Genomic DNA, 144,179 nt, shown 5'->3' with positions numbered 1-144,179 from the left:
GTCAAAGGTTGTTTCTTGCACTGGAGGCCTGTGACTAGTGGTGTGCCACAAGGGTTGGTGCTGGGAGCTTTGTTGTTTGCTATTTATATAAAAGATTTGGATGTGAATGTACAAGGCATGGTTAGTAAGTTTGCAAATGATACTAAAATATCATTTTGTATCATCTGCAAACTTACTAACCATGCCTTGTACATGGTTACTAAAATATCAAACTATTGTAGACAATGAAGAAAGTTATCAAAAATTACAGGGGGATCTTGATCAGCTAGGTATGTGGACTGAGGATTGGCAAATGGCTTTCAATTCAGATAAGTGCAAAGTGTTGCATTTTGGGAAGTCAAACCAGTGAATAGTCATGCCCTTGGGAGTGTTGTGGAACAGAGGGACCTAGGAGTAAAAGTTTGCTGAAAGAGGCATCACAGTAGACAGGGTGGTGAAGAAGGTATTTGGCATGTGGCCTTCATCAGTCAGGGCACTGAGTATAGGAGTTGGGACTTTATGTTGCATTTGTACAAAACATTAGTGAAACCACACTTGGTGTATTGTGTACAGTTTTGGTTGCACTGCATCAGAGTGCAGAGGAGATTTACGAGGATGCTGCTGGAACTCGAGGGCTTGAGGTTGGGCAGGTTAGGACTTTATTCCTTGGAACATAGGAGATTGAGGAGTTATGTGATCAATGTGCATAAAATCATGAGGGGCATACACCGGGAGAAAACATACAGTGTTCTTTCTAGGGAAGGGGAACAAAAAACTAGAGGGCATAGGTTTAAGGTGAGAGGGGAAAGATTCAAAAGAGACTTCAAAAGAACTTCTTCACACAGGGGGTAGTGCATATATGGAATGATCTGCCAGAGGAAGTGGTTGAGGCAGGTAAAATAACAACATTTAAAAGACATTTGGATAAGTACATGAATAGGAGAGGTTTAGAGGGATATAGGCTAAATACGGGCAAATGGGACCAGCTCAATTGGCACTATGGTCGGCATGGACGAGTTGGGCCGAAGGGCCTGTTTCCATGCTGTGTGACTCTAAGACTCTAGCATCCAACCACTAGAAGTAGTTTGCATAACAAAAAGACAATAACCATTAAAGTCTGTTAAAAGTCACCTGTGAGATATTATTGACCTGGAATGCCTGAAACAAGACATTTTGAGCTGGCCGATCTTGTGAAATTCTGTCCCTATTTTAGTGATTAAGGTTTTTTGCCCATTTGATCAATGATCTTCATTATATATTCAGTAGAATAAAAACTAGATTTTAAACCCACAATGAATCTTATAATATGGCCAACATCTAAAATTAATGACTGTGCTTGATGTTTTACTTTGCGTGATTTTAGTCACAAGTCTTTTTTCCAGCTAGAATTTATTTCCAACATAAAAAATGGAAGGTTAGGGATGCCAGATACTAAGGTCCAAACAGATTTAAGTGAGGATAAACAATCCTTCAAAAGACAAATATAGGTGTAGCTACAACATTCTTATTCAAAGGCTCACATTTACTGATCCAAACTCTTTTCTGGATATTTATGAGATCCAACTTAGGCACCATCATGCAGCAGAACTTCCAGTTCTAGAGTGAGATTTTTTTTTCCAGGAATCCAGGTCACAACTCTGTCAAATGTTCACACAACCTGTCCTTCCACATGACCATATTCAATCTGTAGATGCATTAAGCAAGTGACCTTACCCATGGAAAGGAAGGATCAGCTGTACATAGATCTCTTCCCAGCATGCAGAGTTCCCAAGATGGAAAGGAAATACCAACATGGCCATCCAGGCCTTTCACACCAACTTTGTGACTCACCAGAACTACTCCATTCTATCAACAGCTAGGTGGTTTTAGACAATTGAATCTAATCCTGAGAATTAATTCGTTGTTGTTAGTGCACCAGAATTAAACAGAGGAAGAAGACTGGGCAGCCCCTTCTCAGGAGAACAAAGGATGTATTGTCAGTCTTGAAGACATACCATAAAAAGCAAAAACAGTTTCCATTGTTACATTCGTTGATTTACTTTGCAGCTATGTAAATGTAAATATGTGTGTTTATATGTGCAGAATTATATATGTTAAAGCAATAAGTTCATTGTTCTACTGAAAGGCTTAATGACAAATGCATTCTCTGGGTTAGTCCATCCTTAGCTATGGAGTGGGCCTGATGGCACTCATGATTATTGGTGACTCCAACCTCCCACGTTCAAGACTAGCCATCAAGACATAGATAGAAGGGGCTATACACATTTGCTCAAACAAGCCTCGATCTTTACAAAGGCCTGGTGGCATCAAAACCTTTCCAGAAAAATAACTCCTGACGGGACCTTTTACCATGAAAATAATATCCAAGGGGGAAGATATTAAATCACGGACTTTCACAAATTTCAGGAGGATGTTCTCCTCATTTAATTATTAAAGTTTTAGGTTGTAAACTTTTCATCCAGTGTCTGTTCATTAAATAAGATAGATAAGATAAGATATCTTTATTAGTCACATGTACATCAAAACACACAGTGAAATACATCTTTTGCGTACAGTGTTCTGGGGACAGCCCGCAAGTGTCGCCGCGCTTCCGGCGCCAACATAGCATGCTTACAACCTCCTAACCCGTACGTCTTTTGGAATGTGGGAGTAAACCAGAGCACCCAGAGGAAATCCACGCAGACACGGGGAGAACGTACAAACTCCTTACAGACAGTGGCTAGAATTGAACCCAGGTCGCTGGTGCTGTAAAGCGTTACGCTAACCGCTACACCATGCGCACAGATGATCTCATCACATGCAGGAAATACAGTAGGTAAATGAACTCTACATTAGGATGAATTACACCTGAAATGCCCGACACCAGTTTCCTGATGGGTGAGACTGCTACCAAATATCAGTGAAGACATTTCAAAACAGGTGAATTTTTCTTTTTATGATCAATTTATGCATGTGAAACAGATTCAATTAGGTTTGATTTCCATGTAAGAGAAAAAGGAAGTCCAATGCTTTTTACTTTTTTCGTTAAAAAAATGTCAAGGATTTCTGCAGTTTTGTATAACATTGAATAGTTGCCTGCCCTTCTGAATCATTCCAATGCAAAGTAGAAAAACATATCTAAAAGTATTATTTGGTTATGTAACTGAACATTATATTAATTTAAAAGTGTTTTTTTTCTTCTAACTTCCAGACTGTGAAATTTACACCTTGATTAAGCAGTATTTGTAGAGTATTCACTTCAGCTGAACTTCTTTAGTCAGTTGAGATTGTGATGTCCAGGCAGAAAATGCAGTTTTGTATTCTGCTGGCTTGTGCTTTTCACTGTTTCCAAATGTCTCTGATCATCAGAGGCAGTTAGGAACAAAAAGTTAAATTATTAAATATAATTACATTCCCTGAAAAACATATTTAACTGATGTAAATTAATTAAACCATTAATATTAATTAAAATAAACTGTAAAAAGGCACACCTTCATTTACCTTTTTAATGAAAATTGGCTCACACATTTGGAGTCATTTCAGCTGCTAGATATAGAACATCCTGAGACAATAGTAAGTGCAGGGACAGAGCAAGATGTCAGAAGCAGCCACATCTGATCTTCCACACATTTTAGACTTCCCTGTTGCAATGCGTCATACCTCCAGATACTTGGATTCCATACTGACCTCAGGTGCTATTGGTGTGGAGTTTAACATTCACCCTGTGGATGTCCATTGGCTGTTCCGGTTTCCTCCTGCATCCCAAAGATGTGTTGGAAGATTAAATGGCCACTGCACGTTAACCTTTAGTGTAGGTAATTGGCAAAAATACCAAAGAAGAGTTGATGAGCATGCAAGAGAGTAGATGCAGGGTATTAGACTAACAAGGGAAAGCTATGGGAAATAGGACGGACAGGATTAGTCTGCAGGGGACAAGTATAGACTTGATAGGCTGAATGGCCTCCTTCTGTGCCTTAATAAGAAATTAAGGAATCTGCTGACATGCATGTTACAGTTCTCTACAGAACCATTGGTTCTCTGTCAACTCCAGTCCAGACAATACAATTCAATTCCTGAATTTAGTTTGCCTGGAAAATAACATGAGCCGGATCCAACCCATGGGCAGGGCCACACACCAAGAATTCAAGCTTGCTTACCAGCCCTGAAGTACAGTGTCACATGGCCTCCAACCTTAATCACACTGGATTTTGCAAGATGAATTACAGCACTCACATTGTAGGCCACCTTTACTGCTGCTCAGCTCCCTCCCTAAACCTTCTACAGTTGTAAGGTGTTTTCAGTCCTCAGGTGTACAGGAGTGATGTGAAGTGAGATGAACTTTCACAATGAAGTTTCTGTCATTTCAGAAACCTGCTCCAAATGCACAATTTAGCATGGGATGTGCCACTGTCATCAAGTAGATATCCCACTTGTTTTGGAAATGCTCTGTGAAAAGAGAGTAGCCAGTGTATTGGTTCAGGTATATGGATGAAGGTGTTCCCTCCTGGCCCTGTGTCACTCTGGAGTTGTCTTCTATGTAGAAAGACCACACTGGTAGAAAGGCTGTAATCTGAGCAGTGTTGCTGATGTAACAAGAGGAGGGATTACATATACTTGGCACTTCCATTCACCCACGTATGTACAACACTGCTTCACAGACATTTCTGAGAAATGGGAAAATCATTCAATGGGGAATTGTTGGAATTCTGGGGTTCTCTGGAAAGCATTACGGACTCAAAAAAATCTTTCTCCAAGGTGCCTGAAGAAATCATGAGTGGTAGGCACACACTGAACTATTCTATATACCTTTTACCAGCCTCAGGTTCACACTATGATCACTGTTGTGTAGGTTTTAACTTACTGTCTTAATCACCACATCAAACCCCACCAGGCATCTTAAAGGGATATCACATTTATTGCTGCTATAAAAATAATACATTTCTAACTCTGCTATCTGCAGATTACAAACAATGTCTGCACATTGCAATTTACTGCAGATTACACATTTTAATTACTTTGCTGAACTTCTTAACGTCAGGAACTCTCACTTGTTCCCTGGTTTGTTAGTAACTTTCTCCTATGTTCATAGTAGATGAACCTCATTGGTTGCATAACCTCACAACATAGAATTATCTTGCTGACAAACCAACATTTGCAGCAGTGTTGCTGAGAAAGGCTTTTCTCCCACAAGATTCAGCCACAGTACTACTACTATTATTTCTGGAGTATTGACTTGTCACGTTGAATTCAGTAATTGTGGGCATCTGAATTCCAATTACAAGAGCTGTGAAGCCCACATTCCCAGGTTCTTCTTTGCTGCTAACTTGAGTGGCCTTTGAGTAAAAAGACAGCAGTCGGAATCCATGAGGCTTATGCTTACTTCTGCTGCTTTACCTTTACTTAATAAGAACATTGTCACCATCTGGTAACATGCAGAAAAGGGCAGGCACGGTCGTGTAGTGGTTAGCGTAATGCTATTACAGCACCAGAGACCTGTGTTCAGTTCCAGCCACTGTCTGTAAGGAGTTTGTACATTCTCCCCGTGTCTGCTTGGGTTTCCTCCAGGTGCTCCGGTTTCCTCCCACATTCCAAAGATGTACGGGTTAGGAAGTTGTCGGCATGCTATGTTGGCGCTGGAAGTGTGGTGACACTTGTGGGCTGTCCCCAGAACACTCTACACAAAAGATGCATTTCACTGTGAGTTTCAATGTACATGTGACTAATAAAGATATGTAAGAAATCTAAAAATAGGCCCCAAAAGCAATTCAGTAGAAAATATTTGGCCCTTCACTGCTTTGAACTGGCAGAATTAAAAATTCAGCCATACAGGGTAAATGAATCTCCACATTAAGTGCACAGAAATCAACCTCCAGAAGCCAAAAATTTTGAGAGAGTTCGTTGGAATGCACTTTGAGAAATACAACTCATAGGGGGTCAATAATTTAATGGCTTGCAGCTTCATAAAGCAGACCTGACATCTGAATGCTGAAATCTGAAATTAGAAAAAGTACATAATTCAAGTAAAGGTTTATTGAGAAAAAAGGTCTTGAAATTCATTGGCACCGTCAGAGACAGTTAATTGGTTACAGTGATGTGTGCCAATAACCATTTTGCTTCTGGGCTTGTTTCTTCAAAATCCATTACTGACTAAGACTCAAGTCATTTGATAGCTGTGAATCAGCCTTTGGCCTCTCATTCTCCAGCAGTGTGAAGAGTGCAAAGGAAAGCAGAAGTCTGGGGCCTGGGGTAACCCTGAAGAAACTTGAGGAGAAAAGCCTGGAGACGAGAAGGGGATGTGGATATGAAAGGTGTGCTGGGTGAGGATTAGAGGATTAGTTACTGAAGATTGCTGGTGGTGAGGCCTTCATTTACCTGTCAGGAGTAGGAAGTTGGTGAGTCAGAGCCTGTAATCATTGATTGAAATGGTGGGGGTTAGTGAGTGGATGTCATGGATCAGTTCAGGTAATTGGAGCCTGGGTTGAGTTGAATAATCACATTCAACAGAGTACCATCTGTGCATCTGAACACTAAATTTTCTTCATTGTGCTTGCCAATGCCTGTAAGTCAGACACCACTGATTATTGCAGCCCAGGATGGAATGGTGGACCCTCAAACCTCTGCTTTCTGGCCCTGGGTCTGAGAGAGATCACCATCTGGAGTAGCCATATACACAGGCAAGGAATCCTGTAATACGTGACTCACCTCCTAACTCCTCAAGCCTGTCCACCATCTACAAAGCTCAAGTCAAGAGTGTGGTGGAATGCTCTCCACTTGCCTGGATGAGTGCAGCTTCAACAACACTCAAGAAGTCAAACACCATACAGGAGATAGCAGCCCACTTGATGGGTACCCCATCCACAACCATTCACCCACTCCACCACTGATGCACAGGAGCAACACTTCATCCCATCTACAGGATGAACAGCAGCAACTCACCAAGGTTCCTTAGACAGCACCTTCCAAACCCATGACATCCACCAGCTAGAACAAGGGCAACAAAAACATGGGACTACCAGAACCTGGAAGTTGCCCTCCAAGCCATACTCCATCCTGACTTGGAAATAGATCACCATTCCTTTAAGTTCACTGGGTCAAAATCCTAGAACTCTCTCCCAAACAGCATTGAGGGTATACCCACACCTCAGGGACTGTAGTGGTCTTAAGGAGGCAGCTCACCACCACCTTCTCAAGGGAAATTAGGGCTGGGCAATTAAATGCTGGCTCATTGTCGAAGACTAGAATAGACAAAGTCACATAAAAGTTGGAATGCACCAGGGAGATTAGTTTATTTTTGCTTGCATCATGCATCAGTTTAATTTATAAAATTGAATTTGACTGTACATGATGGTCAGTCATGAAGGAAGAATGGAGAGTTTGGGATTCTGGATGATTGGGGAAGCTGATTATTTATGATTTCTGCTGAATTATTTCATCACATAATGATGACGCAGAAAAAAAAACATTAATAATGTGACCTTTATTCTTCTTCTGATTGCTCCACTAGCGAACTAGCAACTTCCATCTTTTCATCTTCTCAGTTCTCCGGTACCTCAGCTCCCCTGCTGAGTAGTGATTGAAATTGTTTCCTTATAATAACTAGTATTGAACTTCCACAAATCCCAAATGTCACTCAGGTGAGCTCAGCAGACTCCATCAATGAATAAAAATAAATGCACAGTGGTCCGACTCAGGATTAAGTCATTTTGATTGCTACCAGGATGCCGGGCACTGACCAGTATGATTTGCTACCTGTGTTAACTTGTGTGGTTCCCACCCCTGTGTTAACATGTGTGCTGGGAGAACAGGATTTTTTTTTCTGTTTCAGTGCACCTCAGAGTTGCTACCCATTGATTTGTGCACCATAGAAAGCCTGCAGTGGGTTAGTCTGATTGCTTTTCTCTGGCATGTGATGAAGTTTAGTCAGCTCTATTCGAATGGATGACATCAGTGAGTTCCCTCTGACAATTGTGCATGACAAACTGTGTCAGCTTGCCAATATCCCCTACTCCAGCCTGGAAGGATTTCAAGGCACCTAGCTCTGACACCTCTCTCTCCTTCCTTGATCTTTCTGTCTTCATCTCAGAAGATTCCTTATCCACTGACATCTTCTACAAAGCCACTGACGCCCACAGCTACCTCGATTACAGCTCCTCCCTCCTTGTTTCTTGCAAGGACGCTATCCCTTTTTCTCAATTTCTCCACCTCCGCCACATCTGCTCCCATGATGAGGCTTTCCACTCCAGGACATCTGAAATGTCTAACTCCTTCTCTAACCGGGGCTTCCACCCTGACTGTGGTCAAGAGAGCTCGAACCCGTATCTCTGCCATTTCCTGCACCTCCGATCTCACCCCCACCCCTCCCAGACCCAACAGGGATAGGGTCCCCCTTGTCCTCACATTACATCCCACCAGCCTGCGCATCCAACACATCATTCTCCGCCACTTCTGCCATCTCCAACGGGACCCCACCACCAAGTATATCCCCTCCCCACTTCTTTCTGCCTTTCACAGGGACCGCTCTCTCCGCGACTCCCTCATTCACTCCTCCTACCCCCCATCCGTCCCGCTCCCACCCTGGGAAATTTCCACTGCCCCTGCCATAGGTGCAACACCTGTCCTTACACCACCTCCATCACCTCCATCCAGGGACCCAAACAGTCCTTTCAGGTGAGATAGAGATTTGCTTGCACCTCTCTTAATATCATCTACTGCATTCGGTGCTCCATATGTGGCCTCCTCTACATGGGTGAGACCAAACGCAGACTAGGTGACCATTTCACAGAACACCTGCGCTCTGTCTTTAACCATGATCTGCATCTCCCCATTGCCAGTCACTTTAATTTCAAATTCAACTCCCCCTCCTACACTATCACTAATATGTCAGTCCTCGGCCCCGTCCACTGCCAGGAGAATTCCAAGTGCAAACTGGAAGAACAGCACTTCATTTTCCGTCTTGGAACCTTGCAAACTAACAGCACGAATCTTGAATTCTCCCACTTTAGGTAATTCCCCACAAAACCCCTCATCATGCTTCTGCTCTTCCCTTTCCTAACCTTTTTTTCCCAATTCTCTTCTTACCTTTGACCCATCCCCCAGTGGATCTGCTCTGCCCTCCTCCCCTGCACCTGCCTATCGCTATCTCTGACCTGCATCTACCTATCGATGCCCTGTTCCTACCCCGCCTCCCCTCCTTCGTCCACCTATCACTGCTCTGCTTTTCTCTCCTATATATTGGGCTTCCTGTTTTCCTATCTTCAGTCCTGAAGAAGGGTCCTGACCTGAAACGTTGACCACCTGCTTTTCTCCATGGATACTGCCTGGCCTGCTGAGTTCCTCCAGCATCACTGTGTTTCTCATCTAGATTCCAGCACTTGCTGTCCTTTGTTTCTCTAGGATTTCAAGGCATAAATGTTTACAGTTACAGTGACCTCGACAAACACTTGAAATAAAGTCCTTACTCTGTATTGACTTTACATCTGGTATGGAGCAGATGAGAGATTTCAGTGAAACCATCCTTTCTGAAGCTTTAGCAGGAGAATTAGAACATAGAACAGAGGACAAGAACAGTCCCTTCGGCCCACGATGTTGAGCCTGACTAAACTAGTCCCTTCTGCCTGCACAAGCCTATATCCCTCCATTTTCTGCACATTCATATGCCTATCAAAGAGCCTCTTAAGTGTCTCTATCATAATTACATCCACTACCATCCTTGGCAGTGCACTCCAAGCACCCACCACTCTCGGGGTGAAAAACTTGGCCTGCACATCTCCTTTGAACTTAACCCCTCCCACCTTAAATTCATGCCTTCTAGTATTAGACATTTTGACCCTTAGAAAAAGATACCAGCTGTCTACTCGATCTGTGCCTCTCATAATCTTATAAACCTCTATCAGGTCTTCCCTCAACCTCTGCTGCTTCAATGCAATTGTGCGTGAACACTCTGGCTCTCTTTGAGAATCCATCTCTTCCTCCTCTCCAATGTCCTATGTCAGTCCTCTTATATTCCAAAGGGAATGCCTACAAGATCTCAAAGTCATGAACAACTGGCTTTTGCAGCTGGCTTGAGTTCAGGGTGAAATCTGTCAGTATCTGGCTCTCAATCCCAGTAAATATCAGAAACTTTAAACAACTCTAGAAAACATGAAATCAGTATAGAATCAGAACAACAACCAAAAGAAATCAACTGCAACAAACTCGAAAGAAGTCGAGAATCCTTTTAATTCACTGTTTGGGGGATGATAGTGTGTCCTTCCTACTTCTGACTGCATGTCCAATTGAGCATGAGTTCAAATGACATCAAAATCTGCCTGCTCCTGATACGTGGTGGGCATTCCTTCACCCAAGCTAGGTCCTTCACCAGCGTATTCCCCAGTCTGGTTCATGTCACAAATACCCTTGTCTACACCAGAAACCATGGCAGAACTGAAGCTGCACCTTTACTGCCAGAAAGCACATGATCTGGAATTGAGCTTGGCATCCTTGTTGTCAGAACAGGTATATTTTTTTCTTCCATTTTCGTCCACTACTTGTCTGTGGAAAAAAACCTCATCAAAGGTTGTTTTATGCTAGATTATTATATAAGGTCCAAAATTATTGCTGCAAATGATTAATATGCAAAATAATAAAATGTTGAATTTACGATTACTTTAAGCCAGAAAACGTAAAATGATTCTTCTGACATTAAAGGGGAGATTTCTAATCCTGTGTGCAACATATATTTCATGTACAAAATTATTTGCCATCGAACATTTTTTCAATTGGTCTTTTCAAATAGATTTACAGGCACCCAGAAGAAAAATGCACCAAAATTTTTTTTGAACAAAGATTATACTGAAGCATTGTAGCTTAAAAGCTTTCTGTGAACATGTTCCTTTTACTTTAGATCATCTCAAGTGCTGCGTTGGTGTCTACAACAACAATGACTCAGAAAACATGTTGATGGATGAAGCAGTTGTAATGGTGTAAGAAAATTAAACAAATCAGATATAAATAACTATTAATTCAAAACTGTTAAAACGTGTTGTCTGTGTTGATTTAGTTTATCACGTTTGTTTTAAGACACACTGGGAGAGGGAGAAAGTTGGGTGGGGTGGAAGGGATAGTGAGGAAGCAGAAAAATTGCAGATTGAGATTGAGGGGAGGGATTGCAGAGAGAGGAGTGAGTGAGGTTAGAGGTCAGTGGAGTAGTGAGATTGAAGGGGGAGAGATAGATGTTGTTATTGTGAAAATGGAGAGGTGTGGGGGAGTGGTGGGGGGTGGGGGTGGAATGGTTGTGGAGAGATCCATGACAGGAAAAAGAAAGTTTATCAGGCAGGACCAATCACAGGGGAGAGATGGCCAGAGCTGAAAGACCTTGAGGAAGAAAGGGAGCAAAGGGGAAAGAGTTCATTGAATCAAGAGAGCTAAGAGAGAATGAAGTATATTGAAGAGAAAGAAATCTTAGAATGAATGAAGTTGTGAGGGGAAAGCTATCAGAGCAGTGGGGAGACAGGCTGTGGCTGGTGGAAAATCATCAGGAAAGAGAGGTCCTGGGACATGAGATCACTGGGAGAAAGATTACAATGGGAAGAGAGGTTGTGGAAAATGGGTAGCAAACATTCAGGGTGAGATTGCAATTTATCATGGAAAGAGCAACAATGGACTTTTTTTGCTTGAATCGTATTCTCTCTTGTAAAAATTATGTATAATTTATGCTTAATTTATGTTTTCCTTGTGAATGTTGTGTATCTGATGCTGTGTGCCTGTGATGCTGCTGCAAGATTTTCATTGGACCTGTGCATACATGTATTTGTGCACATGACTATAAACTTGACTTTGACTTTGAAGAGAAGGAAGAGGATTTTCCTGAGTTTTCATATGTAAGTTTGCCTACTCCTGCAAGCTGGAATCTGATATCTCTAATCCATCTTCAGTTGCTCCCCGATCAAATCCTCACTGAAACAGTGTAATGAGTGACCCTCACATCACTCCCATGTCCCCATCATTGCAGTTAATCCAGAAGTAAGCACATTTATGGCAGGTTTCAGAGACTTTTAATGTTACCAATTTTACCTCCAGACCCATAGGTAATCCTCCAACTTGTTATGGGTGGGTAATAATGACTCCAATAGACCCTTGAGGGAAAGGACAATATAAGGAGCAGAGTTCTGGGGACAAGATGGAAGTAGTTCATATGGATTCATTCGGATTCAAATTAGATAGATTTCGTTTTTGGATACAGTATTTGAGCAACTTGAAACAGAATAAAAGTAAAACATTCACTCTTTGAACCTATTCTGTTATTCACTGATCCCATATCTGATCTATTTTCCAGCTCCATCCATTTGCCTCAGCTCCATATTCCTTAAGACAAGCTAGCAATATTTAATTACACTGAATTGACAATTATGTATTGGGCCAGCAACTGCAGTGTTTTTTTTGTGTGACTGAAGGACACAAAAAGAATTGCTCCCCTTCTAACTTCTCCCCTAAATGGCCAAGCTCAGATTTGAAGGTTTTGTCTCTTTGTCGATGCTTTCTCTACCATCAGTTATTTTTTTTAAATTTACCCCATCAATTCCTTTCGAAATCCTAAAAAGCTCACCAGATTCCCCAAGAATCATTTTATGTTCTAGAGAATACAAGTTTGGTCTACGCATCGGTCTCATGATTTGACCTTTGAAACCCTGGTGAAACTACACTACATTTTTTTCCTGCTGAAGTCAAATAGTTGTAGTAAAACATCTTTTACATTTTAGCGCTCTCATCTCATTCCATTAGGCTTTATGGTTATTTTTCATACCTAATTAATATGGTGAAAATTTCAGCTGAACCCCAAAACCTTTTGGATCTCCACAGTTTCGATTTTTTTTATTTGGTTCAAAATTGAGGGTCTCACACTCACCCACATTAAATTCATCTGTCATAACTATTTCCAGTGACTTAATGATTCAATACGTTTTTGTAACTCTCTATATTTCTTCTATGGCATCAATCTTAGTGCATTTGGAACACTTGGATATATGACCTGTTATTGTATTAGCTGGATCATTAATAACCATAGGCCAAGAGTTTCTGCTATGGATGCAATCAATGGTCTGGAACAAATTGCTTTCAAAATTGAGCTACTTCTTTACAAGTGATTTTTTTTTATGATTAATTGACATTGCATCATGAGGGTGAACCAGATGCACATTGGCCTTTTATTTTCCAGGAGTCCCGATATTCCTCCATCATACTTGATTATTTGCAGATAATCAACTATGAGATTTCCATTATTTTAATGGAGTGAGGCATTTCCACTGGGCTTAGAGTTACTGAGGAATGTTTACACTCTTGGTGCTCACTGTTAACATTCTCTGCAGCTTCTTTTTCAGATGGTTAACTCAGCAAAGTGAATAGTTCAGCAGTTTCCAGGTTACCATTCCATTACAGAGTAATGAAAACCTAAGTAATTGTACATCAAAACCAACCTGCAAAGTCGGAGAAATATTTTTGATTTACAACAGTTCTTTGAACAAATCAATGTTATTGACCAACTGTTTCCTATACATTGCCAGGATTGTCATTTTGGAATCAAGTGTACAAACGGAGAGATAATCCTATTAGGTCTTTAGTGCAGCATCATGATGTATGGTAATAGCGAAGACAATTTATAAAAGCAGGGAATAAGATGAATCCTGCTGCTGGAAGATAAGTAAGACGTGAAAGAGTAGAAGCGTAACAACATACAAATCAAAGGCAGGAATTATCTAAACTTAAAGAACTACAACAATTAGTTGAACGGGATAGGAAAGGAAACTCCACAGGGCTAATTAGAATCTTGGTTAACTTACTGGAGTTTTGGACCATTGATCCAGGAATGTAAGTAAAATCTCATCCTGGCAGCTAAGGTGATTAAATTCAAGTAACTAAATACATCTGGATTTTTTTTTTGAAAGAAAGCTACTCTCAGGTAGTATGAAAATACCAGATTGTCATAAAAACCCAGAAAAAATTCCGTTTTCCTTATCTGGAATACCTTGTATGTGACTCCAGACCACCAAAGTGATTGACCCTTACCTGCTTACCTGTATGTTCATGTTTTCATGTGACTATTAATTAGTGTGCTTGATGTAAGGACCATCAGAACTAAGCTCAACCATCTCTTCATCATCTACCAAGAAAAACACATTTACGTTATGAATTAATCAGTGGCTACTATCCTGACCCATTTTCAATTCCCTCATCCAAAGCACAAAAGATGAAATTGTAACACAATCTGCTGCATCATCTGACTGGGCATGGCCTCAAAGACCGCACATAGGACCTATCCAGTGGGTAAAATTCAGGTCCTCATTTCTTTCAGCTATTTCAAAGCCACAAGTGCTCTGGTATTAATAAATCTACAGATTCTTGTTTCATTCATTCTCTCAGGAGTAGCAAGGCCACCATTTATTGCCCATCCCTTATTGCCACTTGAACTGAATAGGCCATTTTGATTGGTAGATCTGGAGTCACAGGGAGGTCAAGGAAGGACATCAGATTTTCTAAAGCTGAATGACATGAGTGAACCAGATTGAGCTTTGTAACATTTGCAGTGAAAGTTGAGAGTAAGCATCATGAGCTCAATGACTTCTCAGAAAATCTAAGCCAGGTTGTGCTCCCTCAGTCCTTTAGTTACTGAAGTCAGCTGTGCAATGATTTATTCAGAAAATTTTGGGGAAACTTCAAGTGGCCAGTCGGATATTGTGTCAGTAGATTTAATAAATTGTCCACAGTTATTTATTCCTGGTATGGTTTTTGACTTTCCCCTTTAGCTGTGTGTATAACAAATACTGTAATTCATAAAAAGTCATAAAATAAACCTTAATTGTGTGTGTGTGTGTGTGTGTGTGTATGTATATTGGTATTGGTTTATTATTGTCCCTTGTACCGAGGTACAGTGAAAAACTTGTCTTGCATACCGTTCATACAGATCAATTCATTACACAGTGCAGATACATCGAGTTAGTACAGAGTGCGTTGAGGTCGTACAGGTAAAAACAATAATAGAGTAAAGAGTAAAGTGTCATAGCTACAGGGAAGTGCATTTCAGGTAGACAATAAGGTGCAAGGTCATAACAAGGCAGATTGTGAGGTCAAGTGTCCATCTCATCGTATAAGGGAACCGTTCAATAGTCTTATCACAGTGGGATAGAAGCGGTCCTTGAGCCTGGTGGTATGTGCCCTCAGGCTCCTGTATCTTCTGCCTGATGGGAGAGGAGAGAAGAGAGAATGACTCGGGTGGGTGGGGTCTTTGATTACGCTGGCTGCTTCACCAAGGCAGTGAGAGGTATAGACAGAGTCCACGGAGGGGAGGCTGGTTTCCGTGACGCACTGGGCTGTGTCCAGGACTCTCTAGTTTCTTGTGGTCCTGGGCAGAGCAGTTGCTGCACTAAGCCGTGATGCATCCAGATAGGATGCTTTCTATGGTGCATCGATAAAAACTGGTGTCAAAGGGGACATGCCAAATTTCTTTGTGTGAGTGTATCTGTTTGTGTATTGTCATCGACCAGATGGAAGTAATGCATTGTCTAACAACATAAAATGGGCAGAAATGCATAAAATTGAGACATTTTAAAGTATTTGGGGAAAGGTCAGCAAAATGCTTGGAAAATAAGACTGACCAGGCTAAGTAATTAACATTGCTGCAGGCACAATGGGTCAATTGGCTTCCTTCTGCCTGTAGATTTTTTATATATGTGATTCTATTCCACCTACAAAATCATTTCATAATGTATTCTAAGAGCTCTGACTGTTAGCTGAATGATGTAGGTGGAGGAGTTTAAATATACAGTGAATCATTTATACCACAGAGAAGCACCAAGTCTATGATGGCTGCAAATAAAGATCCTTGTGCTATAATTATTTTACAACTCTCCATCCGTGGCCATATAGGTTTGAACTTTTCAAGCACCTATCCATGACTGCTTTAAGTGTGATGAGAGTTTCTGCATCCCCCACCCAGACAAGCAATGAACAAAATTTCCATTGCATAAATACGAGCTAGTTAGTTAAAATGATGGATAATTTTCTTTATTATTTTTGTTAAAATATGTTTTTTTCTAATTTTGTGTGTGTGTGTGTGTGTGTGTGTGTGTGTGTGTGTGAGTGAGAGAGAGAGAGAGAGAGAGAGAGAGAGAGAGAGAGAGTCTTGTGCTCTATGTGTGTGAGAGTTTATTGACTACGTACTGCTGCAGTCTGTATTTTGTATTCAGAGAGTGCTCAACAAGCTGTGAAGGAGACAGTGTTTCTTCATCTTAGCTGGAGTTTGTTTTTCAAATAAAGTGGAGCACTTATAAAATACCTCCAATACTTTTCTACTTGACTTTTATTGAAGCAAGGGGAAAAGTAACACACATTTTGTGCTGAAATCACTGAAGGTGATCAAAGTAGAAACTTGTAGCGGCCCGTACTCATGGGGCTTGAACCGCCATCGGCGGCCGCGGGCTGACGCGCAGGACCGCGTCGTAGACTAACCGCAGGATGGGCCTTCTGGCAGGAACCTTACATCACGTCTGCCGGAGAGGCTCTCGGGTACTTTTGCACGTGCGTGCGTTTTGCTTGCCACAGTAAAGTGTGCTCCGGTTCAGCCTCCAAGTCTGAGTTTTCCTTTCAGCAACGCGTCGCGTTCGGTTACATTTGGTGACCCCGACGCTTCCAGACGGCATCTGGAACCCGTGACATGACCTCCAACGATCTGCACAACGCAGTCTCGCTCAAGTTCCCAACTTTCTGGGCCACTCAGCCCCACGTTTGGTTCGAGTAGGCTGAGGCCCAGTTCAGTATCAGAGGCATTACAACCAACGGCACGCGGTACTACTACATGGTCAGCGCGCTCGACCAGGACACGGCAGGCCGGATCATCGACTTCCTGCACCAGCCAGCAATGGAGGACAGGTACTCTAAGATCAAGGCGCTCCTCATCCACACTTTCGGACTGTCCCGCCGTGAACGAGCCACACGGTTTCTGCACATGGACGGCCTGGGCGACCGCAAACCATCCGAGCTGATGGACGGCATGCTGGTGCTCATGGATGGCCAGAAACCATGCCTTATATTCGAGCAGTTCTTCCTCGAGCAACTGCCAGAAGACATTCGCCTCCTCCTCGCGGGTGAAGATTTCAGTGACCTGCGCAGCCTTGCGGCCAGGGCAGACATTTTGTGGCAGAGTAAGCAGCCGGGAGCAGCTTCCATCTGCCTAACCACGACCGCGCACCCCAAGGCCAAGACTCCACACCCGAAGCCACTGAGACCCATGGGGGACAAGGACGAGGGTTCAGATCAATGGTGCTTTTATCATTAGAGATGAGGGTCAAACACGCGCCGCTGCCCGTCCACTGTGTGCCTTTCCAGGAAACGCCGGGGCCGGCCGTCGCTAGTGGCTTCGACGGCTGGCCATCGCGACAGCCTCCTGTTCCTTTGGGACCGACAATCCGGGTGACATTTCCTGGTGGACACTGGGGCCGACATCAGCGTCCTTCCTCCCTTGAACATGGACACCCGTAATGTGGCCCCAGGCCCCCACCTCACCACTGCAAACTGCACTACCATCTGGACATACTGCTCGTGTACCATCCCGCTGCATTTCAGGCCCAGCTGTTTTACCTGGACCTTCACGGTAGCAGCAGTGTCACGGCCGTTACTAGAGGTGGATTTCCTATGGGCCAACCATCTTCTGGTTGACCTGAAGGGCTGGCGTTTGGTCCATGCCGAGGCGTTCCAGACCTTCCAGCTCGGAGAAGCCCAGTCCCCGGCCCTCCACCTAGACTCCGTCACACTCTCGGGTGACGAATTTGCCAGGGTGCTGCTGGAGTTCCCCTCTATCATCACCCCACAGTTCTCCACTACCGGTCCCAAGCACGGCGTGCAGCACCACATCCCCACACAAGGACCACCGCTGCACGCCTGAGCCCGTAGGCTCCCACCCGACAAGCTCCACCTCGCCAAGGAGGAGTTCCGGAAGATGGAGGAGATGGGGATCATCCGCTGCTCGGACAGCCCTTGGGCATCTCCGCTGCACATGGTGCCCAAGTCCGCAGGAGGTTGGAGGCCCTACGGGGACTACAGGAGACTCAATGATGCCACAACCGCCTACCGATACCCGGTGTCCCACATCTAGGATTTCACGGCGAACCTCCACGGGGATACCATCTTTTCAAAAATCAATCTGGTCCGGGGGTACCATCAGATCCCTGTGCACCCTGACGATGTACCCAAGACAGCCCTCATCACCCCCTTTGGGTTGTTTGAATTCCCAAGGATGCCCTCCGGCCTCAAGAACGCCGCCCAGACTTTCCAGAGGCTTATGGACTCGGTGGGCCGAGGCCTGGATTTTGTCTTCATCTACCTAGGTGATATCCTGGTGGCCAGTAAGTCACGCAAAGAGCACGTGGCACATTTGTGCCAACTCTGCCAACACCTAAGCGACCATGGACTGGCAATCAACCCGGCGAAGTGCCAGTTCGGGCTGACGGAGATCGACTTCTTGGGCCACAGGGTCAACCAGCATGGAGCCACCCCTCTACCGGACAAGGTCCAGGCCATCCGCCAGTTTCCCAAACCCAGCAAGGTCAAGGGCCTGCAAGAGTTTGTGGGGATGGTAAATTTCTACCACCGGTTCGTGCCAGCGGCAGCGCGCATCATGAAACCCCTGTTCGGTCTGATGGCTGGCAAGGCCAAAGAGGTGGCATGGGACGCGGAGTCCACGGAGGCTTTCGAGCAGGCCAAAGAGGCATTGGCAAAGGCTGCCCTCCTAGTACACCCGAGAGTCGGTGTACCTATGGCACTCACAGTTGACGCTTCCGACATGGCGGTCGGCGGAGTCCTGGAGCAGCTCGTCGAGGGCCAGTGGCGACCGCTCCCCTTTTTCAGCTGACACTTGCGACCACCAGAGGTGAAGTACAGCACTTTCAACAGGGAGTTGCTAGTGCTCTACCTGGCTATCCGGCACTTCCGGTATTTCCTCGAAGGTGGAATTTCACCATGTATACAGACCACAAGCCCCTCACCTTTGCGCTTGCAAAGGTATTGGACCCATGGTCAGCTCGGCAGCAGAGGCACCTCTCCTTTATTTTGGAGTTCACCACAGATGTCCGCCACATTGCAGCGAAGAACAACATGGTCGCCGACACGCTGTCCTGCCCCCACATCCACTCAGTGACCACCTCAGCCCCAGGGATCGACTACACGGCACTGGCGCAGGCGCAACAGACGGACACCGAAATCCCGGCCTACTGCACCGCCATTTCGGGACTCCAGTTGGAGGACGTCCCTGTCGGCCTGACAGCAGTTCGGCTCCTGTGCGACATGTCTACCAGCAGACCTCGGCCTGTGGTACCAGCAGCATGGAGGCGACGGATGTTCGACACGCTACACGTCCATCTGGGCGTCTATCAAATTGGTAGCAGACAAATTTGTTTGGCACGGTTTACTCAAGCAGGTTGGACACTGGGCCAGGACCTGTGGACACTGCCAGACCGCCAAAGTCGAGCGGCATGTGAAGGCCCCCCTCCAGCAGTTCCAGCCTACGCCCGGGAGGTTTCAGCACATCCACGTGGACATCGCTAGCCCCTTGCCCGTCTCCCGGGGCACCAGGTATATCTTTACCATTGTCGACAGATTCACCAGATGGCTGGAGGCCGTGCCGCTAGCAGACACGTCCACCGAATCCTGCGCCAGGACGCTCATTGCAAACTGGATGGCCAGGTTCGGACTCCCAGCGGTCATCACCTTTGACAGAGGGACACAGTTCACGTCAGGTTTGTGGCCAGCACTGGCGCAGCTCCTGGGCACCAGGTTACATCACACCACAGTGTACCACCCACAGTCCAATGGCTTGGTCAAGCAGTACCACAGGCACCTCAAGTCAGCCCTGATGGCACGCCTCAGAGGGCCCAGCTGGACAGATGAGCTCCCCTGGGTGTTACTGGGCATCCGCACGGCCCCCAAGGAGGACCTGGGCACCTCCTCGGCGGAGTTGGTCTATGGCACTCCCCTGACGGTCCCGGGCGAGTTCGTGCCAGAGGCCCAAGGTCCAGCAGGGACACTGGCAGAAGTGTTGACGGGGCTGCAGGACAAGGTAGGGACCCTGGCACTGGTTCCGACCTCCAGACATGGCACTACACCGTTCTTTATCCCTAGGGACCTCTGGGACTGTGAATATGTTTTCATTCGCAGGGGCATGCACAAGTCACCTCTGCAGAGGACGTACGAAGGACCCTTCAAAGTGATCCAGCACAACGAATCTACGTGTGTCGTGGAGGTGGGTGGCCATGAGGAGACTTCCACAGTGGACCACCTCAAACCGGCGCATTTGGACATTGAGCAGCCGGTGAAGGTACTCTCACCGCACCGGCAGAGCAGGCCACCCAAGAGGGATACATAGACTGGGGGTCCCACGCCCCGATGGACATTTCTGGGTGGGGTGGTGTAGCAGCCCGTACCGACGGGGCTTGAACTGCCATCAGCGGCAGCAGATGGACGCACAGGAGCGCGTCGTGGACTAACCGCGGGGCTGACCTTCTGGCAGGAACCTTACGTCACGTCCGGCGAAGAGGCTCTCGGGTACTTTTGAGCGCGTTTTGCTTGCCACAGTAAAGCGTGCTCTGGTTCAGCCTTCACGTCTCTGAGTTTTCCTTTCAGCAATGCATCGCGTTCAGCTACAAACTCACCAAAAGTGGTGTTGGGTGGCAGAGGCTCACAACGTAAAATGTGTGCTGTAGTTGATTAACACATTGTCCACTCATCTCACTAATTCCACCATACAACTGTTACAGTTATGTGCAACTCAGTGTCTCAGCAGTTGCTGACCAAAATAAGTCATACAAGTTTTCAGTCATGAATCCTGATTCTGTTGGAGACAACCAGACCCATTTCTGAGAAACCTGCAGCAGTGGGTGACTAGGTCATGAAACACTCAGGTGATAATTGGAACCTTATACTCTGTGCACATTCTGCCTCATGGCACCTCAAAATTCCCCTGGGATCCTTAAAAAACACAAACCACTGATTTCATTATTAGAAATAAGCTCCTTCCTGAATTAGGTGGGACTTTGACTGCTTGTTTCCACAATCTGCCAGATGTGGTTGCTACGTTTTCAAGAGAAGGAGTGAGATTTGAAGTACAATATCTGTTTATAATGCATTAAATTTCTAATGTAGGCTTTGTACTCCATTGAAACTGTTGATTAAATATTTCCTTGAGAATTGATCTTTTTGCTTTGAGCTCTGACTGTCAGCTGAATGATGTAGATGGAAAAGTCCAAATGTGCAGTGAATAACTGCACTATTGAAATTTATACCACAAAGGAGACATCATCTCGAAGATGGTTGCAAATGGAGATCCTTGGGCTATTAGTATTTTGCCCCTACTGCTCCATTCTCACCAATTGGAGACATGGAATCTGTGACTGTGGAGAGATTTTAGGTTTTAGATTTAAAATATATCACAGCTTTTTTAACTATGAATGGGATAATCTGTACACAAGGAAAAGGATTATTTATCGTTTTTAATAAACTGAATGACAGTTTATAAAATGAAAGTACATTATGATGCATCAGCAATTCCAAAGTATTCCAAAAAATCTCTCTCAATTCAAAATTCAATCAGTTGCTTACCAACAGTAATTTGTTCAGAACTTCCCATTGCCTTGCTAACATATGATTTATACTGAGGTTACATATTTCTCTTTGACACAAGTTTAAAGCCAAATCACTTCACCAGGCCATTATAATCAATTGCAGTCATTTATTGCAGTAATACCTGAGAGGATCTCAACATCAGAGCTCAGAGTTGACTTGGTTTCTGTAGCCAATTGTGAATCTCCTGCAACTTTATAGGAATTAGAAAATCTTGGTGCATGGATCTGGATACAGCTAGTTAAATCTCCCAAAGTGTAAAATGAATCAAAACAGCTTTAACCAGGCTAGCCGGGTTTGAGACACAGGGGATGGCACATGACTTAATCTTCTCAGGATCAGCCCAATCTTACAGTGAATGCATCTCTACAGAAATCTAAGCTCAACTAAACTAGCTGTGGGTTGAAGGAGCTTTTCATAACATTTTAATTCTCATGAGGAAAACATGCCCCATGTTGGTTCAGCAACACCTCCATTTTGAAATTCCTCCATTTTAATTCCCTTAATCGCCTTCCACTCCCTGTTTTTGGAATCTCTTCCAATTCTATAACAGCCTAAGATCAGACTGCCCCTCTATGGCTGACCTTAATGCATCCTCTGTTGTCGTAACACAATTATAGGAAGGCATGTGTTCAGCTATTTAGTCCTGAATGCTCTCTCTAAACTTTGCCTCCCTCTCCTCCTTCAGAGCATACTTTTAGCCTTATCTCTTCCTAATCCTAATATCTCTTTATATGGCTCAGCATCAAGTCTTCAGTAATAATACTCCAGTAAAACATTTAGGGAAGAATTACCGTGCTAAAGGCATCATACCAATGCAAATCGCTGTTCAAGAAGATTTTGGTCAGTTGACTATTTTGATTTAACTGTAGGCACACTATCAGAATACTTTCCAATGGAAACGTCTAATTCATTTTGTCGAAAGGTTCTTAATTAAGAATGGAGAGTCTTGAGATGCTGAGGATTAAGCTTTAAGTATCACTTTGCAAGTTAATGCATGACTCACCAATTTGAGGGACTCAGCTGGTATACAACTACAGAATTTCAATCTGTCCAATGTAACAGAAGATAAGTCAAAGAATCTAAGAGTAGCAGGAACCTAAAATATACTGCTGCAGATGAATAATAACTTTATTTTTCTGGAAGTTTTGTTTTCATTAAAACTTTGCATTTTACTTTATCTAGTGTAGTACAATCCTGGACATTAATGAGAAACTTAACAGGACCAGCTGCTTAAGCAAATTAGAAGCTTGGTATCAGACTGCGATTGACTCATTACCTACCTTCCCAAAGAATTTCTAGCACCCAGACAACTTGAGGGTGATGGAACACTCTCCTAAAAAAAACAAGGTTACGTGCCTTAATAACTACACCCGGTGGCTCTGACATCTACCATCACGAAGTTCTTTGAGAGCTTGGTCATGGCATGCATTAACTCCAGCCTCCCAAAATACCTTGACCAACTGCAATTCGTCTACCACTGAAACAGGTCGACGACAGACACCATCTCCCTGGCCCTACATTAATCTCTGGAGCTGCTGGACGGTAAAGACACCTACGTTAGACCGTAGCTTATTGACTACAGCTCCGCCTTCAGTTCTATGATTCCAAGCAAACTCATCTCCAAACTCCAAGACCTGGGACTCAACACCTCCCTTTGCAACTGGATCCTTGACTTCTTGACCATCAGATCACAATCAGTAAGAATAGGCAGCAACATCTCCGCCATGATTATTTTCAGCAATGGTGCCCCCAAAAGGCTGTGTCCTCAGACCCCTACTTTACTGCCTATACACTCACAACTGCGTGGCCAGATTCTGCTCTAACTCCATCTACAAGTTTGCAGATGATACCACTGTAGTGGGCCATATCTCAAGCAATGATGTGTTGGAGTACAGGAAGGAGATAGAGAGCTTAGTGACATGGTGTCATGATGCAACCTTACCGTCAATGTCAGCAAAACAAAAGAGCTAGTCATTGACTTCAGGAAAGGGGGATGGTGCCCATGCTCCTGTTTACATCAATGGTGCTGAGGTTGAGAGGGTTGAAAGTTTCAAGTTCTGAGGAGTGAACATCACCAACAGCCTGCCCTGGTCTGACCACATTGATGCCATGGCCAAGAAGGCTCACCAGTGCCTCTACTTCCTCAGGAGGCTAAAGAAATTTGGCATGTCCCCTTTGACCCTCATCAATCTTTACTGATGCACCATAGAAAGCATCCTATCCAGATGCATCACAGCTTGGTATGGCAACTGCTCTGCCCGTGACCACAAGAAACTGCAGAGAGTTGTGAACACAGTTCAGCACATCACAAAAACCAGCCTCCCCTCCATGGACTCTATCTACACTTTTCGTTGCCTTGGTAAAGCAGCCAGCATAATCAAAGTTCCCACCCACCCTGGACATTCTCCCTTCTCCCCACTCCCATCAGGCAGAAGATACAAAAGCCTGAAAGCACATATCACCAGTCTCAATGGCAGCTTCTATCCCTCTATTATAAGACTATTGAATGGTTCCCTGGTACGATGAGATGGTCTTTTGACCTCACAACCTACCTCGTTGTGACCTTACACCTTACTGTCTCCCTGCGTTGCACTTTTTCTGTACTGTAACACTTTATTCTGCACTGTTATTATTTTACCTTGAACTACCTCAATGCACTGTTGTAATAATTTGATCTGTATGGACAGTATGCAAGACAAGTTTTTCACTGTACCTCAGTACATGTGACAATAATAAACCAATTTACCAACTTACACTTGGCTGAGTGGGTGCAGCTCAAACAAACTCAGCAAGTCCAACATCATCCGGTACAAGGCATTCTGCTCAATCAGCCTCACACCTACTGCTTAAATTTCTCACTCTCTTAATCACCACTGATGCATTGTGATTGGGTCTATATCATCTATTTGATGAATTTCAACACCTTGACAAGGCATCTTCACTATCTTCTCCCAAGCTCATAATCTCTGCCATCGAGGCTACAGGTGTATGGGAACATCACCACCTCAAAGCTCCCTTTTAAGTCACACCTGATTTGAAATCATATTACCATTCCATCATCATGGGATCTTGGAAAACCAGCCAGGAGCACAGTAGGAATACTTTCAACACACGAACTACAGTTCAAGAAGGTGCCTCATCACCATCATTTCAGGGACAACTAAAGGGGAGCAATAAACTCTGACTTTGGTGGTAATGACTACATTTCAAGGGTGGATAAGTACATTTAAAAAATAAAATCTGCAATGAAGCCAGCCTGAAGCAGAAAAATATGGCAGTAGGTACTGACCAGGATCAATTTATGGCAATTTCTGTTTACCTGAAGAAAACTTTTTAAAATTTTTTATCTGTTATCGTCATAATCTAATTTAAAGAGCTGGTAACCGATTTCTTTCTCCAGCCTACACTGACAACTGTCTCATTCTCAATTGTTTTGCTGTTTAGAAAATGTTCCATCAAGAAATAGATTGCTGGTTTAGTGTATCAAAAAACTGCACAAGCGGAATTGTGAACTACGTATGTCCAGGACAACTCAGATGTCTCTGATGTAATTCCCCTCAGAAAATGTTACATTTAAAAATCAGGATACTTTTATTTATTGGATTGCAGCACAATGAGTGATAGTGAATTAACAACTCGGAGTTTTATGTGAATATGTATTCTGTACACATGGATCAAAAGTTGGTCTTGTCAGTCTATGTAACCACATCCAAGCCCAAACCTGACCTCCCCAAAGTCCATGCACAAGCAATATTTCAGCTGCTCTCTTGAGAATTTTTACAAGTACCCTTTTTAAATCTCCTTTTTGTTTGGAATGAGATGTGACTTCATCACAGTTTTATCTTTCTAAATGTATTTTTTCATTTGGATTAATACTATAAATTCTGCACTAGCCAGGGAATAAATATAATTTTTAAATTGTTTCTTTAGTAATGCATCATTAGTAGCTGCATTTATCATTGAGGATAGCACCCTGAAATAATTCTGAAGAAGATATTTTGTAAGCTACTTCATAACACATTACTAGATGAAGAAAACAATAATTTCAATATGACTGTATAGTTATATGTAAATAGGTATTGAAGTGATGGTGCATTGAGAGAACGATTCTGCACTGTTGGAGCTTCTTGTAATTTCTCAAATCTCAATTACCACAACAGAGCTTGGTTTATCAGACCAAAGAGTATGTAAGTCAAGGTGCTGTGTATCTAAGAATTGCAAGCCACTTGGTCTGTCACATGCACTACAAACTAAATGAGCAAATTCCTTTCCAAATCTATGGTTAAAAAATACTCTGCTGTTAAATCACCAAATGCCTTCTGCTCTCTTTAAAATCTTAGAAAGAAAATATGTTAGAGTAAGAAGTACAGTTCAGTATATCTGTGCTCAATATTTATAAAATATTCCTTTGCAGCAGCTGCTACTGCGATGCGAAAGTAAGACACTAGTTGATGAGTTGCAGAACAAAACTGATTTATTCTCCCGCCTTGTGCGGGCCTTTTAAGAGGAACAGTTCCTGCCCACCAAAAACGGAAATGACGTATGCGCTACGTCATCAAACTTCTCCTGTGCACGGGTTCTCCCCGTTGCTCGGGGAAGATGAAGGCCCAGCTCCATCTTGGGCCTCGCCGCTCCGACGACGCGCGACCCAACCGCTGAGCCGGTTCACTTGCTCAGACGATGAGTTGCTACACAACCGCCCCAAGAACCGGCGATACAGTCCCCAAGGTTCGCTGGCTGTGCTAGCTGTTGCTTAGGAGGTCGGCCTCTGCGTCGCAGTGTTGGGACCTCGACCGGTTGTTGTAGATCTAAATGGGCCAGTTTGAGGTGGTCCGTCGTGAAGATTTCTTCCTTGCCCCCAATGTCCAAAATAAAGGTGGACCCATTATTCCTGATGACCCGGAACGGCCCCTCGTATGGTCGTTGCAACGGTGCCCGGGGTGTGCCCTTGCGAACAAAAAGGAACTTACAGTCTCATAGCTCCTTGGGCTCACAGGATGGGGCTTGACTATGCCGCGAAGTGGGAATCAGTGCCAAGCTGCCGAGCCTCTCGCACAGTTTTCCAGGACTGCCGCGGGTTGTTCCTCTTGCCCCTGAAGGGCGGGTATGAACTCCCCGGGACAACCAGGGGCGCACCGTACACGAGTTCAGCTGACAAAGTGTGGAGATCTTCCTTGCGGGCAGTGTGTATGCCGAGCAGGACCCAAGGCAGTTCGTCGACCCAGTTAGGACCTTTCAGGCGGGCCATCAGGGCTAATTTCAGATGGCGGTGGAAATGTTCTACCAACCCATTGATTGAAGGTGGTAGGCCGTGGTGGTGTGCAGCTGTGTCCCTAGCATGTTCGCTAATGCAGACCATAGGCTGGAGGTAAACTGGGCGCCCCTGTCTGAAGTGATGTGGGCCGGAACACCAAAACATGAGATCCAAGTTGTGAGCAGCGCCCGGGCACAGGAATCAGTCGTCATGTCGGATAGAAGGGTTGCCTCTGGCCACCTAGTGAACCAGTACATGATGGTAAGGAGGTACCGGGCTCCTTTTGAAACTGGCAGGGGACCAACAAGGTCAACGTGGATGTGGTCGAACCTTTTATGGGTAGGCTCGAACTGCTGTGGTGGGACCTTGGATTTTTGATGTCTGGCAGTACAGACAAGTCCTGGCCCACTCACTGACCTGTTTGTGCAGGCAGTGCCAGACAAACTTGCTGTCGACCAGTTAGACAGTTGATCTGATGGATGGGTGAACCAACCCGTGTACCAAGTCGAAAACGCGTTTCCACCAGGCTGCAGGAACTATAGGGCGGGGCTGACCTGTTGCGACGTGGCAAAGGAGGGTCTGCTAACCTGGACCGACTAAGAAATCTTGGAGCTGCAGGCCCGAGACTGCAGTTCTGTAGCTAGGCAGCTCGTCGTCGGCTTGCTGTATGTCAGCCAAGGCCGTTTAGTCTACACCCAGGGACAGGCTGTGGATGGTCGGTCTGGAAAGCGCGTCAGCAACGACATTGTCCTTTCCAGAGACATGTTGGATATCCGTAGTGAATTCGGAAATGTAGGACAAATGTCGCTGCTGATGAGCTGACCAGGGATCGGAGACCTTGGAGAAGGCGAAGGACAAAGGCTTATGGTCAGTGAAAGCGGTGAAAGGCCTGCCTTCTAAAAAGTACCGGAAATGCCAGACCGCCAGGTACAGCGCTAGAAGTTCCCAATCAAAAGCACTGTATTTCAGTTCGGGTGGTCTAAGGTGCCTGCTGAAAAACACCAAGGGTTGCCAACGGCCTTCGATTAGTTGTTCCAGTACCCCAACGACCACAGTGTTAGATGTCTCCACCGTGAGGGCGGTTGGGACGTCTGTCCTTGGGTGTACCAGCATTGTGGCGTCTGCCAGGGTGTCCTTGGCCTTAATGAAGGCAGCCGCGGCCTTGTCATTCCAGACGATGTCCTTGCCCTTGCCAGACATCAGTGAGAACAAAGGGCGCATGATACAGGCTGCTGCAGGGATGAACCGATAGTAAAAGTTGACCATCCCCAGGATTTCTTGCAGGCCTTTGACTGTGTTGGGACGGGCAAAATAGCGGATAGCGTCTACTTTGGTGGGTAGGGGTGTTGCTCCTTCGTTGGTGATTCTGTGGTTGAGGAAATCGATAAGAGTAGAGTCCGAATTGGCACTTGGCCGGGTTGATAGTGAGGCCGAAATCACAGAGACGGGAGTACAGTTGGCGGAGGTGGGAAAGGTGTTCTTAGTGGTCACGGCTGGCGATTAGTATGTCATCTAAATAGATGAACACAAAGTCCAGGTCGTGGCCTACCACGTCCATCAGCCGCTGGAAGGTCTGCGCGGCGTTCTTAAGGCCGAACAGCAATCGAAGGAATTCGAAGAGGCCGAATGGAGTGATGAGTGCAGTTTTGGGGACGTCACCAGGGTGGACAGGGATTTGGTGGTATCCCCGGACGAGGTCCACTTTGGAGAAGATGTGGGCCACGTGTAGGTTCGCCGTGAAGTCCTGGATGTGAGGGACAGGGTAGTGGTCTGGGGTGGTGGTGGCATCATTCAGCCTGTGGTAGTCGCCGCAGGGTCTTCACCCGCTGGTGGCTTTGGGGACCATGTGCAGGGGGGAGGCCTAGGGGCTGTCTGACCTGCGAATGATCCCCAGCTCCTCCATGCGACGGAACTCTTCCTTTGCCAGGCGGAGCTTGTCTAGAGGTAGTCATCGTGCTCTGGCATGAAGGGGTGGCCCTGTGGTAATGATGTGATGCCGCACCCCGTGTTTGGGCATCGAATTTGTAAACTGAGGTGCCAAAACCGATGGGAACTCAGCTAGGAGCTTGGTGAACTCGTTGCCAGACAGGGAAACAGAGTCCAGGTGCAGGGCTGGTAGGCTGGCTTCTCCCAGGGAGTAGGTTTGGAAAGTTCTGGAGTGCACTAACCACTTCCCTCGCAGGTCGACTAACAGGCTGTGGGCCAGAAGGAAATCGGCTCCCAGGAGTGGCCAGGCGACGGCGGTAAGGGTAGAGTTCCAGGTAAAACGGTTGTCGCCGAATTGTAATTGAACTGTACGGGTACCGAAAGTTCGTATCGTTGTGCTGTTTGTGGCTTTGAGTGCGGGACCCTGTTGCCTGCTACGAGTGTTGCGACCGGTCGGGGGCAAAACACTGACCTCTGCTCCAGTATCGAGGAGGAAACGACACCCGGACTGCTTGTCCCAAACGAATAGGAGTCTCTGTTGGTGGCCAGCCGCCGTAGCCATCAGCGGCAGCTAGCCCTGGCGTTTCCCTGAAACTTGCAGGGTGGGCGGCATCGATGGGCCTCCACACCCCACCTCTGATGGTAGAAACACAGCTGATCGCCAGTGTCGTCGTCTGTGTTTCTGGGGTGTGGTCGCTCGGTTGCTGGGACTGGTTTAGGTAGGCATTGGGCCTGCGGTCTGGCGATTTGGCTGACAGATGACCCGCTCTCGTGTTTGGCCTTCCACAGGACATCTGCCCGCGTGGCTACCTCACGTGGGTTGCTGAAATCGGCATCAGCCTACAGCAGGTGAATGTCGTCAGGTAGTTGTTCAAGGAAGGTCCGTTCGAACATCAGGCAGGGCTTGTGTCCCTCAGCCAAGGCTAGCATCTCATTCATCAAGGCCGATGGGGATCTGTCTCCCAGGCCGTCGAGATGAAGCAGGCGGGCAGCGCATTCAGGACGGGAGAGGCCGAAGGTCCGAATAAGAATGTCTTTGAAAGCCAGGTACTTATCCTCCTCCGGAGGAGACTGGATGAAGTCTCTAACCTGGGCGGCTGTCTCCTGGTCCAGAGAGCTGACCACGTGGTAGTACTTTGTGGAGTCAAAGGTGATCTGCCGAAGTTGGAATTGTGCCTCGGCCTGGTCGAACCAGACACGGGCCGAAACGTCCAAAAGGTGGGCAGCTTGAGTGCCACTGTGTTAGTTGCTGCGTTGTCGTCCATTGTGTGGGTCCAAAATCTGTTTGGACCGTCGGGGTCACCAATGTAGTGGCTACTACCGCGATGCGAAAGTAAGACACTAGTCGATGAGTTGCAGAACAAAACTGATTTATTTTCCCGCCTTGTGTGGGCCTTTTAAGAGGAATGGTTCCCGCCCACCGAAAACGGAAATGACGTATGTGCTACGTCAAACTCTTCCCGCACGCGGGTTCACCCCGTCGCTCGGGGAAGACGAAGGCCCAGCACCATCTTTGGGCCTCGCCGCTCCGACGAAGCGCGACCCGACCGCCGAGCCAGTTCGCTTGCTCAGACGGTGAGTCGCTACACCTTAGTATTTCAAACAAAATAATACATTACATGGGCAATTTTTAGTTGAAGTAACAGTGTTTTAAAAGAATCCTTCTCTTTTTGCCATCATATTTTGCCTGCTACTATTTCCAGGAACTGATAAATTGTGACATTTATAAAGTCTGGTTACGCTAAGAAAAGTGTCAAAAAGACCATCCACTAAATTATCAGACACTAAACCTTAGAAGGGTCAAATCAACATCAGTGGAAACAACATCTACAAAAAGCTCTGGGACTTATCAGGAACAGTGACATGGAGCAAGACCCTTTGCTAAATATTTTTGGCTGGCAAGTAGGTGATAGGAATAAATGCTGCCCGAAGCTTTTTTCTCACAAAGGTACTGAAATATAATCAGACACGTTTTCTGTCATAGTGCCAAAACTATGATCTCATCACTTTCTTAGCTTCACTAGTTTTGAAACCTGCACTATGATTAAAATGATCCAAATATCATCATGCCCCACAGTCTAACTATTGCTCTTCTTATTTTCTTTGCTAATGACAGTAATTTGACCCTTAAAAAGACCAAAGGAAATCACGATCTTTCTCCTTGATGGGAGATTTGAGGTTGTTGCTAATTTGCTCAGAAAATATTACATCCAGTGCAGTTACTTACACCAGCATAATTTCTCTCTCTTCAGCTGCCCATTATTTATAGACAATCTGTGTCCTGGGTGTGTAAAATGACCAAAATGATTGATCAAACTGATCGAGTGACCTCAGTACAATTGAGCACATGCATTATGGCCCTGTGAGTTTGAGTTAAGTTTCTTTGATGCCTTAGCTGGCAACCATGATATGAATTGATTGCTTCAGCAGTTTTGCCTGAAGTTGGTGCAAATGCTAACATATTTCCGAGGCATTTCAATCCTCATTTATAAATGACAGCATCGACCATGTAAAGGAAATGTACCAATTCTTTTTTAATTAAAAGAAGTATATAGGTATGGGAACTGTAAAAAGCTACTTGTTAAAAATAGTGAATAGGACAAAAACTTAATGATCCACGGGTGAGAATCAAATGACTGTGTGAATCCCAGGATTATTTAATTACAAAGAAACTACAGCAAGAATCCTATTCTAACTCTATCAGCACATTCTTTATTCCTTCTACCTTTATGCACTTATTCAGCTTCCCCTTAAATATATCATTGTTATTCAGCTCAAATACTCATGTGTAGGGATTCCATATTCTAACAACGCAAAGAAATGATTATACCTTTTTGCACACCTGCAATGTTTCTGTAATGGAACATTTGAATTGTCCACTGACCCAGGTTATCCAAATGGGGATATGGAATAGCTATCTCCAATGTTCTGAGATAGATATTTTGAATGAGTTTCATTCAAAACATACTGACATTGTAAACCTGAAGGCTAGTGTCAAAGGCTTTATATTTGGGCCAAGTATTGATAATGATTTAGATGAGTTAGTGTCAGTAAGTACAATTTTCTAGGAGTGAAGAATGATATCGCAAAAGTCACTTTGACAAATATGGAGGTGACTAACACAACCAGCTCAGGGAGTCAGCATTGTTTTTTGTCAGATAGGCAACCTCTTTGTTCTCACTGATGCATACTTGAAATGGATTGAATTTAGAAGTGGGGAAGCCTGCATTACTGCAGAGCTTACAGTTGAAGAGCCAAATGAGTTTTGCAACACATTGTGATTCTAAAGTCTGAGTAAAAACAAAATGACCATTACTCATATCGTACTCGTTTGAGTCGTCAGAAGATGTGATAATATTAAGCAATCATTAATTCCTCCATACCACTCCGCTTCTAACTGTGCAGCTAAAAGGTCTGTTTGTTTTTGAAGGATCCGTGAAAGCACTAAGTTTTCCGAGGTTGTTCCAGTTTGACAATGAGTCGCTGATTGGTTAACTTCTTGTTTAAGTATGCAACAATGTCACAATCAAGGCCAAAATGTTCACTCTGTTGGATTAAGAGGACACACAACATTCACAATGCTGCCTTCAGCAGAGACCAAGAAACATCAAAAATAGCAGGAGCAGGCCATTTGGCCCTTTATGCCTGCTCCACTATTCAGTATGAGTGCGGCTGATCGTCCATCTCAATACAATTTCCCTGCTTTCTCCCAATAACCTTTAATCCCTTTTGCATCTAGAAATGTAACCATCTCCCGGCCTCTGAATACCAATGATAATATCAAGTGCAGAGAATGTACTGCACTGAAGGTGTGAAGATAGAAGGGTTAAATTTGATTAGTCCTGAAAATTAGCATTGTGCTGAGTTCCAATATGAGAAGGAGAATTCAAACATCACAGTGTGGTATTTGAGTTAGTCCAGGTTGGGCAACACACAGGTGATAGATGAATGGGACATTGTGAGTTTAGATATGTTCAGCAGTGTTTTAGATGTGCTTAAGTTCATTTAGAATTGGAAGTGAGAGGCTAGCTGCAAGAGGATCTAAACAGCCATGCCTAGCAAATAATTGCAGTGCCATGCATATTTGAAGAATCTTTTTTAAATACTTTTTTCTTAGGATAGAGGCAAACAAGGACTAACTGCCATCCCAATGTGCCCTTGAGGAACTACTATTGTTCTGGCTTCTTGAACTGCTTCTCTCCATGCCGTGTTGGTACACCCACAGTGCAATTAAGTACAGAGACAGGACTTCACACAGTAATGATGAATACAACTACATACCAAGATGATGCGTGGTTTTGAGGAGAACTTGGAGGTGGTTGTGCTCCCATACGTCTGCTTTCTTTGTCCTTTGAGGTCACAAATTTGGGATGTACTCTTGTAGAAAACTTGGCAAGTTTCTGCAATGCATCTCACAGTTGGCATACACTGCAGAATGGTGTTCTTGTGGTGGAGGGAGTGAATGCTTACTGTTGTACAAGGGGTGCCACTTAAGAGGTCAGTGTTGTCTAGGATGCTTTTGAGCTTCCTGAGTTGTTTGAGGATCAATCCACTTCTTTCCACTTTTTCAGTGTGCATCAGCACTTAAATCCTGCCCCCTCCAGATAAATAACAGTCAGGCACCAAGCAGAGTAAAAACAAATATTATTTATCAGATCGCACCCACACTGGCATGGTATACAAGTAGCAGCAACTGTCTCCAAGCTAAATGGTCTTCTAACCACCACTCTCACTAACACTCACCCAAACACTTCCCTAACATGTGAGTAATCACAGAATGCTCAGTAAACCTGTTGATAATCACAGCAAGAGAACAAAGGACTGCAGATGCTGGAATCTAGATGAAAAAAAACGATGATGCTGGAGGAACTCAGCAGGCCAGGCAGCATCTGTGGAGAAAAGCAGGTGGTCAACATTTCGGGTCAGGACCCTTCTTCAGTCCTGAAGAAGAGTCCTGACCGGAAACGTTGACCACCTGCTTTTCTCCACAGATGCTGCCTGGCCTGCTGAGTTCCTCCAGCATCATTGTGATAATCACTGCAAATTTAACGATACTCTCACTATTGAGAGAAAACATTTGTTGTGTTATTTCTTGTGAATAAATCCTCCCATTAATAAATTCTTACCCTTCCGGTAAGTGCATAACGAATAGAGTTCCAAACATTGTTTTACAGTGATAAATATTACTATGTTATTCAATATTATCTCTGAAAAGTACTTCAGTGTTTGTAAAGCACCTTGAGACCTGTATCCACAGGCAGCAGGAAGTTCTCCAGACAAACATATCTAGAGTGCAGTTGAAGCAGATAGCCATGGCAGTCAAACTCTGAGGAATAGGATGCATTACATTAGAAAGTTAATTGATCTCACACAAGTGGCTAATGTCAATGAATCTATCTCTAAGTGTGATATCCTACATAGAGAATTCCAAACATTTACAACACTGAAGCAGGCCATTTGGGTCCTGCCTATGGCAGGCTTGCAAGGAATTATTCCCACTTTATAGTGGTTGGTCCATAGACTTAGAGTGTGAGACTTTTCAGGCAAAATTTAACATTAATGGATTTCTATCTTCACAACCTTCCAGTAAGTGTGTTCCAAGCCTCCACTACTCTTTTGAGCGAATGCTTTTTTTTCCCCTCAGTTCTTATTCTTTTACCAATGAACTTAAAAGTTCTGTCTTATAGACATTGACTTCACTGTTAAGAGAAACAGGTTCTTCCTGCTCACCATGTCTAGGTCTCTCATAATTTTATACACCTCGGTAAGATCTTCCCTCAGTTTCCCTTGCTCCAAAAGTAGAAAATGCATTGCCAATTTCTCTTCATATCTAAAATTCTTTGGAACCATCTCTTGTGCCAGATTTTTCCTGCAGTGTGTTGGTGAGAACGCTAGTCTTGGCCTAATTAGTGTTTAATACAGTTTCAGCATGATCTCCCTGCTCTTATACTTAATGCATCGGCTCATAAAGTTTATGTCTCAATATTGCTCTCTAAGAAACTGGAAAATAATCAGTCGTTTGAACTAACAGCAAGGGGAATTTCATTAACTAAAAGAAAAGCTTGCGGTACCAGGCAGCATTTCTCACAGTGGCTTTCCCTACAGAGTCAAAGAGATTCTGGCAACTTTTAAATTTTCACAACAACACAGATTTAGTGATACTTAGTGGGGCAGCATGGTAGTGTAGCGGTTAGCATGACGCTATTACAGCACCAGCAATCCGATTTCAATTCCAGTCACGGTCTGTAAGGAGTTTGTACGTTCTTCTCGTGTCTGCATGGGTTTCCTCTGGGTGCTCCAGTTTCCTCCCACATTCCAAAGACGTACAAGTTAGGAGCTGTGGGCATACTATGTTGGCGCCGGAAGTGTGGCGACACTTGCAGGCTACCCCCCAAAACATTCTCTGGAAAGATGCATTACACTGTGTCTTTTGATGTACATGTGACTAATAAAGATATTTTATCTTAAAAATAGTTCAAATTTGTGGCAAGATATCAGTAGATTGGTTTGCTTGACCCAAAAGTCATGAATGTAATTCAATCAGGAGAAGTATGAGGGGGAAAGAAAGGCGAGGGAATACAGGCTGTGTGGTAGGACACTGAGAAGTAAAGAACAGTTGGAACTTAGAGGGCATGTCCACAGATCCTGAAGATAACAGGACAACTAGATGAGATGGTTAAGAAGGTATATGGGATTCAAACCCATAACATCAGTTGTTATCAGTCCTATTTTAAGGCTGTACCACTTTAAGTATCACTAACTGTTGTCTGTGTTATTGTTCCTCACTATTTCTTCCTCACTAAGAACCACAATACAAACTTAGGCATCATCTGCCAGCTTTATAACCATGGTCCCTACATTACAATCTAAATCACTGATATATATCTAAAAAAAAGAACATACCCACTCCTGCAGAATCCGCCTGCATCCACCTCTCCAATGCTAAAATTCCCTTTGCTCTTTGCTTTCTCTCACTGAGTTAACTTTTAATCCAACCTCCCACTTTCCCACTGGATTCCATGGGCTTTCACTTTCTTCATTGATCAGCCACACAGGACTGATAAAATCCAGTAGATCACCAATGCTCAACCAGTCTCAGACCCTCTCAATGCACCACCATCATCGTTCACCAGCTGACAATCTCTGATCATCCGGCATTCACATCCTTCAAATCACCCTTGCACACTGCCAGAAGCCTCAAGTTCACAGCTTGTTTAACTATTGAAACATGATAGGAACATTGCCAAAATGCTCTGTGTGTCACTCACTGGCACAACCTGTTCTGGGGCAAAAAGCTGGAGAAGAGCAAATACTCCTGCATATCCTAGCACTTGGAGGAAACGTGTTGCTCATCATTGCTAAATCCAAGGCTACCAAGAGCTTCACCACTCGCTTACTCTTGTCCCTTCGTCCAAACTGGCACAGCACTTTTATTAGACCTTGTAGACCCTTCTTTGCAGAAGCAAGTTGTGGGCAGCTCCAACAGCACACCTGTAGACCCACCATATTGCAATGTCTCCTGAGCAATATCGCAGCTTGCATTATGCGACAAGCCGCAGCAATCCATCCCCGTCTGAGAGCTGCATTGGAAACACAGGAAGCGGTCAAGTTCAGCTGATTACTACGTAGGTTCAGACTGCGACCAGAGTGGCTATGGATTGGTGTGCAAAGGAACTAATTGGATGTCACAGTAGCACAACAATTTGTTTTCTTTCAGTGTCACTCAGCCAGTGTCACTGCTCTTGCCTGCCAGGCAGCTAGTGCTAAGGTGGTACAGTCTTTAGGGCCAAGAGTTGCCTAATATATTTATCAGACATCGGATGGTTCTGATGAAGGGTTTTTAGACCTGGAATGTTGATCCTATTTCTCTTTCTACAGATGCTGCTTGACTTGCTGAGAGTTTCCAACATTTTCAGTTTTTATTTTAGATTTCTAGCATCTGTAATTTTTTTGATTTTCATTTGCTTAGTATTACCCTACAAGGACTTCTGCAAACACGTTCAGCCCTTCCCCCCCGCTCTATGGAAACTCAGAGAATTTCACCAGTGATGCTGAACTCATGAGGGTAGCACAGTGGAAGAACACAACATTGGGCCATTCTTTGCTGCTATGAAATGGATGTTGAATTGTGTAAACAGATATGAAGAACTCCAAATGTTAATGATTGAAAACAAAATACATTTGCTGGAAATCTAAACCAAAATAACTAAATGCTGAAAATGCTCAGTAGGTGAGGTTGTATTTTTGGAGCCTCACCTAGTGAATACAATTATGCTTAAATATACATAAAACATCACATACATGTACACAGATACTGCATGAGCTGCTGGGTATCTCGAACATTTTCTGTATTTATTCCAAGATCACATTGTTGGTGTCAAGTACACAGTCCACAACAACAAGCATCATTCACCATCTCCTCTACACAGTCATGGTGAACAGCAGCTGTACATGTGCTGACATTTTCAACGATATGGTATACACCTTGATTTGGAACAGGAATCAGCACATGCACCTCAGATCCACAAACAATATTCACAGTATGAATTTTTAGAGTCCCCACTATGATTTAACTGAAAAGGCCCCAGTTTTGTCCACCAATGCATATGAACCAGATACTTTCTGGTGAAGTACTGATGTATTGCTCAGTTGAATAAGGGGAAGTATTACGAAATCCCTCCACTCCAACCAATTGTAATATTGAAATGTTAATTTCTATTTTCATTCGCATTAATGCAATGAAATATCATGAAAGTAATTCACATTAAGCCAAAGTTGTACACTTACAGCCAGCTTAGAGTAATGCAGATTGTGACTTGCTGGTAGGTCATCTGAATCTCTTCTTAAAAACAGGAGATGTGGGGTTTGGAAGAACAAATGAAAAAGAAAAGACAAAAGAGAAGAAGAATAGAATCCCTTTCTCTCAACAATTATACAAGGAAACATTTTTGACTAACCTGTCTAGTCTTCAGGAATTGAGCCCCCAATAAACATACTTCCATCTGAAAATGACTTGCAATTAATAACATAATTCTTGGGTCAGGGACAATCTTTATTAATTCATGTCCAATACAAGCTTTTTATTTCTTTCCACATTTACTGGGAAAACATTCTTGAATACTTTTATAACCTTAATATGTGAACCTGTGAGACTTTATGTTCTCGAATACTGAAAGAAATCACATTCAAGAGCAGTGAAGATGAAGGGCTCTAAATCTTATGGTGTAAGTTGGTTTATTATTGTCGCATGTACTAAGGTACAGTGAAAAACTTGTCTTGCATGCTGTTCATACAGATCAATTCATTACAACAGTGCGCTGAGGTAGTACAAGGTAAAGCAATAATAGAATGCAGAATAAAGTGTTACAGTTGCAGAGAAAATGCAGTGCACATAGACAATAAGGTGCAAGGTCATAACAAGGTAGGTTGTGAGGTCAAGAGTCCATCTTATCATACTAGGGGGCCGTTCAATAGTCTTATAACAGCGTACACATGTGCTCTGTATCTTTATTTGAGAACCATTCACTAGAGAATGCATTTGGTTGGAAAGAATCACTACCCCTTAACAAAATCACATGTCCATGTTGGCTGTTGGTCCTTCACTATTCTTTTAACTGGGTGGCACTCTTTGTTCAGTAACCTGGATGTTGTCCACTGAATGAGTTTGTTATAGAGTCATAGAGACATACACTATGGAAACAGACCCTGCAGACCACCGAGTCAGCGCCGACCATCAACCACATATTTACACTAATCCTACATTCATCCCATTTTTTATTCTCCCCACATTTAGTTAGGTCTGCTCCATACTGATATTCTATCCTTTATCACCTAGCCTGATCTTTTCCACTACTCTCCTTTATTAGCCTGTCAAATCCATACCATGGCAGTCCACTTTGTTCTTGTCCAATGTCCACTGTGATCACTGTCAGCTGTTCTGTTTCTAGCACTGCTTACGATGCAGAATATCTTTTCTCTGCAATTGCTATCTCTTCACTGTCATCTTCGTCGCCGTCCACCATGATCCATGATGCTGTCCACTTATATTCCCTTTATGATTGATTTAAGCTATTTAAATTTCCCAACTTGAAGTTTTAATATAGACCACTACCAAATTAATGAGAAAAGGCTGCTCATTGATCCAAAACCTTCAATGACAGAGCAGTCCTTTAAAATCTTCAGGAACTGGGGAATTCAAACAGCTATAACCAAGAGCAAAAAAAAAGTAATGCTTACCTGGACAAGTATGCAAATAGAAATGAATTGCTTTCAGGTTGTGAGAGATTAAAAAAGGAAGCATGTAGATGCCTTCCCACTCCCCCTGCCACCCCAAATTCAGAGTAACTCTTTGGGGCTGCTATTTCCTTCAGAGCTGTGACCTTGAATCATTAATAGTACAAACCAAAAGGTAAACTTTTTCGAAAGAGACTGTGACCAAACAGAAACAAAGGACAGATGAATTGACAAGCTACAAGAACAAATATTAATACGATCAAAGGAAATCTTGCAGAGAGAAACATAAAAACAAAATTAAATTGTGTAATTTCAGGAAAACTGTACAGTCAACAAATTCATAACAGTTGCAGATAAATCAACAGTCCCCGTTGTCTAATATGGGGGAGGCAATTCTGCAAGCAGAAAGAATGCAATGAGAAACATAATAAAATTCCTCACTCAATCTAAATTACTGCAAAGTGGAAAAATAGTGATGAATCAATGTGGTACACAAGAAGCACCAAGAAGTCATGTAGAACACATGAGCAGAAATTAGACAACACAGTGGTATTACAGTTATGATATGATCCAATTCCAATGCAATAAAAATTGTGAATGAAAACCAGAGACTTACATTGTAGAGGGCTCATTGTGCAGTTCATGAAGGATCCCAGACATGCACAGTGTCATCCAATCATGTGCAATACATATTGCATGCCACTTCTGAGATTTTCGTTCACGTTTGAGTGTGCAGAGCTGTCCAGAGGTCAGCCCTACTGCAGCAGGTTTCCAATGCGACTGAATTTTGAAAGAGTTAAAGTGAACAGGTTGGAACTTACGCAGTTTCTGCAGAGGGACATTAAAGCATTGCTGTATGGTGCAAAAACGAGACTTTTGGCTGTCACTTGGAAACTCAGAAGTGTTCAAGACATAACATGCAAGGCACTATTAAAACATGAAATCAATTAAGATCTGGACTGGGGCCAGGTCTGGGGAACATGGGGGAGAGAAGCCAGAGTGGGATTAATGAGGAAGAGGGTCTTAGTTTAGAGGGGGAGGGTATCAACAAAAGTGTTAGCTGCTGGCAATCAACTAGATTGTTGGCAGCAGCCCCTTGATCCTCTCTCCACCCCTAGGTCCCAGTCCCCTATTGACTCTGGGATCTGCCTCTGGGCTGGAACATATCAGACTTTCACATGGTCTGCATTGCTGTAGACCACCAAGGTAAGACCCAACATCATGTAATGTCTTGGGTCTTGGATCTTGGATCTAATTGAACTTCCATTTAGCAGGTACACAACCATATCCCTCTTTGGTGCAGTATGTCGTAATCATTTAACACAACTATGCTGCCACTGGAGAAATTGCAGATTATTATACATAAATTGCATATTAAAGAAATCCAGACTGCATCACCAGGAATACATGTGACCCATAAACCTTGGCAATCTACCCTGCTGCAGCCAATAATGTTTGTGCTTATTTATTACTTTCCTCTTTACTACATTTTATTTTACAAACCTGAAAGCAAAGAGAAATATTCCTGATGGTTGAATTAAGAATGATTCCACTCTGAATCGAAATACTACAACGTCGTGTGACAGCAACTTGAAATACATTCAAATTAAATGGATAGGTCTTTAAATTTTATGGGATAGATTTTAATTTTCACCACAACCTGATAAAATGGTGGGAAATCATGTTCTGAAGAAACTATAGAGTGTTGTGAATTTATTGAGGGGTATTGCAATTAACATTGTATGGCCTCTTATCTTAAGATTTGCATTTCAGGGCCAAAAAGATAACTTTTACTGTCTGAATGCATATGACACATAATGCTTATTACATGTATGTGAATGTTTTATGCATATTTAAACATATTAATAGAATTATATTCAAGTTGATTGGATTTAGTGTGCATGTGGAGGTGGGGATATGGGATGATAATTGTATGGAGTATGGAGAAAAAGAGGGCATCCTGTAACCAGCTTGGATGGGATAGCACTAAAAAAAAAACCTCTATGGAGCATTGTTGTCAAAGAAACCAGTACGAAATATTGGTGTTGGTTGATGTGTTTGTAACAACCACTTTTATAGGAACTTAAAGCATTATACTCGGATGGCAAATGATAACACGTAGGCCAACTTTTATTTTGTCATCAAGCGCTACCTAGCTCTAAGATGGCATTTTCCAGCTATTCATTGTGGTTTACTGTATTTGATGGATGTCACTATGTACAACACAATATCTAATTATCATTGTTAATTCAATGTTAATAATCATTATTCCAATTATTTCTCTTTGGGAATATAGTGAGACCTTGAGCAATAAATCTGCAAGAATCATTCAGTGAGTCAATTGTTTTTTGCTTGTAAATCTCTTTAATTGTCCTTTTAATAGATACATCAGTCAGTGATTTGCACTGATGTGAAAGGATCCATTGAGACCATTGCAACAATGCAAAGTTAAGGTTTTTGTGTGTGTGTGTGTGTGTGTGTGTGTGTGTGTGTGTGTGTGTGTGTGTACACGAGCACCTTTGTATATATAATTTTAATGAAAAAAAAATCGCTGACAGTCTTGGCATGTTGCACAATCTCAGAAAAACACAAAGTACTTAATAACCAATAATATATTTTGACATGTAGTCACTGTTGTCATAAAGAAAATACAGCAGCTAATTTGTGTACAGAAAGCTCCCACAAATACCAAAGTCATGGTGAGAGATAATCTGATTTTTATGATGTTGGCTATGACACAAGCATTGGCCAAAACACTAGGGTAAATTTCTCTACCCCTCTTTAACAATGTAATGAAATATTTCACATCTACCATAGAGGTAAATGAGGCCTCAATTTAATGTCTCATCCATTAGATGGATGGACAATGGTGCTTGTGGCAAAAAAAAAGTATTATGCATATGATTTCCTTATCTACTGCCTGTCTGGGCTGAAATGAAAAGTACATTCATGACAAACCACCACAATCTATCTGGGTTTAATAGATCAAAAATAGATATCTAAGACTAAATGCAGCAGTTATGTAAATATTATGGGTCTTGATGACCCCAAAAAGGAAAGCAGAATAGTCTAACGCATCTGGAAAATCTACTTACTCTACAGTTTGGTTACCACATCCCATAATGTTTAGGATTGAATTTTTGCTCCCGCTTATAGATGGTCCAATGATGCAATGAAATTACAACCTGTATCTTTGTGCTAGCCACAACATTGTGCAGCCCAACTAAATTATCGAGGGTTTTCCTCTACATCATGGCTGAAAAACGCAGAGAAGAAACTAATTTTATTTATTGACATGCACTGTTGCTAGGCCCTCTTGGCCTGCTGGGTGCAGTATCAGTGCACATGGATTAATCCCCCAGGCAAATGAACCTTGTAGTTGTGTTCCAATAATGCCTCCCAGTCATTGCATGCCATGTTTGTAAAATAAATCATGCATAGAATAAATAGGCTTGGGAGATCTGCTGAGCAGGGAAGCAATCTCATTGCTAATTCAAAAAAAAGATAACAGTGTCTGAATAAGACCATTTCTCTATTTTCATTGCAACAGAAATTGGAAATAATGCACTAGAGAGTGACAGTATGATTTCCATTCTCTCCCAAATTATTCATATTATTAGCCACTCAAGTGGAAATTCTCTCCATTTGTGCTTAGTGTCAATAAGGTGTAAATCCGTGAATGTACAGGACAGTCAGACCCAAAAATCACCATGGGAAAACAAAGTCAACATTGTGGGAATTGTTCAGTCTGTATTAGTGTGTTATGAGAGGCTTTGTTGCTGTGGCATGAGACCCACACCCATTGCATAAGTTCCTAGAGCTCACCCAATGTTTACGTCTGTCTGCCTGTTAAGCTCCTCCTGTAAAAGAGTTTGTTTTGGATGTCTGGTGTTGGGCATTTGAATAACAGATCCTCTGTGCATAACCCAAGGCTCAATGCTCAGGATGTCGGCCTGACAGAATATTAACATTAGTTTACTTATCTTGCCATGGATTTGGAGTATTTTGTGGAGATAGCATTGAAAGTATCTCTCCATTGCTTTGAGTTGCTGCTTTATTAGTCCAGGTTTCAGAAAATATAAGAGGGCAGGAATTGTTGTGGCCTGGTAGAGCCATGAGTTTTGGGGCAGCTTTGAAGTTTTAATCTTTACATACCTTTTTCCTCATATGATCAAAGTCTGTCCTGGTACATTGAAGATAATGGTAAATCTTATCATTGATGTCTATCTTCACTTCAAAAACCTCCTCATTCAGTACACACTACTTGACATGAGTGCTGTTGACCTCATCCAATTGGAACCTGTCCAATCTGGTTTTGCCACCAACAAGAAGTTATAAATGCCATATACCAGTAAAAATCAACAAAGTCTCAATGGCAGATGGTAGCCCTGCTGACATTTTGAAACCGTGTGGTGAGAAACTTGAGCCATATATCAATAACCTTATCATCCACATCTGGGAAGAGAGGATATTACAAGAGATATCAAAGATTTCATAATCATGATTATCTTCAAGAAAAGAGACAAGTTTAACTGTGGTAACAACAGAAGGATCTGCTGGCTGCCTACCACAAGGAAATTCATTGTCATAGTCCTCCTCAACCATGCCTTTGAGTGGCTAGATAGGTGCTCCTTGAATGGCACTGGATGTGATCTCTACCATGTGGTAATTCCTCTTCTCCACATCCCACAATTATTTAACTTAAGGCATCTTCTGAGCCCAGTTATTCAGTTCACTAGGACATGGGTCCCAACTCAATTTTAATGAAATCCATTCCAAAGAAGCAGCTCCCTCTGTCCCCAGTGCTGGGACCAGTGTTCCATGAACTGAAATTGACTTCTCCTACTCTAATGTTTGAGTCAGTCTGTCATCGCCCTGATCTTATTGATCCTAAACCAATTCACACATGGCTCAGAAAGTAATCCAGATATTTTTGTGGGTCTGCTTTTAATTTAGACTCCTGCTGCCACTACTCCTTCAGCAGAACCTTCTTTTTCCTATCTAGGTCATTGATTCCCACATGGACCACAACAGCTCTACAAGTTCTCCTCCAGCACCCAATAGGTGTTACTGACCTTGACATCGGTAGGCCGCACAACTTTCAGGACTTATGTTCAAGATGTGACGGCTTTAGAGAAGGTGCATAAGGGATATACCAAGATCAATCCAGCGATGAGGGACTTTGGTTATGTGGATGGACTGATAGAACAGTGGTTGTTCTCATTAGAAGACAGGAGGTTATGAGGGGATTATGGACGTCCAGAGTAGATGGAGAGAAATTGTTTCAGTTGGCAAGAGTCAAGAGCCAAGAGCCAGGGGACATAGGATAAAAATGATTGGCAAAACAGCCAAAAGTAACATGAGGAAAATCTTTTTACGCAGCTAACGGTTAGGGTCCGGAATGCAATGTCAGAGCTCAGAGTGAAGGCTGGTTCAACTGCAGCATGCAAAAGGAAGATGGAGAAATATGTGAAGGTAAATAATTTGTAGAGCACTGATATGGAGGCCACTGGGCCCACTGAGTCCTTCTGTGCTGTGCCCACTCTGTAGTTCTGTGATTCAATCTCATTGAACGCGATGAAGTGCATCAACCAACTGACAACATCAGCTTAGGCTTAGTGCAATGTAAAAGTAGTTTTCAAACTGCTGTTCACTCTGTTATTAATCACCCCGTAAGCATAAGTAAACATCAGGGTGTTACATGGTATTAAAAATGAAGTTGATAACATGGAGAAATTAATATCCATTTTGGTGTGACTGTTGAAGAGGCTGGATGAGTCTAATGTGAAGTTAGAGTTGTAATATGCTGCTTTTTATAAATGAATTTTTAAGATTATTCAGGTGGAGAGTTACATGCCTTTTTTTCAGCAAGCAACAGCTTCAAAATGGTGATATGGATGCAAAAAAAAAGTTTACAGTTTAAAGCAGCCTTGAATACTTGCCTCATGAAATGCAAGACCAAGAATTAAATTGAAAGTGCAATGGGACGTGACTTGTGTTAACATTGGTGGAAGGCATCCACAGCACTGAATTACTTTTACAGCAGGGATGAGATTTAAAGTATGCAAATACTCCGTTCGCAGTATTGTTATCAATAGTCAGAAGTGAGTGCTGGAAGAATTATTTTATAAATGGGCTTGAGGTTTATATCTCCCATAAAAACTTAGTATAGTTTTAGTATCATTGAGTCTATTCCAATACTACCATTGAAGCTGAAAAGGTTTTTTTTTGGAGGAGTGAGAATTTTAAATATGAAAATAAAAGTAGTTGTAGAAACTTTAGTACAACTTCACAGGGATTTAGTTCCTTTCAGTATGAACCTGTCTCTTGGCACATGGTGATATGAGCATTGAAAAGTTTTATAATATGTACTGGAGTAATCTTACCCTGAAGTGTATAACCATGTCCACAAATTAAAATTGTCTCATTATTGTATCCCTTCTCAACTTGCATCCTGTGATAATTTAGATGTGAGAGGTATTGCGTGGTTTGAGGAAAAACTGATTTAACTACTTGAATTGAATGACTTTTCCTTTTAAATGCATCAGAATGAATAAAGGTGAATCAAAGTAATTGGAGAGATCTACCCCAAAAAATATTCTGTCTTTTCATTCTTTACATGCAGATCAACATACTTTGAACTTCCAGCAGTTTTTTTTTTAAAACTTCTTGGAAATTAAGGTTATAGATTAATGTTAGTAAGAATGTCAAACCAGTTTTCAACTTTCTTATTATTTTTCTTTATCTAGTATCTCACTACATGTGGTAGCCACTTTTAACAAATTGACATAATACTTAAGTACCAAATTTAGGATTATCTCACTGTATTAGGAATTTAGCTGCTCTTTACTGGAAATATTGATGAGGCAAAAGTAGTTTTGAGCTGATTTGTCAAAAAACATTGATGTCCTTAAATTAGGTTTGATGAAGAATGTGGAAAGAGGCTAGTGCTGATACTAATACTGACATAGACCTGTTGTGCTGATCTAAAGGCTTTCTTCTATTGTGTACATTCTATATTATTCTACCACTGGAAGTTTAAATCATTGCTATCATTGAAACAATCACAGCTGGACAGAAGCCTACCTTGCTGACTGCCTCCGATCTGGAACTTTATCTATTGTATGTATTTTATACATATAAATGGTATATACTTACCAGATATGGGCACCTCATTTGTAGCCATTCCTAATTGCTTTTGAGACAATAATGGTGAGCTGCCTTCCTGATTATAATTCCTCATATTTCTCTAAGTGTTTTGCAGCTATTGGTAAGTGTCTTCCTCCCTTTCTCAGGTTCTGTATATTATTAAGAATGAACCAACAGTGCAAGGATGTCAACAAATTAAAAAATGTGTTTCAGTTACAGAATATAACAGAGAACTGTACTCACTCACAGTTCACCAAGTCAGATCAAATGCTGCACTGGTATGCTGTGGGAGATTTCTAAATAAAGTGGCAATGTAGCAGAAAATGGAATACAGTACCTGAGTGCATCCATAATTCAAAACAATTTTGTGCAAGGAATCAAGTTCAATGCACCATATTTTGTACTTCAGATCCTCAAAATTCTGGTCATTATTGATCAATGTAATTAGTACATTGATTTAGAATTGGGAAGGCAATGACAGATAGAGTCATTGCAGATCTGGGGTATCTTATATAAAAGAAAAACAGAATGCTGGAAATACTCAGCTAGACAGATAGCATCTGTGGGGAGAAAAGGAGTCAATTATTTTTGTCATTGAATCTCTCCTCCATTCTGTCCTTTCATACACCATTCCTTCTGAAATCTATTTAAAGGAGAAAATGTTGTCCCTCATGGGAGAACTCAATGTACTGAAGTTATATTCTTCCACAATGGGCCAACTCATCATGAACCCATCCCTCTTGCTCACACTTCCCACCTGAGGTGCCTGCCTTCCACTGGTCATCTGTTCCAGGTTCCAAAAGCCCCAGTTATGCTTACCTATTCATTGGCTTCGTGGAGCAGTCCATATTCCAAACCTATCTGGGCACCACCCGCCAACTCTATCTCCGCTACATCAACAACTACATTAATGCTGCTTCCTGCGCCTATGCGGAACTCATCGACTTTATCAGCTTAGCTACCGACTTCCACTCCACTCTCAAATTCACTTGGTCCACCTCTGACACCTCTCTTCTCTTTGATCTCTGTCTCCATCTCAGGAGACAGATTATCCATCGACATCTACAACAAACCCACTGATTTCCACAGCTACCTTGACTACACTTCCTCCTGTAAGGATGCCATTCCCTTTTCTCAGTTCCTCTCTCTCCACTGCATCTGTTCTCAAGTTGAGGCCTTCCACTCTAGGACATCTGAGATGTTCTTCCCCTCCTATCAGATTCCATCATCTTCAGTCCTTTGCCACTTTCACTTATCACCTCCCAGTTTCTGGCACTATTGCCACTCTCCCCTCCCCCATCTGCTTATCACCCCCCCCCCCCCCTCACCTTTATCCACTTATTGCCTGCCAGCTCTTGCTCCACCCCTTCCCTTCACCTTTGGATGTTGGCTATTTCCCGTCAGTCCAGATGAAGGGCGTCGACCTGAAACGTCGACTGTCCATTTCTGTCCATAGATGCTGCCTGACCTGCTGAGTTCCTCAAAGGCTTTTGATAGAGTATTTAATTGTCTCTGACAGAGGAAATTGAAAACTGTTCAAATAGATGTAATTTGTTTACATTTAATTACCAACACCTTAAAATTTGAGCAAAAATTTAAAATATTCAATTTAATATTCCACGTATGTTGACTTAATGTTTTCCACTGGGTTAGCAGCCCGAGTGGGGTCAAAGTCCTCACAACAGCCAGTCAAGGCGTACATCTGAGGTACTGGGTAAGAAATGCACCCTCCCTCTCTCTTCAGCATGCTGGTCCTCCACTTCTGGCCTATTTGAGGTAGCATCTGATCTTCAGTGCATTTTAAACTTTAGAGTTTGAACAGGCATGGGCAGAAGTTCAAGACAAGCTGAACTGCAGATTGGAGATAACCAGCATTTCTCTATAGAAGTGTCAACTACTGCATATATAAAACCGACTCTTCCTCAATAATAGATACTATAAACAAGGAAAGAAAGGCAACATTATATGGCATCAGCTTCACATAAATTAACAGAAAATAAAAGTAGTTGTTTGAATGTTAAGGAAAAAAACAATGTTGCAACAATGGTAGCAACCCCTTTACAGTAAGTTACGTGCACAATGACATCTCTTGGGCTGCACAGTAGCGTAACGGTTAGCGTGACGCTATTACAGCGCCAGCGATCGGGGTTCGATTCCCGTCGCTGTCTGTAAGGAGTTTGTACATTCTCCTGTGTCTGGGTGGGTTTCCTGCGGGTGCTCCGTTTCCTCCCACATTCTAAAAAAGACATACAGGTAGGTTAATATAGGATTAAGATGGGCAGCACGGACTCGTTGGGCCGGAAGGGCCTGTACCACACTGTAAATAAAATTTAATTTAGAAAAAAAATTTATGGGAAATCTTTCTTTAAATATATTTCAGCTAAAAGGCTGCTTGTAATGTAGGTCTCCTTCATTGCTAAAGGTATGAAAGTTTCTTCACAATTTTGTAAGACTTCACTTCCCATGTATCATTTTACAGCTGAGAGCAATGGGAATAAGTTTTCTAACTTGGTTTATCTTTTAATCAGGCTGCTCTAATGCTTGTTCTTTCTTTCAACTTTATGCATCTTGTTTTCCATTTTGATTACACTGCACTCGAGCAGATGAAAGAAATTCTTCTTCTATGAAACAGTCAGTGTTAGATGCTGGAGAACCACTTTATAATTTGCTTCCAGGAATCTTGCCTCTTCTGTGTCAGATCACACATTGCATGATGATCAATATTGATTACTAGTCTGGTTTAGAAATTAACAGGCTGGCATCTGGACAAATCTCTATTACTGGATGACACACTGGTATAGTTGTCATAATATGAACTGAATCAATTTTCATCACAGTAATGGCACAGGTGACGTCTCAGAGGGATCCTATCCAAAGGGTACATCATTTCATTTGACACACTTGATGAAATTTTTAGCATATTGCATTGATTTAGAATATTAAGCCAAAAGGTTACAAATTACAATATGTATCCAGAATATGATGTTTTCTAATATCATACAATAAAAAGTAGCAAATTAATATCCTCAGTAACAGAACAACATATCCCCAAATGTGCCAATTGAATACTTAGCTACAGTATATCTAAACCAGGCCAGATACGTCACAGCTAACACATCAGAAAATTTATTACGGTGGTCTCATAATAATGAAACAAAATTTCTGTACATGGGAAGTCAATTATAGGTGTAATCTTTAAATAAAGTGAAGTTTGAAATAGAGGTATTGTCTCTACTTGGTGAGAAAGAAATACACTGCCTGTACATAAGCAATCTGGTTATTATTCTAAGTCATGTATTCTCTTTTTATTTATGTATTGTTATTTAGATTGCTTAAAAATACAGATTCAGTTCAAATTGTGCCTTTTGAACTTCCCAAAGGATTCACAATTGGTAAATGGCAACATTTGTGAAGCTTAGATGGTTGGAGGATTAACGTTTATCTGGAATAATGTTGGGAGAATTGAAATCTTTATGGCCGAGTTTCATAGACTTCCATCAGGTAAGGGTGTCAAGGGAGATGGAGGTCAGCTGGCTAACAGAGTTAAGGTGTGGACCTAGTTGACTGGCGAAGCAGCCACCAAAGGCTGGTTGACCAACTGCTTACATTCCTACACAAAACAGCACAAGGAAATTGAAAACATGGATTGAAGGACCATTTTATCATTGTTGATGTGAGGATATATTTATGACATTAGACCATAATCATAATAAATAGTAACAGAGTTAGGTCAAACAGCCTCTCATCCTGCTCCTACATAGAGTAAGATCCTGGCTGGTCCAACTTTTCTTTTTCATTCCCCTTGATTGCCTCACTGATTAAAGATCTACAATTCTAAAGACCTTTTTTAAAATATTCATTCAAGGAATGTGGGCTTGCAGGCTGAGCCAACATTTGGTTTCCCATCCCAATCTGCCCTTGAGAAGGTGGTAGTGAGCTGCATTCTTGAACCACTGCAGTCCTAGAGGTGTGGGTATAGCCACAATGCTGTTAGGCAGGGAGTTCCAGGATCTTAACCCAGCAACAGTGAAGGAACAGCAGGATGGTGTGTGCCTTGGAGAGGAACTTTCAGGTGGTGGTGTTCCCATATATTTGCTGCTCTTGTCCTTCTAGGTGGTAGAGATCAAGGGTTTGGAAGGTGTAGTTGAAGGAGTCTTGGTGAGTTGCTGCATTGTATCACGTAGATGGTACAGACTGTTGCTGCTGTGATTCAGTGGTGGGGTAAGTGAATGGTTGTGGATGGGGTTCCTATCAAACAGGTTACTCTGTCCTGAATGGTCTTGAGCTTTTTGAGTGCTGTTGAAGATGCACTCATCTAGGCAATGTTCCATCATACTCCTGACTTGAGCCTTGCAGCTCGTGATCAGGCTTTGGGGAGTTAGGAGGGGAGTTGTTTACCACAGGATTCCTAGCCTCTGACCTGATCTTGTAGCCACATTGTGTATATGGCCACTCCAATTCAGTTTCTCGTCAATGGTAACTCCCAGGATATTGATAGTGGGGGATTCAGTGATGGTAACGCCTTTGAATGGCAGAAGATGATAGTTGGATTTTCTCTTGTTGGATATCATCGTCTGGCAATCGTGTGATGTGAATGTAACTTGCCACCTATCAACCTAGGTCTGGATATTCTCCAAGCCTTGTTGCATTTGGATATGCACTGCTTCATTGTCTGAGGAGTTGCAAATGGTGCAAACATCCCTACAACTCCGAGAGAAGAAATTCTTCTTTACCTCCTATTTAAGTGGTCATCCACTTTCTTTAAGAGCATATCCTGCGGTGCTATACTGTCCTACGAGGAGAAAAATCCTCCCAGCATTTACCCTGTCAAGTCCCCTAAGAATCCTTTATTTCAATAAGGCTTGCCCTCTTTCTTTGAAACCAATGAGCACAGATCCAACCTGTTCAATCTTTCCTTATAAGACACTCTCTCTATACCTGGGATCATATTAATAAACCTTCTCTAAGCCTTCTCCAATGATAATATATCTTTCCTTAGATAAGGGGACCAAAACTTTACATAGTATTCTAGATGTGGTCATCTGAGTGCCTTCAACAGTTGTAATAAGGCTTCCCAACTCCAACCTCCTTGAAATAAAAGTCAGCAATCCATTAGCCTTCCCAATTATCAACACAATTTAACTGAAAATATTAGCAATAGAAGATTACCAGTCAAGGTTGACATGAGGAAATGTTGAAATCTGACCAACATTCCTTAGTGTGGGAAACATGATTAAAGAGCAGAAAATGAATATTACAAAATGCCCCACCTACACAAACTCAGCAAAATGAAATACTCAACCAACATAAGTACTGATGAAACAATATTTTATCCCGTGAGTTTCTTTAGTATTTTTAGTTATGAATTTGTTATAATCTACAGAATCATCTTAAGATGTTCACCTGTAGAATGAACAACTGTAACATAGATATCGCAGAGAGTAAGAATAAGGGTTTTTGTATTATTTCTCAAACACAAAACACAATCCTTTTTTATTGCAATATCTTGTTGAAATAATCCTTACCTGACAGGTCGCATGTTGCGAGTGCAGTTTTAAATGTCTCAATAATATTAAAACTATTTTACTCCATCGAATATTTGATCACCTCAGACCTATTTTTAAAGGAGTTAACTAATCATATTAACTGCTTTTGATTGGAGTCTATGTCACGTAAATGATCTTATGTGAAGAAAGAAATGTTGATTGCTTACTACCCTGAGACTTACGATCATTATATTTGTATCCTTTAATCTTATAACCTCACATCAAATTAAATAATCAGTTTTCAGCATGTTAAAGACCCTTTCTCAATACATCCTTTCAGTGTTAGCAAATCCAATTCCATTAACCTGCAAGTAGAATATTAGCATTTGGTGAGGATGAAACGTGGATGGTAGTGGATTGATTAGTCGTTGCAAAATCAGGTAGAAATGGCAATCAATCCACTGGCATTGGTTGACCATTATTGTGAATAGATCAAATCCTAAATTCATATCTGTTTCTTTAATCTGACAGAAAATGAGTGAATTGAAAACACAGTACTTTGTGTCCTTCAATGTTCAACTCTCAATGAAACATCATCTTTTATGAAGGAGAACAAGTTTTAAAAGACTATGTGATAGATTTTGAAGGTGGACCTTCCTGTGTATTTGTGTTCATTGGCATGATAATATGGGCATGAAACAAGTATCCATTGTTAAAGATGGAGGAAAGCTGGAAACAGATGCATTATGTACTTAATTATGCTGTGCATGACTTTTCCCAATCTCTGCCGGCTATTGATTGGTGCTCCTGAACTTTTTTATCGATCATAATCATCGTTCCCCAGACCAATAAGTCATCTACACAAATGGTCTACAATACTTTGAGCTTAAAGTACTGTCTGAATATTTTTATCATTTTCTGGCATTCTATAACAATATGCAAAGCATTTTTAAAAAAAAAATGAGGCCTATTTTGTATTATCTGCTTCTTTGGAAAGCACTTTAATATAAATATAAGTCATATCAAAATTGGAAAGCTTTCATGACAGATGATACTAAAGTAGGTGGTATCGTAGACAGTGTAGAAGTTTATTAAAAATTACGAGAGGATCTTGATCAGCCTGGTAAGTGGGCCAAGGCATGGAAAATTGCTTTCAATCCAGATAAGTGCAAAGTGTTGCACTTTGGGAAGCCAAACCAGGGCAGTACTTTCATACTGAATGGTAGGGCTCTGGGGAGAGTTGTAGAACAGAGGGACCAAGGAGTACAAGTACATAGTTCCCTGAAAGTGGTGTCTCAGGTAAACAGAGTGGTGAAGATGGCATTTGGCAAACTGGCCTTCATCAATCAGGGCATTGGGTGTAGAGTTGGGATGTGCAAGTAATTGTAAGTGGAAGTGCAATTGTACAAGATGTTGATGAGAATGTACCTCGAATATTGTGTATAGCTTTGGTTACCCTGTTATAGAAAAAAATGTCATTAAGCCAGAAAGAGTGCAAAGACGATTTATGAGAATGGTTGCCAGAATTTGAGGGCCTGAATTATAGGGAAAGGTTGTGCAGGCTAGGACTTTATTGCTTGGAGCATAGTAGACTGAGGGGTGTCCTTATAGAGGTGTATAAAATCCTGAGGGGCATAGATAGGGTTAATGAGCATAGTTTTTTCTCCCAGAGAAAAGGAATCAAAATCTGAAGCATGTAGGTTTGAGATGAGGGGGAAAAGATTTAAAAGAGACCTGAGGGTCAAATTCTTCATGCAGAGGGTTGTGTGTACATGCAAGAAGCTGCCAGAGCAAGTGGTTGAGGCAGGTACCATGACAACATTTGAAAGACACTCAGACAGATACATGGATAGGAGGAGTTTAGCAGGATATGGGCCAAATGCAGGCAAATGGAACTAGCTTAGATGGGCATCTTGGTCGGCATGGGCGAGTTGGGCCAAAGGGCCTGTTTCTGTACTTTATTGCTCTATGACTCTGATATTCTTAGTAGTCCACACCTGATGTGCATAAATAATCATTAAATGCATTCAAACATCTTGTTCTTATTGTTAAAGCAAAAATGCATGGAGTGAGTTCTACATTATTCTTTGACCTTAATTACTGAAGCAACTTTACGCTTACATTTGCTTACAGCAGTTTTTGCACCCAGGTATATAAAATTGGCAGGAAATGTGATCATGAACAGCTACCAGCAAAAATGGGCACAGTAATTGAGATGCCAGGTGCAAATTCAGATGTAAGATTCCACTTACATTCCCACAGGAAAGTCCATCCCATATTGTGGATGAATGGAACCCTTATCACTCTCCTGTACTTCACAGCTTAAAGTGAATGTAACTCACTGCTCTAAACATTTCTTCATCTGACAACTGAGAATTCTTCTTTTCTGTTTTCTGATCAACTCCCAGCTTAATTAACTTGGAAAGACGACTATGTAGTGACTCACCGTCTGAGCAAATGAACCGGCTTGGCGGTCGGGTTGCGTGTCATCAGAGTGGCGAGGCCCAAGATGGCGCTGGGCCTTAGTCTTCCCCGAGCAACGGGGAGAACCCGCGCGTGGGAAAAGTTTGATGACGTAGTGCATACGTCATTTCCGTTTTCGGTGGGCAGGAACTGTTCCTCTTAAAAGGCCCACGCAAGGTGGGAAAATAAATCAGTCTTGTTTTGCAGCTCATCGACTAGTGTCTTACTTTTACATCACGGTAGCAGCTGCTACATTGGTTACCCCGACAGTCCAAACGGATTTTGGACCCACTCAATGGACAACAGTGCAGCAGTACTCAAGCTGCCCACCTTTTGGACGCTTCGGCCCCACGTCTGGTTCGACGAGGCCGAAGCACAATTCCAACCTCAGCAGATCATCTCTGACTCCACAAAGTACTACCACATTGTCAGCTCTCTGGACCAGGAGAAGCAGCCTAGGTTAGAGACTTCATCCAGTCTCCTCAGGAGGAAGGCAAGTTCCCGGCTTTCAAAGACCTTCTTATTTGGACCTTCGGCCTCTCCTGTCGCAAGCGCACCGCCCGCCTGCTTCACTTCGACCCTGATGAATGAGATGCTGGCCTTGGCTGAGGGACACAAGCCCTGCCTGATGTTTGAACAGGCCTTCCTCGAACAACTACCCGATGACATTCACCTGCTGTTGGCCGACGCCGATTTCAGCAACCCACGTGAGGTAGTCGCCCGGGCAGATGTCCTGTGGAAGGACAAACGTGAGAGCGGGTCGTCTGTTGGCCAAATCGCCAGACGGCGGGCCCAACGCCTACTTAAACCAGTCCCAGCAACCAAGCTACCACACCCCAGAAACACAGATGACGACACTGGTGACCAGCTGTGTTTCTACCATCAGAGGTGGGGCGCAGAGGCCCGTCGAAGCCGCCCACCCTGCAAGTTTCAGGGAAACACCAGGGCCAGCCGCTGCTGATGGCTACAGCGGCTGGCCACCAACACAGCCTCCTATTTGTTTGAGACAAGCAGTCCGAGCGTCATTTCCTCGTCAATACTGGAGCAGAGGTCAGTGTTTTGCCCCTGACCGGCCGCAACACTCGTAGCAGGCAACAGGGTCCCGCACTCAAAGCCACAAACGGCACAACGATACAAATTTTCGGTACCCGTACTGTTCAATTACAATTCGGCGACAGCCATTTTACCTGGAACTTTACCCTTGCTACCGTCGCCCAGTCATTATGACCTCACGATCTACCTTGTTGTGACCTTGCACCTTATTGCACTGCACTTTCTCTGTAGCTGTGGCACATTACTCTGTACTGTTATTGTTTTTTTTAACCTGTACTACATCAATGCACTCTGTACTAACTCAATGTAATTGCACTGTGTAATGAATTGACCTGTACGATCGGTTCGTAAGACAAGCTTTTCACTGTACCTCGGTACAAGTGACAATAATAAACCAATACCAATACTCCTGGGAGCTGATTTTCTTCAGGCCCACAGCCTGTTAGTCAACCTGTGAAGGAAGAGGCTAGTGCACTCCAGAACTTTGCAAACCTACTCCCTGGGAGAAGCCAGCCCACCAGCCCTGCGCCTGGACTCAGTTTCCCTGTCTAGCAACAAGTTCATCAGGCTCCTAGCTGAGTTCCTATCGGTTTTGGCACCTCAGTTTACAAATTTGATGCCCAAACATGGGGTGTGGCATTACATCATTACCACAGGGCCACCCCTTCATGCCGCCACATAGAGGAGCTGGGGATCGCTCGCAGGTCAGACAGCCCCTGGGCCTCCCCCCTGCACATGGTCCCCAAAGCCACCGGCGGGTGGAGGTCCTGCAGCAACTACAGCAGGCTGAATGGCGCCACCACCCCGGACCGCTACACCGTCTCTGACATCCAGGACTTCGCAGCGAACCAACATGGGACCTATATCTTCTCCGAGGTGGACCTCGTCTGGGGATACCACCAAATCCCTGTCCACCCTGACAACATCCCCAAAACTGCGCTCATCACTCCATTCGGCCTCTTCAAATGCCGTTAGGCCTGAAGAATGCCGTGCAGACTTTCCAGCAGCTGATGGACGTGGTAGCCTGCGACCTGGACTTCGTGTGCATTTACTTAGGTGACATACTAATCGCCAGCCGTGACCGCCAAGAACACTTTTCCCACCTCTGCCAACTGTACTCCCATCTCAGTGATTTCGGCCTCACTATCAACCTGGCCAAGTGCCAATTCGGACTCGACTCTATTGATTTCCTCAGCCACAGAATCACCAGCAAAGGAGCAACACCCCTACCTGCCAAGGTAGATGCTATCTGCTATTTTGCCTGTCCCAACACAGTCAAAGGCCTGCAAGAATTCCTGGGGATGGTCAACTTTTACCATCGGTCCATCCCTGCAGCAGCCCGTATCATGCGCCCTTTGTTCTCACTGATGTCTGGCAAGGGCAAGGACGTCACCTGGAATGACAAGGCCGTGGCTGCCTTCGTTAAGGCCAAGGACGCCCTGGTAGACACCGTGATGCTGGTACACCCTAGGACAGACGTCCCAACCGTCCTCACGGTGGACGCGTCCAACACCACGGTTGGTGGGGTACTGGAACAACTAATCGAAGGCCGTTGGCAACCCTTGGTGTTTTTCAGCAGGCACCTTAGACCACCCAAACTGAAATACAGTGCTTTTGATCGGGAACTTCTAGCGCTGTACCTGGTGGTCCGGCATTTCCAGTACTTTTTAGAAGGCAGGCCTTTCACTGACCATAAACCTTTGTCCTTCGCCTTCTCCAAGGTCTCCGATCCCTGGTCAGCTCATCAACAGCAACATTTGTCCTACATTTCCGAATTCACAACGGATGTCCAACGTGTCTCCAGAAAGGACAATGTCATTGCTGACGCGCTTTCCAGACCGACCATCCACAGCCTGTCCCTGCGTGTAGACTACGCGGCCCTGGCTGACGTATAGCAAGCTGACGACGAGCTGCCCAGCTACAGAACTGCAGTCTCGGGCCTGCAGCTCCAAGATTTCTTAGTCAGTCCAGGTCAGCAGACCCTCCTTTGCGACATCACAACAGGTCAGCCCCGCCCTATAGTTCCTGCAGCCTGGCGGAAACGCGTTTTTGACTCGGTACACGGGTTGGCGCACCTGTCCATCAGATCAACTGTCCGACTGGTCGCCAGCAAATTCGTCTGGCATGGCCTGCGCAGACAGGTCAGTGAGTGGGCCAGGACTTGTCCGCACTGCCAGACATCAAAAATCCAACGACACACCAAGGCCCCGCCACAGCAGTTCGAGCCTACCCGTAGAAGGTTTGACCACATCCACGTCGACCTCATTGGTCCTCTGCCAGTTTCAAGAGGAGCCCAGTACCTCCTTACCAGCGTGGACCAGTTCACGAGGTGGCCAGAGGCAACCCCTCTATCCGACATCACGACTGATTCCTGTGCCTGGGCACTGCTCACAACTTGGATCTTGTGTTTTGGTGTTCCAGCCCACATCACTTCAGACAGGGGCACCCAGTTTACCTCCAGCCTACGGTCTGCATTAGAGAACATGCTAGGGATGCAGCTGCACACCACCACAGCCTACCACCCTCAATCAAACGGGTTGGTGGAATGTTTCCACTGCCATCTGAAATTAGCCCTGATGGCCCACCTGAAAGGTCCTAACTGGGTCGACGGACTGCCTTGGGTCCTGCTCGGCATAAGCACTGCCCACAAGGAAGACCTCCATGCTTCGTCAGCTGAACTCGTGTACAGTGCGCCCCTGGTTGTCCCAGGGGAGTTCATACCCTCCCTTCGGGGCCAAGGGGTACAACCCACGGCAGTCCTGGAAAGACTGCATGAGAGGCTCAGCAGCTTGGCACCGATTCCCATTTTGCGGCATGGTCAAGCCCCATCCTGTGAGCCCAAGGAACTACAAGACTAAGTTCGTTTTTGTTTGCAGGGGCACACCCCGGGCACCGTTGCAACGAACATACGAGGGGCAGTTCTGGGTCATCAGGAATAATGGGTCCACCTTTATTTTGGACATTGGGGGCAACAAAGAGGTCTTCACGATGGACCGCCTCAAACCGGCCCATTTAGATCTACAACAACCAGTCGAGGTCCCAACACTGCGATGCAGAGGCCAACCTCCTAAGCAATGGCTAGCACAGCCCGTGAACCTTGGGGACCGTATCGCCTGTTCTTGGGGGTGGGTGGTGGGTTGTGTAGCGACTCACTGTCCGAGCAAGCGAACCTGCTCGGCTGTCGGGTCGCGCGTCGTCAGAGCGGCGAGGCCCAAGATGGCGCTGGGCCTTCATCTTCCCCGAGCGACGGGGAGAACCCACAAGCGGGAAAATTTTGATGACGTAGCGAATACGTCATTTCCGTTTTCGGTGGGCAGGAACTGTTCCTCTTAAAAGGTCAGCGCAAGGCAGGAAAATAAATCAGTTTTGTTCTGCAGCTCATCGACTAGTGTCTTACTTTTGCATTGTGGTGGCAGCTGCTACAACTATTCAATAATAATAATAATAATAACTAGATTTGCATCACAATAGAAATGCATTGTAGCAAATCTGTATTATAAAATAACGGAAAAGCTTTTTTACTTCATTTTCGTGATTTCTCGTCTTATTGCTTCTATCAGCTTTATCTATGGGCTTATTAGCAGAGAAAGAAAAATAGCATTACATCTTCTTGACATTTTTCATAAGTATGCATGGTAATAGTGTTATGAAATGATAATGCAACTCTGTAAATACTACTAATATTCTTTTCCCGTAGTGGCAGGAATCACTGTATCAGCTCCTAAATTCTTTAAGTCTATGTATTGATCTATGTTTAAAGTGACAATGCATAAAATACCAATGTAATACAGACATATTATCAAATTACAACCAACAACTTGGGAAGCCAGTTCATGAAATCTTCTAGTGACAGCTTGATTGCAAAACTACAACATTTAAACATGTTTTATTTCAATTTTATTAAGTGCTTAGTTTCATTAAAAGTATTGCAGTAAGAGTTACAGGAGAAACATGTATATTTTTTGGTCCATAGAATAGTTACACAAAAATGAATAACTGTAATTCAAAGTATTACAATGAATTTCAGTTTTTTTAAATGGAAATGTGACTTCCTCAAAATGTCCAATATTTTAAAATGTTTACTGTCTACCAGACTTATTCCATAATATGTTCACGCTGCAGGGTAAACTGTAGAGCTTTAGTTTATAACTAAGCAAAGTATGCACTTACATTTTATGCATATCGAAACAACAAAGTACAATAAAACATTCCTTCAGGAAATAAAGACTGAAGAAAAATGACAGACATTGAGTCATTCCTCAGTGAAGTGTTGCTGTTGTATCCTCTTCCTTAGCAAATGCCACAGGGTAAGGATGAACTTTATTTTGTTAATTAGTCAAGTGTGTACTTATGCAAAACAAAGCTACGAAACTCTAATAAAGTGTTCAGTAAATTCTACTTTGCTGAAATTGCATCATTTGTCTTGAATACAAATTCTGTGGAGATCATTAAAACTTGTACAATGTCGACATTGTTCCCAAACTTATATTTGTATTTTTCCTGCTGAATTTCTATTCCCTCTTGCTCGTTTCCCAAGAGTGTCAACATTTCATTGCTAGGTAACAACTTATTCTGTGAGTTAATACCTTAAAAGTGTGAAGTAGTTTTTTTTCCCTGAGTTATGTTTAGCTCACAGCTTCTTTAGGATATTTTAATGTCATGTTGTTCTCATATTCTGGCTGTGCTTACATTAGCTTTCCATATTCCTTTAATTAACTCTAATATTTGAATAGTGTTTACTCTTCAACATTTTTCCCAGTGAACTGGAACCAAACTGGTCTTAGCCTTATTACCCTTTGAAATATTGTGACATTCCTATTATAATACTGATGCTTTCTTTCCCCCTCAGAATGCAAACACAGCTGGCAAGGAGAGGTTTTAAGTTGTTTTCCTGTCTTATACATTTCATGTTTTAAACATTCTTTATTTTACTTATTTTTTAATTGTATAATTAATTTTGCCTCAAGACCGTGGAATGCCTTCTTATTGAAATTTAGTAGTCATATAGTGAAGGAGCTCTCATGGCGATATGAGGAGGGAGTCCCAAGATTTCGATCGAGTGACAATGAAGGAACAGTGATGTTTGTTCAAACTAATATGATATATGAATAGGAAAAAGGGAAATAGTTGTATTCCTTATCAAAAGTCTGATCTAATCAAATCAGTGTTATTAACACGTCATAAGTTAAACCTGATGTGGTTACCTTAAGGTTGGTGGGTTGTCACTACCTTAAGAAAATGTGTCACAAGTGCAAGATGATCCCGTGGTGAATGGCTTTGTGGTTCTATTGTATCCAATGAGTACACTGGTGGTTAATCAGACACCTAATGGAGAAAGGACCCATCATAAAATGCTTCAGCTATAGCTAAGCCTCAAACAAATTTACAAAAGACAGCATCTTCAGTCAAACATTCTGCACTAAAAAGAGAGGATGGGATATCGACTGTGAGACTCTTCATTGTTAGGTTGAAATTGGTGAAGCTGCAATTTAGAGAAAGCACAGCAAAATACAAGAGTGAATCACTCCACACTGAATTAAGAAGTAGCATGGATAAAAAGGGGTTGGGGATGGGAGGAATCAAGACACAATAGCTCAGCAGTTATTGATGCTGCCACACAGCTGGGTCCTGGGTCCAATCCCAATTCAGGGTGCTATCCTTGAGGAGTTTAAACACACTCCCTGTGACCATGATTAAAATGATTCTCAACCAGACGAGTATAGAAACATGCAAAATGTACTATATCCGATAACAAACTGAGGTGATCCTGTAGATATTAGCTATGTTATTCTATATTATCTGGTTGAGAATGACTAGTTAATTAGACAATTAACCACAATTTTTTCCAGCAATCACTAAGTCTGGTAGATATTTGCAAGAGACAGCACCTTCAGCCAAAGGTGCTAGGTGAACAAATCTCTATCATCTTTTCCTGAAATCTCCATTACCAGATATACCAGTGTTCATCCAATTCAATTTACTCCAAGTGTCAGTGGAAAAAAGGCTAATCATATCCACAAATAGCCTGGCCATTATCTTGAAGACCCATATATCTGCATAGTATACCAAATACTGTATTGTGTAGCACTGGCCTTAACTGATAACATGCAAGATAACCAATCCACAAGCACTGGATAAGTCCAACTGAGACTATTATCACTACATAATTCTCCACTCACTCAACTGTTAAACTACTTGCAGGAGTATAAATAATCCTCATGCCAGGTCCTAATCACCAAACAAAATTATCCTGCTTTGAACCTCATGCATATTTGAACCTGGGACTGAATACCAGAGAGGAGCACTAAAGAGAGGATTCATCTATACTTAATATCAAGAAACACAAGGAAAACCCAAGCTAATTTTAGCTTGGAATTTACTGAGAAATGGGAACACTTCAGCATGGAACCACCAGCATCTGCTCACAAAACTACTAGGAAGTTTGGGACTCCAGGTCAAGCGTGTGTGAATGCATTAAACCCCGAACTTCCTAAAAGGTCCTCATCACTCTCATTCCCACTGCAATCAATCACACAGAACCCCAGCTTCATGCAGTTCCTCAGCAGTATGCCCACTGAATTACCCTGGTACAGGTTCAGGGAAGTAAGCTGGGGATATGTTTGCGTAATTGAGTTAAGCAGTGTATATAATTGCAATAATTATTTTGTTCCAAAGTCATTTAACCTTTCAACATATGTAGTATAACTTTTCAGTATAATTTAAGGTACAGAGATCAGAGGGATGGTCAGAAGAGAACAGAAATACTTAAAAACAATAACAGAGGCCAACAGTAGAAGAAAGACCAAGAAGTAATTGAGTGGTACAATGGCAAAGATATACATGGACATAATGTGATTAAAAGGCACAGTGAAACATCACAGGGGATAAAACTCCAAAAACATGAGGTGAAGGAGACAATAAAGCAGTAAAGAGGCATTACACCCCCCTCCCCATCAATATAACTAAAGCATCACATTACCTTCAGATCCTATGCAACTATTTCATTTTTAACATCCATTTATACCAACCAATTTCTCATATCATTAACATATCAATGACCATCAACTCCTGCCCTGACCTGACACTTTCCTTGCAGGACTTGCCATACTTCACAACAAACTTCAAAATCTTTCTTTCTCAAACTTTGAAATTGTCCTACATTTCTCCACTTTGAACACATTAGCCTGCTTCTGCCACTAGCGTATTCATCCTTGCTATCCACAGTCTGTTCAGCAATATCCATGTTTGATCAAATCCAGTGCCTCATTAATACTTTCCATCTCTACGTCCCCAAATTTTACCAAATATAGAAGATACCACTTCCTTCATACATCAAATACAAAATCCAAAACTCATAAAATTGTGAGATCACTCCTTTAGTTCTCAGTTTTTATACAGTCCTGTTAGATAGGCCATTTTGTGAACTATTTCCACCAGAAAATGGTGAGTGACATTAATCGTGGATTGCACACCCAGTAGTCTCTCTACATAATTGCATCACATACACAGTGAGGATGCTACCGTTCCATTAGTGTAAGCATAGAGCTCATAATCATCTCTCGAAATCAGCTTTATGTCAAAATTCCATTGCAAACCTCTTAAAACCCAGCACTACACAATAGAATTTTTGTTTTTAAACACCTTTAAAAACATACAGTCCACCAACAATTTAAATCCACATTACATGCTTTTCGGACACCATGGATGCAGAACTTGTTCAGGCTCTTAATGCACAGACAGAGTTGAGCATGAGTTTCCACATATGACCTATAAGAAAGTGTTGGCAGGTGCAGATATGCAGATTACATAGGTCATGATTGCTATCATGGTATAATGTGGTTATACCATACACTGTTGCTTAGAAGCTCAATACTCTGGCTTTGGCCCTGTGTTGAGTTCATATATACAGCAGCAGGAAGCATCTACTATTTTTATTTTGCCTTCTGTTTGCTTTCAAAGTCTTCATTATTGGAAATATTACCTCATTCATTTGATGATAGAACCATACAAAAGTTTTGGCTTCCTTATGTAAATTATGAGAAATAGTCTTTTCCGATTGATGGCATTATGATCACTTTTTTAGCCAATTCTGTACTATTTCTAATTTCTTAAAATCTTATTCCCATAAGATATTTATGTCATTAATTTTCTGATATTTTTTCTGTTCATTCTCCAAATTTAGTTTTAAAGCCTTTTCAACGGTTCGACATCCATTAAAGCTAAATGTTATGATCCTCACAATTATAAATGTAGTCCATCATTGCTGAACAATTCATGGCTTTTGTAAAACTCACTTTTATCTCACCATGCAGCATTCTTCCTTTCGTTCAAACTCTGCAACCATATGCTGTAAGACAATTAACATTCTCACCCTAATCACATTGCATTGCTCGAAATAGGCTTAAAACCATTAATGTCATACTAAATAGAACCAACATTTACAGTAACTTTTCTTTCTTTTTGAGGAGCTCATAATGATGCTGTGCACATCATGCATTTCAAAATGAACACATCCATTTCCCTTTTGTTCCAGCTTTTGTTTCTATACATCAAATTATTTTGAGCTCACAGGAAACAAATTTATATGAATTACATAATCTCTGCTGTTTATCTCTTTCTGAATATACATGTATGATTAAATAACTTTGAATGAATCGCTCTTGCCCCATTGCTCAGAACATTGAACATTATTGTTCCCTTAAGCTTCTTCAATCTTTTCCATAACCATTTCTCATGTCAACTGTGTTTTTTCTCCCTCTCAATATTTTCAGAAGCTTTTAATCTTTTTGACACTTCCATTCCCTTAAATAACTCCTCATTAGTTCTTTCACTTATGGACATTTATCTATTTTATACAATATTTTAAGTTTATGGTATTATTCATTTCAGATTCAAAAATCTTTAGAAGTGTTATTCCATTACATAAATGACATTCAGAGGTTTTGAAATTCACAATGCAAAGTAACCTTATAGTCTACGAAGTCCTATTTCATTCAGAGACAATTTAAATAGCCAGCTCTAGCAAAAGAAGTGGTCATTGTTGAATGAGACATGAAGAAAATCTACTGCACTCAAAATTAAGTCCTGTTAAGTAAGGGCTATTGTAATCTAGTGACCACATTTCTGCACTAGCATTCCAGAGTCCAAACTGGTGATCCAATGAAATAAATTTAAACACTGCCATTGTGGCTTAAAAATTGAAGTTATTTTTTTAAAAATGGAGAGAACATTTACTTTGTAAAAACAATTGATAAAACCGTCTGGCAGTGTGAAGAAGACAGAGAGGGTTTGGGGTATATAGATAGATTAAATGAAAAGACAAGGTCATAACATATGGAATATAAAGTGTGAAATTGCCCAACTCGGTAGTAAAATTAGAAAGTCGATGAATTTTTAAATGATAACAGATTGAAAAGTGATGTCGTAAGGAATCCTTGTATACAAATCACTGTAAATTAACATGCAAGTACAGCAAGCAATTCAAGTCACAGATTCATACAGCATGGAAACAGAGCCTTTGGTCCAACTCATCCATGCCAATCAAGATACCCAGCTCAACGTTCCATTTGCCCACATTTGACCCATATCCCTCTAAACCATTCCTATCTATGTACCTGTCCAAATGGCATTTAAGTGTCATTATTGTACCTTCCTTAATCAGTTCCTCTGGCAGCTTGTTCCATATACGTACCACACTCTGTTTGAAAAAGTTACCCCTCATGTTTCTACTAAATCTTTCCCCTCTCATCTTAAACTTATGCCCTCTAGTTCTTGATTCCTCAACCCTGGGAAAAAGACAGTGTGCATTCATCCTAACTATGCCCCTCATGAATTTATACACCTCTATAAGATCACCCTTCCGTCTCCTATGTTCCAAGGAAGAAAATACTAAGCTTCCCAACCTCTCCCTATAACCCAGTTCCTCAAGTCCGGGCAATGTCCTCTTCCGCACTCTTTCCAGCTTAATGGCATCTGTCCTGTAGCAGGGTGACCAAAACTGAACATACTCTAAGTGTGGCCTCACTGGAAATGCAACTAACAGGTTGGCCATTATTGCAAGAGTTTTTGAGTGCAAATAAAGATATCCTGACAATATATGGCATATTGTCTGGTTCCTCTACCAAAGGAAGGATATACTTGTGATAACGGGAGTGCAGTAAAGGCCCACCTGATTGATTTCTGGAATGCAACTTGAAGAGACATTAATAGACTCAGTTTACACTCTCTGGAGGTTAGAATAATGAGAGGTGATCTCATTCAAATGTACAAAATTCTTATGGGGTTTGACAGGGTAATTGCAGACTTGATATTTCGTCTGCCTGGAGTTTTTGTTGCCTTGTTGTCAGAGTCTTGCAATAAAGAGTTGGCCATTGAGGAAAAGGAGTGGGAGTGGGGGTTGGGGGTAGAGGAAGTAATTTCTTCATTCAGAGCTCAGTAAACCTTTGGAATTATCTATCCATGAGTGTTGTGGAGTCACAACTAAATATATTCAAGGCCAACTTTTGAATATTAAGAGACTCGAGATATGGAGTTAGCACAGAAAAAAATTACACTGAATTAAAAGATCATCCATGATCTTATTGAATGATGGAACATGCAGAAGGGCCAAATTACTTACTCCTACTTCTATTTCTGATGTTCTTATGATCACGAAGGTACTCCACTGTAGTACAAAAAGCACACTGACACACTAATGTGCTTTTGGCAAAGAAATTTATTCTTATCTGGCTCAGTCTGATGTGACTTCAGTCCCATGGGGTTGAGTGTCTTAAAGAGTTGCGAGTTAATATTAGTGGTGGTCATCGGAAAAATAATATTCCCTTCCAGTTGTCCATTTATTATTGACAAGAAATGCCCGAGCAAGGAAATAAGAAAGTGGTCAATGTTGACCATGAGTAATTAATCATTTACTTTAGTAAATGTGTAGTAAACATAGGGAAAGGACCAATTAACAATGGTATAGAGCATGTGTTAAGGAAGATAAATTAACAATAAAACCAGTCCTCATGTATGGATACATCAGATACTCTGAACAATCAAGACTATCACTGAAGTCACAATTCAGGCTACCCATGTAGAGAATTCAAGAACAAATAAATTGTGACATATCATCTATGCAATGTGACTCTGTGTGATCAGCTATGCTGCAAATGAATAAAATTGATCTCACATATAGCATGATAAAGTGCTGTGTGCTAATTGAAGGGTATCATTGGGACACTAAAAGGAAAAATTTATTGTTGAGAATAGTGTGTTCTTAAACCCAAACTGCCAAGCCATCATCTAAGCTTTATCAAACTGTTCTCACCCCTTGGGAAAACAGAAATAGGAAGTGGATTTTGTTCACATCCACAGTCTGAGTATTAACCAAAACATAATCAAACATTTTGCTGAGAATGTGGAATGGATGCAAGAAATATTCTCAGCACTTAACTTATTTCAGCTGAAATATTTTATTGAACCAACATCACTGAAAGACATGAAAAGAACCAGGACTCAATCACATTTATCTCTAATTAATTCCTTCTATTCCCAAAGTAATCGATAAATGCATTCTTGTTGATTCAGGTGCACTTCTACTCTGATTCAGTGATCTGAACCAAAACTATCAACAGTTTCCTTTGGATCCTCCCACATCCAAAAAAAAGAAACATAATCAAGCTTCTCCTCATGAAGGTTTCTGAGTTGGTTGGTTGGAAAATACAAGAAAAATATGGAAAATATTGCAACATATCTTGTACCTAAAAGATTAAGAGAAAGTCCCAAGCTGCTTCACTGAAGTGTAATGAAAAAATGATTGACATTGTTTGACAATGACCATGAATAATTAATCTTTAACTTAAGTAACTGGTATATACACAGGGAGAAGGACCAATTAACAGTGGTATAGAGCAGGTGTTAAGAAAGATAAATTAACAGTAAAAACCAGTCCTCGTGTATAGATATTCTGTCTCTTTTCTCCAACCCACTGCTTAGGAGTTCATTAGTGTTGCCCTATCTGAAGCCATGAAGCCATTAATGAACTATTTAATCTGTGGTTCTCTGATGCCTATAGCAGTTCAACTCCACCTTTATTCCCAGAAATGAAGTGTACACAAAGCTGGCTCCACTAGTATAATTGAATGGTACGTCATGAGGTAGCAATGGGAAACACAATTAAAAGAGGCACTACTTGCCCACATACACTTAGATCAATGCACATTTCATCTGGCTGAATTCTCTCATTTTTTCCCCAATGGAATTTGCTAATGTCACGAACCAGCAACAAAAGAAACACACAGAGCATGATTCAGTGTTAAAAACTATTTTATTAATCACTACTTATGATAATACGTAAAATAAAAGTAAAAGTGTTAGTATGTTAGAATTCAAAAATGTTAAACCTAGAACGTTAACCCCAAAACTAAACTCTTCGTGTGTGCGTGTGGCAAAGTCCAAAACTCCCAGTTCAGGAATGGTTCTTAAAGTTCAGTTCCGCAAGCCATAAGGTGAAACATGAGCAAGGGCTTCTTCAACAACCACCGTTGTCAGAAGATAAGATGTAGATGTAGAGAACATAGAGAGAGTAATTACGAAATCCAAATGTTCCACGATGGAACCCAAACGACGCTCCAGTGTTTACTCGGTAGTGACTTCCTCACCCCGAAAAGCCTCCGAATCGTGGTCGTCCACACAAATACCTGTTTCCTTCTACAGGTCAGCAACAAAGTGAACTCCACCGGATTACTTCCAACTTCCATACATGGATTTCAGTGGCAGACACAGTTATAGTTTCTCATCCGTCGATAGAGAAAACTAGCAGGCTGGTGTCTCTCTCCCTTCTTCTTCTTCTTCTACAACATCATTACGTCCTTTATCTTCTATTGACGTAAGCACGCCCCACACACACAAATACACACACACACACTATCTTAAAGGGACATTCACTGAGTCCGTAACACTAATTTTATCTTTCATTTTGGTCTACCTGCTAGGAAGCCCAGTCCTCAATACCGAATCACTCTAACAATGTTATTGTAATTGAAGGAAGAGGAGTAGCACCAGTAGGACCAGCCACTGGTCTTAGACACTGAAGGACCTCCAACTGATACTGTAAGGATACCCAGCTGGAGAATAAGAATCAAAATAAAACTGCAGAAATCAGAAATGATAAAAGAAAATGCTAGGAAGTCTCATTTGGTCAGGCAGCATCTGTGGAAAGAGGAACTGTTTCAGGTCAAATATAGGAATATGCCTTCTTACAATACTGTCATACTATGAGTGTACTGTCAGTTACCTGAACATTGACCAAGTTTCATCAGTAAACTATTTTCCTTCAGAAGGATAGCATCAGAGCTATGCACCCTCTTACAACAATTGCTACAACCCATTAACCCAGGTGACTGTGCATTCCCATGTACTGTTTGTCACATTAACAAGCAGGTAGTTCAAGAACATCATTTTTTACCAAGAATTGCAACTTTTTATAATTCTCCATTTCCTTAAAAAAAAGGGAAAGATGTGGAAAGCAATCCCTCCCTAAAACTCAAACTTCCACTCCCTCTTCATTCAAGTCACTCCATAAAACCCATTTCTTTACCCAAACTTTTAACTACACTACCCCGTCCTTTGGCTCAGTGATCGTTCTTCAATTACACTTCAGTGAAGCAGCTTGAGGTACAATATATGTGTAATGTTTTCCAATAGTATTGCCTAGTATTTTCTAATCTACCAATTCAGAACCCTTCATTATTTGGAGAAACTTGATTATTTTTTGTCAGTTGTAATCGATCCAAGTTCTGAAGTCTTTTCTGCAAACTAGTATTCATGGTAAGAATACTCATGGTAACTCTCAGCTGGACTGTCTCAGGAATTGGTTGCCTTGATGATGGATTGAACACTTAAAATCTAAGAAATGAACAAAGCAAGCTCTTGAGTTGTTAAATTGCTGAATTCACAATAATTACTCATTTCTAAAACTAAAGTTATTGCTAACCACAGAACTATTCATTGGATTTATTTTAAATATATTTTGCTCTAAAATGGCAAATGGCTGCCATTATCTCCATGTGTGGCTTCTGAGGACACCAGAGAAACTATGTTTGGCCAACAATATCAGTTTCTCTGTGGTTTCTACACAGTCTACTCTGGTCAACCAGTGCAACTTGTCACCTTATTTTTAATAGTTACCAGTCACTTTTATTCAATTTGCTTCCTTGAGTGCCTCTAAATTATTTTGACCATTTGAAGTTAAGAACTAGAATCACAACATGGCTGGAAGATTCCCTGACCTTTTTGATCTTTTGTCAATGAAAAGTTTTCCCCTAAAATTGAAATTATTTATGGACTCAAATTTTAATACCTTGGCCATGTGTAACATTTTCAGTCATGAAGGAAAATTCCAGAGGACAAGGATCTTTCAGGAAAAGGGAAAAGTAAAACCAATTCTGATTTAGTAAAAATAGATTAAAAGATGGTGACCAGAAAAAAAAAGGCCAATTTGCTTCAGGGCACCTTCCATCTTCCATTGATATATGGTTGCATAACTCAAAATCATTGATTAATATTCTTGGAACTCAAGCCATACAGCTGATAGTAGCCAGAAATTACTATGTTATAACTATCACTCATTGGAATAGCAAGGGTGATAATGAGACCACAAGTAATGTAAGTTAAATTATTCATTAAAGTAGGTGAATAAGGTAATAGAAAAAGCTGGTTAAGTGGGTGTCGTTTGTCAAAGTGTGATCCAAATAAGTAAAACAAGCTGTGTTTTAACACTACAGCCAGCCAGCCCTCAGCCTCCAGCCATATTTTAATGAAACCTATGACATTACACGAACATTTCATTGACAGTTATTCTCTCATTTGAAATAATGGGCCACGCACAATGCTCATTAGGAATTTCAGACAAGCTTTAAAACTCATTAAAATTTATGCTGACATTTATTACACTTTAGTTGCATGTGGATGTTCCTACATATTGCTGACAACACATTCCAGATCATTTATAAAACTTTGCAGTTAGTTATGTACTGGAAGTGATCTTCAGTAAAAGCCAGACACAGGCTAACAACTCTAATTTAAATATAGCTTTCCCCCAATTGTTAGTGGCATCTATGAATTTCCTATATCCAACATAAACAGATACATTTTGAGTAGCTCTTAAGCTAAATGTTGAAAGTAAAATGAAAGGACTTTGGAGATGTGAGTACTTAGATACTCAGACTAATGAAAGTCTAGTTTGAATATAATATTAAGTGACTCAACTACTTGAAAAATAAAGAGGTCAATTTAAGTTGAATTCTATCAACTCCAATTTCTGTAGTGATAATTCAGTCTGCAAATTTTGAGACAAGAATATTTGTCAGAGTTTAAACCACTCCAAAATAAAATTGATGTGTATGAATTCCAACTTGAATAACTATGCAGGTGGAATCACTGTTCCTGCCTGACACACCCATAATAGTGCTAAAATATTAGACAATTAGGCCTAGGCGCAACAATTTCAATCAGTCAGGACTATTGCCTAACATTTATGTATTCCACAATGCACTGAAGTACTAACCAAAAACTTCACACAACCATTTTACAGCTTCTACATATTCAACTATGGTAGGCATATCACCCTGACACATTGCAATACACACACTTACATCCATTGAAGGGATGATGTACAAATGGTATCAGCAACAACACACTTGCATGGAACAAGAATATGTTCATTAACTCAGTGGAATACAAAAGAAACTTACCTTTTCTGGTTTGCTTTATGTTATTTCAGAGTCCTGGTTGGCTCTTAACTGCCCTCTAAGCACATATCAAGAGCACTTAGAAATAAGCACAGAACCCCACCCACATCCAGTGATGGAATGAAAAAAAGCAATACTTACAGCACACGGCAGATATCCTTTACCACCTCATTGAAAAATCTGGATTAAATCAGCCTTGAATGAGAACTGATGCCATTTAAGGTATTTGCTGAAAGTATACACTAGTCAAAGTCCAGAGTAGCATGCTGTGCTAAAAATTGTGTACTTGGAAATGAAATCAACACCTGTAGCACTGAAAACAAAAGTGAGGAAATTAGTGTATCCTGAATGCTCTGCCCCAAACTATTTTTCCAGCACAGAGGCTGGGATGAGACATTAGGGCCATTTAGCCTCTGAAAAAGAATTGGTTCTACTGCCAACCTGGTGAAAGAACATGCAGGTTTTATTAGTAGTTGATTAGTAGTTGATTTCAAATCAGCACTTAATCAGATATCACTTTTCCTTCAGATAGTTTTAGTGGTTCAATGTGTCCACATTCCAATTATAAGATAAAGGAACATGCATTTAATCTCATATACTGTGGAGTTAAGAGTGCATTGTTTTTTCAAATGGAACTGTTGGGAGTACACTATCTTCACTTAGAGCTTCATGCATGAGCAATTTGATTCACCTTAATAATGCCCAAATCTTAGATCAGAGAAACAGAATACAAAGGCAAATCTCTCATTTCTAAAATGATGGGCCTTGAAAGGAATTTAGATACATACTCACTTTCTGGTTAATATTTAAAACATTTTTTTCTCCACAATTGCAGATTTGGAAAAGCAAACATTAGAAAAAGATGTTTAGTTGAACTTTACTTGTCCATCTGCTTTCATGTAATTTTACACTGCAGGTGCAATAATTGGCAGTTTAACTTTGCTTTTAATCTTTCTCCAGAAAGCTATTGCCTTAATTTTATGAAATACACATTAAATTGCAGTTATTTAACCAGCCCACTGATATTAGCTGTTTAACTCCTGGAACTGGTTACAAAAATCTATTCAACCTTGGCATCATGGAACTTTAATCATCTCTGTGTTAGTTACAGTGCCCACACCAAGACATGATCAGTAATCACAATGACTTCAAGACTGAAGACCTTAAGGTTGAATACTAAAAAAAATAGAAATCATGAACAAGAGTGATGACACAATGAATAAAATGTAATAGCATGACACAGAGGACATAGCGTCTGCCGTGCAAGCACATAACCTTAACCCTCATCAAGGCAGCCGTTGGACTCTAATAGTAGTGACTAATGCATTAGAGTGATTCTATGCATAACTTCATTATAGAATACTTGGTGCAATTAGGATCTGAGGATTATTACCATCTAAATGGAGTAAGTCAGGGATGACAAGAATAAAGAACACTCTAGAGCTGACAATCTTGATACAAATAGATCTCACAGTGAATTATTTTACACCCAATAGAAAATGGGCTGCTGCCTTTACTGCCCTTACACTGTATTTATTACCAGTCACTGGAGAGATGTCTGGCTGAATATTTTTTGCTCTTCTCGTCTTTTGTCAGCAGTGTAAAGCCTGACTCCCAACTGTGTATTTAGAACTACAAGCCTCAGTACGTGTTAAAAAATAATTAGTAAAGTACTTCATTATGCTCAAAATGTTCACATTTTAAACGTAATTGAGCTGTGAGATTTGATCATTGTGTTGGGCGGTGTTGTCCCTCCTGATCTGACATTGCTATCCAAATATCCTATAACTTTACATACTCCATATATATATTGCTAAAAACTCAAAGAACCTGCACCATGCAGCCTGCTTTAAATGTATTATATTTTACTCTCTAACATCCAGCCTCTGATAATTGTAAACAACACGTACACCACCTGGTCTGGAATTTTAAGATTATATATTGGAGATGGACCCCAGAGGTCTTAAGATCACATTGCACCATCACTGTAGGAACCAGGAAGGAAACTGTGAAGACCTGCTCTCAACAACAAGAGCCATATTGTTTGAGGGAAAGGACATAATGGAAAGAAATCACATGTTAATTTTAATTTAATGAATAACCTCAGACTTAGATTCATCAACTTGTAAAATACATTTGAAGTAATTACTGACTCAGAAAGCATTCAAAAGGGACCTAGTCAATTTCTGATTCAGGAAAGAAGAGGCATGGGATTAGGGCAGGAAACGATGAAAAATGGTCAGCTCCTGAAATAAAATTGGTATGACAGAGAAAGATGAATGGGTTGAATTATTTTTCCTTATCTCTACATTCTTAAGCAATAATGAATACAACTTCCTTCTAATGGGATATTAATTTTTACATTTGTACTTGAAGGTGTCTATCCAAATTGAGAATACATGTTAAACATTGCTTAGAATTTAGTAGGATGAATATAGTTTGCTTTTATGTATATAGATAACAATGGCATCTCTTTCAGAAATTTGGTAACCAATTTTGTTCTATAACTATGTAACATTCTCGTAATATATACTTTGCATCTTATAACAACTAGTAAGCCAAAAATCATGACTTTAAAACCCTTTGGCAAGATATTAAATTATTTTCCCTGGTTTAGTAATTTGGCATCCATAACACAATAATGAAAACTCCTGGTTGTTGTGAAACCCATTGTTTAACTAATGACCTTCAGGAAAAGTGGTAGCATGCAATAAAGTTTATGTGTAACACATTTTGATGGTGTCTGTGGTGGCCATTCACTTGTGAAGCATAAAGCAAGAAAATTGAGTGAAATAATTAGCAATCACTGCCAGTCATCACATTAGGATAACGGCATGGCAATTACAGACCAATCAGGTGAATCAAAAAAACTGCGGATGCTGGAAATCTGAAAGAAAAGCAAAAAATGCTGGAAGTACTCAGCAGGTCAGACAACATCTGTGGAAGGAGAAGCAGTAAACACTTGGGAACCTTCATCTGAACAGGGAAAGGAAGAAGACAAATTCATTTTCAGTGGCAGAGAAGGTCAGGGAGGGAAGCCTCTGATAGGGTGAAACCAAATGAGTTAATGAGGGCAGTTGCCAACACCGGAAGTGCAACGTGTCGTGAATGGTGACATTGTGGGACATGCCCAGCAGGCCAGACTATATGAGTAGAATAAGAAAAAAAGAGTCAACATGATGACTAGTGGAACTGACCAGTTCTGATGCATGTAAAAAGAAAGAGTAAGCTACCTGAAATTGGAGAATTTGATATTGACTCCAGAAGGCTGCAACATTCCCAGAAGGAAGATGAAGTGTTTTTCCTCAAGGTTGGATTGGGTCTGATTGTTACATTGCAGGAGTTCACTGACAAAGGTCAGAGTGGGAGTGGGATGAGGATGGGGAATTAAACTGGTAGGCAATGGGAATCTCAGGATGGACTGAGCACAGGTGCTCTGGAAAGCAATCACCCAATCTGCATTTGTTTTCTCCAAGAGAAACAAAGGACTGCAGATGCTGGAATCTATCTTCAGTCCTGAGGAAGAGTCCTGACTAGCCTGATGAGTTCCTCCAGCACCATAGTGTTTGGTTTCTCCAATGTAGAAGAGACCACATTGTGATCACTAAATGCAGTGCACTGGATTGGAAGAAGTATAAGTGAATTGCTGTTTTACCTGGAAAGACTATTTTGGTCTCTGGTTGGTGGGAGGTAAGAGGTTAAAAGGACAAGTATTGCATCTCCTGTGGTTACACGGGGAAGTGTCATAAGAACAGAGAGTGGACGGAAAAAACGATCTGGGATCATAAAGGGAGCAATTACTGCAAAAGGTTAAATAGGGAAAAGAAGGCAATATGTGTTTGGTGGCATAATTCTGTTGGAGCTGGCAAAAATGATGAAGAATGATCTGTTGAATGTGGCGGCTGGTGGGGTAGAAGGTAAGGACCAGAAGAACTCTGTTCTTGCTCTGTCTGGGAGGAGAGGGCTGAAAGCAGAGGTGTGGGAAATAGATGAGATGCAGCCAAGAGCTCTGTTCACAATGGTGGAAGGGAGCCATGGTTAAAGAAGATTGAAGACATTTCGGAGAAATCTTTGCATAATGTCTCATCATCAGAGCAAATGCAATAGAGACAGAGGAACTGAAAATTGGAATGGAGTTTTTATAGTCGGCAGGGTAGGAAGAAGTATAGTCAAGATAGCTGTGAGTGTCTGTGGGCTTGTAATGGATGTCTGTTCCCTGAGATGGAGACTGAGAGATCCACAAACGAGGGGAAGTTGGAGGCAGACCATATAAAAGTGAGGGTGGGGGGAAAATGACAGCAAAAGTGATGAATATTTTGAGTTCTGTACAAGTGCAGGAAGTAGCACCAATGAAGTCGCTGAAGTACTGGTGAAGGGTTAGGGGAGAGGGCCCAAATTGGAATGAAATGATGACTTTTCTATGTATTCCATAAGAAGTAAAGCATAGTTTGGGCCCATACGAGTGCCCATAACTACACCTTTGATATAGAAAAAATGAGTGGAGTTGAAGAAGAAGTTGTTCAATGTTGGACCAATCAAACCTGAAAGACAATCATACTAACATTTGGAGGCTGCAGATTGAGTTGTCTCATAGATTAAACAGTCAGTAGCTTAATATCGTAATACTCAGAATCCTACCTGTCAAATAGAATCCCAGAGTACTTCATCCTCATCCCTGAACATTTCTTATCCTAGCAACAGGGCAGATGTACTAGAGGTGGGGTTCAGTGATAAACGATCTACTAGGAGTTGTCACCATTGGACTTGTGAAGCCTCATAGTATCAAGTTAAACAGTCTGCCACAATATCAATCTGTATACCCATGCACCAATGGGTTAATGAGCATCCTTATTTAAAAATCTGCCTGTTTGAGGCTGTCACTGTTTATGGCATGGATACAATACTATTCTAGTTCCTCATTGCCTCAACAAACTTCCAAACTGTGACATCATCCTTGCCATTGCTGTTTCAAATTGCCACTGAAATTGCTTCAGTTGCTTGTTGCCTTGAATCTGCAAGTTGACAAAATGTGACCTTTCTTTTGACACTTGAAACACCCTAAATGTTTTAAACTGACAAGAGTATGGTGACTGATGACCTTTGACTGAAATTGTATCACCAGAATGCTTTAAACTCAGCTCTGTACCCTTGAAATTTTTAACAACCTCTGACTGTGAACTCCAGTTTAAAACATTTGCTTCTGGCACTCAAAGTAGTCTCACATTCTTGAATGCCATTTACATCGACACCACAATTTCACTTGCAAGTTGGATCATATTTTTTGTGTACTCATCTTCTTTGACTGAATTTGCTCATTTACCAGTCCACACACAAACCTATTGTGTGAGGTGTGTTCTAAAGTACCATCAAAATTGCAATGCAAAGGTAAGTTCTTTAATGAAACAATATGTTCACCGATTGTCTCACCCTACTTCTGGCTCTTTGTCCTGCTCTTATACTTGTCAGCCAGTAATCCAATTTCCACTGAATATCTTTACACAAGACATCTTCTGCCTTGTGAGGTATGAGAAGGTTTGTCAGGGTGTTAATGATTCTGGCCCAACCTCCATGAAAAGAATTGCTTTTGCATACTTAAAAATGATATCTCCTTCGGCTTTTATGTTATCTCCTTCAACTTCAGGTTCCTGGATACTGTTTAGTTCAATGCTTCTTGAGCTTTGTTATACATGCCAAGGCTCCCTATATAGTCACTGGGGGCAGCTATATTACTCCAATCCAATTCAACGGTCACATGACTAACCTGGTGCATGGGATAGTCCAATCATAGGTCAATGTTGTTGTCCCTTGCCGCTTGCTGTGTTATGGACTATTGTCATTACACATTGAGACCTTCAACAAATGAGATTCCATCTGAATAACTGTAGGAAAACAACTCAAAAATCAATTTTGGCGCTGCAAGTTTACCTACAACTTTCAAAGGAACAGTTATCAATATAACCTTTGACAATCCTGAGAAAAATGACCTTTGTTCCTATCCTTGTTACCAATTCACAATGGGTTCACAAACGTATTGAGGTATAAGTTCAGAGATATTGGAGCTAAAAACAAAGGGAAGAACCCACTGAGTTCTCCCAGCAGTTTTATTTTACTCCAGATTCTAGCATCTGTATTCTCTTGTGTCTTCTACCTAGGTACTGGATTTCCCCTTTTTTTGGTGTGTTAAATTTGTGTTGCATATAGTGCTAACACCCAAATGGATCTCCTACAAAAAAAAATGTGCAATTGGAAAAACATACATTAGGAACAGCATAAATGTGATTTACTCTCAGAATCAGAATAGGAATTGGAATTGAAATTGGTTTATTATTGTCACTTGTACCGAGGTACAGTGAAAAACTTGTCTTGCAATACCGTTCATACAGATTAATTCATTACACAGTGCATTGAGGTAGTACAAGGTCAAACAATACAGAATGCAGAATAAAGTGTCACAACTACAGAGAAAGTGCAGTGCAGGTAGACTAAAAGGTGCATGGTCATAACGAGGTGGATTGTGATGTCAAGAGTCCATCTTATCGTACTGGGGAATCATTCAATAGTCTTATAACAGTGGGATAGAAGCAGTCCTTGAGCCTGGTTGTATGTGCTTTCAGGCTTTTGTATCTTCTGCCTGATGGGAGAGGGGAGAAGAGGGAAGGTCCCAGATGGCTGGGGTCTTTGATTATGCTGGTTGCTTTACCGAGGCAGCAAGAAGTGTAGGCAGAGTCCATGGAGAGGAGGCTGGTTTCTGTGATGTGCTGAGCTGTGTCCACAACTCTCCGCAATTTCTTGAGTCATGGGCAGAGCAGTTGCCATACCAAGCCATGGTGCATCCAGATAGGATGCTTTCTATGGTGCATCGATAAAACTTGGTGAGTGTCATGGGGGACATAATAAATTTCTTTAGCCTCCTGAGGAAGTAGAGGTGCTGGTGAGCTTTCTTGGCTGTGGAGTCTACGTGGTTGGACCAGGACAGGTTATTGGTGATGTTCACACCTAGGAACTTGGAGCTCTCAACTCCCTCGACCTCAGCACCGTTGATGTTCACTCCTAGGAACTTGAAGCTTATTGTTGTATGTATCGAGATCAAGTGAAAAGCTTTTGTTTGCATGCAATCCAGACAGATCATTCCGTACACAAAGAGATACAAATATATATACTATTGGCATTAGCTTGTATATTGTTTAAGGCAATGCTGGCCACTGATAATGTCCAGCAGCTCTGTGTTTCTGAGGATGAAGGCATCATGGCATCCCAGAAACATGGGACTGAGCATGAAGAAATTCTTCTTAAGGCTTAATTCTTCTTCAGGATAATTTTTCCTAACCTACAAAACATTGTGGGTGTGGAAGCCTTTCTGGCTGAGGAAAAGGCTTGGGTTACTAATGGGAGATCTTGGGTGCATGGGTGTGGGCAATGGTTGCCGGCATTCGTGTATGCTGACAAAACTGACACAGCCTTGGCACCAGATACCAACTGGTCATCATTGACTTCAAAGTATGCAACTTGTCTCTCCATGAATACAACTCCTGGATGACTTCTAGTCTGCAACAAATGGAGAGACATTGCAGAGATCTGTTCTGGCTACTTGGCAAGACCCTGAGATGAGAAAATTGACAGTCAACATAATCTTGGCCAAAGAGAGAACAGTCCAGGCAGGTGAGCATGAAGGAAGGCTTTCCCACTGCATTTTGCATATCTCAGTGATGACCACCTATGACCCTGCAAGTACACTGCTCATCAGAGAGCTCCCCATAAGATGTAGTGTCTCAAAAGACTCTATGGGAGTAGAACATCACATAATTCTCCTATCCTAAGGGATCACACATAACGATACAAAATAGATATACTGGTGCATTAGCTCATACGCTGCTTATACCTGCCAAAAATAGGCAGCACAGACTTCATGGTGTTGGTCAGCATCAAAATGGATTTTCAGTGTTCCAGCTAATATCATATGTTAAATAAGTGTCTATTAGCAGAAAAAACACCCTGCCAGATCAATTTAGAGAAATATTAAGTACTTGCAGGTGCTTAAGAAAAAAATCTTTGCAAACCAGTTGCTTCCAGACATGGGTGCATTGGTAGACATTCCTTCAAAGTGCAGTATTAATGGGAGAATGAGCTAAGGGCACACTGAGCTGAGCAAGCACTGGAAATGGAAGAGGAGAAAGAATGGAAGACCCTTAGCCAGAGGGTATATCCGCCCCAGGTATTCAAGATCCAATGTTATATTAACATACATACAGACGATAGACAATGCAGTTTGTACTAGCTGGATATAACAAATGTAACAATGAGCCAAGTGCATGATCCTTACGTGCATGTGTCAAATGGTTCTATAAACTGAACATCACAATCCCACTTCACGTTTCTAGTCTATATAATTTTTCCTTTGTAAAGGAAAGAAAGATTGGATTATAAGAAACAAAAGGGAAAAGAGAAATGTTAAAATCATACAAAAAACCCCAACAATTATTACGAGCAGTAATCAGAATCCAAGTAATAAAGAAAAGGCTGAAGCAATCACAACTATTTCAGCCAGAAGGGCTGAACAGATGATCCATCTTGGCTTCCTCCTGAGATCCTAACCATCATAGTAGTCTGTGTCCTGCTAACTAGATTCATTCAAAATGATATCAAGGAATAGCTGAGAATACTGGATTTAGCAAAGGTTAAGATTTCAGACAATATCCCAGTTGTAGCACTGAAGATGTGCACTCAGAATTCATGTGCCTCAAGCCAAGTTGTTCCAGTACAGTTACAACACTGGCATCCACCCGACAATGCAGAAAATTGCCAAGGAATGTCTGGTTCACAGAAAGCAGACAAATCCACTCTGGCTAATTGCCGCCTAATTAGTCTACTCTCAATCATCAACAAAGTGAAGGAATCTGTGAACTTGCTTAACAACAACCTTCTCATTGATGCCCACTTTGGGTTTTGCCAGGAACATTTGACTCCAAACCTCATCAGAGCCTTGGTCCAAACGTGGACCAAACAGCTGAATTCCAGAGGTGAGGTAAGAGTGCCCTAAGAGAGCAGAGGCACTGGCATGCCTTCTTCATGATTACATCTATGTGTTGGGCCCAGGACAGATCATACGAGATGTTAATGCCCAGGAATTTGAAGCTGCTAACTCTCTCTACCGCTGACTCACCAATGAAAACTGTCACATGGTCTCCTGACTTTCCTTTTCTGAAGTCAACAATTAGTTTCTTGGTTTTGTTAATGCTGAGGTTGTTGTTGCGGCACCACTTAATAGGTATTATCACTACCCATAATTCAGCCACCAATAATGGTGTCGTCGGCAAATTTGTAAATGGTATTGAAGTTATGCTTAGCCACACAGTGGCTAACATAAAAGAATCTGACCATGTACTAATTCCATTGTCATCACCGGGTCCCCCACCATCAGTAACTTGGGTGTCTCATTGACCAGAGACTGAAATGGACCAACAACATAAATACTGTTGTGACAAGAGCAGGTTAGAGGCTGGGTATCCTGTAAGGAGTGACTTACCTCCAGACACCCCGAGGTCTTTGCGTCACCTACGAGGAGAGTGATAGAATACTATTCACTTGTCTGAATGAATGCAGCAGCCTGCAGCTCTCAAGAAGTTTGACCTCATCCAGGTCAACACAACCCACTTGATTAGCACTCTATCAACCAGCCTAAACATCCATTCCCTCCACCACTGGCACATAGTGACTACAGAGTGTACCATTTACAAAATGCACTGCAGTTACTCACCCAGCCCATTCTGATAGCACTTTCAAAACCTGCAGCCTCCACCACTGAGAATGATGAGGGTAACAGGTGCATGGGAGGACCACCACCTGCAGGTGCCCCTCCAAGTCATGCACCATCCTGAATGACTGGCAATATATTTCCAAGTCAGGATGGTGACTGGAACTCCCTACCAACAGGGAAAGGATTGCAGCAGAGCAAGAAGGCAGCTGACAGTCACCTTTTCAATTAAGAAATGGAAATAAATGCTAGCCTTGCAGATCCTGAAAATAAATATAAAGAAAAATGTAGTGTCCACCTAATTGCAGGAATGAACACCTTTCATATTTTTGAATGTGTATTTCGATTCAAATTAAGAAAACATATCTTACCTCAGCAATCTGCATAAATACAACAACTTTGTCATTTAATACATTCCAACAGTGAAGCAGACTGGAAGAGGCCATTTTCACAAAGCCGCAGGGCAAAGCAACAACAACATTTGCATATCCATACTTGACCCTCACCTTAAGTTACTTTTCCATTTGCAGATAACATTGAATGTCATTAGCCTCAATGTTACTTTGACTGTAAACAGTGGCTTAATAGCAGATACAGACATCATTTATATGACCTTTTCATTCAGAGTTCCCCGAACATGTAAATAAACCACAGGACGTTAAAAAGTCTTGTATTTTCAAAACACAGGGTCCTCTCTTTGAAAACCAACTTGTGTATTGATCAAATTTATTGACAAAGAATCAGGTTTCTGTTAGAATACTAAGGCATGCTATTATAGCAATAGCAATTACATGCTCTACCTTAGTGAATTAGCTCTGCAGGATGTCTCAATATGGATTGCAAAAAATCATTCAAACAACCATCGTCCATACATCTGTCACCCATACACCTGTCATCCAAACATCTGTTAATCTGACAAGGCTCTACACTGCTCAATTTTGTGTAAAGTGGGAATTGTAGTCCTGACCTCAAAAAGAATACTTTATAACAACATAGCTTGCTGAAAACGATCACACTATTACCTTAGGTGCAGTAATTGTTCCCAGAAGTAAAATAAGCTCTGCAGGCCTTAGTTTATACCTTCGACACCTTTTGAGCTTTTCATACACACTTGAGGAGGTAGATTCACCTGCACTTCTCAGTTAGTTAGTTTCAGATGCAACATTGTGTTTTAAATGTAAGATAGATAAAAACAAGTTCCCCTTTTCTCATTATAAAGGTATTGATATCTTGTCAACAAAAAGTAAGCACATCTATAATTCACAAAGTACTGGACCTGGATTGCTAGAGGCAACCTTCCATAAGACTGAAAAAAATCTTACTGAGCTGCTTAAAAACATGTAATTAAAAACAAAAGGTCATTGTAAGTGAAAAGAAACTTCAATTTGTTGATTTTTGCACCTGAAGTGGAATGCTTGTGGTGAATATTACAGTTCGACTAAGAGTTTATTTAATTTATTGAATAAACAACAGATCCACATGTACCAGGTTTGATTCTGCCTGGTTAACAGAGAAAAGAACTGGAATACGTTTCTCCGGTATTTGGGTATATACTGTATATATCCAAGCTCTGTCATGGGAAGATATTACCAGTCAGTTAGAAATGCTCAAGACCCATTTGAGGAAATACAACATGGTTTCTGAGAATCTCTGGCCCATCACCGCTCAAAGTGGAGCATTCGAGATGGTATTGAGAACCTCAAGGCCATGCATCAGGAACACACAGAGAACCTGCATAAAGACAGAAGGAACACACCATCTCATAAGCCATCTATCTGCTGTTATGTCATCCAGCACCTGCCCCGTCTTGGAAGAGTCTGCCATCCTCATGTTGGCTTTATCAGTCACTTCAGCACCCACAAAACAGGAGTGGTGGTAAGTCATCCTTGATCAAGAAGCCTGTCCTAGAAGAAGAATTATGATTTGAAAAACTATGTGTACCATGTGGTGGGACTTTGATGCAATGCTGAATCAGTCACTAGTGTTAGTGGAATGTTGTTCTCCTTCAATAACTGATGCTTCATGTGAAGATCTATGCTTGTTTCTTGCTTTACTGTTCAGAAGTCAACAGACGCGACAGCTTCCACTCCAGACTGGGGGAGATGAACCTCAACAAGGAATCAGTAGGGGAGAAATTCAACTTCAAGTTGCTACTTATTGGGCTATGATGCAACTAGTTAAAGGTCACTTGCAATCGCCCATGCCCAATTAACTCTGAAATCAGATTTAATCAAATTGAACTTCTGGTAAGAAGGTAGGGTGGGGAAACAAGGATGGAATCATAGATGGTCTCAGTCCTCCAGTGCACCTGCCTGTGACAAGTGATAAACTGATTCAAAGTAGGAGTTTAATCTTTGGACCCTCAATGCAAAAGTAGACAGGACCTTTGCAGTAATTGCACTCTGTTATCTCCAATTAATTCTTTTGAGAAGGGAGTCCTTTCAGTTCCTTTTCACTCCAAAGAAATAGCAATCATTTCATGGCTGGACAACCTTTGATCATCACTCCATGCACACATCCTTGTGCTCCCCACCCGTCAATTACAAGAGCTACTGGTAGCACAAATGGCTCACAGTGCTGGTGTTTCATCCACGAGCTGCTTGTGGGTGCTTGCTTGCCAAATAGATGCAGATAAGGCCTGATTTTGGATTTAACACAAGCATACAGCAATATACAGAGAGTCTGAAAATCCCAAAACACTGCAGACGCTGGACATGCTGGAAATAAAAACAGAAAATGCCGGAAAAATCTCAGCAAGTCAGACAGCATCTGTGGAAAGAAAAACTGTTAAGATTTCAGGTCTGGGCCCCTTTATCAGAACTGAAAGAGGTAAAAATAATTTAATCCAGGTAGCAGAGAAGGAGGGGAGGTCACTCAGTGGAGAAAGCAAATTTCTTTGATAGGTTGAGATAAACAGAGGAAGCTAAGCTCCTTTGTTCAGTGATATGTCCCAATATTGTACAGTCTGATCAACAAGGACATGCCCAGCAGGTCCAGCTACACAGTGAAAGGAAAGGGGGAAAGAAAGGGATGTCAGGCAAAAATGGCCAATCCTGATACACACAGAAGGAATCAATGTGTTATCTAAAGTTGGAGAATTCAATATTAAGTTCAGCAGGCTGGAGAGATCTCTCCACTGGCTTACAACCCCTTTTGTGTGCAATTTCAATTTCAATGACATTAGGAAACAATCAACATTACTTTATTTAGGTAAAAGACCACACCAAATGCTGATTCCTGATTAAATACAAGAAAATAAAATTATTTTTTAGAAAGATCCGCAGTGTCTTTCTGAAACATTTTTGTGTCTTTTATTGTCTGCAGCATCTTTGGTGTCCAAGTAGACGAGGGTGGTTATGGTTTAGACTCAAACTTACCTTAGGCAAAATTGTAGCTACAGAGACCACCCGAGGGTAATCTCAAGGATTCTCATTATAAACCTTACTTTAAAATAAAGGAAGTGTTCTGCAGCAGTTACAGTGAGATGCTAGTCTTACCATTCAACCAAGAAAAATTGAATTTTGTCAGCAAAATACTCTGAAAGATAACAATATGTTTGGTTGCACAAATTATCAATGTTTTATTTTCTTTTTTGGCATTTACATTCACATTTTACATAAAGGCCTGGAAGTTCCTCATGACAACCTCAGCAGACAAATAATTGATGTGGGTGCATAATAATCTTCCATCAGTTCTTTGAACAATTAATACAATTGGACTAGCACCTCCATTAAAATAATAGAGATTGACATAAAATTGCACTAAGTCCTAGGCATAGAAATGTATTTAAATGCGAGAACATATCCTAAGATACATTTAGAACATAGAACACTACAGCACAGTACAGGCCCTTCGGCCCACAATGTGCCAATGTTTTATCCTGCTCTAATATCTATCTAACCCTTCCCTCCCACATTGCCCTTCATTTATCTATAATTCATGTATCTATCCAAGAGTCTCTTAAATGTCCCTAACGTATCTGCCTCCTCAACCTCTGCCAGCAGTGCATTCCACGCACCCACCACTCTCTGTGTAAAAAACTTACCCCTGACATCCCCCTTATATCTTCGTCCAATCACCTTGAAATTATGACCCCTCATGTTAGCCATTGTTGCCCTGGGAAAAAGTCTCTGACTGTCCACTCAATTTATGCCTCTTATCATCTTGTACACCTCTATCAGGTCACCTCTCATCCTCCTTTGCTCCAAAGAGAAAAGCCCTAGCTCGCTCAACTTATCCTCATGAGACATGCTCTCCAATCCAGGCATCATCCTGGTAAATCTCCTCTGAACCCTCTCTAAAGCTTCCACATACTTCCTATAATGAGGCAACCAGAACTGAACACAATACTCCAAGTGTGGTCTAACCAGAGTTCTATAGAGCTGCAACATTACTTCACGGCTCTTGAACTCAATACCCCGACTAATGAAGGCCAACACACCATACGCCTTCTTAACAACCCTATCGACCTGCGCGGCATCCTAGAGGGATCTATGGACCTGGACCCCAAGATCCCTCTGTTCCTCCACACTGCTAGGGGTCCTGCCATTAACCTTGTATTCTGCCTTCAAATTCGATCTCCCAAAGTGTATCACTTCACACTTTTCCAGGTTGAACCTCATCTGTCACTTCTCAGCCCAGGTCTGCATTCTATCAATATCCTGTTGTAATCTACAGCAACATTGTACACTATCCACAACACCACCAACCTTTGTATCATCAGCAGACTTACTAACCCACACCTCCACATCCTCATCCAAGACATTTATAAAAATCACAACGAGCAGGGGTCCCAGAACAGATCCCCCTGAACACCATTGGCCACCGACCTCCAGGCAGAATACATTCCATCTACCACCACCCTCTGTCATCTATCAGTGAGCCAATTCTGAATCCACACAGCCAAGTTTCCCTGGATCCCATGCCTCCTGACTTTCTGAATGAGCCTTCCATGACGAACCTTATCAAACACCTTACTAAAATCCATGTACACCACTTCCACTGCTCTACATTCATCAATGTGCTCTGTCACATCCTCAAAGAATTCAATCAGCCTCGTGAGGCACGACCTGCCCCTCACAAAGCCATGCTGACTGTCCCTAATCAGCCGATGCTTCCCCAAATGCCCATAAATCCTGTCTCTAAGAATCATCTCCAATAGTTTGCCCACCACTGAAGTAAGCCTTACTGGTCTATAATTCCCAGGGTTATTCCTACTCCCTTTCTTGAACAAAGGAACAAGATTTGCCACCCTCCAATCATCTGGCGCTACTCCCATGGCCATTGAGGATGCAAAGATCATTACCAAAGGTGCAGCAATCACTTTCCTCGCTTCCCATAACCTTGAAGGATTTATAGAGGGTCAGTAATATAATGGGTGCCAATCTCAGTGTATCTTTCCCATTAGCAGATATCAAGTAAGTATTTAGGGATTTCCATGTTAAAATTCTGGTCATATATATATATTTCAAAGGAGAGTTGAGCACTCCAATCCAACCTCCAATGGAAGCTATTTTGCAGCTTGGGGATGATGGCAGTACATGCATCCAAAGAGCAGCCGTTTTCATTGATACCAGTCTTGAGATTATAGTGGGGGAAGTACACACTTGAACATTGGTATTTGGAGCAACTCATTGTCCAGTGTCACCACTGAACAAGATCACAACAGATCTGACCTTTGGTTCCAGCTCCATTTTCCTGTCCAATCTTCTTAACCCTTGTTGACACAAAAAAAATCTATCTATGATGAAGCATCACACAAAGCACTGGGGGAACTCAGCAGGTCAGGCAGCATCTGTGGAGGGAAATGGACAGTCGACAGTTCGGGTCAAGACCCTTCATCTGACCTACCTATGATGTCCTTAAATACACAATGACTCAGCATCCAGAGCTCTCTGGGATAAAGTATTTAAAGATACGCAGTATCCTGGGAGAACAAATTCCTTTTCATCTTAGTCTTAAGTGACCCCTTTGACTCAGACGATGTCCTGGGTTCTGAATTACCCCTCTAGAGGAAACATTGCTGTTATGGGCCCAACGTCAAAGTATTGAATAAGGGAAGAAGGCAAGAACTATTTCCAAGTGAGGGTTTTGGTCACACAGAATCTACCTTGCAGTTGTTAATGAGGTAGTGAAATTGCAAGTTATGCTATTTTGCTTGGCAGTTCAGGTAAGATTTTACAAGTTGCTGCCATCCATTTGGAGAATGGCACACACTCCAGGCACATATTAGAATGTAATGAAAGCTCAGTGTGTTCAATGGGACAAACAATGCAGCAGGCTCGTTTGAGTTGAATAAGATAAAACACTGTTCGATGATTTTGAATCTGCAGTCACAAAGCTAGAAGATGCCATTCTTTGTCTCTGGAGAATTGTACCCCTGATAAGCCATTCACATGGTGATTAGCTTTGAGAGTTGAGTTATTTACATATGCAGTCATTGATATGTTCTTGCAGCCATAGTAATTCATTGTCTGGTTCTGTTCATTTTCTGCTCAATGGTGATTTCCCAGGATACAGTTTTTGGGGAAAATGGGCAATGGTAATACTGTTGAAGATCAAAGGGAAATTGTGAAACACCTATCTTATGTTGATGATCCTTACCTTGTAGTAGTGTGGGACAACAGTGACATTATTCAAAGTCCAAATGGTGGCAAAGCCTTGCTGGATTCAGTCCCAGACTAACTTTCTGTTATGTAATGAACTAGTGGAGTAGGGATCCTCACATGAACCCAAGGGGTGTAAGACCCAGTCTGATAGCATGTCCAGAGAGATCTCTCTTTGCTGCCTTCCTTCCTATAAATAGGGCAGGTGAAGGGTTTGTCCCAAATGTTCTGACCTGTTCCTCTGCAAGTTGCTTACACTGAGGTGCTATTTACATATTTTAGATATCCAGCTGTTTTTTTTTACACAGGGGAATTACATATTGTGTGAGCAATGGACATCATCCATGTGTGCTCTATGTGCTGTGTGTGCGTGTGTGTGTGTGTGTGTGTGTGTGTGTGCGCGCGTGCGCGCGCGCGCAAAATACCTGGACAGAAGCATGTTATAAATTCATCTTCAGAATAATAATCATGCACTACATGACAGACTCAGGTGGATGTTGTACACATGGATTTCCAGAAGGCATTCAATAAGGTGACGCATAAAAGATATCCATAAGATAAGGATGCATGGAGTTGGGGGTAAGGTGTTAACCAATGGAACGCAGAGATTTGGGATAAATGGGTGCTTCTCTGGTTGGCAATCAATGGTGAGTGGGGTGTCGCAGGGGTCGCTGCTGGGCCCACAACTGTTCACGATATACATTAACGATTTGGAAGAGGGGACCAAGTATAGCATATTTAAGTTTGCTGATGACAGTAAATTGGAGGAAGTTTGGAGTCCATTCATTCAATATTTTCATATGATATAGATCCCTTTTCAATAACCTTTGAACTTAGAGGAGGGGAGTTGACGACATAATAATGCCCTTTGTTCATCGAGAAATGTCAGTCCAGTTTTTTTTTTCTTTTGAATTTTTTTTAGTTTGTTTCATTTTATTACTTATAATTTTTTTTCGATTTGTTTTTTTTATATAATAAATCTTTTTCTTTCTCTTTTTGATTTTTTTGTAATATATTCATTTACTAAGAAACTGTGGGGCCTAGAATATATTTTTTATTCTTTATGACTATATATGTCATGATTGTCCTCCCGATCTCTGTGTTACGTGTATAATTACCGATGTTATGTGTATTAATCTGTATTAATTTGAAATTAATAAAAAGATTGAAAAAGAAAGATGACAGTAAATTGAATGGAAAAGCAAATAGTGCAGAGGATGTGGAGAGTCTGCAGAGAGATATAAATGGGTTAAGTGAGCGAGCAAAGATCTGGTAGATGGAGTACAATGTTTGTAAATGTGAGGTCATCCACTTTGGAAGGAAAAATAGAAGATCAGATTATTATTTAAATGGTGAAAGATTGCAGCATGCTGTTGTGCAGAGGGACTTTGGAGTGCTTGTGCATGAATCGCAAAAGGTTGGTTTTCAGGTGCAACAGGTTATCAAGAGGTAAATGGAATGTTGGCCTTCATTGCTAGAGGGATTGAATTTAAGAGCAGGAAGGTTATGCTGCAACTATACCTGATGAGGCCGCACCTGAAGTACTGTGTGCAGTTCTGGTCTCCTTACTTGAGGAAAGATATACTGGCTTTGGAGGAGGTGCAGAGGAGGATTCCAGGTTGATTCCAGAGATGAGGGGGTTAGCCTATGAGGAGGGATTGAGTCGCCTGGGACTACTCACTGGAATTCAGAAGAATGAGAGGGGATCTTACAGAAACATATAGAATTATGAAAGGGATAAATAAGATAGAGGCAGGAAAATTGTTTCCATTGGTAGGTGAGACTAGAACCAGGGGATATAACCTCAGGATTTGGGGGAATAGATTTAGGATGGAGATGAGGAGAAACTGCTTTTCCCAGAGAGTAGTGAATCTGTGGAATTCTCTGCCCAGGGAAGCAGTAGAGGCTACCTCATTAAATATATTTAAGACACAGTTAGATAGATATATACATAGAAGGGGAATTAAGGGTTTTGGGGAGAAAGCAGGTAGGTGCATCTGAGTCTACGGCCAGAGCAGCTATGATCTTATTGAATGGCAAAGCAGGCTCAACAGGCCAGATGGCCTACTCCTGCTCCTATTTCTTATGTTCTTATATCAAGGGCCGAGTCAGTATCTACTGAAAATATGTCTAAAGCTGTTGGGTTCGTCTGAAAGAATAAATTCCACTTATAACCCGATTATTCCAAAAGTAGCAATTAAATGGTTTTCACTCAAATAAAATGCACCTATCAAAGATTACATTTGAAATTATCAGGTAAACACTCAGATTTACTGAAGAGCTTGAGAACATTTAGCCCAGTATGCCATTAAAAGCAGCAATAAATTGTTAATTCCACACATTTGTGTACCAATTCTCTTTCATTATTTTATTTAATTGGAAATTTTATAGACTTGGCTCAAAAATACAAAGCTTTTTAACAATCTTATTTTTTTTTACTGGTCTGCTATTAGTTAATCTGTTGCTTTAACAGATGGAAATGGGAATATGAAATGATTAAACAGGAACTCATTTACTAGTTACTTTTTAATGAACATAATACCTCTGTGCCTCAATCATTTGTATTCAGAAATATAAAAGCCATTTTTTAACGTGCTCTCTTTTAAATGATACATGACCTGCAAATGATAAAAGTCAAATGCAATCATCCATTAAACCTAATTTTCAATGTTTTCTGTTTTTGCTTCAGATTTTCAGGACTTGCTGTTTTTTCTGCTTTTTGTTCAGTTAAACTGGATCTTCTTTTAGCTTATTGTCTAATTTCATGTTCTCAGGAAGCAAATTATTCTTGATTAATTAATTACTGGAGTTTATTCCAAATGTATTGGGATTTTTTTTAACAAGTGTCTGAATTAGTGTGAAATGTTCATTTATGTATGTGTTGATTTATCTGCTTTGCTGATAGGGTGCTTGAAGTATAAAGTAAATTGTGCACACTTAAGTTATTAATACAAAAACAGAAACCGCTGCAAATATTTGGTCTCCATTCTATTACAGACATTCCCTTCCCCATTCTCCAAACTTAAAACATGTTTTAGTTTCTTTCTTTTTCTTGCTCTGAATGAAAGGTCGTCTACCTGAAATGTCAATCTGGTTTCTCCCTCCCCAGTTGCTGTATGACCTGATGAGTATTTCTGAATTTTCTATTTTTGTTTTATTTCAGATATCCAGCTTGATTTTTTGGTTTTGCTTAGAACATAAGAAGTAGGAGTAGACTAATTCAGCACTCAATAATGTCATGGCTGATCTTTTACATGGTTGCACTTCTCTTAATATCTAAAAATCTATTGATACTTTTGCAAATCACTGAGGTAAGCCATTATTATTTCTTCAGAATGAAATGTGTACATGCATGAATAACTTGCCTGCCTTTTGCAAAGCTAATTTTGGGTGTTAGAAAACATAATGGATAAAAATTAAAAGGCAGCTAGAAAAGATGTTGTTACATCTGATTGTGAGTTCAAAAGAAATAAAAATTGAACAGGTACAGCATATAAAGTTGCGATTGAACATTTCAATTTGTCTTCAAGGGAGATAGCTTTTCAGATTATTAAGCAGGTTAAAACAAATATCTAATATAATGATATTCCTATTGTAATTTTTTGTGCAAGCATTTTGTTTCTCACACAAAGGAAGTTGTTCTAAGTTGAAAATAAAACAAACATGCCTTATAGGTAGTTAGAACAGATATCAATAAATTGAATTTCTTCTAATAAAGAGCTCTAGCTTCAACCTGTAGAGGGTGCTCCCAACCTATTTTAGATACCATACCCTCATGGACCCTTAACCCCTCATAGTGCCTGGCCAGAGAAATAAAGTAAATCAAACAAGATTCTTTTCAACATAAAACTACAGGTTATATAAATAGCATACAGTATAATAGAACCAAACACTGTGTAAATAATTCTATACTCTGAATTCTATAGAGATTGTATTTACAGTCCATAGAAATCTGTATTTGATAATGATATATTAATCATACAGCAAACAACTAGAACCCATGTGCTTTTATTATCAAGATACAAAAGACCATTATGGAGAAACCAGCTCTTTAGCCCTACTGGTCTGTGCTGGCACATACCCTCCATTTGATTCTCCTTTCTTTAAGTTTCATCTAATTTTACCTGCATGACCTGCCATGACTGTTTATTTATCTTATATTTCTGTGTATCAATGACAATGTTTCTTGAAAGAAATCAGGCAATTAGGCAAAGGAAACACTTATCATGACTTTCCTTACCATCTTCTTCTCTCTTCACAATGCAATTTGTTATCATTGTTGTTTTATTTAAATCACACTTTTACATTTTCTTCCACTATTGAATGTTGTATTTGCAATATTCCCTGCTCTTTCTTATTGTCTCTCTTTCATTGTTGTTATTCTTTATCTCAGCTGAGACTTTTAACAGTTCACTTTAAAACTGTATTTTCATCTCTCTCTGGCACAGCTCACACACTTCAACCCTGTCCCTATTTTCTTCACCTTTGCTTAACACTTTGTTTCTCCCTGGACCCTGTTAGCAAACACTTCTTGTCCTGTGATGGGATTGGGAAGCTGTTGGTAAATGTTAGCTTAAAAGAGATAAGCAAGAGTTTGGCTAAGTAGCTCAAATAATTCGATTAATATCAATGAATGGGAAGTAAATCAGTCTTCTCTCAGCATATATCTCACCCTGAGCTGCTTTTGATGGCATTGATTGAGACAGCAATGGGGGATAAGGCAGCAGGAGCTTTCACAACGCCTTGAAAAGTGCCATGCATTCTTTATTATCTCATGGTATCCCATAGAAGGAAGATGTGGGTTTAGTTTCCCATTTCACCTTCATTTTGTAATTTAATCATCATTAAATATTAATGGATAATACATATAATTTAAATTGCATAGAAGCTCATGATTTACATGGAATAATTTCAAATTTAAATATTAGCTGACTTTGGATATTTATGTATGTGGCAAAGAAGGAGCACAAAGAACTGACTGCACCTGTGATGACCGAGACTGGAAGGAAAAAACAAAGCTGATCCCAGGCATTTCTACCTTCTTCGGTATTCCCTCATTGATTTCTGGCTTTCTGCAGTTTTATGAGTTTCCAAGAAATTATTGGTCCATAGTTAAAGATCTAATAACTTCCTGAAATAAAGTTTTTGTAATCGATCAGCCTCAGTATCTTTTATGCTAACATGCTTCATGAGATCGATTGCAGACAAATTTCAGAGAGAAAATGTCAATCATCTGCTTCTTCAGCAGATCACTGGTGGCTTTCAAATGCCTTGCATTTCTTTTTAAAGGTATTTCACTTCTGTGTGGACTATTTTTGTCCCGTATGGGAGAACTGACAAGGAAGTGAAGCAAAGATTTTCTCCTTCAGCATCAGCCCAAATCTTCCACTTGAAATGGACATTTTTGCATTTAGAATAAGTATCAGTAAGCTAGAATTTAGGGCAGTTGCATCCATTACTTTCGAATCCAGTGTCTGCAGCCAAGATGTTGTTGTTTTTACTTTCAAATATGAGCAGTTTTAATTTCTATGAAGCTAGTCAGTTCCTTGTAATTGCTGTTTCTAGTGAAGTTATAAAAATATTGAGCTATAATTATTGTACTTGCATTCGAATTAAAGAATACAACACAGGAGAGCATTTGACGCATTGTACCTGAGCCAATTCATTGGTATTCATCTAGTATCTCCTTTGTTCTTTCCTCAATTCTGAAATATTTTCCTGTTAAAGTTATTGTCTGAAAAAAAAATTCAACCTATTTCATTATCGACACTCTGTTCACTTGTTGGAGAGTCTATAAGACATTGGAATTGCAAGGAGTCATGCTAAGACTGGAAGTGAAGGAAAAAGGAAGTAGTGGTTACAAGAATAAATAAAAACTGCACTTGGTATTGGAGATTACTGGTGGATTTATATTAACAATTGATGCTAATGTAGAAGAAACACCTGCTAAGTGGAAAGAAAAATGGTTTAGACCACTACGCATCTTCATGAACCACGTCATCAGATAAGGTGACGCTGCTCAATGAGTACAGGATCTGTTTCAACGTCAGCTGAATGAGTAAGTATAAGTGTGAAGGACGAAAAGGTCAGAAATGTATGTTATTTACAGGTGAGAGGGCTAAATCTGGGGCACCAAACATCAAGGGAAGTCATAAATCCCCAATCAAAACCATAAAGGAAATTATAATGAATGCATGAGTACCACTGATTGCAATCCGATCAACTCTGAGAAGCATTTCTCATTGACAGCTCTAGTCAAATAAAAAGTCTTAGGGCAATACCTACCATCCCTTATTGGTACCAAAATTAAACAAAAGTTACTGATATTTTTATGATTTGCAAAATGTAATTAATCTTCAATTGCCACAATTTAAGCTAATTGAGAATTAAGTGGTGGATTGTTGCTCTGTAAAAGGAGAATAAAGTCTTCCTCAAATCAAGATAGCCTTGCAATATAGCTGTAAATGAAAATCTCAAATAAATATGTTAACTTTGAAACATCAACTCAGTTCCTCTTTCCACAACCGCTGCCTGACCTACAAAATGCTTCCAGCATTTTCTGTTTTTATTTCCAATTTAATTCTCCTGCTCCGCCCACCCCTCCCCCAACTCCTAGTTCCAGGCTGAGCCAGAGATCATGCTCCATTCTGGGATCGCACTCAGCCAGAGTCCTCTGGCCACTCAGGTGGAGCCTGAATCCTTGCCACCAGAGGTTGCCTACTGAAACAGAGGCTGGGAGGTTTCAAGCTCTCAGTGATGTCTGAAGGAACAGCAAGTGGGTGGTTGATTGGAAGATCACTGGCTCATTGATTGGCCAGTGACTGCGTTGATCTGATCACCTTGCAGCCTGGAAGAATGATAACTTACGGAAATAGCAGTTGGATTTTCCAATTTTAATTACGGTTCTGGTGAGGGAAGCTGTGAGGACCCAGAAAGTCTTACTAATTACGCTGAAAGTAACAGCCACAATGTGCACTATTTGACAAAAGCTTTGACAGATGTTCACTTGTTGATCATTGAAAAATCAAAAATCTGCAGGTGATGGAAATTTGACACAAAAACAGAAAATTCCAGAAACACTCAGAAGATTAGGCACCATGTGTGGAAAGAGAAAGGATCCCAGACCTGAAACATTAAGTTTTTTTTCTCTTTCCACAAATGCTGCTTGACCAACAAACCACTGGCCAAGATCAACAGTCCGTCCCTCCAGCAGATCCCACACTGTGCTGGTTGTATCAGCGCATGTTGTGGGAAGTTCTGCCCTTCATATCTCATCATTCTTGAACTGAAAGACAGAATGCTCCCATGTTATGTTAGGGTTGGGTGGTGTAAATCTATCAGTCTGCACAGTTGTGCACACGAGAGGTTGGTGTTGGAGTTGCTTTGATTTATTATGGACATATAAATATCCTGGACCTGGGAATAGAGTAAACGATGTCAGAAATTACCTGCACCATTAAAACAGAGTGTAGGCAGACTAAAAGAGGACAGTTCAATGTAGAAATACAATTTGCAGCTCAAAAAGGGACACAAAATCCAGCTTAAAAGATGCAATTTTAAATAAGTGAGGTAAAAGGGATTTGCAAATGTACCTGTGACTTGAAAGAATTTGGAATCCTATTGCAAGAAGAACGGAATGAAAATCTGCAGGTATATTGGGGACACAAGAGACTGCAAATGCTGGAAATCTGGAGCAACACACAAAATGCTGGAGGAACTCAATGGGTCAGACTGCATCTATGGAGCGATATGGACAGTCGACGTTTTGGGTCGAGACCCTTCATCAGGACTGGAAAGAAAGAGGGAAGATAGCCAGTATAAAAAGGTGAGGGGAAGGGGTTGAGCAGGAGCCGATGGGTGATAGGTGGATCCAGGTGAGGGGGGTGATGGGCAGGTGAGGGAGGCGGGAGAGTGGGAAAGATGTAAGAAGCTGGGACGTGATAGGTGGAAGTGACAAAGTGCTGAAGAAGATGGAATCTGATAGGAGAGGACATTGGGGCATGGAGTGAAGGCAAGGAGGTGAGGAAGGGAACCGGTGGGAGGAATGTGTGGATGATGGGCAGATCGAGAGGGCGGGGAGGGGAAGAGAAGGGGTGATGCAGCTGATGGGATAAGGGAAAAGAAAAGGGACAGAGGAGAGGGGTTACCGGAAGTTAGAGAAATCAATGTTCATGTTGTCAGGTTGGAGATTACCAAGGCGGAATATGAGGTGCTGCTCCTTTAATCTTGATAGATTAGGTGGTATATTGTGTGGATTTGTTATAGGGAAGGTTGGAAGGTACTGGAAAAAAATGCAACATTACCAGAAAATTAGGGGATGCTATTTTAAATAGAGATCCAAGAGGTGGGGGCTCTTTTTCTCAATAAACCCGCAAATTTTGTTCTTACCTAAAAGGGCTTTGCAGTTATAAGGAATGTAATAGGGTAAATATTGTTTCCAGATTTTAGCACAATATTAATGGGAGAGCACAAAAGCAAGTTAATCATGAAAAGAATTAAATAAGATTTTATTTTAACTATGTCTCCTTGCATAAAGGAAAATAAGATTTTGAAATTCACTACACTAAGCTGACACAGAGCTCATCAATTCTTTTACAAAGCACTTAAGAGGCACCCATGCTGAAACAATGTCTGATAATGCAATGGTCCTGATGGATACTCAGGGAAGTAGTTCTTAGACTACTGCTTATACTTGTAAAATATTATTAGACTCCAATGTAACTACAGGACCAATATCGGAAAAATGTGACTCAACAAACAGAAACAACCACGAGTTAAGAAAACTGAGAAAAGCTTTATGCTTACAATGGATAACGCACTTGGAGTCATAGACTTGTACAGCACAGAAATAGGCCCTTCAGCACACCACATCCATGCTGACTTTTTTGCCCATCTACACTAATCACATTTACCCGCATTGGGAATGTATCCTTTTATGCCTTGCCTATTCAAATGTCCAGCTAAGTTTTTCAAACGTAGTAATTGTATCTGAATTAAGAGGAAAGAGAACTGAAAAATAATACAGACAATGTGACAGAAAGTAGATTGAAGCTTTACAATAATCCAGTCACAGTGAGCTGTGAAACAGTAGTGTGGTTTCTCCTTACCCACACTACCTCCTATCCCCTTCATCCCCAAGCCAGAGATTAAACCAGAAAACACATTCCTTTCTCAGCTTTTATTTAGCCAGAGCTGACGCTCAGTAATCCAGCTGCACTGAAATATCATGGAGGAGCTGAGGCTTCACTGTCAAGTGGGCGGCCAGTAAGTCACCAGCTTGCCTGGTAAAGAATCTGCTGATTGAGACCCCTCCAATTAGAAAAGAGGTAAGTGCTGGCAGTTGGTAGGGAATGGAAGGGTTGTACAAACCAGCCCAACATTTCTTCCTCATCTTATTGAAGGCTCTCCCACAGAATTCCAGAACTAATAGAATCAGAATCAGATTTGTTATCACTGACGTATAAGGTGAAGTTTGTAGTTTTGCAGCAGCAGTACAGTGCAAAGACATAGGAATCTATAAACTACAAAGATAAATAAATAGTGCAAGAAAAAAAGGAATAATGAGGTAGTGATCATGGGTTCATGGACCATTCAGAAATCTGATGGTAAAGGGGAAGAAGCTGTATCGTTGAGTGTGTGTCTTCAGGCTCCTGTACCTCCTCTCCGATGGTAATAACAAGAAGAGGGCATGTCCTGGGTGGTGAGGGTCCTTAATGATGGATGCCGCCTTCTTGAGGCACCGCCTCTTGAAGATGTCCTTGATGGTGGGGAGGGTTGTACCCACGATGGAGCTGACTGAGTCTATAACCCTCTGCAGCCTCTTGCAAACCTGTGCATTGGAGGCTCCATACCAGGCTGTGATGCAACCAGTCAGAATGCCTCCTACTGTACATCTCTCTGTACGACTGTAAGAGTCCTTGGTGATACACCAAACCTCCTCAAACTCCGAACGAAGTAGAGCTGCTGGTGTGTCTTCTTCATGATTGCATCAATGTGTTGGGCCCAGGTTAGATCCTCTGAGATGTTGACACCCAGGAACTTGAAACTGCTCGCCCTTTCCACTGCTGACCTCCCAATGAGGACTGGTGTGTGTTCTCCCTACTTCCCCTTCTTGAAGTCCACAATCAGTTCCTAGATCTTGCTGACGTTATGTGCGAGTTTGTTGTTACAAATCTGCTCAACCAGCTGATATATCTCCCTCCTGTATGCCTCCTCATCACCATCTGAGATTCTACGAACAACAGTGCTGTCATTGACAGTTTTATAGATGGTGTTTGAGCTGTGATTTGCCACACAGTTATGAGCGTAGAGAGAGAAGAGCAGTGGGCTAAGCTCGCATCCTTAAGGTGTGCCTGTGTTGATAGTCAGCGAGGAGGAGATGTTATTACTGATCTGCACTGACTGTGGTCTCCCAATAAGGAAGTTAAGGATCCAGTTGCAAAAGGAGATACAGAGGCCCAGGTTTTGAAGCTTGGTTATTAGTATTGATGGAAAGATGATTTTGAACACTGAGCTGTAATCGATAAACAGCAGCCTGATGTATGTCTTGCAGTTGTCTAGGTGCTCCAAGGTAGAGTGGAAAGCTAGTGAGATTGTGTCTGCTGTAAACCTGTTGTGGCAGTAAGCAAAATGCGGCAGGTCCAGGTCCTTGCTCAGGCAGGAGTTAATTCTAGCCATGACCAACCCGTCAAAGCACTTCATCACAGTAGATGAGAGTGCTACCAGGCAATAGTCATTGAGGCAGATCACCCTGCTCTTCTTGGGCACCAGAATGATTGATGCCCTGTTGAAGCAGGTGGGAACCTTAGACTGCAGAAGTGAGAGGTTGAAGATGTCCTTGAACACTACAGCCAGTTAGTCAGCTCATTTTTTCAGTACCTGGCCAGGTACGCTGTTGGGCCCTGACGCCTTGTGAGGATTCACCCTCTTAAAGGATATTCTGACATAAGCCTCTGAGACAGAGATCACAGGCTCGTCGGATACTGTGAGGATTTGCACAGGTGTAGTGTTATTCTCCCTTTCAAAGTGTGCATAAAAGACGTTGAGCTCATTGGCGGGGTGAAGCATTTTTGCTATTTATGCTGTTAGGCTTTGCCTTATAGGAAGTAATGGCATGCAAGCCCTGCCACAGTTGTCGTGCATCCGATTGTGTCTCTAACTTCTCTCATGCTGGCCTTCCACAGGTCGTACCTGGACTTCTTGTAGGGTTCTGAATCTCTGGTCTTGAATGCCACAGACCTAGCCCTCAGCAGACTGTGAATCTCCTGGTTCATTCAGGGCTTCTGGTTTGGGAAGACTTGGTATGTTATCGAAGGCATACACTCATCCACGCAGGTCTTGATGAAGTCAGTGATAGCCGTGACATTTTTATTCAGATCCGAAGATGAATCCCTGAATATGGTCCTCTTCACTGATTCAAAGCAGTCCTGTAAACGCTCCTCCGCCTTCCTTGACCATACCTTCACGGTCCTCACCACTGGTACTGCGGTCCTCAGTCTCTGCTTATACAGTATGCTGGGAGTAGAAGACAGCCAGGTGATCGGGCTTGCCAAAGTGCGGGCATAGGATGACACGGTAAGAGTTCTCAATGGTGGTGTAACAGTGATAGAGTGTGTTGGCTCCTCTGGTTCTGCAGGTGACATGTTGGTGGTGGTTGGTCACAGATTTCTTCAAGCTAGCCTGGTTGAAGTAATCCACACTGATCGGGAAGGCATCAGGGTGCGCCGTCACGTGGCTGTTGATCACGGTGCTCAGCTCCTCCAGTGCCAGCATGACATCTACCACGGGTGGAATGTGCACAGCTACCTCTGCAGGTAGAACAAATGACACTTGACCACTAGATGTTCCAGGTCGGGGGAACAAGGCTGAGACAGAACTGCCACATCTGTGCACCGCGATGAGTTAATCACGAAGCAAACGCCACGAACTCTTTTACCTGATGCCACCGTCCGGTCCATGCGGTGGATGGTGAAGCCCTCAGGCTGGAGCGCTGTGTCCGGAGTGCTGGGGGTGAGCCATGTCTCTGTGAAGCAAAGTACACAGCAGTTCCTGATGTCCCTCTTGTACTGCAGTCTTGCTCTGAGGTCTTGAATCTTATTTTCTCATCAAATTTTATTTAAACCTCATCATCCGAAAGGAAGGTTTAATTGTGAGCGGTTGTGAGATTCAAGTGTAAGACTGAAATTCCTAGAAACATTGAGTGGACTAAATTATAGATGAAAATATAAATATAACAGAATTACAATCAGAGTTTTCAGGATATATAATCTGTCAATTTCCACAACTACTTCCTTCAAGCCCACACCAGGGTTCAAGTTTTATCTCAATTACTAGCAACAAAATAGATCTTAAAAATCAAAAAGCTGCAGATGTAAATCTGAAATAAGAGCAAACATTGCTGGAAATTCCCAGCAGGTCAGGCAATATCTCTTTCTCTACAGATGCTGCCTAACTTGGCAATTATTTCCATCACTATTTTTGTTTCCATTTGAAAAATTATTTTGTTATTTTCATCTTACGTTCCATGATGGTGAAAATACTAGTCTTATCAATAATGGTACTGCTGAGGCAGCTGTATTATTGAAATACTAATTGTGAACTATTAACATCTTAAAATAACTTTGCTAAAGATTGGGAAAGCAACATCTTTTCTATTTGCTGCACCATGACCTTTCCCTCCCACTTCAGTTTCGGAAATATTTAGGAATCAAGTTTCTTATCCATCTGCTGGACTTTTCAGATTCAACTTTATCTCAACACCCTGTATGCCAACTTTAATGCAATACAATAAGAGAAGGGAGGAAAGAATTTGTGCTTTGATCCATCCATATGAACCCAGGTTCTTAAAATAATTCTCTCATTTCCTGACCTTGTGAAAAGGGCTTGCTCCTAAATTAACACATTTCAAGTTCCATATTTTTCAAAAAATTATCAGATACAATAAGACCTTTGTGGCAGTGGACAGAGACTCAAGCAAACAGAACTCACTTGCTTAGGAACAGCTAAAACTTTTCATCGAGATTGACATCAGGTGGATGAGTCAGGTTGTTGGAAATTCTTTTCTTAATATAATTTTTCTTTTGGTCAGATGAAAAGTTGATGATATTTAGTCCACCTAACAGATTTATACTGCAACATCGTGGATTTAAAGAAATGGTCAGTATTTGGAAACAGCTGGTATGGAGAGGGAATGGGTGTGCAGCTTGATGGTAACACTAAGTTATTTGTTTACCACATGCTTAAGTAATTGCAGGGAAAATGCTGAAAATCTACTTCATTACCAAGCTACTTCAATTTATTGTTCCTCTTTGTAAATTTTAAATCTTCTATTCAATTTTATTTGCTTGCTTTCTCACCATTATACATACAAGACTCGACAGAATTCCTCTTCAGAAACTATCTGATAATCTGAAAAATTTGCTTCAAAGTCATGAAAATAACTATTAGACTGGTGCATCGATTGACAAATTTGTCTTTTAATTGATAGGAAAGTAGCTCTGAGAAATTATTTCGCATTAATAAAAAGAAACATGAGAAGTAATTGCTCTCACTTTCAAAATAGGTTCTTCACAAAAATTGAAAATGCTGAAAACACTCAGCAGGTCAGGCAGCATCTGCAGAGAGAAACAACATTTTGGATCCAAGACCCTTTGTCAGAACTGAGAAAGAGAAAAAAACTAGTTAGTTTTCAGGTGCAGTGAAGATGGGGGGGGGGGGGGGGGAGGTAGAAAAATGGAATACCACTGATAGGGTGAGACCAAATGAGTTAATGTGGCAGTTTGAAGTCCACTATGCCTCCTTGCCTGTGTTATGTGTTGTAGATAGCAAGTCCAATAGGACATACCTGCAGGCCAAATTATATGAATAGATAAAAGAAAAACTGAGCCAAAATGATGACTGGAAGACACAAGAGACTGTGGATGCTGGAATTTGGAGCAAAAATCGGTAAATTGGTTTATTATTGTCACATGTGCCATGATACAGTGAAAAACTTGTCTTGCATACTGTCCATACAGTGTTTTGAGGTAATACAAGGTAAAACAATAACAGATTGCAGAATAAAATTTCACAGTTACAGAGAAAGTGCAGTGCAGTGCAGGCAGACAATAAGATGCAAGACCATAACAAGGTAGATTATGAGGTCAAGAGTCCATCTTATTGGACTAGAGGACTATTCAATATTCTTATAACAGCAGGATAGAAGCTGTCCTTGAGCCTGGTGGTATCTGCTTTCAGGCTTTTGTATCTTCTGCCTGATGGGAGAGAGGAGAAAGAATGTCTGGGGAAGATGGGTCTTTGATTATGTTGGCTGCTTTACCGAGGCAGCATGAAGTATAGACAGAGTCCATGGAGGGGAGGCTGGTGTCTGTGATGTGCTGAACTGTGTCCACAACTCTTTGCAGTTTCTTGTGGTCCCGGGCAGGAGTTGCCATACCAAGCCATGGTACATCCAGATAGGTTGCTTTCTATGGTGCATTAATAAAAATTCGTGAGGGTCAAAGGGGACATACCAATTTCTTGAGCTTCCTGAGGAAGTAGAGGCACTGGTGAGCTTTCTTGGCTGTGGTGACTACGTGATTGGACCAGGACAGGCTACTGGTGATGTTAACTCCTTGGTACTTGAAACTTTCAAACCTACTGACCTCAGCACAGGAGCAGAACCACGTGCACCGTCCCATTTCCTGAAGTCAATGACTAGCTCTTTTGTTTTGCTGACATTGAGGGAAAGCTTGTTGTCATAATACCACATCACTAGGCTCTTTATCTCCTTCCTGTACACCAACCCATCATTATTTGAGATATGGCCCACTACAGTGGTAGCATCTGCAAACTTGGGAGAGGTCAAAGACAGATGGAACCTGATCGAGAAGAGGTGTAATGTGTGGGTGGTAGGTGGATGGACCAGGAAGGGGAGAGGGACAAAAATAGTTGATGAGGAGGCTGTAGATCAGAGTATAAAATGGCATACAAATGAGAGCTTGGGATAGTGATTGCCAGCAGAGTGCAGGTGCTCTGTTAATTGGTAGCCTAGTCTGCAGTTGACGTCACATTGGGAGAAGCCACATCAGGAGCACCAAGTGCAGTGCACTAGACTGGAAGAAGTGCAAGTGAATCACTGGAAAAACAGCTTAGGTACCTGGATGGTGGGAAGGAAAGAATTGAAAGACCAGGGGGTGCATCTCCTGTGATTGATTTTCTTTATAAACTTTGATTACTTACAGTGTCAGCCAGAAGTTACAGCTGGACTAGTTTTTGTCAGGAGATAAATGCAACTAGAACAAACACTAATCAGAATCAGAATCAGGCTTATTATTACTGGCATATGTGGTGAAATTTGTTGTTTTGTGGCAGCAGTACAGTACAAGACATAAAAATTACTATAAGTTACAAAAATAAATAAATAGTGCAAAAGAGGAATAATGAGGTCGTGTCCATGGATTCATGGACCATTCAGAAATATGATGGCGGAGGAGGAGAAGCTGTTCCTGAAGTGTTGAATGTGGGTTTTCAGGCTTCTGTACCTCCTCCCTGATGGTAGTAACATGAAGAGGGCATGTCCTGGGTGGTGAGGGTCCTTAATGATGGATGCTGACTTATTGAGGCACTGCCTCTTGAAACTGTCCTTGATTGCAGGGAGGGTTGTGCCCATGATGGAGCTGGCTGAGTCTACAACCCTCTGCAGCCTCTTGCAATCCTGCGCATTGGAGCCTCCATACCAGGCAGTGATGCAACCAGTCAGAATGCTCTCCACTGTACACCTGAAGAAATTTGCAAGAGTTTTTGGTGACATACTAAATTTCCTCAAGCTCCGAATGAAGGAGAGCCACTGGCATGTCTTCTTCGTGATAGCATCATGTGTTGGGCCCATGATAGATCCTCTGAGATGTTGACACCCAGGAACTTGAAGCTGCTCACCCTTTCCACTGCTGACCCCTCAATGAGGATTGGTGTGTGTTCTCCCGACTTCCGCTTCCTGAAGACCACAATCAATTGATATTGAGTGCGAGGTTGTTGTTGCAACACCACTCAACCTACTGATCTGTCTCACTCCTGTACACCTCCTCATTGCCATCCGAGATTCATAAAGCCCCGAGTGTTCCTCCTTCTGGAGGATGACACCACTGACACAAAGAACTACACAGTAAACATTATCAATGCCTGTGAGAAACATTGGATGACTAATTGGTTCTCATTACTAATGAGTGGGCAATATGACAATATCCTGCAACATCCCATGTTGCAAAAATCTCATTTGCACTCAAAGTGCATTGAGCTTTAATACTCTTTAAGTGCAAAGATAACAGCAGGTGATTAAATACAGTTTCAATGGTTATAATTACGTAGTTTACTTCAACATTTTGGGTGTAGACCAGTAATTTTGTAGAATTACATGTTTACAATGGAAGCACATCTCAACTGACAAGACATCTGTGGATGGTCCAAAGGGTTCTGAGCACAAAACCCTAACAACCAAAATATTGTTCTTTTATCACAACATTGAGGGATGACTCCCTGGATATACAAACACCTCAAATATTGATTGACAAAACAAACATGTCTTTAACTAAGCATTAAATGGCAGGAATATTTCTTTATGTGTTAAATGACAGGCTGGCCACTTAATCCTTACCTGATCTTACCCTGGGAGTTCCAATGTGGCCTGATTATCATAAATGTTCATCTATTATATTGCCCTGTGTAATTTACAATCCTGCAAAACCAGAATGTCCCATGTCCAATGACTGGCTTCAAGTATCCTTGAAGTATCAATGGATATTTCATGTGAATAGGTTTTTTTTTGAAGACTGATTCTCTTTTATATTAATGGGTTCTATCCACCTCATCCCAGATTAAAATTAACATTCAATCCTTCACAGCTCCAAAGTTTTGCGTGCTTTATCACTGAACCTCACATTGCTTTTTCTTTAAAAGCTCGTAATATTACAGGTCATTTAGGCAATGGATTGGTAGGAGGAAGTGGTATCGTTGAGGGGAAAGTATTTATGTAGGGGAGGAACAAGGCAGATGATCAGAGGTGGTGTAAGGAAGATAAGACAAGATATCTTTATTAGTCACATGTACATTGAAACACACAGTGAAATGCATCTTGGCGTAGAGTGTTCTGGGGGCAGCCCGCAAGTGTCGCCATGCTTCCGGCGCCAACATAGCATGCCCACAACTTCCTCACCCGTATGTCTTTGGAATGTGGGAGGAAACCGGAGCACCTGGAGGAAAACCACACAGTCACACGGGGAGAACTTACAAACTCCTTACAGACAGCGGCCGGAATTGAACCCAGGTCACTGGCACTGTAATAGCATTACACTAACCGTTATACTACTGTTGCTGCCTCCACACTACCGTGCCTGCCTCCCATGTGACTAATAAAGATATCTTATCTTATCTTATCTTAGAAAGACAATGGCAGTATAGAGAGTTTCTTCCAGGGTACACTTGTTTGTCAGCACAGACAACTGAGAAAGCATGAACAGTCAGAGTGGAGGTATGCTGTGGGTGAGTCAGGGAAGCATTAAGAATGGGTGGAGTAAGAGAGAGTCAGGTTGAGTTGAAGACATGATGAGGTTGTCAGCCATGTTGGGGTCAGGCATGGCATCAGTCAAGGAGAGGTTCAGAGTGTGTCCGGGAGCATCAGCAATGATGAAAACGTGGGAGCAATAACTAAGAAAAGCTCTCAGATAACAGACCAGATAGAATCATGACCCCATTCCAATAACATCAAAGCAGGTCTTGATTCTCCGGTTAAGTTGTAATACCCAGGCTGCTTATGGATTTAATCAGCAGGGAAACTTTTGCGCAAGTGATGTCAAAATGTGTGGTGCGTGCCATTTGAAGATTGCGCATACTCAACAACCCCTGTACGTGCACCTCTCATAGACATGGAGAGCCCAGAATTGTAAACTGGATCACCAACGACCAAATACTTGATACCCTCTTATTATTGCATTACACACTAAAACATCAGACTTTGCCATAGAAATTCAAGGCAGTTTCTTTCTGTCTTACCAGGTGCCGTTTAAGTCATTGTTTATTGGGTGTAAATTCCACATGTGGAAAGGCCCTCTGTCAGCAGATAATTAGTTTGGTGTCTAAAAGTAAACATAATTGATTTGCTAATGAAGAACTAAATACTTTCTGTAAGTTTAATGTCTGTTGAATTAGTCAGGTTGATGAAAATTCTGCTCTCAACACACTTTTCTTCTGAGCAAACTGAGATGAAAAGTTGGACTATATTTAGACAATGCAACCTAATGCATTTGCAATTCTACCCCATATATTTAAACAAATGAGAGTTATTGTAAGAGGCAACTGGATTGAAGTAGGTCATAAATCCATCAAGTTAGTCGATAATATTTAGTCACTCACACTTGAGTAATTATGAAGAGAATGATGAAAATTGAACTGTATCTTTAATCATTGAATGCATGTATAGATCCTTTACCCCAGTAACAGGACAGAAGCCACTGCTAGTTCCTAAATTACCAATACTTACTGTAATAACATCAAAAATATTTAAAAAATGGACTACACTTCTATTACAGTATGACTGTACAATCAAGATTTGAGTTCCAAGCACAGTTCCAAAGAAATCAAGCAAAACAAGTGTGTCCATGTTCTTATCCAACCTGGCAAACCATGTTTACACAAGTGGGAAGAACAAATCATAGCAGAGTTATGTGAAGCCATGACATATTGAAATTTCTGAGAAAATCTAATATCTTTATGGAGAGTAAATGACTTCTACTGGAGATAAACTGTGTCTGGAAGTTGAACTCCAAAATTATGAAATTGTGTCCAAGTTGGATCCAGACTTCGGGAACTGAAGGACCAAAATCCATACAAGTCTCAAAAAGGAGGAGAAACTTATCTGACTACAAACTAAAAACCAAGCAGTCTAAAAGTTAATTCATCAACAAAATCTTTAAGGGGATCAAAAAAGGCAAAAAAGTTACAAGAGAGAATTATAGTTGTTGTTTGATAAATATGTTAATTGATATATTGCTTATATTGCACTGTTGTTTCAAAAAAAGTGTATTCCCTCCGTATCCATGAGTGTGTTTATATTATAATCTTATTGAACAGGAGAGTGATGAGGTTTGTCTGCTTTGCAGCAATATAACGTCGTCACAAAAAATCTGGAACATTCAGTTTGCACCAACAATTTAAAGATTCAACGTGTAAATAGTGGAACTGTACATGCTTGCAAATAAACCTCTCCTTTGAATATGCTATCCCATAATGCATTCACTAAGACAATGAAGTCACTTTGTTGTCAAGCTCATTGCCTTTAAGTACAGTGTCATCTTAGTACCCCAACTCAATACAGGATGCTCTGCCTATCAATCTGAAATTTCAAGCTATTCATTTAACAAAACTGATAATTACATAATCACATCATTTGACTGAATCCTCAAGTACCTTGCAAAGAATGTAATATTCAGCATCCTTGAAATAATTCATCTAACATCAAAGTATGGATAATTTTTTTTAAAAATCAGTCACTGCAAATTGTGTACAACAAAGGAAATTGGTTCATGTGATAGTGACTATATTTGGAGCCAGAACATAAATGTTCAGTTTCTGCACTCTGGGAAATGATGGTGCCATTTTTGCAATCAACTATAATAAGACCTTCAAACCTTCACAGTACAAGCAGGCCAGTGTAATTAAGTGATGCATGCTTCTATTTCCTAGTCAAAGCTAATCCGTTAAAAGTCATTTTTCTTTTATATGTTGACAGTGTTCCAAATGCAGTTTGTTTCACAAATCATCCAACTCTTGACATGTTACATATGGCTAACTCAATACAACATTGATTTTTTCATCATCTCTTATTAAATTTTTATGTAAATCCAATTTGGCTGTCATGTAATTGCTTCTGTGTGTCCTCACTTACCTTTATTTCTGCAGTAATGAGGAGTTCTAGCTAAAATTCATGAAGCAAAAACCTTATTTTCCTGCCTATCTCGCTTAAAGTACAATATAAATGGCACAGCTTTAACTAATAATATGCTTTATCCTTTACAACCTTTTTTAAAATTAAAAATATTATGTATTTGGCTTCTTAAACAAAGATTTATTCTATCTGATCAGCAAAAGTCTATCTGAAAACTGGCAAATGGCACCATAACTGGGCATAAAGCTACACTTCACAGATGTGTTCAGTGCACTCCACTGCAAGCTTGCCTTCATATAGTGTTTTTATCTTGATTTAAAATTGATTGAGAATACTGTAAGTTTTCTATCAAATGTTCACAATAAAATAAATATTGTCAGAGACCCTAAATTCCAGGACCAGTTAATACTTTCATAATGAGACTGGGGCACGTGGGTTGGAATCTCAGATGGCATTTCTTTTTTGTCCCCATACATTTTGCAGTGGCAGTGGTTCAGATCTGAGTCATAGAGCTATAGAACAATAACCTAACAGTATAACAATAAGGCCTTCAGTCTACTGAGTCCGTACCAACCATCAAGCACTCATTTACACTAATCCTATACCAGATACTTTTTTTTATTCTTCCCACGTTCCTATCAATTACACCCAGATTCTACTACTAACCTACATACTAGGGGCAATTTACAATGATCAATTAACCTACCAAACTGCACATGCTTCGGGGAGTAGTGGAAGCAGATCCCATAGTGGTATTTGAGAGGCTTTTAGATAAACACCTGAATATGCAGGAAGTGGAGGATATGGATCACATACAGGCAGAAGAGAATTAGTTTAATTCAGCATCGTGTTCGGCACAGACATTGTGGGTCATAGGGTCTACTTCTGTGTTCTATGTTAATTACGTTATTTCCATCCAAATCTCCCACCAATGTTCGATGTTCATAATTTGGCAAAAACTTGAGTGTTATCCGATGCAACTGGTAAGTTCTCCATGATTTATTTATCTCCATGCTGGCAGGCAAAGTTGGGATATTTGTATGGCCCAAGAAGCTAACTCTAATGTTTTTTTTCATGACTTATTTTGTAGACAGCAATTAGTGGCAGTAGTAATGTAAACTAGGATAAAGGTGTAACTGTACTCAAAAAAACAGTTAACATCAGTTAACAAGTATGTGCATAGTTAACATTGAGTATGTATCATACATCCCAAAAATCTAAGCATTTGAGAGGCTAATTAATATTAATTACAAACTCCTATCTCCTATCTCTTTAAACATTTTACTTCACCCACACAATATTAAAATATCACGAAACCATGACTACCAGCAAGTAGAAAATATCGCTGAAAATCCATCGCTAAACTTTTTGCAAATCACGTCTCTGACAATGAAAAATTCAAGGGCAAAATATTGTGAGACTGGTGATTGATTTTCCTTCAGGTATACATGTCACAGCAAACAACTTCCCTTATCCTGAGTACTACTGCATCAGCCAATTCCTGGTACATGCCTCTCCTTCCATCGGTTGAAAAATAAATGCTCCTCTTATGGTTACTGGTCCTTCCTGATCCTGTTGTTGGTTATGTTCTCTCATGTCTCCTCTATGAGCAATATGCCTTCTCCTGCGACTGAATAAAGTGTTTTGTTTTCTTTCAAAGTACAATTTTTTCTTGTTGATATGTTACAGCTGCCATTGATAATCCCAGTATGAACTTTCTTACATTTATTGATGAAAGCAAGATATGGAACCAAAGTAACAGCAACTCTATGTTTATAGTTTCAGATATTACACCAGAACTTTCCACTCATCTTGAATTGACAGCATGATAACAGATGTTTATTTCCAGGTTTGTGGATGTGGATGTAGCCTGAGGTTGACCTGTTCCTCAGTGGTGTAGATCTGGTCACAAACTAATTACAAAAAAACTGACAACCAAATGAACCACTTCCCAGGTTTTGCTGAATGTCAAACCCATCAAGGACTTCGAATGTTTCTGAATATCCCTGGCAACTAATCATTCAAAAACCAGGACGGCTCATTTGAGCAATCGGATTCCATTTTTTAAATTAAAAACATCAAAGCCAATTTGATTAATACAAAGAATGTAAATGACAGACCTTTTATTTGACCTTGTCCCGCTTAGCCTCCAATGAAAAGAATAGGCTCACTGTTCCTCTGCCTCATCTAACTTGGAGTAGGCAAGAATCCTAGCACGTGTACGTTCCACTGCTTGAATCCATAAGGGTTCCTGGGTAGGAGTGCAATCAGGGAATTGCAAGTGAAGCTCAGCCAACAAGTTTAGGATTTCTGTGCCCCTATGGGAATCCTGATCATGGTGGCACTCATTTCCTTTATTAATGGGTTCCAGCATTTTTTCTCCCACTAATATTGTTTTAACAGGTTGGTAGTTTCTGTTTTTACTTTCCCTCCAGCAGTTGCTTGTCCTTAAGCTGAGCCACTTTCATTATACTTTACAGCAGATGGTTTCTTTTAATGGCTGATTATTAAAGCTCAATGGGTGAAAATTAAAGGCACTGTATTCAAATGTTCACAGTATTCGGAACTTGGCAAATGAATTAATGGTACAAATAGAGGTAAACTGTTGTGATTTAATTGTCATTACAGAAGTGCAGTTACAGGATGTCCAAAGCTGGGAATTAAATATACTAGGGTATTTGACATTTAGGGATGACAGACATTTAAAGATTATACTGGAGTTATGAAATTATTCAGATAGCAGGTATTAATTAAAATGAGAACTCTTCTTCAAAAAAGACATTCACAGTTTAACTTCTATTGACCCTTTAAAGACTGTTGAAAGCAATCAATACACACAGAATGCTGGAGGAACTCAGCAGGTCAGGCAGCATCTATGGAGGGAAATAAACAATCGATGTTTCGGGTCGAGACCCTTCATCAGGACTGGGAAGGAAGAGGGCAGAAACCAGAATAAGAAGGTGAGGGGAGGGGGAGGAGCACAGGCTGGCAGGTGATAGGTGAGTCCAGGTGAGAGGGGGAAGGTAGGTGGGTGGGGGAGGGGGATGAAAGGGAGTGATATGAAAAGCTGGGAGGTGATAGGTGGAAGAGGCAAAGGGCTGAAGAAGAAGGAATCTGATAGGAGAAGACAGTAGACCATGGAAGGAGGTGGGGAACCAGAGGAACCAGACCAAACTCCAGGGCAGAGTACAGGGTAAATGGCAAGGTACTTGGCAGCGTAGAGGAGCAGAGGGATCTGGGGGTTCATATTCACAATTCACTGAAAGTTGCCTCACAGGTGGATAGAGCAGTTAAGAAGGCCTATGGGATGTTAGCTTTCATAAGTCGTGGGATTGAGTTTAAGAGCCGCAAAGTGATGATGCAGCTTTACAAAACTTTAGTTAGACCACACTTAGAGTACTGTGTTCAGTTTTGGTCGCCGCATTATAGGAAGGATGTGGAGGCATTGGAGAGGGTGCAGAGGGGATTTACCAGGATGCTGCCTGGATTAGAGCGTATGGAATATGAGGAGAGGCTTAAAGTGCTAGGGCTTTATTCGCTGGAAAGGAGGAGGATGAGGGGAGACATGATAAAGGTATATAAAATATTGAGAGGAATAGATAGAGTAGACAGCCAGCGCCTCCTTCCCAGGGCACCAGTGCTCAAGACGAGAGGGCATGGCTTTAAGGTTATGGGTGGGAGGTTCAGGGGAGATGTCGGGGGAGGTTTTTCATCCAGAGAGTGGTTGGTGCATGGAATGCGCTGCCTGGGGTGGTGGTGGAGGCAGATACATTGGACAGGTTCAAGAGTTTGTTGGATAGGCACATGGAGGAATGTGAGATAGAGGGATATGCGGGAGGAAAGGGTTAGATAGTGTGAGGGTGGTTTGATGGACGGCACAACATGGTGGGCTGAAGGGCCTGTTTTGTGCTGTATGGTTCTATGTTTCTATGGTAAAATTGATGGGCAGGTTGTGAAGGCGGGGCAGGAGAAAGAGAAGGGGTGACGGGGCCACAGGAATGAGGGAAAACAAAGGAGGGAGGGGGGAAACAGAGGGGAGGGGTTACAGGAAGTTAGAGAAATCAATGTTGATGCCGTCAAGGTGGAATATGAGGTGTTGCTCCTCCAACCTGCATCTGGGCTCAAGGTGGCAGTAGAGGAGGCCGTGGATAGACACATCAGTATGGGAATGGGAAGTGAATTGAAGAGGCTGGCCACTGGGAGATCCTGGTTGTTGTGGCGGATGAAGCAAAGGTGCTCGATGAAGTGGTCACCCAATCTACATCAGGTGTCACTGATGTAGAGGAGGACACACAGGGAGCACTGGATGCAATAAACGAGACCCTCAGGTTCTCAGGTGAAGCACTGGAAGGACTGTCTGGATCCCTGAAAGGTGGTGAGGGAGGAGGTGTAGCAGCAGGTGTAACACTTAGCGCAGTTGCAGGCTTAAGTGCCAGGAGAGTGATTGGTAGGGAGGGATGAGTGGACAAGGGATTCACGGAGAGCACAATCCCTGTGGAAAGTGGAGAGGGGTGGGATCCCATCGGAGATGGCAAAAGTTATGGAGAGTGATGTGTTGGATGCAGAGGCTTGTGGGGTGGCAGGTGAGGACAAAAGGAAACCAATCATCAGCTGTTGGATATTCTGATTCTGTAACATTATAACTATGCAGGGGAAGGCAATAGATGAATATTCATGTTAATTGGTTCTCAATGAAACCCTCAGGGATCAGGGAAGCCATTAAGTGGCGATCTCCTGTATTAACATATTGTTAAAGGCATACCCTTGCCACTTAACGCACAGTTCAGGACATGTCTGTTTTGTCACTTAATATTCTGGCTGTTTGTTTATTCATGGAATGATCCCTCAATACTGTAACAAAAGAGGTATATTTTGGGTGTCTGGAGCTTGTTCTCAGAACCTCTTGGACCACCTGTATTTGAATACTAGGGTTCTGCCATTTGGGATGTGTTCCCATTGTAAGTATGTTATTCTGCAAGAGTTATCCATCTACATTCAAAATGTTAAAGTTAAGTAGGTAATTATAGTCATTAAAACTGCAGTTAATCATTTATTGTTGTCTTTGTGTTTAATAAATTATAAAATATCACTGTACTGTTGAGTGTGGGGAGAGGAGAAATAGATTCTCCAGTCAGCCTGTTTGTGATGAATAAAAACTTTGTATTGCAATAAGCTACAGCTTCCAAATAACTCAGTTCACAGTCACAACACAGAAAAAAACTAAATGGTGGTGATGTAACTCTATTACAAGATAGGAGATCAGTGTTATGGCAAGAAATGATCATGACTAGAACTGAATCAATTTGAGTGGAGCTATGAAAAAGGCAAAAGGCAGAAAACTTTGGTAGGAGTTTTATAGGCCTCCAAACAGTACCTATAACATTGAGTTTGCCATAAATCAGGAAATTAGAAGTGCTTGTGACAAGAGAGTAACACAATAGCTGTGGGAGTCTTTAAGCTACAGATTGGACTGGATGAATCAAAGTTGCTCTAACAAGATGGAATATGAACTCAATGAATGTATACAAGATGCTTTTCTCAATCAATATATTGGAGAACCAGCTATGGAAAAGGCTATTTTGGAACTTATTTTGTGCAATGAGAAATGGTTAATTGATAATCTTGTTGTCAAGGGACTTTTGGGGAAGAGTGACCATAATATGATAGACATTGACATAAAGTGTTAAAGTGGTATGGTTTAATTAGGTCATAAATTTTAATCAAGGAAACTATTAAGACAAGAGAAGAGAGATGGCTGTGATTGATAGTACATTAAAAGATATGATGGTGGACCAACAAGGAATGGTGAGCAATTAAAAAATAATATATATACAGTATATAGAATTATTTTTTAATTGCTAACTATTATATATACAGTATATACATCCTTTAATACAAAAAAAGAAAAGTAATTCATCTGTGGCTGATAGAAAAATTAAAGCTAGTGTTAAATCCATGGAAGAGACAGATAAAATGGGCAGAAATAACGACAAACCTGAGGAATAAGAATGTTTTAGAACTCAAGAAAGGCAAAATAGAATATGAGAGCAAAGTGGTGAAAAACATAGAGCAGATTGTAAAAGATTTTAAAGATGGGTAAAAATGAAGTATTGAAGGAATTAAGTATCACTCAGAAAACAGTAGTAGGGAAGTTGGTGAAATTGGAGGTCAGTAAGCCCCAGGGCCCTATTGATTTGCATCCCAGAGTTATGAAGAAGACAGCTTTGAGATTGTGGATGCTCAGGTTATCATTTTCCAAAGTTTTATTGATTCTGGAATTGTTTCTGTAGATTGTAGGTTAGCAAATGTGACGCCACTATTTAAGCTTGGAGAAGAGAGAAAACAAGAAACTATTAACATGTTAGCCTGATGTCTATGGGAGGGAAAATGCTGGAATCTGTAATGAAGGATGCAGTAACAGAACACTTTGAAAAGGAAAATAGGACTGAGCAGAGTCAGCCCAGATTTATGAAACAGGAGGCACAGTTGACTAATCTGCTGGAGCTCTTTGAGGATGTGACTAGTAGAATAGTAGTAGAATAGGTAAGGACAAACTAGTAGTTGTGGTGTATTTGGATTTTAAAAGTCATTTGGTAAGATCCAACACAGGAGGTTATTGACAAGGTTAGAACACATGGAATTGGGCATAATATTTTGACATGGATTGAGAAATGGTTATTGAACAGAAAGCAAACAGTGGGAATGAATAGATTGTTCGCAGGTCAGCAGCCTGTGACTAGCGGGTTTCTGCATGGATTGGAACTTGGGTACCAGCTTTTCACAAACTAGGCCAAGGATTCATCTGAGGGGGACCAAATATCGTGTTTCAAAAATTAGGCGGGATTTTGAGCAGGAAGAAGGATGTAAAGAGACTTTACAGAGATATGGATGGAATGCATGAGTGAATGATTGAGTGAGTCAGTGAGGATGTGGAAAATGGGATGCAATATGGAAAACTGTAAAGCTGTTCACAGATGCAAAAAGCAGAAAAGCCGTGTATCTGTTAAATGGTGAGGGATTGGATTTCACCAAAATGTAAAAAATCATTAGAAGGTTTGACAGGTTAAATTCAGTTGAGGCTTTTCCTTTCGTTCTTGGGCACAGTTTGAGAGTAAGGGATAGGTCATTTAGAACATAGATCATAGAACATAGAACATTACAGGCCCTTCGGCCCACAATGTTGTGCCGACATTTTATCTTGCTCTAAGATCTATCTAATCCTTCCCTCCCATATAGCCCTGAATTTTACTATCATTCATGTGTCTATCTAAGAGTCGCTTAAATGTCCCTAATGTATCTGCTTCCACCACCTCTGTCGGCAGTACATTCCATGCACCCACCACTCTCTGTGTAAAATACTTACCTGTGACATTCGCCCAATATCTTCCTCTGATCACCTTAAAATTGTACCCCCTCATGTGAGCCATTTTCGCCCTAGGAAAAAGTCTCTGACTGTCCACTCGATCTATGCCTCTTATCATCTTGTACACCTCTATCAAGTCACTTCTCATCCTCCTTCTCTCCAAAGAGAAAAGCCCTAGCTTGCTTAACCTATCCTCATAAGACATGACTGAGATAAGGAGAAACCTCTTCACTCAGAAGGCAGTGAACCTTATATTACCCCAGAGGACTGTTCAGTTGTATTCATTCAATACAGTTTGATAGATTTCTGGTTGGTAAGGGAATCAAGGGTTATGGGGACAGAGTTGGAAAATGGTGCTGAGTTGGAAGATCAGCCATGATCTTAATGAGTAATGGAGCCACTTGAATGGCTGAATAGCCTACTCCTGCTCTTATTTGTGTCTCCTATTTCTTCTTTTGTTCTTTGATCAGGGTTGTAAAAGTCTCTGACAGGTTCTGTTTCATTCCAGATTGACATATTGCCACACAAGCAACAATGAATACAATGTTTTTGTCATGATGCTTGATCTTTATATTCTGTTCAGTCGGGTTATAGATAAATGTGAGAGTGATTTGTGTCAGTAGCTTATTCAACCAAAATGAAAGCAAGCAGTTGACTGCGAGAGCAGAATCAATCTTTTGCAGTTTCTGAGGTCAAAGAGGGTTTCCCTGCACTTTGTAGGAAAAACAAAGAAGGGAAAAACTTCAGGAAAGTGACAGAATTAGATCCAGGTTAAATTCATTAGAACCTCAACAATAAGTTATTCATTTCAAATCCATTTTAAAGAAAAGCATCAGGAACAAGATCTTGGAAATATGTAGTCGATGGACCTAAAGTAATCTTGGCTCAATGTCCAAACTGAATTTTAGAGCCAATGACAAGTGGTGACACTTCTGACCTCAAAGAATTTTCCACAGCAGTTGACAAGTTCAAGCCTGTGGATTTGCTCTATTCTAAAGTGACCTTAGATCTGACACCCACTGATGCAATTGTCCGATGACATGGTAATATTCTCAAAGACAGTTAACCAGAAAATAAAAGACACTAGTTATAAACTAGACTTTACAGAAAGCTAAATAAAGATTGGGACTTACACACATAATTAAAGTTGAAGCTAAAGTACCATAAACAATTTTTTAAAATGTTACAGTATATTATTTTCAAAAATTATGCAGATTTTTAATCAAGAAATTGAAATAATAATGCATCGCACAGAATTCATTTCTCAAGGTCTTAGAAGTTGTGGAGCAGTAATTGTGACTTTGCCTTTAAAAACTGGGTTGCACTGTATACATTTTCAGTTGCTTTAATATTTTCAATTGCTTTTACAATAACACACAGTGCATAAATATCAGAGTAACATTAGTTCACTGACTGTTGGTTGCATTTTGAAGATTGCAACAGCATGAATATTGGAGGAACAAAGTATCACTGACAGCTGTTGCCAAATTTCCACCTTTAACTATCCATGTACAGATGCCAAATGCTGTCAGTAATACTGATGAATGCTGACAGTTTTGCTGTCATTTCAACCATAAATTCTAGCTCAATGCATACTTCAATTACATTCAAAGTTTTTACAGTAACAAATGAAAGATGCCATTAGAGTCACACACCATATCATTCTAAAATATTATTACTTTTCTAATAGCATGCCTAATTGAACTTAAAATATTCAGTTTGAATTGCATACAGAAATAATATTTTGTAAACAAAATAACTACAATCTCTGTAAAGAAGCTATGAAAATTGAAATCATTGGAAAATAGTCATAATTAAGCTTTCTCTGCACAGTGATTGAACCTAATTTTATTCTTCCTCTAATGATGTCTGCTGAGTCTTTACATTGGTTTAACCTAAACAGTATAGAGAAGAAGCTCATGTAATTCTCAGAATGATTGCCCAGGAAATGGACCTATTTGTACCCTTTCTCATGAATTAAACAATTCTGCACGTTTGTTGTTAAAGTCCTGCCCATTTGAAAATTGGAGGTGGTACTTCTGAGAGCAGGTATCACTTCCTCAGTTTATTTCACACACTTAATAATCCTGATAAATGTCCCCATTTTGTCATTTCTCTTTGGTGATTTTCAATTTGGCAGCAATGCCACATAAGTTATATAGCATTCATTTAGAGGATAAAATATGGGGGAAATCCAATTCCAAAGAAGATACAATACCAATTTTTATGCAAGTGATTAATGACCTAACTCAGCAGAGAGAATCAGTAAATGTTATAGCAAATGCATGCTCTTCATGTTGATCGTGAATATTAAAGGTCCATCTCATTTTCTGTTTTTTTCAAGGTATCTCCCTTTGTAATCTTTTCTCTGCCCTGCTATCACTTTGTGTGGCTATAGCACTTCCTTCATTTTTGTGTCTCGATCTTTCTCCCCTCTATTTTTCCATATCCCTCCCGACCTCCATTCACTGTTTCCAATGTATGCTGGCTAATGTCTCTAAATACCTTGCAGTTAGGTTCCTTTATCAAACAGCTCCATTTCTATATCTTCCACATCAAGTTTTGGAAAAATAGCAACTAACATTTATCAGAGCAAAACTGGACACCGGAATTAGGAAGGATGGTTGAGAAAAAAAATAATGAGTTACTTATTTCAAGAGGTTCAATTATTTATTGGTCCCAAGGGTTTCAAGAAACGTCAGAGGTATTCATATTATTCTGATTACTAAATAGGATTTATCGTCTGACATTGGCACAATTATATAGTGTGCTCAGTGTATTAAAGTGTACCAAAATATAGGTAATTAGAAACCAACAGAAAAGTGCAAAAAGATCAATAACTTAAGCAATGATCCAAAAAGGTTGCTGTTCAGAATGCTTTTGAAAGAGGTGAACAAGACATTAAACTGAAGGATATGAGGAAAAATGATCCAAAATGTAGGGTGAAGTCAGATAAGATATCTTTATTAGTCACATGTACATCAAAACACACAGTGAAATGCATCTTTTGTGCTAAGTGTTCTGGGGGCAGCCCACAAGTGTCGCCACATTTCTGGCGCCAACATAGCATGCCCACAACTTCCTAACCTGTATGTCTTTGGAATGTGGGAGGAAAGCGGAGCACCCAGAGGAAACCCACGTAGACACAGGGAGAACGTACAAACTCCTTACAGACAGTGGCCGGAATTGAACCTGGGTCACTGGAGCTGTAATAGAGTTACGCTAACCACTACACTATCGTGCCTGCCCCAGACACTACCATTGTCTACATGGAATGATTAATGCATAGAAGGAAATGACATGAATTATTGGGTAAGTCATTGAAATGTTCATCAGTGTTCATATCAAATTTGATTTCTTCATCTTTTAACTTCTGAATCTAATGATATTCCTCCTCATTATCCTCTTTGGGGAGCATCTTAAACTGTTCCCCAGGGTGAGCTTGCAAGCAACCTGATACTTCAGGAAAATGACTTGTTTTGAACACAGGAAGAAACCATCTGAATCATTGGTTCTATGCTGGTCTCCAATAAAGCAATCTCATCACCCCATTCTCCAGTTCTTACCCCACTGCCATGCAGGTTTTTCTCTCTCAGATGCCAATCAGTTTCTTTTTGAAACTCCTGACTGATTCTGCTTATTCCAGTCCTATAGGCTGCCAGTTCTGGATCATAAACACTTTTTCTGAAACTGGTTTTCCTTGTATCTTCTGACCAAAATTTTAAATATATGTCCCCCTGGTCTTTGAATTATCTGATTCTTTGTTTACCTTATCTAAACCTGTCATGATCTTCCAACTACCATAAAGTCTCCCCTCAAATTACTTTGCTCCAAGCAGAAAAACTGCACCATCTCCAACCCCTCCTTATAGTTGGAATTCATCATTATTAGGGCAGTTCTAGTAAATCTTTGCTTTTCCAACCATTGGATCTTTACATCCTTGTTAATTTGAGGTGATCAGAATTGGATGCAATACTCTTGTGAGGGAATAATCAGTGTTTTTTGTGTACAGTCTCTCTGTTTTTGTACTCCATGTGACTTCTATGATTCTTTTTTTGAAAAATCCCATTTAACTTACCAATCAGTCTCTCAACACGTTGGGTCAAATTCTTATGTGAGCAAACTCCTTTTCTGTGCTCTCACCTTTCAGGTCAAGTGCTTCAGTTTCAGGTATGGATCAGGTAGCCCTTTGTTACATCTTTTTTCAGTACACCACTCATGTTAAAAGGAAACCAGAAAACAACAAAGTATTCCTAACCAGGGCTAACAAAGTATCTGTATGTATACTATTGCGCTCCATTTCATGATTCGCTTTGAATTTCACCTCTCCGGTTGCAGCTAGAACTTCTTGATGTCTTTGCTTCCCGCATCACATCACAACCTCTGGAATTACGCAACAATTTATCTAGCACTCCAAAGCAACATATTATAATTTTCAAGATGATGAAGACCCAAGATTAGTGAGCACATGTGGGTTACCAAATCCAGACCTTACCTCTCCTGCACTTTCTTCAATCCCCTCTTTGCTTTTGCATTCCCTACTCTTGGATGACTTACAAGAAATCCGTTCTCAGTCCCTCATGTTACTGTGTATGTGGTAGCTCTGGGCTACACACAAAAAGTGCTGGAGGAACTCAGCAGGTCAGGCAGCATCCATGGAGGGAAACAGTCAACATTTCGAGCCGAGACCCTCCATCAGGACCGGAAAGGAAGAGGGCAGAAGCCAGAATAAGAAGGTGGGGGGAGGGGGAGGAGTACACGCAGGCAGGGGATAGGTGAGCACACTGTGTCGATCACCTTCGTTCCATCCGCTGCAACACCCAGGACCTCCCAGTGGCCACCCACTTCAATTCCAATCCCATTCCCATACAGACATGTTTATCCACAGCCTCCCTTACTGCTACGTTGAGGCCAGTCGTGGGTTGAAGGAACAACACGTCCTATTCCACCTTGGGTGTTGAAAGTTGGAACACCTCATATTCCAACCTGATGGCCTTAACATCGATTTCTCTAACTTTTGGTAACCCCACCCCTTCTTTTTCTCCCCCCCCCCCCCCCCAACTCCTTTGTCTTCCCTTATTCCTATGGCTCCCTTCCCACACCTTGGTGACCTGCCCATCTCCTCTCCTCCCCTCCCCATCCTCTATTCCATGGTCCACTGCCCTCTCCTAGCAGATTCCTTCTTCTTCAGCCCTTGGCCTCTTCTACCTATCACCTCTCAGCTTATTACATCTTCTCCCCCTCCCCCACCCACTACCTTACCTCTCTCACCTGAACTTACCTATCCCCTGCCTGCATGTACTCCTCCCCCCCCCCCCACCTTCTTATTCTGGCTTCTGCCCCCTTCCTTTCCAGTCCTGATGAAGGGTCTCAGCCTGAAACATCGACCGTTTATTTCCCTCCATAGATGCTGCCTGACCTGCTGAGTTCCTCCAGCACTTTTTGTGTATTGCTCCAGATTCCAGCATCTGCAGACTTTCCTGTGTCTCCGTCTTAGCTCTGGGCTATACTTCATTTCCAAATTTTAGTTTATTAAATCTAATGAAGCTAAATTTCTGAATGGTTTGCAATTATTTGTCTGTATTTGGCACATTCTCGTGAGGATGAACATCTAAGCTTTGCGAACAAGTGCAATCCATGTTATTAAGACCCCACCCAAATTCTGTACTCCTGTCATCAGTTCCACCCCCATCCCCAACCATTGCCTTAAGTCTAATCAGAATTTTCATTCTTGCCATCCACTTGACCTCATAGCCAACTCAACTAATAAATTTCCCTTAACTTCTCTTTTACCACATCTTCCCTCAGTCCATCTGGCACCAAACACATTTGTAGCTTTGTTTAATTTTCTTCATAGACTTGCTGCTCCTTTTGTCTATAACCATTTGCCTCTAACTCCTGAACTCTATTCACTTCACTCTGGTCAGTTGGCCCTCCCCCATTATTTCCACCTAACATTTACACATAGCTTCAACCATCTGGATGCCACACTCCAAAACTCCCTTCCCTATCATCCAACCACAACCCTGTAAACCACTTTCTTTCTTTCAGGGTTTTCTTGAACACATGTTATTGATCCAGTCTTTGATCTCCTGATATCACCTTTCATCTAAGTTTGTATTTTTAGTCAGAGTACGTTTCTCGTGGTAGCATGGCAGTTAGTATAATGTTATCACAGTGCCAGCGACCCGGGTTCAATTCCCGCCACTGTCTATAAGGAGTTTGTACATTCTCCCGGTGTGTGCGTGGGTTTCCTCCGGGTGCTCCGGTTTCCTCCCACATTCCAAAGATGTACGGGTTAGGAAGATGTGGGCATTCTACGTTGGCGCCGGAAGCATGGCGACACTTGCGGGCTGCCCCCAGAATACTCTATGCAAAAGATGGATTTCACTGTGTGTTTCAATGTACATGTGACTAATAAAGATATCTATCTTATGAAACACTTTCAAGTTATACTTTACATCAAGGATGCCATATAAACTCCAATGATTGTTTGTGTTCTAATCTGGGAATATATTTGCTTTAATCGACACAGCGCATATTGCAGACAGTTGTTATGAAGTTGAATTCAATTCCCATATCCATCAATGCTAGCACATCTTTATCCTCTGCTGTACACTAAACTCCAATATTTATTCTTCCCTAATCACGTTTGTCAACACTGAATTTTATTTATTCCTTCTCAGCCCAATTTTTAGCTGATCAGAGGGAAAGATGTCAGCAGAGGATATTGGATGTTGTGTAAAACAAGTTTTGTACCAATCTTGTCAGTTTCTCAATAGACAAGCTTACTCCTTTTAAAACCTCTCCTATGCTGCTCTTCCTTGGGATTTCCTGTTGTTTTTCAAAATTACGTTAACTTTGTCAGGAGTAAGTGCAGGTCAACTATTAGCATTATAAGGAGGTGGGCAGAGTAAATCTCAACCTTCTGTACCATGTTGTATGTTATCTCAGTGGAACAGTAAGTCAGGGAACCTAGTAACATGCTTGCTTTGTGTCCTTCACAGCCCAGAGGATTCAAAATGTGGCCAAGGTTGAACAAAGCAATTAAGCGAATGTTTTTCTAACTAAAAACAACCCCCCTTCCACCTCCTGGGATGATTTTAAGACTCTAGGGCCAATTACCAAGAAGGCAGCAATACATTTAAAAGATCTGCAGCAACATTCCAGACTTTCTGAATCACTGTCCAGAGAGAAATTGTCTTTGAGCACAAGACCGTAAGGTAAAGGACCAGATTTAGGCCATTCAGCCCATCAAGTCTGCTCTGCCATTCAATCATTGCTGATATTTTTTCTCAACCCCATTCTCCTGTCATAACCATCTTGTGCTGGATATGTGCCCAAGAAAAAGAATATATTGCAGCAAGGAACCCTGCCACACTTTGTTGAATGTCCTGGGCACAGGTTTCCATCTTGTGATTATCTTTTATCCATAAACAGGTTAATTGTATCACCCAATGAAGATAGAAGAATGATATATGGGGTAGCATATCTTTTCTTGTGCTTTATTCAAAGCAGGACCAACATGCATGAAGTGGATGTCCACATTCAATAGTTGAATGAATCACAAAAAAATTAACTGTGTTTTTCTCTCAACAGATACTGCCTGATGTGCTATTTCTGGCAATTTCTGTTTTTATTTTGGATTTCCAGCATGTGCAGTTTTTTTGCTTTTCCATTTAACAGTTGCTGAAAAACAAATGCTCAGCTTGAAGGAGGAAAACAAGTTTCAGCAATGTCACTGTTCCATCTGAGATGTGGTGAGATAGTAGCTGCTAGAATATCAATAGATATAAGGTTGAAAGGTAGAGCCAGCAAGAGGGAAAAGCTGTCAAATGGTTTCTGGAGAAATGTGAAGAAACTGCATCTCTGAAAAATTAACCTAACCAGACATCTACAGCCTCCTGAAGTGTAGGGAATGGAATAAGACACATTGAAGGGAGTGCAGAATATTCTCTCTTTACAATTGTCTTATGCTGGTGTCTAAGTTTTCTGTTTTGTTAATTTTGCTCAAAGCCGAGGTAAATAGAAGTAGAAACCACCACAAATTTTTTTGCACATAGTGTCATTCTAAATTTACTTAAAAAATAGATTAACATAAAAGAAGACAAAGTTATTTTTTAAAGCCACATGCAGAAACAGCATTCAGTTATTGTAGACATATTGAAAATATATTTTTTCTGGATGAGAGCTGGTATCAGTGTGTTTTAAGAAATCTAATATTCCGTGGTGAAGGTGGACGAATCACCTGAGTTAGACAAAGTTCATTTTGGAAAGTTAACAGAATGAATAGTGGGTTAGAAAGCCTCTTTGGTATGTACTTAACTGAAAATCAACATTAAAGCAAAAGAGTTGTAAGTTTTGCCATTAGTTCTGCATGTAGAGGCAAACTATTCATGGTAAGAAACTGGAATACAATCTTGCTTTTCTCAGTGGATGTGGTGGTAGACTGGACTAAGTCTCATTGCTCCAAATCGGAATTGGTTGGAGCTATGGAGGATGGAAATGTATCAAATCTGTTTGGCACTATACACCTGAAGTACTGTGTGCAGTTCTGGTCACCTAGGTAAAGGAAGAATGTCATGCTGGAAAGGATGCTAAAAAGATTTACAAGGATGTCACCTGGACTGGAGAGCTTGAGTTATAAGCAGAGACTGGACAGGCTGAGACTTTTGAATGGTCAGTCTTTTTCCCAGGGTAAGTGTGTCTAAAACTAGAGGCTATAGGGTTTAGGTGAGAGGGGAAAGATTTAAAGCGGACCTGAGGGGCAAGTTTCTCACACAGAGGGTGGGAAACAAGTTGCCAGATGGAGTGGTAGAGGTGGGTACAATTACAATGTTTAAAAGAAACATTTAGACAGATACAAGGATAGGAAAAATTTAGAGGGATATGGGCCAAACACAGGCAAAAATGGGACAGGCTGATGTAGGCAACTTGTTGGTATAGGTGAGTTGAGCTGAAGGGCCTGTTTACATGCTATATAACTCTATGACTATAAGTAGTCAAATATACAGTATATTGTACCACCAACAATGAATGTGTTGACATTAACACAATGAGCCTGAATTAATGCTGAATGGTAATATAATATTAGGCTGTATCCACTCCAGGTCTTCCAAGTCTGTTCACTGGCAGTCACTTACCTTCCAGTCCAGGTGAATCTGCTTCAGGTCTTCAAACTCCAGCTAGGAGAAGTTACTTACCATCCAGTCCAGGGGAATCCACTCCAGGACTTACATGTCTGACTCTTAACAATAACTTACCTGGTGGCTCCACTTCAGGACTGAAGAGTCACCGCCGCGTACTTCGGAAATGTGGCAAGAGGGCTGGGCTGCAGGCGAGGCTGAAACAGTATGGTTACAAGAACCCCCTCCCCAGCATACTACTAGCTAACATCCAGTCCAGTGAGAACAAAGTTGATGAACTAAGGGCAAGACTGACTTATCAAAGAGAACTGAGGGACTGTTGTGTACTATGTCTCACCGAAACGTGGCTCACACCTGCCTCACCTGACTGTGCTATTCAACCTGAGGGCTTCTCAATTCGTTGAATGGACCGTACAGTGTCCTCAGGCAAAGTTAAAGGTGGAGGGGTCTGCTTCTTAATCAATAACTCATGGTGTTCAGATGTGATGGTCCTGGCGAGCTCCTGCTCACCCAGCCTGGAATAACTAATGGTGAAGTGTCGACCATTCTATCTGCCAAGGGAGTTCACTTCAGCTATCCTGATGGCAGTCTACATCCCACCACAGACGGACATGAAGCCTGCACTCAATGAGCTATACTCCGTGGTCAACGACATTGACCCTGAGGCCCTCTTCATCATTGCAAGGGATTTCAATCAGGCAAACCTCAAGAGTGTGTTACCAAAATACTATCAGCACATCTCCTGCTCCACTAGGGGCGCCAGCACCATTGACCACTGCTATACAACCATCAAAGATGACTTCTGAGCCACCCCTCATCCTCATTTTGGGAAATCAGACCACCAGGCTGTGCTCCTTCTCCCTGCATACAAACAGAAACTGAAACAGGAGGATCCGGTACGGAGAGTCATGCAGTGCTGGTCTGAGGAAGCAGACGAGCTCCTACGTGACTGCTTTGAGACAGCTGCCAGCCTTGATGAGTATGCCACCACCATCACAGACTTTATCAGCAAGTGTGTGGAGGACTGTGTACCAAAGAAGACAATACGGGTGTTCCCAAACAAGAAACCATGGATGAACCAGGAGATCCACTCCCTATTGAAGGCAAGGACTGTTGCACACAAACCTGGTGATCCTGATCTGTACAAGAAATCGAGGTATGACCTTTGGAAAGCTATCAGGGATGCCAAGAGGCAATACCAACTCAAAATAGAGTCTCAGACCAGCCGTCAGTTATGGCAGGGCTTACATGCCATAACAGGCTACAAGACGAAGTTGGGCTGCGTAGTTAACAACAGCGCATCCCTTCCTGATGAACTTAACGCATTATATGCACGTTTTGAACAGAAGGGAAGTGGATTGTCAACATCCACCCTGACAGACTCCAAGGCAGCTGAACCTGTAATCACAGTGGAGGATGTAAGATCAGTCTTCTGGAGAGTGAACACAAGGAAAGCACCGGGCCCAGATGGTGTCCCTGGCCGTGTGCTCAGATCTTGTGCTGATCAGCTGGCAGAAGTATTTGCGGACATACTTAACCTCTCCCTGCTTCAATCTCAGGTTCCTATCTGTTTTAAGAAGACCACTATCATCCCGGTACCGAAGAAAAGCAAGGTAACGTGCCTCAATGACTACCGACCAGTGGCTCTGACATCAACCGACATGAAGTACTTTGAGAGGCTGGTCATGGCACGCATCAACTCCAGCCTCCCAGACAACCTGGACCCACTGCAATTCACCTATTGCCGAAACAGGTCTACAGCGGACGCCATCTCCCTGGCCCTACACTCAGCTCTGGAGCATCTGGACAGTAAAGACACCTACATTAGACTACTGTTTATTGACTACAGCTCTGCCTTCAATACAATAATCCTAAGCAAGCTTGTCACCAAACTCCAAGACCTAGGACTCAACACCACCCTCTGTAACTGGGTCCTGGACTTTCTAACAAACAGACCGCAATCAGTGAGGATGGGCAGCAATACCTCTAGCACGATTATTCTCAACACTGGTGCCCCACAAGGCTGCGTCCTCAGCCCTCTACTCTACTCCCTATACACTCATGACTGTGTGGCCAGATTCTGCTCGAACTCCATCTATAAGTTTGTAGATGATACCACTGTTGTAGGCCGTATCTCAAACAGCGATCAGTCGGAGTATAGGAAGGAGATAGAGAGCTTAGTGGAATGGTGTCATGACAGCAACCTGTCCCTCCATGTCAACAAAACAAAAGAGCTGGTCATTGACTTCAGGAAAGGGGGCGGTGTTCATGCACCTGTCTACATCAATGGTGCTGAGGTCAAGAGGGTTGAGAGCTTCATGTTCCTGGGAGTGAATATCACCAACAGCCTGTCCTGGTTAAATCACATAGATGCCACGGCCAAGAAAGCTCACCAGCGCCTCTACTTCCTCAGGAGGCTAAAGAAATTTGTTTTGTCCCCTTTGACTCTCACCAACTTTTAACGACACACCACAGAAAGCATCCTATCTGGATGTATCATAGCTTGGTATGGCAACTGCTCTGCCCAGGACCGCAAGAAACTGCAGAGAGTTGTGGACACAGCCCAGTGCTTCACGGACACCAGCCTCCCCTCCTCGGACTCTGTCTTTACCTCTCGCTGCCTTGGTGAAGCAGCCAGCATAATCAAAGACCCCACCCACCTTGGTCATTCTCTCTTCTCTCCTTTTCCATCAGATAGAAGATACAGGAGCCTGAGGGCACGTACCACCAGACTTAAGGACAGCTTCTACCCCACTGTGATAAGGCTATTGAATGGTTCCGTTATATAATGAGATGGACTATGACCTCACGATCTACCTTGTTGTGACCTTGCACCTTATTACACTGCACTTTCTCTGTAGCTGTGACATTTACTCTGTACTGTTATTGTTTTTACCTGTACTACATCAATGGACTCTGTACTAACTCAATGTAACTGCACTATGTAATGAATTGGCCTGTACGATTAGTATGCAAAACAAGTTTTTCACTGTACCTCAGTACAAGTGACAATAATAAACAATACCAATACCAATACCTGGCCATTACGATATTTTTCCTTGCACATAAACAGAAGACCTTCAGGTGAGAATTTAACAATCACATTTGTGCACTAAGGCTGAAGTTTGCACTTTCCAATTGGCTCTTGTAATTGTTAGCAGCATTGGCGTTGATTCAGATGAAACTAAGGTTCTTATCATTAAGGTAATCACACCTTAACGAGGTGTGAAGGGATGACTGAAGCTGCAAGAAGACCTGAGTTTGCTTGAAATCAGTGGAGCTTTGAAATCAGTAAATACAGAGGATTAAGCAATTAAGGTAATCATATCTCAACAAATCACAAACACCTTATTGGACTACTCAAAATATTTGGCAGGTATAGTACATTGTAAGCAGCCCTTTTCTATTTGACTTTTATAGTGATGGCACAGTTATTGTTAACTAGCAGGACTGCCGCAGTGTAACTGGTTTAAATCATGGGAATTGTATTTGAATCAGACCTCCTGTTGTACTTCAGTACACTTTTGATGATCAATTTATCCAGCTCACTATTGGTAAACTTACAGAAAAAAGATGATATTCTTTCTGGTAAACCTCAGATAACACTACTCCGATCATAAGTCTGATGGGTCAGGTGTTCCGATTTAAACAACTGACAAACATATTTGTGGTTCTCCACGTAAATATATTTAATGCGAAGTAAATTAGCAAGTGCTTGAAGCTTTTAATAGCTTCCACACTAGATCCAATCTTTTTAAATTAGGTTGGTGTGCTTATTCACTCATGGCATTTGTGAGTGTTTGTAGCTGTGTTTATTATCATCTTTATCTGTTCTTGGAAATGATGTGTGGCTGAGGATGACATGTGACTTTGAGTGGCACTGGAGGTACCAGGGGCCTGCTGATCTTGTTTTTCTAAGTGGTGGAGATCATGGATTTGAGAAGTCCTGTCAAAGAAGCATCCTGAAATGTATCCTGTGGATGGCATATACCACAGCCATGGTGTAAAAGTGATGAAGGGAGTGAATACTAAAGCAGATAGGTGGAAACTGATGAAATGAGCTGATGAAGAGTTGCTTTGTCTTGAATGGTATATAGTTCCTTGAGCACCAGTCAGGCAAGTGGAGTAAATTCCAATACTCATCTAACTTGAGTTTTACAGATAGCAAAGATTTAGAGAGGCAGATAACGAACAACTACCCATGCAATATTAACTTTCTGACCTGCTTTTGTTACCACTGTACTTTTCTGATGGACTCATTTCTATTTCTGTTCAATGGTAACCCTAGTATTTGATGATAAGGCTGCTGAATATGAAGAAAGGGTGGTTAGACCCTTTTTGGAGATGGTCATTGGCTGATATTTTGGGGGGGGGGGGTGTGGGGAGCTCTTATCTTTCTTTCTTTTTCAATTTTTTATTGAATTTCACATGAATTCAAATTAATGTACATAACACTAATGATTATACATGTGATACAAAGAGATCGGGATAACAATAAAAACAGTTAATATTTATACTCACAAGGAGTAAAATATGTAATCTAGACCTCCCGCACTCTTGCTAAGTCTACATGATGGGAAACAAAATAATTGAAAAGAAATTTAATTATATAAGAGAAAACCCCCAGATCAAAAGAAAGTATAATATTAAAACGAAACAAACCAAAAACTTCAAAGAAAAAAAACTGGACTGATATTTCTTCGATGAAAAAAAAACACATTCTTATGTTGTCAGCTCTGCTCCTCTATATTCAAAGGTTAATGAAGGGGATTATATCATATGGAAATATTGAATAAATGGATTCCAAACTTCCTCAAATTTAAGCGAAGGATCAACGGTACCACTCCTAATTTTTTCTAAGTTTAAACATGTTATAGTTTGAGAAAACCATTGAAATGTAGTAGGGGGTATAGGGTCCTTCCATTTAAATAGAATGGATCTCTTGGCCATTAATGCAACAAAAGCAATCATACGACAAGCAGAAGTGGATAAATGGCCAGAATCCATCATTGGTAACCCAAAAATTGCAGTAATAGGATGGGGTTGTAAATCAATATTCAATACAGTTGAAATAATATTAAAAATGTCTTTCCAATATTTTTCCAAAAGAGGACAGGACCAAAACATATATGTCAGGGAAGCCACCTCAGAATTACGTCTGTCACATATAGGGTTTATATGGTGATAAATACAGGCTAACTTGTCCTTCGACATATGGGTCCTGTGGACCACCTTGAACTGTATCAAAGAGTGTCTAGCACACATTGAAGATGTATTAACTAATTGAAGAACTTTCTTCCATGTCTCTGTAGGTAAAAGTATCTGGACTTCTCTTTCCCATTCATCCTCAATTATATCAAGTGTCTCTAGATGTATTTTCATAATCAGATCATAAATTATTGCTATCAAGCCCTCCTGATAAGGATTAAAACCTAAGATTTTTCCTGTAATTTCAGTTTTATATAGTATTGGAAAAGAAGATAAAGTAACTTTTAAAAAGTTTCCAATCTGTAAATATTGAAAAAAATGTGACCTTGGCAAGTTGTATTTATTAGACAACTGTTGAAAAGACATGAAACAGTTATCAATGAATAAATCACGAAAACATGTTACTCTTTTCATTTTCCATAAAGAAAAAGTTAAGTCAATTCTAGATGGTTGAAAGAAAAAATTAGATTGAATAGGACTTGATAAAATGAATTTATTCAATCCAAAAAATTTACAAAACTGAAACCATATTCGTATTGTGTGTTTAATTATTGGGTTAATCATTTGTTTAATCAATTTAGTAAGTGCAAAAGGGAGTGAGGGTCCCAAAATAGAAGCTAATGAAAATTCTTGTACTGATTCATACTCAAGATACACCCGTCGAGGACATTGAATTACATCTAAACCTTGTGCCCAGAAAATTAAGTATCTAATATTAATTACCCAATAATAAAATCTAAAGTTAGGCAAAGCCATACCACAATCCTTTTTTAATTTTTGTAAATATTTTTTACTTAACCTTGGATTTTTATTCTGCCATATATATGAAAGAATTTTAGAATCAATAGAATCGAAAAAGGATTTCAAAATGAAAGTTGGAACCGCCTGAAATAATTACAAAAATTTTGGTAAAATATTCATCTTAATTGCGTTAATTTGACCAATCAATGATAGGGACAGTGGGGAGCATTTAGTAAACAATTGCTTAACATGATCAATTAAAGGTAAAAAGTTAACTTTGAATAAGTCCTTATACTTCTTGGTAATTTTAACACCCACATACGTAAAATAATCAGTTATTAATCTAAATGGTAATTGCCTATAAATTGGGACTTGCATATTTAATGGGAAAAGTTCACTCTTATTAAGATTTAATCTGTAACCAGAGAAAACACTAAACTGAGCAAGCAATGATAGTGCTGCAGGGATAGATTTCTCTGGGTTAGAGATATAGAGTAACAGGTCATCTGCATATAGTGATATCTTATGGATCCCCTTTCCACGAGTAATACCAAATGTGTTAGAAGAGTCCCGAAGGGCAATTGCCAAGGGTTCCAAGGCAATCTCAAATAGTAAAGGACTCAAAGGGCAACCCTGCCTAGTGCCTTGAAAAAGCCTAAAAAAGGGGGGGGGGATCTCTGATTATTATTAAGTATTGAAGCCATAGGTGTATGATAAATCAATTTAATCGTAGATATAAAATTTGGACTAAAATTGAATTTCTCAAGTGTGTTAAATAAATATTCTCATTCAACTCTATCAAACGTCTTCTTGGCATCTAGCGAGATAACACATTCTGAGATTGTAGATGAAGGGGTATATACAATATTCATTAACCTCCTAATATTAAAATGCAAATAACGATTCTTTATAAGCCCTGTCTGGTCATCAGAAATAATTTGTTGGAGTACCTTTTCCAGTCTAGAAGCCAATATTTTGGAAAAAGTTTTGGAATCCACATCCAATAAAGAAATAGGTCTTTAAGATGCACATTCAGTAGGATCTTTATACTTTTTCAAAATTAAAGATATAGTTGCTTCATAAAAAGATTGTGGTAATTTACCTACTGATAGGGCATCTTTAAAGATTTTACCTAACCAGGGATAGAGAAGGTCAGAAAAGGATTTTAAAAATTTGACTGTATACCCATCAGGACCAGGTGTTTTACCTGAATTCATTGAAAAAATTGCTTTCTTTATTTCTTCCTCTGAAATGGGTGCATCTAATATTGAAAGTTCATTAAGTGATAATTTCGGAGGCTTCAAATTCCTTAAAAATTCATGCATTAATGTAGGGTCCTCAGGAGGTTCTGAATGATATAAAGAAGAATAAAATTCTTGAAAAGATTTATTAATTTGATCATGGTCCACCGTGTAATTACCATCTCGTTTACGAACTTTAATAATCTGACGTTTAGTTGAAGCAACTTTCAGTTGGTTGGCCAACAACTTACTGGATTTATCACGTATATAAAACTGACTCCTAGTTCTGAGTAATTGATTTTCAATTGGAGATGTTAATAATAAACTATATTGTAACTGAAGCTCAATTCTCTTTTTATAAAGCTCCAAATTAGGAGCATCAGAGTATTTTTTATCGATTTCTTTGATCTTATCAGCCAATGCACTTATTTTGTTATTAGTTCGTATTTTCAATCCAGCAGAGTATGAAATAATTTGACCCCGGCTATAAGCGTTAAAGGTATCCCATAATATTCCACCAGAAATTTCTTCTGTAGAATTAGTTGAAAAGAAAAAGGAAATCTGTTCTTTAATAAAATGAACAAAGTCTAAATCCTGCAATAAAGAAGAATTGAGTCACCATTGTCTGACACCAGAGGGTACGTCCGCTAATTTAATTGTTAGTTTCAAAGGCGCATGATCAGAAATGGCAATTACATCATACTTACAGTTAGTAACAGATGGAGCCAATTGTGAGTCAATAAAAAAGTAATCAATCCTAGAGTAGTTGTGATAAACATGAGAAAAGAATGAAAATTCTTTATCATATGGGTGTAAAAATCTCCAAACTTCTAAGATTCTGGAATCAACTAAGAAGGAATTAATAAAGACAGCAGATTTGTTTGGAAGTGCGTGATTCGACGCAGATCTATCCATCAAAGGGTTTAAACAACAATTGAAATCTCTACCCATAATCATTGTATATTCGCTTAAATTAGGAAGAGAAGCAAATAAATGTTTAAAAAACTCAGGATGATCAACATTAGGTGCATAAACATTAACCATAACCACTTTTTTATTGTAAAGTGAGCCAGTAATTAATAGAAATCTACCATTCGAGTCTGAAATTGTTTCATGATGAACAAATGAAATTGAGGAGTCTATAAAAGTAGAGACTCCTTTCACCTTTGCTTGTGAATTAAAATGACACTGTTGACTCCTCCAAAATCTAAAAAAGTGCTGATTATCCTCTCTCCTAATATGAGTCTCCTGTGCAAAAATAATCTGTGTGCTCAGTCTATGAAAAACTTTAAAGATCTTCTTGCGCTTAATTGTATTATTTAAACCGTTCATATTCCATCAAACAAAATTAATCACCTTATCCATTTTAACAGACTAAAAACATATGGTATGTAAAGGGTTAACCTTATTGCAGAGGAGACTCCTAAACAGGAAGAGGAAAAAAAAGTTCAAAGGGGAGCCGGATATGGCGACAAATCAGGCATAATTATAGTTTATCTGTCCAGAGGAAAAAAACAACTAACCTAAAAACAGCCCTACCTCCCACCCACAAAAGCCTGAAAACTGGCCAATAGACAGCCAGAATGCTACCCACTACGTAATTTAACCCCATCTCTTTTGGTGGCAGATCTCCAAATTAAAAGGAATGCCAAACACCACCTTTAGTCAAAACAAGAGATAACAAGTATCCAAAACACAAATTTTGAAATGTCAATAGACTGCTAACAAAGTTCTACAGAAACAGAAATACCGACAATCGACATTTAAAGAATACAATCTTACTATTATTTCAAACAAAAAAGCGATCAGTCACTCGATCAGATTCTTAATTATTACCAAAACAAACCATTAAAAAATATTAAAATAAAATAATAAAAAGAAAAAAAGGAAATGTTAAACAGAGATATGATAAGTGCCCATGTTCCAGAACCAAACACGTAAGTGTTAACAGAAGGCAAGAAAAATATCTCCGAACTTAAAAAGCTCTCAAGTCTGTAAGTTAATTATTACCTAATATACCAAATAGATGTAAAAATCAAAGAATAGCATGTTTCTTAACCATCTGAAACTGAGTAAATCAAGGAAAAGCACATTTCTTGACCATCTGGAGTCAAAAAGTTAACCTTGGAGGAAATCTTCGACTTCTTTAACGGAGTTAAAGTATCGACGTGATTTGTCAGGAAGTAAAATTCTCAGATGGGCTGGGAACAATAATGCAGGTTGATAATTCCCTTGATAAAGCCGCGACATAATCAGTTTGTAAAGCAGTCTCTCTTTCATAACTTCTAGGTTGTAATCTTCAACCAGACGAAACTTCCAATTTTTGTATTGGATCATTCCTCCACGATGAGCAATTCGAATCAAATGTTCTTTAGTAGACACATAGTGAAATCTCAGTATTACTGGTCAGAGGTTTTGGTCTTAACGCTCGATGAGCATGATCAAGTATAGGACGTTCAGAAAAAAACTTCAGAGCCAAACACATCCATCATAAGTTTAGAAAAGAATTCAATAGGATTACCAGATTCAACGTTCTCGGAGAGGCCAATGATGCTCACATTATTTCTCCAACTGCGGCTTTCTAAATCAGTAATCCTCTGTCTTTGCTATTCCAGTCTTTGTCTGGTCACAGTTAAATCTTTTTCCAGTAATTTCAGCCTGCGATCTCTCTCTTTGCCAGCTTGATCCAGTTCAGCAATTAATTGTTGTTGTTTAGCACTCTCCCATATGAGTGTGGTTTGTCTGTCTTCCATATATTTTAACAGCATTTCCAAAGTGACAAATCTCTGGTCAACCTTTTTATCCAGTTTAGAGATAGCTTCCAAAGTGAGTTAAGGGTGTCTGTTACCCTTGCTATCAGCTCCAGCCTTAGCTCTGGTATTCATTCCGACACTAAAAAGTCAAAATCAATCTTGTAAAAGTACTATAAAAATCTTATTAAAAGGTGGTGCATGAGGAGTTAAAAGGTAAGTGGAGCAGAGCCAAGATACGACCTACTCCATGTAGCACCACCAAAAGAGAATTGGAGCTCTTATCAAGCCAAGGCTGAACGTTGTCCAGGTCTGGGTTCATACAGGAATATTACTTGATCAGAACTGTGAGTGGAACTGGACACTGTGCAATCAGCAGGGAGTATTCAGGGATGGGTGGTCATTAATGCGGAAGGTAAAGGTCAGCTGCTTTTAGACATTGCTTATAAGAACTCCTGCAGGAATATCTATCAGCTATCATGATTGACTTCAACCAACCACAAGTGATTTCTTTCGTGTAAGGCATGTCAGCAGCAGCAGAAAATTTTTCTTCTTGATCAACATTAACTTGTATTTTATGAAGGTTCCTTGGTTCCTGCCTGCACTCAATCAAATGCTGCCTGGATGCCATGAGCAGACACTCATATGTCTGTAATTCAATGCTTTTGACTGATTTTAGATTAGTGTTGTATTAAGGTGTGGAGAGCCATCTTCCTTGTGGCACCTGAGTTACCAAATGTGTAATTGTAGAGTAAGTGCCACATGATATCGACGTTGATGACATCTTCCAACAATTTGCTGATGATTGAGAGAAATCCTTTGGTGTTCTAATTACTTGGATTGGAGTTTTCTTGTTTTTTTTTCGTGTGAACAAAACAAATTGTAAGCATATAGCTAGTCTGGAGTATGTCCTCTTGTTCTACATTCATGACGTTCTGTCAGCACAGGGCATTTATTTTGTTCTGTATGCTTAGCCATTCTATGACGCCATGTGGAATGAATCAGTTGACAGAGGAAAGGCCTCTGTGACTGAAGTGTGGAGGTAGAGGGAATCTCAAGAGGACACTGAGATGGATTATTCATCTGGGACTTCTGGCTGAGGTCAGCTGCAAACAAGTTGGTCTTGTCCTTTGGACTCATTAGATGGGATTCACGACCTTAGAGGATGGATGTGCTTATGAAACTGCTCCCTCACAATACCCAATGTTGAGGTGCTAGATCGGTTCTGAACCTTTCTCAGTAGGCACAACTATGGCACCCCACAATGTGAGGGAGTGTGTTCTCGGTTGGAAGGCTGGTTTTCATCTCTACAATGAATGTGCTGTGGTTGTTTCTACTAATATTTTCATCTGAAGCAGGAAGATTGATGAGGACGAAGTCAACTAAGTTTTTTCCCTTGGCTTGGTCCTCTCACTATTTTCTCTAAGCCCAGTCTGGGAATTGTGTCCTGCTGAACCAGGCAGTTGGGTCGGATGTAGGTCTTCTGAGCAACTATTTATGACTGACATTGAATTTCCCCTTCCCAGAGTACATTCTGTGTCCTTGCTTCTCTTGGTGCTTTTTCCAAGCAGGGTTCAACAAGGAGCATTCATCACTGTGTGTTTAATGAGCTTCCATGAGATTCAGTGGAGGTTGGACTCAATGTGAATCCACTGCCACACCCACCTCTCCAATGCACCACCTCATTTGAAGGGGCAGTATGAACTTAATGATGATCATGGAAGACTGACACTTTGGCTGTGAGTATGGCTGTTGCTTGTCAATGCTTAGCATCAAGTCTCCCAATCTTGGCAAATTGCCAGAAGTTAGTTTGGAGGATTTTGCAGGGCTGAACAAAGTTGACTTTTCAGGTTTTGGTTTGAATAAACTGCCTTGTTGTGGTCTGATGCAATCAAATGGTCAAGAGGGCTAATTCATAGGACAGAAAAGGGTCAAGCACTTTGCTGAGTTTGGAGTCATGTGCAGGCCATATGTAAGAGTGGCATAATTCCTTAAAAAATGTTTTTCAAGTTGTCCTGCAGTCTCATCACGTCCATTAAAAAATAACATTTTAATTCCAGGTTGTTTGATTAACTCAATTAAAATCTTCCAGTACCAGTAGTATAATTCAAATTTACATTGTCAGGTCAGTTGTATCGGCCTCTGGATTACCAGTTCATTTACATAATTATTATCTGATTGAAATAAAGAATAATAAAAGAAGTTGTAGTTTAATAGCTGTGTCCAGTTTGTCAACGTACCAGGTTGGAAACATAGTAGTTGATTTAATAGGCAAATATAGCAACCAATTTTCACGTAATCAAGGCTCCACAAGCAATAAGCAAGTAATCAAATAAATAAATAATCAAATGATTGACAACCACAAGAGATATGTTAGGCCTCAGTTTATCGATTACAATTTGGCGTTCAACTCCATCATTCCATCAGTACTAATCACCAAGCTTCAAAACCTGCGCCTCTGTACCTCCCTCTGCAACTGAATCCTCAACTTCCATATCGGGAGACCACAGTCAGTGTGGATCGGCAGTAACATCTCCTCGCTGACAATCAACACAGGGGCACCTCAAGGATGCGTGCTTAGTGCACTGCTCTCTCTCTACACATAACTGTGTGACTAAGTATAGCTCAAACGCCATCTATAAATTCGCCAATGACACCACTGTTGGTAAAATCTCAGATGATGATGAGGAGGCTTACAGGAGTGAGACAGATTGGCTGGTTGAGTGGTGTCGCAATAAAAACCTCGCACTCAGTATCAGCAAGACAAAGGACCTGATTGTGGACTTAAGGGAAAGTCAGAAGAACAAACAACAGTCCTCATTGAGGGCTCAGCAATGGAAAGGGTGAGCTGCTTCAAGTTCCTGGGCATCAACATCTCAGAGGATCTATCCTGGGCCCAAAACATTGATGCAATCATGAAGAAGGTACACCAGTTGCTCTACTTCATTAGGAGTTTGAGGAGATTTGGTATGTCACCATAGCCTCTTACAAATTTCTATACATATATGGTGGAGAACATCCTTGCATCACAGCTTAGTATGGAGGCTTCAATGCACAGGATCACAAGAGGCTGAAGAGAGTTATAGACTCAGCCAGCTCCATCACAGACACAACCCTCCCCACCATCGAGGACATCTTCAAGAGGCGGTGCCACAACATGGCTGTATCTATCATTAAGAACCCTCACAATCCAGGACATGTCCTCTTCTTGTTACCAGCATCAAGGAGGAGGTACAAGAACATGAAGATCCAAACTCAATGATTCAGGAACAGCCTCTTCCCCTCTACCATCAGATTTCTGAAGAATCCATGAATCCATGAACACTACCTAATTATTCCTTTTGTTTTGCAATGTTTATTTATTTTTGTAATTTATAGATTTTTATGTCTTTGCACTGTACTGCTGCCACAAACGACAAATTTCACGTCATATGTCAGTGATAATAAATCTGATTCTGATCCTACTCTGTCTTGCTGGTGTTAATTAATAGTTAAATACTGTCCAGAGCACTAAAATAACTTTTTCTCTGCTCACTGAATAGTTCCAAAAGTTCATTTGTGTCCATTTAGAAAAAAGGGGGAAAGGGAGGAAAGGAGGAAAAAAAGGGAAGGTCATAGATACAATGGATTGCAGGAGAAAGTAGATGAGAGGAGGAATTAAATAGCAATGAGGATAATAATACAACATGAAAGAGGATGGTACTGGGACAAGTAAAAAGACCAAAAGATTGATCAGAGACGGGTAAGTGGGAGAAGCAACATCCAATAAACATGGTATTCTTCACAATCTAGATAACATTTATTATAAACTAATTTCCTGTTAAGTGTGTGATATTTTATATTTCTCTCCATGTAATGTAATGGAAACTATGTTATTTGATGCAAAACTGCACAAGATACAACAGCTTAGTTTGATCCATTATAAACTAACACAGTCTCAAGAAATAACTTAGGGAGCAATGTTTTGGATGACCACAAGCAAAGCAATTGAAAGCAGAACTCTTATTTATTATGTTGCATTGATTTGCGATTAAATCATATGGCTGTGACTGAACCATAAACATATAGTTGAAAATTCATATGTATAGATTAAGTGTTGCATTTTTGCTTAAGACTATACTAATATTGTATTTGTGTCCAATTTTGGGAAATATAGATTAAACAATGATATGCAGATGACATAACTTATTATGAATTAGAACTCAAAAATGACCCTCTACAAAGTCAGACTAATCAAACTGAGTCAATCATAAGTAGATTGTTTTCTAATCGATGTTAAGGAATTACTTATGAACTCTAATACTGCAAACTGAAATCCAATATTATAATTATCTAACCTGTTCGTAAACCAGCTATATTAAGGTCATAGAATCTCAGTTATGCTGAACAATTCATTAGTCCTTTCGTTTGGAAGAAATTTCACTCTGTTGTTTGCATAGTTATAATTAATCCTCTTACTGTGCCCCAATAAATATGATTAATTCTATGCTAAAGTAAAAAGACACATGTCTTTGAATTAATATCAGTACATTTCTCTTGCAATGAAAAAATCTGTAGAATATACTCAGATGGTGAATGGTAGAAGTCTATACCCCTATTTTGAACCTCAGGTGCACTTTTAAAACAGAATCACTAAACCAGGCCCAAGAACTGGAACCTTCGTTGACTCTCTCCCAAACCTGGGTCTGTGAGGCTACTTGCAGAAATCAAACTGCAGCCTTCATGATCGAAAGTAATTTAACTGGACAGGAACTAGAGATCAAATCACTGAACCTTCTTGCTCTCGTGATCCAGTATGTATCGTGAATAATACATTTACCCGTAAGTTTTCTTTTAAACAAATGTCATTGTGGTCAGAAAAAATATATGTAATTTCTTTCTTACATATTTACATATTTTAACCTAACTTATTTTATAGGTGGAGAGATTCTAATTGACATCATGTTATGATGGAATCATAGAGTTGTATAGGATATTAACAGGCCCTTTGGCTCATCGTGTCTATGCCCATCATCATGCCTATCTATACTAACCCCACTTGCTTGCATTAATTCCATATTCTTCTTTGCCTTGCTCATTAAACAACCTTTTAAGATGCCTCTTGTTGTTAATGTTGTTAATGTTCCTGCCTCCATCTCCTCTATCAGTTCATTCCAGATACCAACTACTCTTTACATGAAAATTCTACCCCACAGATCTCCTTTAACCCTCCTCTCTCTCAATTTATACCTATGCCCTCCAGTTTTAGACACCCCTACCATGGGAAACAGACTGACTATCTACCCTATTTATGCCTCTCATTATTTTATATACCTTGATCACGTCAGCTCTCAATTCCCTTCACTCCAGGGAAAACAAACCTCGCCTATCCAAACTCTCTAAACCCAAACTCAAACCAAATCCAAGTAACATCCTCATGAATCTCTTCTGCACCCTCTGTAGCTTAATCACGTCCTTCCTGTTGTGCGGCGACTAGAACTGCATACAATACTTCATGTGTGGCTTAACCAATGTTTTGTACAACTGTAACATGGCATCCCCACTCTTATATTTGATGCCTTAGCCAGTGAATGCAACATGCCATATGCCGTCCTCGCCACCCTGTCTACATGTGTTCCCATTTTCAGGGAACTATGTACTTGCACCCTGAGGTCTCTCTGTTCAACAACACTCCTCAGGGCCCTACCCTTCACTGCTTATGTCCTGCCCTGGTTTAACTTCCAAAAATGCATCACTTTGCATTTATCCGAGTTAAATTCCATCTACCATTCCTTTGCCCAGTTTCCTACTAGGTCTACATCCTATTATAACATTAGGCAACATTCTTTGCTGTCCACTATACCATTAATGTTGGTATCATCAGCAAACTTACTAATCATGCCACCTACACTCTCTTCCAAACCATTAATATATATGACAAACAACAGAGGACTCAGCACCAATCCCTGTGGCACACCACTAGTTACAGACCTCCAATCTGAAAAACAATGTTCCACTATCACACTCTGCATCCTACCACCAAGCTAATTTTAAAAAAAATTTTAAAAAATTTTATTTACAGCGTGGTAACAGGCCCTTCTGGCCCAACGAGTCCGCCCCGCCCATTTTAAACCCCCAAATTGACCTACCCGTACGTCTTTGAAATGTGGGAGGAAACCGGAGCACCCGGAGGAAACCCACGCAGACACAGGAGAATGCACAAACTCCTCACAGACAGCCACGGGAATTGAACCCCGATCACTGGCGCTGTAATAGCGTCGTGCTAACCGCTACACTACCGTGCCGCCTTTTTGTATCCAGTCTGCTAACTCACTCTGGATCCCACATGCTCCAACATTTTGGACCAGCCTACCACGTGGGACTTTGTCAAAGGTCTTGCTAAAGTCCATGTAGACAATGTCTACTGTCCTGCCCTTGTCATCTTCTTAGTAACTTCTTCAAAAGACTCAACCAGTTTCATGAGACAAGGTTTCCCATACACAAAGCCACAGTGACAATCCTTAATGAATCCTTTCCTGTCCCTCCAGATCCCTTCCAATAACTTTCCCACCACTGATGTAAGGTTCACTGGCCTGTAGTTTCCTGGCTTATCCCTACTGCCCTTCCTAAATAGAGGCACAACATTAGTGATCCTCAAGTCTTCTAGTACCTCACCTGTGGCTAATGAAGGTACAGAAATCTCAGCCAAGCCCAAGTAATCTCCTCTTAGGCTTCCCGTAACATCCATGGATACATCTGGTCAGGCCCCAGAGATTTATCCACCTTTATGCATTTCAAGACCTCCAACACCTCTTCCTTTGTAATGTTGATATGATGTCAAATTGAGATGAGTGGCAAGCAGGGTAAGGTCAGTACACTGTGAATTGCTTCCCTGATATCATTAATTTTCTGCTGTTTAAAATAACCCACTAAGTAGCTAACTGATCTGTGTTGGTCAAATACCATGAGAAATAGTCAGATATATTTATAACACTAACTTTCTGAAGTTGTGTATCATGAAAGGCCAAAGTGTATGATAAAGATGAACAGCAATGACTCACTAATCCAAATTTAGTGGATTCAGAAGCCTAAACTCACACCTCTTAAATATTTATGTCACTTATGTTTGACAAACCCTTTTAGTAATCCTTGTTATCCTGTTCGATATATCGATTCCTGACTGCATTACTAGAAATGTATACCACAGGTCAGCTTCTGGGATTAGACACAATGGCACTGAAGTTCTTTTAAACATGAAATGAAAGAAGCTGCAAAAACGTTGCACTGCGATTGCTGGTTTGAAAAATCATTATACTTTCCATGGAAACAGACAATATTGGAAATACACAGCAACTGCATCAGTACTTCAGAGGAGAAGGCATTAAGGTTTTGGGGGTGAGACCCTTTAAAAGCTTCAACACAAGTTATGTTCTTACAATTTCAATTTATTTGCAAAGCAATTTTTCAAAACCTAGAAGTGAAGGTCAAAATCAAGCACTACCACATATTTTCACCAAGAAGTAGCATAGAATTTTGATTTTTCTGTGACATTTAAAAAGGACTAAGTTGTAATACGCTTCAAAATTGGACCCTTTTGTGTACATTTCTTAGCTCAGGTTGTTGTAACCATTGTCTCTGGATCCTTTGGGAAACTGACCTGGGCACTCACATGTGCCATTCTACTTCCTGCAGTTGATATTTGCTCAGTGTAATTTGTGCAGCTGATAATGTGTACAGTGGCAATCTCTGTGATCATTGTGTTAAATTGGCACATTAAAGCACAACCACTAACCTTCATGTATTAGGCACACAAGCAAAAAAAAACAAACACCATAGCAGATTGATAAACAGATGTGAATTAAAGGTCCGTAATATGACATTGATATTTCACCCACTTCCTCTGCCAGACTTGGTTTTTACTGTTTGATTCATATGCATGTTTCAAAGTATGTCTACTCTCAATCTCAGCATCTCCAAATTAAGCATATCAGAGCAAATAACTACGATGGAGTTGAGAGACTGCAGATGCTGGAATATGGAGTAATACACAAAAAGCTGGAGGAACTCAGCAAGTCAGGCAGCATCTAAGGAGGGAAATAGATAGTTGACGTTTCGGGCCAAGATTGTTCATCTGGAATGGTCCAGATTGTTGAAGGTAGAGCAGTGGATGTGGTGTACATGGATTTTAGTAAGGTGTTTGATAAGGTTCCTCATGGAAGGCTCATTCAGAAAGTCAGGAAGTATGGGATCCAGGGAAACTTGGCTGTGTGGATTCAGAATTAGCTCGTTCATAGAAGACAGAGAGTGGTGGTAGATAGAGTGTATTCTGCCTGTGGTGTTCCACAGGGATCTATTCTGGGACCCCCTGATCTTTGTGATTTTTATAAATGACTTGGATGAGGATGTGGAAGGGTGGGTTAGTGCAGTTTGCTGATGATACAAATGTTGGTGGTGTTGTGGATAGTGTAGAAGGTTGCTGTAGATTACAACAGGATATTGATGGAGTGCAGACCTGGGCTGAGAAGTGGCAGATGGAGTTCAACCCAGAAAAGTGTGAAGTAATAACTTCGGGAGATTGAATTCCAAGGCAGAATACAAGGTTAATGGCAGGGCTCTTACCAGTGTGGAGGAACAGAGGGATCTTGGGACCCACGTACATAGATCCCTCAAGGTTGCCGCGCAGGTCGATAGGGTTGTTAAGAAGGCGTATGTTGTGTTGGCCTTCATTAGTCGGGGTATTGAGTTCAAGAACTGTGAGGTAATGTTGCAGCTCCATAGAACTCTGGTTAGATGACACTTGGAGAATGGTGTTCAGTTCCGGTCGCCTCATTATAGGAAGTATGTGGAAGCTTTAGACAGGGTTCAGAGGAGATTTACCAGGATGCTGCCTGGATTGGAGAGCATGTCTTATGAGGATAGGTTGCGCGTGCTGGGGCTTTTCTCTTTGGAGAGAAGGAGGTTGAGGGGTGACCTGATAGAGGTGTACAAAATGATAAGAGGCATAGATTGAATGGACAGTCAGAGACTTTTTCCCAGGGTGACAATGGCTTTTAATGAGGGTGCATAATGTTAAGGTGATTGGAGGAAGATATAAGGGGGATGTCAGGGGTAAATTTTTTACACAGAGAGTGGTGGGTGCTTGGAATGCATTGCCTGTAGAGGTTGTGGGTGCAGATACATTAGGGACATTTAAGAGACTCTTAGATAGACACATGAATTATAGAGAAATGAAGGGCTATGCGGGAGGGAAGGGTTAGATAGATCTTAGAGCAGGATAAAATGTCCGCACAACATTGTGGACTGAAGGGCCTGTACTGTGCTGTAATATTCTATGTTCTAAGATGAATGGCCTGACATGATGCATCCAGCTCTTCAGCTCAGGACAATGTGGAGTCACCTCTGAGCTCAATCGTAAGTGTCATATGACTTTCTGGCACCTGACCTCCACTGCACCACTGACTGCTGCACTGCAATGTGCAGATGTGGAAGTCCAGAATGCGCTGCCACATGCAAAAGAGGTAGTTGGCAGTTCTCTGTGGTACTACGAGCTAGTGGTCTGTGGATTGTGGCCCACTGACTCAGGTATTGAGACAATGTGATTAATTGGCAATGGTAAAGCTACCTCACACTGGTCACTTTGTACATGGCTACCAGAAATCTCACTTCACTCCTGCATCAGCTCCATCTCCTTATGAAAGAGGAATATCAAGGTGCTTCTGAAATTTGTGAAGGTTGATGTTCTTAATCGGAGGAGGGCTAACTTCAGTGGGATCTGGTCAGTGTGAACTGGAACCAAAGATCTGTAACCAAAACTGTAACAGAACATTCAGAAACTTGTAAATTAATGCTTCAAATACAGGTTAAATCATTCTCACAAGGGGGAAATGTAAGGGAACCAAAGCTAGGGTTCTCTGGATGAGAAAGAAGGTGATGAATAAGATAAACCAAAAAGAAAGAGTTAAAATGATGTACAAACAAGTCACAAACAGGCTGAATATATAGGCTTGGAGGGGACCTGAAAATAAGATGACCAAACAAAGAATACGAGAATAGAATGAAAGTGGTTATATGTGGAACACAAAAGCCTTTCATAGGCATATGAATAGCAAGCAGGTAGCAGGAGGAGGGGTGGCACTAACTAAGGACAAAGAAGGTAATTTATGCATAAAAGTTGAGGTGAAATACTTAACAAGCACTTTGTATTCGTCTTTACAAAGAAAGGGGATGCTGACATTATCTCAGTAGGAGCAGATGTGGTAGAGATAATGAATGAGGTGAAAATAACTGGAAAGTCTAGCTATGTTGGCAGTAAATAAATCACCTGGTTTGGATAACTTTTAAATTGTTGAAGAAAATAGAGATGGATCTTGCAGTATTTCTTGTTTTAATCTTCCACTCCACTCCGATATAGGGGAAGTGCTAGAGAATTGTATAACGGCAAATGTGACATCCTTGTTCAAGGGACTGGCAAACACAGACCAGCCAGTTTAACCTTGGTAGTGGAAAACACTAAAAAGTAAAAATAGACATTTGAAGAAGTTTGAGATTATAGAAGAGAACCAGCATGAATTTGTTAAAAGCAAAT

Source organism: Pristis pectinata, chromosome 8 (genome assembly GCF_009764475.1).
Source record: "Pristis pectinata isolate sPriPec2 chromosome 8, sPriPec2.1.pri, whole genome shotgun sequence".
In the NCBI taxonomy this organism is placed as follows: Eukaryota; Metazoa; Chordata; class Chondrichthyes; order Rhinopristiformes; family Pristidae; genus Pristis; species Pristis pectinata.
This window is presented reverse-complemented; position numbering follows the sequence as displayed.